General features: G+C 40.2%; 3 protein-coding genes across 3 annotated transcripts; 1 reads left to right on the top strand and 2 right to left on the bottom strand.

The window, feature by feature from the left end:
* Positions 1 to 55,623: 55,623 nt before the first annotated feature.
* On the bottom strand, positions 55,624 to 85,207 carry EPDR1 (ependymin related 1). Its single transcript, XM_063157042.1, has 3 exons — positions 84,945 to 85,207; positions 60,324 to 60,532; positions 55,624 to 58,289 (listed from the first exon to the last, which is right to left on the bottom strand). Exons 1-3 carry the CDS (start codon positions 85,205 to 85,207, stop codon positions 58,099 to 58,101), a joined length of 663 nt encoding a protein of 220 aa, XP_063013112.1. The 3' UTR covers positions 55,624 to 58,098.
* A 1,703-nt stretch (positions 85,208 to 86,910) lies between these two features.
* SFRP4 (secreted frizzled related protein 4) lies at positions 86,911 to 97,018 on the top strand. Its single transcript, XM_063177082.1, has 6 exons — positions 86,911 to 87,382; positions 87,542 to 87,622; positions 87,713 to 87,778; positions 90,368 to 90,566; positions 93,256 to 93,319; positions 95,800 to 97,018. Exons 1-6 carry the CDS (start codon positions 86,941 to 86,943, stop codon positions 95,986 to 95,988), a joined length of 1,041 nt encoding a protein of 346 aa, XP_063033152.1. The 5' UTR covers positions 86,911 to 86,940; the 3' UTR covers positions 95,989 to 97,018.
* A 6,591-nt stretch (positions 97,019 to 103,609) lies between these two features.
* NME8 (NME/NM23 family member 8) lies at positions 103,610 to 119,740 on the bottom strand. Its single transcript, XM_063177072.1, has 15 exons — positions 119,708 to 119,740; positions 119,557 to 119,614; positions 118,582 to 118,688; positions 117,471 to 117,542; positions 116,323 to 116,439; positions 115,345 to 115,411; positions 114,061 to 114,137; positions 112,710 to 112,802; positions 110,553 to 110,698; positions 109,055 to 109,230; positions 107,367 to 107,511; positions 106,446 to 106,550; positions 105,602 to 105,750; positions 104,420 to 104,564; positions 103,610 to 103,832 (listed from the first exon to the last, which is right to left on the bottom strand). The coding sequence occupies exons 1-15, from the start codon at positions 119,738 to 119,740 to the stop codon at positions 103,610 to 103,612; spliced, it is 1,713 nt and encodes a 570-aa protein (XP_063033142.1).
* Between the last annotated feature and the right edge of the window lie 24,035 nt (positions 119,741 to 143,775).

Raw genomic sequence — 143,775 nt, 5'->3', positions numbered from 1 at the left:
ATACTGTCTTTTATTCCTTTTTATTCAGAAGTTCCATTCAGCTGTACTTAATTTGAAAGAATATTAAACTATCTTACTGCCTTTTATAGCAAGAATATGTAAGGGTCTATGAATGGAGAGCTGCAGAAATGTGCATACATTTCCTCTGGTAAATGCTTTGGTAAATATTCATAGACGTATTCCCATCAGGAGGAGGTAAAGAGCTCAAATCTGCAGGCAGCAGCAGTAGACCATATTCTGAGCACCACGTTACAGCCTTCAAAGACATTTCAGCTTCCAAAGGAGAAATTCTCAGACAAAGTTTGTTTTAAAAGTACTATCTGCCTGACTCTCTACGTAGAAGAACTGGAGCTGATTTGTTTATTTTCTTCCCAGCCCTTGGGATCTAAGCCTAGATGAATTTTTTTTTTTTTTTTTTTTTTTTTTTTTTTTTTTTTTTTTGGCATGATACAAGGAATGGGTGCAGCTCTGCTCTGGTTAAAACTACTGTTTGTCCTTAGAAAGAGATTTCAGATGAATCGAACAGTAACAAACACTACAACGTGAATGTATCAGGGCCAAAGTAAGCTTACTTAATGTTCCTTCAACCTCAGCCGTAAATGTAACCCAAACTTTTCTTCTTATTATTTTGAAGACAAATTATGATACATTTAGGGTTAATTAAAGAAACATTTTTATTTCTTGAACTAATGGTGAAGTATGAACTAATTCCCTTGTATTTTTAATTACGTTAGTTAATTCTGAAAATCAGTGAGAACAGCTCACTTGGCACAGACACGGCGGTGCTGTTGCTTTTTGAAGGGGAACCAGATTGCCTCAGGTGTGCCAATTATTCTGATATAAGAATGAAAGCATCACAGCAGGGCAGTAAATTTGTTATCTGTGCCCTAAATTCACAAGGCTAACAGATGCAGCTGAGGTACTGTTTAAGGATGCAAGGCTGCCAGAAATACAAATAAAAAAGCAACAAAAGAGTAGAGAAAAAATGATAGTATGGGTAATTGGAAATGTATCAGCAACTTTTCTATTTAGTAGGTACCTTAGTAAAGAGGAGTTCAGCTCAGTGTGTTTCATCAGACTGACACCATACAGAAAGATAATCAGGAAAGAAAGTTTTGAAAGAGACGGGCAAGCCATAAAATGAGGTTCTATTGAATTATGGCAGTGTTTTTGTAGACTTTTCTGCTTGAGGAAAAAAAACTCCAAAACAGTGAGAACTTGAAAATTTCTGGTTTTATTGCTTGAAATCCTGTGTATTGGGCACTAGGAAAGAGTTACGGTAAGCCTGAACTTTTCACATCTCATTCACAAGTGATGGGACAGGATAGAAAGCTAATGTTTCAGTTGTGGCTTAGTTCTACTCTATTGTGTTTTATTATAATTACCCTGGTTTGAGAGTGAAATTACTGATGAAGTGGTGCATGATTCCCATGTCAACATAAAACCTCTACAAACAAGGATTTGGTTGCTAAAATACACACATCACAACATACCATCCTATCATTTACATCTGACAAGACATATCCAGTATTTTGCTTGGCTATCAAGTAAAAAAGAATAGCCAAGTTTCCAACAACTTCACTTTCCAAAGTTTAAACGGGACTTCAAAAGCTGTAGAAACGCAATACAGGATTAAGAAGTCCTATACATACAATATCAAATCTTTCAAAAAGGAAGAACTGTGTGTTCAATTGCTTATTATACTGACTGACTTAGTTTCTGGAAATTGCTGGGGATTTGTTATGAAGACTTTAAAAATCTTTTCCATCTGTTCTTTCTCTGGGTTATTTTAGAGTGAATTTAGAGGACTACAGCTACGGTATACCATGGCCACAATACATAGTTCATATTTGGAATAGGCATTTTTACTATAAAGCTGTGTTTAAAGTCACAGGAACATTGATTTCCCTAAAAAGGCATCCAAAATAATGCTAGAACTCAGAGTGACTGAAGAATCACATGGATAATCCTGGCTAAATAATAGTCTGAGGAAAGAAACATTCACTTGGTCAATAGTTAAAGAAGACTGAACGTTGTCTTCCATTTCAATGCAGATCTCAAGCCTCGGAAAGGACTGAGTTTTTCTTCACAGAGACATACTTTAGCAAAACAGGATCCCATCTACGGAAATACCCATCCTGCGAAAACTGATCATCTATCCCGCAAAAATTAGGAGGCTGCACATCCTGTGGTAAGAACAGGATAGTTATTACAGGTAGTTATTAGCTAGCCAAGACGCTGACACTATGCAAAACACTCTCACTACAGTAAGTGAGATTAGTTAAGTAGGGCTGTGGATTAGTTAAGTACATGTTTTCCTCATGCTGACTTGATTACCCTAGAGATGAGGGACACCAGACCTTTCCTTAAGCTTCTTTTCAGGGTAGAAATGCAATAGAGGTAGGATGTCAAGAGACTACCTGCATTCCCTCAAGAAATGTCCAGAGTAGAAGTGACAGATTGGCACAAATCTTCCTTAGTTCCTGGAGAATGAACTTTACTCCACCTGTCTGGAGTACTTCTAAAAGCAAAGTGACAAAAAAAAATAATGTAATGGGTGATATCTTGAAAAAAAATGTAGCTAGTCTACTAGGTTTGTCTAGTCAAACTAGGTTTGTTTTTACAAGCTTATGTATACAAGAAAAGTGTTGTATTCCCTGGCTCCTGCTCTTAGGCCCGGGACCATCATCTTCAAGCTATGGTGTGTAGCTGCTTAGTTCCATGACAAACTTGCTCAGCCTCAGCTTCTTCTTGTCCTCTGTCATCTCCAAATATAGTGTAGAAGCAAATTGTTATTTTTCTTTTTAGACACCAGATGCAGATCCAGGCATGCAGCCAACTTCATGTATTCTTGAACAGAAATAATAAGAGAGACTTTCTGGGAAGACTAAGTGCCGAGTCCAAAGGGCAGATGTGCTGCCAGCTCCATTTATGTTATACTCACACAAGCCTCAGCCCAGACTAAAAAACTTGAAAAAAGATAAAATTGGAAAGTAAGATTAAGCCAAACTGCAGGTTGTTGGACTATTAGCAGAGAGAAGCAAATGGTTACCAATACACTATTTTCCAAATAAATATCAGTAACCATTTTTGAAGGGGAACCATCTTTAGCTAGTCATGCTTATCGCAGCATTAAGAGCATCATCATGTAGAGTGGAGGGTAGCATCTCTTCCCCAGGAGGAGCATCCAGGCCCAGCAAAAGGCCCTTGGGCTGCTGAGTTCACTCCACCCCATTGCATGGTGAATAAATAGCAGACATGGAAGGGAGGGAATGAAGAGCTTTATTTGCTCATGTGTGGGCTGTTAGGAAAAGTAGACATCTTCCTCTGTAAGAGAAGCCCCATGGGACAGATGAGAACTAGACACTGCTGTTACAAGTCTCTCTGAAGAAATGAAGTGCTTGAAGTGTTGTTAATAAATTTCTGCTGGTTTGAACTGCTTATTGCTGAAAAGTGATAAAACTGCCCTCACTGAAGAATGTAGCAATCAAAGTAAGGCCTTTCATCTTTTTGTGCCAGCCTGGAACTTGCTAGTGGAATTTTCTAATGCATTTCCCAACCATCATTTATTTGTCCTTCTGTCACATGCATCAGGGTGGTTGTTAGAATTTAGGGACATGGAGATATCTGTGGGTGCGGAGGGTTGAAACTGATGTTTCTTGCTGTGCCTGTGACTGCTAAAAAAGAAATGTTTGGAACAGAAGGCAAGAAAACAAATTTTATCTACAAAACTCTAGCACTGACAGTTCTCAGTTTTGCCTGTTGCCAAAACTGGAGTTGTGCTCCAGTCTAAGTCTGGATGAGAGGGAGGACAAACAAAGAACATGAATCTGCAGATGAATAAATTGGTGACCAGGTGGTGGTGGAGTACTGGGTAACAATGGGATAGTGACCATGTCTGCATGGTCAGTGACAGGCTGAGAAGGCAGCGGGCATTGCAGTCATGTGAGGGTTTGGTGGGCACCACTGTTGTTAGTAGTAATTATTAGAGAGGTGCAGAGGTAAAAAAGTCCCTGTTTGTAACAGCAGAACTTGTTTTGATAATGATTTGAAAAAGATTTTTTGTTCCCTACATTGCTGACCCCTCTCACTACTCCAAAAGGTTTAGTTCTGAGGTTCTCCTGGCCCACATGTTTGCCAGCACTTTACTGTCTGATTTATTCAGTTGGGCCTGAGAAGAGAAATGTGAATGGAGAACCACAAGGAAATATAATTTGTGATATAATCTATGAATTCACTTAGGAGGAAGAGAAATACTGATCAGTTTACTGATGCACACAATTCAAATGACCAGAAGAGAACTCAATAACAATCTATAGACACTTGCATCCTTCAGCGTTGTTGTGTTCTATTCTAGAAGTAAATGGAGTATGACTAGTGAGACAATTGGCATGATCCCCATTAAAAAAAAAAAAAAAAAAAAAGAAAAGAAATAACATTTTTAAGGAAGTCAACTAGGCTGTTCAAACTTGTTGCACCTTGGTTTCTACCATGACATGATCTCCATGGTCACAAACTTATGTCTTGAAGGATCCTGAACCAAAGATTATTACCATCATTGCAATAACTCTCAAAAAGCAAGGTGTTTGGGTTTTTTTCCATCCTGAAGACCTACTGACACACGCAGCTGAACCAACCAGACAAAAAAGCACAACCCCCTGAGCAGCGCATATTCCACATTAGATGTACTCCAAGTGATTAGAGTAACACTGAATGCAATACTTGCTTTGATTTTGTATCATGAGCACTGGGCAAGCATATTTGGCTGGGTCTGTTGCTGTATTTGAGCTTGGATAGAATTGTGATGAATGATTAAATTAACTGAAGAGACACTTGTTGGACTATTTGCTATTCCTCACTTCCAAAGCTTTGGCTGATGTATTGAACTCCTGATAAATATTGTATGTACAGATCAGTGAATCTGGGGAAGGTCTAGTCAGTCTGGAGTGGTTTTATGTTCACAAACATGGTTAAGATACTCTGGTGCTGACCATAGCAAGAGGACAGACCTCCAAGAACAATTTTGTGCTTCCCCAAGTCCTGAGGTCTCCCAGATCTGTCTGAGGTCTGGCAACTCCAGTATGAAAGGATAAAGGGGAAGAACAAGGTTTAGGACTCTAAAAGGAGATCGAGGATGTCAGCAACTATATTTCAGCAGTCAGGGTCAGTAGCATCAGTTGTCCTTGAATGAGGACAATGTTGTATTATTCAGAAGGTTTCAGAGGCCCTCCAGTGACTGATCAAAGCAAGCCTATGACCAGTTTTAGGCTCAGTGAGTTTATTTTGTCCCTTAAGGTCCAATGTGAGAATGTTTGTTCCTAAGCAACTCAATCAAAGAGTGCCTATGATAAATACTGAGGAATTAAATCCTTCCGAGTATTTTTCATGTTACATCTCTGGTGCTGAAGAATCTGAATTACTTATCTCTGTCAGCCACTTCTGACTAGATTTTAGAAACACCTCTATTCAGATTTGTCAGTATTTTCATGGCATGGCTGTATTTAGGAAGTTCTCCTGGTACCTTTGATAAAAGTTGATCAAACCATGTATTTTTTTTCTCAGGGTCTCCTGTGCTTCATTCATATGCCTAAATAATTTTTGGCAGAATGCAGGTATGAGAGATCTGCATTCGGATGTGGAGTTTCACTTTTGTCACTAAATCCTGCCCAACTGCTGAAGGTTTTAAGCCAGTTCTACAGATGTTGGTTTCTATGCCCTTCCAGGCCAAAGATGCTGAAGTTGTCCACTGCCTCCACAATTTGTTTGCTTTCTTGAATGTCTTACATCTTTGTGGTTTGGGCAAGGAAACTGAGTGTTCCTCTTTGCTCAAGAAACCCTTGGGGTAAGCACTGCTGACACACCTGAAGTATGATGGAATACATTTGAGATTTTTCCTAGCCTAAAAGGACTTAATCTGTTTTGTATATGAAACTATTTTAAATTCAAATTTGTTCTTTGTCTCTTTTTAAAAGGCATATGCTACAGAACCTCAAATCCTTTCATTCAGATAAATGTAATGCAAAAATTTATGCAAATATGTGCTAAAGTCAAGGACTATAAATATGGGAAATATTAGACGGAGAGCAACAGAGTTTCACCTCTGGGCTTTTGAATAAGGGTTTTGGCATCATGTATCTGGACAATATGCTTGTAACTTCCATGAAGTGCAATTAACCAGCCACCTCATCTGTAAACTTTAACTGTTTCTAGATTAACTGTGCTTCATCCAATTGTTTGCTATGGAGAAAATGAACAAAATATCACAATGTGGACATAGGGTCTTGTTACAATGATTAGGCATAAAATAAATCTATTTGTTTTCCAGTGGTCAAAGTGGGGTTGGAAACTTTGTATTGGCTGTGGCCAAAAAATGTTTCTGAGAGGACTTTTGGTCACAAAGGGAGACTGTGTACTCACGTGGTTGGTATGGCCCGTGAATACAGCACAGTGGGCAATAGAAGCTCTCCCTAAGCTTATTACAAATTCTCATCCTTAAAATGCATTAATATTTTTCAGTTTCATAAAATTTAGTAATTAAATGTAACTGAGGATTTTGAAGCCATTTTTTCTTGTTAAATGGAATATAATGAATTTATAGTACTTTTGTTCTACAAAAAATCTACACCAGCAATGAAATACAATATTATGTGATAATGTAAAAAGGTTCCTTAATATTACAAAACCAGTAAGAATTATCCTGGTATTTTGTTAAACCTTTTACAACAGAAATTTTACATAATTATATGCAGAAATAAGTAAAGTGTTAAATGGGTTCATAGATGATACCTGTGCAATTGACTCATTAAAATAAGTGCTATGTTTGACAGACAGCAGCAGCCCAGGCAGCTGCTGCCTTAATTAGACATAAATCAGTATACCAGACAATTGCTGGGGAATTTTCTGAAATGACTCACTGGGAGAGCAGAGTGTTAAAGGATGAGGTCGGAAGACAGACAGCAGAGTCATCACTAAATTTGAAGCAAAAGGCAGATAAAATCCATGAAATTGCTGGTCTTCAAAAATAATTGTTAACCCAGACTGGAGAATAATTTGTTTTAATTAGAATAAGCAGCTCCATTTTCCCTGGAGTCAGCAACATGAATTGTCAGGCCAGGATTTTAGACCATATACTGGCATAAACTAAAGGGAGACTTGAAACTCATTCAAGTGAAAATTAAAATCCTAAAAAAGGAAAGCATTAATGTTGCTGATAAATTATAATGATTTTTTAAAAATATCTGTATTAAATATCTTCATGAGGTACATTTTGTGGACTGCCTTTTGGGCTTTGACATCCTTTATCAGTCTTTACTAAGGAAGAGAATGCTCAGACGGATTCCATGAAATTAGATGTCAAAGTCAGTGGTCTGACAACACTGCTTTTCTAACAAAATGTTTTAAAAGGGTGTTCAGGGCCTTGTTTGGATAGTCTTGTAATCAGTGGCATGATACACAGTGTTTATTTCATGCACTGAACTTGCTGTGTTTGCTTCTGGACAGCACTTTTATTCAAAGTGTTCTCATAATAACAAAACCCTTATAATTTGAGAAAATAAGTACTGCTACTGCAAAGAATCAGGGATAACAAGGAAGAAATAGATTCAGATTTGAAGAATACCAGCACTGTTAGGAAAGGAACTAACAATTAAGAAGTTGAAAGAACAGACAAAATCAGATGCTTGTCGCCTGTAACTGTGAAAAGTTGAAAGACCAAACAGCACAATATATGGATGGACATGGATTTGCTTTCCTTATGATCATCACAGGAACAGCCCATATCAAGTTCTTGGTGCAGAAAATGAAGAGAGAATATTACTGAGATGTATCAACTGAGTGTGCAAGGCTTATCCAGCCTGCACAGAGGGAGATCATGAAGGTGATGGACTGTGCCAGGCAGTGCTGCTGTGCTAGGAGTGGGAAATGAGGGGAGCAGGCACAGAGGAGAGCAGTGATTCCTTTTCCTTGGTGCTCAAATAGAGCTGGAGGAGCAGATGATGCTGAGCCAAGTCTTGCCATGAAGACACAGGACTTGTGTTAATGGCAAGCAACATAAACCATGGAAAGGAGCATGAGAAGCAGAACACAAGCCCTTCCAAAGCCACCAGAGAAATGTCAATAAATGACCCAACAATAAAGCTTTTTTTGCATGTGCTTACCTCCCTTGGTGACAATTAATCTACCCAGGGACTCTTCTCCAGAAAAATGCATCCTGCACCATATGTCATCCTACCCAGTGAAGACCGGTTGTGAAATGGCTGTAAAATTTTAATTTTTTACCCCTTGGGTACTGTGGTGGGAAAGAAGTTTGTCACAGGCCATAGAGACCTGCTGTTACTGAGCTTTACTGCACCAAGGTTCCCCACTGGTTGTGCTTTTCACCATGAAAGCCCATTTCCTCTGTTGAGCATCCTTGCAGCTGTCTGGCTTGCTTGCTCTGCTTATTGCTAGTGTTTCCTCTAGTCACAGTGGTTGGGGTGGACCTTGTAGCAGTCTGTGTCAGTCAGTGATTTCCTTAAAGAGGGCGCAGCGGCATGTGGGATCCACACAGAGTCCTTGCCACAGAAAAACCTAAGGTTTCCTGAAAGGAGTCTTTCCCTTTCTTAAAAAACCCTCTTTGCCCAATGTTTTGCTAATCTATGGCTTTAGCCTCTAATTAGGGTGGCCATTCACTTCTGCGTATGCTGTGCACAGTGGATTTGCCTATGGTTTTCCCCACAGGGAAGTAAATACCCGAGTTTCCCCACCTTTAGGAACCCAATGATTTTCAAATGAAGTATCCCAAAATATGGTAACTAGGGACATGAATTAGGTCTATATAGGACCATCCACTGGTCCATGTGCATCAGCTCTCCAAATATTCCTCTGTGAGCTGTCCAGGCTCAGAGACAGTGGGCAGACACCCTGAACTCTCAGAGGGGAGCTGCCCTTGCCCCAGGCCATCAGCCAGGCCTCTGCAAGGCAAAGGACAATTGCTTAAGCTGGCAGTTCTGAGAAATATATGCTGGTGATGGATGCAAGAGTTTAAAAATATATATTTATGTCTTTATTTTTTTCAAAATTTACAACAGCCATCACCAAGCTAAATTTCAGGTGGTAGAGGTAACAGCTCATGTCACTGCACGTTAATGGAACAGGAATTTCACCTTTTATAATGGTAAGGGAAATTTTCAGAGAACACTGTCCCATGTTATCTGAAGTCCAGCTGCTTTTAGACTTCTGATACCCAACCATAGTCTTTCACAAGTTGTCTTTCTTTATTGAGTATTATCATGGCACATTCCGTGGATATTTTTACTGTATGAACTTGCACAGTTCTTTTAAATTCTCACCAGAATCTCAGGGCTGCTTTTAAGCATACTCATAAGTTATGAAAGAAAGTTTTTCTAGTCCCCTGTTATTACATTTTGGCCCTGATGTCCACACATAGGATTCTTAGATACACATCTGCCAACACATATATGCTCATATTTACATATGTATGTATATCTATATGCAGACACACACACATTAACTTGTTTCTTAAGAAAATAACACATATGTCACCTTTATCTCACCCTGCTAAATATGCAGTCACACAAAATAGGCCACATAGGTCATTGTATTGGGAGTAAAGAAGAGCAAAACCATTCCTTCTGCACAGTAGAAGGAAAAGTAAACCCTTTAACCTTAAATCTAAACCTTTGTGTTATGATCTTTAGTCATAAATGCAGACATCCTAATGGTTACTATGATTTTTTTTTGGGAGGTGGGGGAGGGGTGCATGTATTTAGAGAATTTCAAGACTAATCTTAGAAATGCTTGTTGTCTTAGTGACCAGTGTGGCTGCTTTTTTGCTGTGTTTTTTGTTTTTGTAGAAGCTAAAAATAATTTAATTGGTTTGTGTTAGCAAGAAATGCTTGGGTTTTCTTCTGCGCTGCCATGTGGCGTAGTCTGGGATGTGGGTTTTTAATGGCCTGAGTAGTTTGTGCTTTGTCCCCACAGTATCATCAACACCACATGCTCCAATGTACCCTCATGTTTGTACAAGGAAATGAAACCTCCAGGCACTGCAGCCTTTCTTTTAATAACTGTTCCACCTGCCAGACCTGAGTCAAAGTTAGGCTATACAGCTTTCTAGTGTTGTATAGTGCTTGGGCAGAAAGCAGAGTTTAAAAATAACTGGGGCTGTTCACATGTGCATTGGGTACTTGCCATAACCTTTGTTTTTTATTAATATTCCAACAGTCCTCACACTGAACCTCAGAGATATTACCTTCACATGTTAAAAACAAATAATTAAAAGACATTCAGGTGGGGAACAAGGCTCTCAATGTCTGTTTAAACAGGTTTATGGACAAAAGGAACTGTGTGACCGTGGTGCTGAGTTAGAATTCACTGCAAATAATGATCCTGAGAAACTGAACTGTAGTTGCTTGCTTACACTGTTTTTTGGAAAACCTTTTAAACGTATTGCAGCAGTAATGGAAATTATATAATCGATGCTACAGGTCCCTAAATCAGCCAGCGTCTAGGACCTGGGAAGGAAGAAAGGCAAGGATGGGAAGGAAAGAGGAAAGATCACTCACCCAGTAGTCATAAATTACCTGGCATTTTTATTCTGTTTAGTGTGAATCATCCTGTAGTCCTACGTCAAAGTCTGGAGGATAAGGCTGCTTGTGTCTTACCCCAGAATATGGGAAGACCTTTATGCTATGCTACTGGCTCATGTTTCTTTTGATCAAGCCAGACAGCGCTTCATGTTTTAGTCTGTAAAATTCTGGCTTGCAGACTTGCTCAAGGAGCAGATTTCAGTTCAGGAAGGAAAGTGGGCAGTGTGACAGAGCCAGTTGTGTTACTCAGCTCACTTAGTGTGCCAGGGCACCATAGAAATGTTATCTCTTGCAGATAATTATATATTGACAAAAACTCATCTCTTCAGCTGCATTGTCTTTATATATTATAGATGATTTGGATCCACAGTTTCTAAGCAGGAGCTGTTTATTAAGATGAGAGTAACTTTCTGCTTTCATTTGCTTGAACCTTCCTTCCCCATCTAGATCACAGTAAAACTTCCCTTACACTAAAGGGTTTGCTGCTGTCTGGCACTCTTAAAAGCCCGTGACTCACGCAATTAAAGTTTTGTGTCGAGATTCATGCACTTACAGGCTTCCATTACACTCCAAATGAAAAGACAGCAAGGTTTTTATTCTGGTTAGTTCAACTGTGCTAAGTTTGCTTGCTCTGATATCAAGTTCCTTTCATGTTTTACACCTACAACTGGCAGAGCTCAGGTCTTTTCAAGGGGTATTTTAAATCATGTTCCACTGATTTTATTGGCTCATTTAATAAGTATTACTAATTTAATTATTTAGTAAATATTATTTAAGAAATAAAAATCAATATTTCATTTCTGTGTGGGTTGGTAAATGATTTTAAATGGTTTTTTACCATGAGATTGTCCATTGATCAAAACTTAATTATCCCCACTAAAAAAATCTCAAGTCATTACTTCTTAAATGTAAATGGTAGTTATATCAAATGAATTATAGAAAAAGTAACCCAATCTCTATCTTCTTTGAATCTGTCTCCTTACTCTGTAGTAAAGCACAGATTTATGTGTAAGTGCTCAGGAGTGCAAGGAAGATTTTACTTTCCTCTTTGTGTGTCACTATAATCTATTCCCAGAGAAGAGGCACAGCTACGGAGCTCCACTACTATCTCCATGGCCAGACCATTTCTGCTAAGAAGAAAATCATAGAATCATTAAGCTTGGAAAAGACCTCCAAGATAAGTGAGCCTAACCTTTGACTGAATAACTCCAACTAAACCAAAGCACTAAGTGCCATGTCCAGTCATTTCTTGAGCACGTCCAAGGGTAGTGACTCCACCATCTCCCTGGGTAGCCTGTTCCAATGCTTCACCACCCTTTCTGTGAATTCCTTCTGATGTCCAACCTGAACTTACCCTGATGCAGCTTCAGACTGTCCCTTTGTCCTGACACTGGTTGCCTGGGAGAAGAGGCTCATCCTCATTGTGCTACAACCTCTTTTCAGGCAGTTGTAGAGTGATAAGGTCTCTCCTGAGCCTCCTCTTCTCCTGAAAAGACTTACACTCTAGACCCTTCCCAAGGCTTATTGCCCTTCTCCGGACACATTCCAGCACCACAATGTTCTTCTTGTAGAACCCAAAAATAAACACAGGATTTGAGGCACTGCCTCACCAATCCCAAGTACGGTGGGACAGTCACTGCCCTGGTCCTGCTGGCCACACTATGTTTTGTACCGGCCAGGATGTTCCTGACCTTCTTGACCAGCTTGGGAAAAAACTGGCTCATGTTCAGTCATTGACCAGCAACCCCAAGTCCTTTTCTGCTGGACCCCCTCCCAGTCAGTGAATGTGGATATTTAACAATCTCTCCACTTAACCTTCTGCGATTTCCCTGCAAAACGATTGCTTTGTTGTACTCCACCCAACACCTTAAAAGCTCATCTAATAACAGTCTTAATCAAAGCACATATATCTTCTAAATGAGTCATTCAGCAGTATTCATGTTGAGTTTTCTCTGTGCTTACCCTCAGTTTTGTTTAGGGGATTTTTTTGGGTATGTATACAGTAACTGCAAGCAGACACGGGGTTGGCAAGGTACAGAAGAGCTAAAGGAAACATTACCACGATAAGACATGAACTATGGATCTGACTCAGGGACCAAACTTATGAGTGAATGTTAGAATGTGGCTAGGAACTGGAGTACAAAAGCCACCATAACCAGCCAGTTAATGCCACTGGATGATGAAAACCATGCTAATTGCATGCTTGTATTTGCCTTTACAGCCATAGGAAATTTGTGGTAAAGAACAAACTGAAAAGCCAGCACAAAAACAACATCACTATCTCCAAATGTGTGTCAGATTTTTACAAAAGCATAAATAACTCATTTTTCAAAATCCTTTTATTTTTTTCAAATACACTTTGCTGTCCTAAAGAAGAAGAAGCTCAAAAGCTGTGGCTGACAAGTCTGTGAGCAGCCCTTAACATGCAATCCCTATTGTCCTGCCCTAAGGGGAGATGGGGCAGACTCTGCTGTCAAAGCTGCTAATAGGGACCAAATGGAACAGCCAGGGGCACCTTCTTCAAGCCCTGCTGAGACCTGAAGAGCAACAGTACCCCAGGATACTTCAGCAGTAGCAGAAGGAGAGGGCAGCTATGCATGTCCTGGAGCCAGCCCTGGAAGCAGGAGCTCACCTGCTCAGCCCATCAATGCAGAGTGCTAAGGCATGGCCTGGGATTTTGTGTTGTCCTGAAATCTTGATTAATCCTCCAAAGTTTCTCAAGCCAGACCATCTTGCAGGATTAGGCAGCAAAAAGAAGGGTTATATATTGCTTCTTGAATTCTTTATAACTTTCCAGTTATAGTCTCAGCTACATAATGGTTTCTAGGGAAGAAACAGAAGAAGAGAGTGTGTAAATTTTGCTACATATCCTGGGCTTTGTCTGCAGCTTATTTTAGAGGTACTTTTTGGCCATTTGCCTAGAGTAGAGTCCTCTTCAACAAATCAGGCAAGGCTTGGGACATATTTATAACTTTTCCTGAGATCCCCAGCTTGATGAGAGCTCTGTTGTTTCAGATGTCCCTTGGGAAAATGGTGCAGCCAGAGTGGGAGGTGGTGAAGGTTGTCCTGCACTTGCTCTACTCCCTGTCAGCCCTGTCTTTATGGATCCAAAGGAGTTGTTGTAGTGAGCAGGAAAGCTCCCTAAAATACCAGTGGTTTTTGCGGACAGACTGTTACCTTTACAGCAGGCTGGGATCCTTCCCATAACATATCAGGATGCTTTTACAGGACCAGTCTCCCTTCAGCTCTCTGGGCTGGAAGTTGTTTTGTTACTGTGAGTTTGAAGCTTGGGGTGTGAAGGCTGTGACCAGTGGCCCAAGGGATTCCCTGGGCTGCAGCCACAGCAGCCACCATTTGTTTTCTTTTGACAGCTTGTGGAGGCCCTGCAGGCAGCTCAAATCCACCAGCTGACTACGAGCTGCAAACCACAACCCCTCTCCACTGTTTTAGAGCATATACCTGACAGGAATATAAGCCCTGGAGGGCCTAGCTGCGCTTTTCCAACTGTTCTCTAGCATTTCATTGGCTTTTTATTTACCCAGGACTTGTCTGAAGGAGTTTGCTTGTGTTTTGGCATCCCTAGAGCCCCAGCTGCAGACTTCCCCTTGGGGGATACTTAAAGGGTGAGGTTTTTTCAGAGGGGTGGGAAGTCTTTTGTAATTGTTTAAAGTAAATTGGTTAGCATAAGAGGTCTGCAGAAAATGTGTTGTCCCTCTCTAAAACTGTCAAGAAAGTGTGCATGAGCCAGGTTAAGAAATCACAGAAAGGATGTTTCATCCCTAAAGCCGTCTATGAGGGTACTGTTTTCATGTCCAAAAGCACATCCCAAAAAGTCTGGCTGGGAGGAATTTTAGATAAAATTGAGATAGAAGAAGGAAATTTCTTCACTTTTTTCTGTGTAAAAAATAAGACCCCAGTGGTTGGCTCTGTCATCCCAGTACCTTCAGGCAGTGAAAGACTGATCAAGTTGCTAACACAGAGCTCATCATCACACCACTGCCAAACCCTTATTTTTCCAAAACGTGCATGAAAATCTTGAAGCTCCTAGAAAAGGCAGATAACTACTGTGGAGATACATCCTTGGACAGATGCTGTAAACAAAGAAATCCCTCTTCCCATTTCCCAGTTTTGAGTAGATTCAAACCTTATTGAAGATGAAGAAACAATAACCAAAACCCCCAACCATATGTGTCATATATAAAGATGGTCTGTAAAGCCCCAAACTTATTTATAGGTATGGTCAGACATCATGGATCCTGCCACATCTGATGTCTAGCCTCTTACTCTTTGAAGATTGAGGGTTTTCCATAGGCCTGTTAGTAATCTCCAAATGCAGCAGTCCAAAACCTGGCTCAGCAGCTCTTTGCCTGCTCTACTTAGCCTAAACAACCAGGCTGGAAGGAGAGTTATTATTGCCCTGTGGTGTCTAGTAGGATGTGTAGGATGTCCTTTCAATCTGCCCTGTGATAAATTTACATAGAGGACCTCAGTTATGATGAACGTCAACTTTCCCTCTCAAACTCTTACAAAACTTCTGAAGAGATCTCAACAGACCTGAGTATCTTAAATAAATGGTGGCTGTCCCATGCTCAGTCTGCTGCTGTGTGCTAAAGTTAAGCTCTACCAAGGTCAGCAGAACATGCATCCTGCAGGGATGTGACCTAGGCCTCACTGAGGGGTTAAGCATGCCGATTTCAGCCGGAAAAGAGAAAAAAAGAGGATTGCTTATTGCCTGGGGCTTTGTTATAAACAGGTACGCCTGAAAACCATTTTCTAGCAGTGTACAGCTACAAACACAATATTATTTCTAGAAACCACCCATGGCCTCAGTGCTGAAAGATGCAGAGAGGCCTCAGCATTAGGAACGTCAAGTTCCCTTGTTCCAGACTGCGGTTTCCTTACACCTTTCCATTTTGGCAAAAGTTTGCAAAGCCACTCTCCATTTTTAATATTTAAAGGTTAGCTGACGCACCAAGCATATTCTTGGGGAATGGTGTAGCTGCAGTTCCAATAGGCATAGCTGAAAGCGGGAAAAGTAACGTGGCTGCGTATCTCAAACAAATGGGGAGACAAGTTGCACAAGCCAGGAAATAAATTTTTGCATTGCCTAGGGAGTAAGTCTTACTTTCTGCTTCAAACTATAAAGATGATGGCTAAAATTAGAGGATTCATGTTGATTCACTACAGGTATAAAAACAAAAAGTCTCTCTGACCAAATTCTTTAGTGGGCAGGAGAGTCTTTTCTGTTAGAAACAGAAAAAAATCCCAAAGGCAAAAAGCACAACACACATACACATTCACACACGCTTAAAAGTTACTGTTTTTTACCCTGGAAAATGTGGTTTCTGTAATTGAGGGTTGTAAAAAAGAAAAAAACCTTTTAAAGCATCCCACTCGATTAGTCATTCCAGGGTGGGTCAGCCTTATCATATCACGTGATGTCCAGTAATGGTGATGCAATAAAACAGATGCTGTCCGAATTTCGGGCCACCAGTCTGCAGCAAAACTATGCAAATCAAACCACTGTCCTTTTCTAGAAATTCCAAAACATCCCATCTCTTCCAGGCCCTGTGCTTAGTAGCCTCTGCCTTCCCAAACAAACTAAATACATGACCATTTCTTCTTCAGCAGCACATGACAAGAATGAGTTCCAGACTACTGGAAATACAACTCAGTGGAAATTCTTGTTGTGTGCAGAAGGGTACTGTACCTTCTTGGAGAAAGAGGTGGAAAAAAATAGTATTTCCATAAATTGATTACAGTCTGGTATTCTGTATACTTTTATACTACAAATGTTTATATATTGATATTGTCTGGCAAGAAGTACTGTACATAAAATCTCATACTGAGACAGGATCAACCCACTTAAATCTTTCAAGACACTGTATCACCCCTGAAAGTTTTTACCCAACAAAAAAGGATGATGACAAAATGGTACCAATTCTGTTTCCATTTCTTATATTTCTCATTGAGCAAATATGTAGATATGGAAAAAGGAAAGATAAAGTGCTGCACTGTCAAAATTAATGGCTAATTTATTTAAATAAATTTCTCTCAAGTAGAGGATGTGGCTTTGAGTGACTAGCTATAATCAACTTCTACCCAAAAAATGAGGGAAAGCCCAATAAAAGTGCTACACACAAGATTTTATTGGCACAAAGTGAGATAGTGTCAGGAATACACAGAGAAGTACAAGGGTGCAATGAGAATGAATAGTAGCAAGTACAGCAGTGCCTATAAATCAGATTGTCTGAATAAATGATAAAGTATGATTTTTACATTGAATCTGGTTTTACTTGAAAAAATTGTGATATTTCTACTAGATCATGTAGCCTGGAAGTTATTTATGGTTGAACCTTTCTTCATTCTGTAGGTGAAAACAACAAATACACAGCAACACTGTCATCCCCCTTGAAACTTTTCATTTCATTTAGGTACGTGTCCTGCCAAGTTTTGGATGAATTTTCTACCATAAAAGTAAAGTTCTATAAAATTCTCTGAAGCTACTTTGGGTATATATGTAAACCCTAGAGGGAATTTCCCCAGTGGGAAAATGCATTCCATTTCCAATTACACTTCTAAAATTTGTAGACATGACTTGTATAGATAAAAAAGAGGTAGCAGAGATTAATTTGATCATGTAATAAATTCCTGAAGAATGAAAAGCAGAGCTTTCAAAATATGAACCCAGCTGGAGTGAAAAGATGGGACGTGATGGCAGTGGCCACGTGGCAAGTGCAATTGGGCAAAGAGCCCATTACCATTGGCTTGCTACAGATCAGAACTGACCAGTGTACCCAAAGAAGACACAACCAGGGTCAATAGCTGCCTTCCTAAATTAACCTCCAGAAAGGTATATTGCTATTGGCACCAGAAGTTTGCTCAGCCACCGTGGTATGGATATGTCAGAGAAGTCAACTGAGCTGAACCAAATTGTCCCAGGACTTACCTGTTGTGCTTGAGTAGCTCCATGTTCTCTCTGCAATGGTGGCCCTGTGAGGCTGAGGCATCAGAAGCTTGCTGTGAGACAGAGGTGTCCACTCCAGCATCCAATGAAGCCAGAATGTTTCTTGTGGGAAACAATTCAGGCATTTTGAGAGGTCTCCAAGTGCTGGCCCACTAGTGGGGCTTGGGACTTACCCTGGAAAAAACCCGGGGTAAAGTTCAGCAGTGGCTGAGGAAATAAAGTGTTTGGCCTCAGTAAGAGGAATAGGGATACCTCTGGCAGGTTTTAAGTGGAGTAATAGTTGAAGAAGCCTGATTTGCAACAGAATGGCAACAAAGCAAGGACTAAGGGCTGGTGAAGGACACTGCAACAAAACCATTGCTTGTCACAGGACAACAACTTTTTTAGCCTTTATGTTTTCCCAGATGGAGCACTCAAAAAGCTTCAGCAAGGCTTGCAAAAGACCCACAATGCCACCAGTTGTATCCTGCCTTGGGTTTTCATGCTCAATCCTTTCTCCACCAGCACAACAATGATGTGTGAAGGCTGAGTCTGAGCTAGTTACAGCCTTGAGGTGTTTAGAGAGTCATGTATAGACAGGATACCCAGGAAAGGGCTGCCAATATTGGGTCTTCTTGGCCAATAACTCAACCCAAAATATTTCCTTCCATGTCTGCAATCATCCAGCCCCAGATCCCACATACAATTGGCTCCCCATCCCCATGCTGTGTGATGCATGATGTCCTAGCACGGCAACTTGGAGCAACTGAGTAGAAACCACCAGTTTTCTGAGCTAGAATAGAGGGATGCAAATGGCATTTCGAAGTGGAAGAGCAGGAACTGACACCTATCAAATGATAACAGAAAGAGAATTGAAATATAAAGAAAATTTCCCTCAAAACATGAACTTTGTATTGAATATTTCAATACAGCCTATGCAACAAATTGAGATACCATTGCAGTCAGAAATGGATTTACAATCTTTCTGCATTCACAGGAATGTGAAAGGCTTAAAAGTGCTGCAGTGTTATAGTCTGTGACCTTTATTGGAGGCAGACAAGACATGCAATGGTATGATGTTTAATTTGGGAAGGGAACACATTTTCTGGTTCTTTTGTACTTGTTAACTTAGGTTTTGTTTGGGAGAAATAGTCTAGTCACATTAAACATTTGTGCCTTGTGAATTTACTCAAGTGAATTGTATGACACCAATACAGAACAGGGGATCACCCATTCTGCTTGGAACAGGCATTAGCATGGGAGTTCTGGAACAAACTGAAGGAGTGTGGCAAATGTACTGTGCTACAGCAACATGCTTTGTCTTTTTACTAGCTGTGTATTTAAGCAAGGGCTAACTTACACAAACTCTTAGGTTTTGCTTTCTGACTGCAAGACTGAATACAATGAAGGAATAATTATGGATAAAATTATTTTAATTGCCATCATATTAAAGTGCTTAAAGAATTTATCAGCTTCTGAACTGACTATATAACAAGTGGAGTCAGCAATGGAAACACCGGTCTTAGTAACTCTCCTGCCTGCAGCATTGCGGGTGCAAAGAACTTTCTGGAGAAGTTGTGAAATCTAGAAACATTCAGTTGGGCAATTTGACAGAAAACAATAGTATTGCATGGAAATAAAATGCTTTTCTAGTCTTAAAAGTAGACAGCATTAAACAGGTGATACTGCACAGGTCTGTCACTTGGACAATGCAGTCATAGAGTTTATTACCCAACACTTGTATTCTGATATTTCCATTTTCTAATAATTCAAATTGCTTGCCAAACATAAGGAAACTTAAATTCCAAAGATGATCTGGTGCTGTGTCAAAGAGGAATCAATCATTTTCCTGTCGTATACATTTTCCAATAGATGATATCCAGGAAATATGCTTGCCAGAATCTCAGTGTGAGGCAATGAAGTCTCTGTAACTGAAAGCAGAGGCCAAGAGATTTTACACAGCTCCTCAGCATGATTCAGTTTTCCAATACTCAGTATCTACTCTGAAATACCCATGACTGTTTCGTCTTGAACATTAATTATTGTTTCTGAATTCCCAGTGTTGGAATATTTACCTTCCTTCATTTCCAGCTCTCAGCTGAAGAGCTTGTTAGTGGCTGACATTTGGGCATTTATATGCATGAAGGATATTAGCCATGAGCTGGTCATGGATTAGATTACCCATCTGCACCTTCTGTGTGCACAGGCTCACAGAGTCCCCCAGGCAGGGAGGGATCCCAGGAAGTCTCTTCTCAAAGAAAGAACTCGGAGGTGAGTTCAGACCACATTGCACAAGCCTGTGTCCTTTTGGGCCTTGAAAGCCACCAGGGCAATGCCCTCTTCTTGGTATCCTCCTCCTGCACCCCAGGAGGCTACACTGAGGTCCTGCCAGGTTATTTTGGCCTGAGGAGCCTGGCTGAGCACTGCTGTACACCTGAATGCTCAGGCAGCTTTAGAACACAGACATGCACAGACTTCCTCTCCTTTTGGGTCATGCCTTCCCCATGTCTGATATCATTGTTCCTGCTTAATGCCCTGGGGAAAGGCATCTCATGGAGGGCTAGCAGAGACCTATGGAGTCTCCCTGTTGACCTAAAGAATTGTATTTAAGATTGGAATGTCTCTGGGGAGTGTGTTAGCTATGATCATAATAGTAGCACAGCACATGTGAACCCTATGCGTGAGAAGAAAAGATTTCAAGGAGCCAGAAATAAAGACAAGTTCCATTAGCCATTTGCTAGAAGTGACTCGTCCTTGTTTTCCACTCTAAGAGCTGTGGACTTGGACAGGCAACAGAGAAAACCTTTCCTTCCCAGAAATTTTAACCAAGCTGAATGAAATTCTGTGAGAGAGCTGAAGTGGCTGACAGTGATGGGAAAGATAATCAATGCTAGGGTGAGTGCTTTGCTTCACTGACTCAGACATTGCTCAGTTAATGTTACATTCAGTACTTGCAAGATTCCAGCACAACCCTTGTGGCTTTCCCCACTGGTTTTCTTCACTGAATATCCATTCCTGGTAGGGCTGAAGCAGGGGAAGAGAGGCATGCACCATCAGATGCAAGTAAGATGGACCCCCACAACTGAGCTTGTGTCCCTTGATAAAGTAACAGCAAAAGATTATAAACTAGGCATGAATAAATTCAAGCTGGAAAGTAGGAGCTGTCTAGCTGTTAGAGTAAGGGGATCTTGCAACATCCTATTCATAGGAGCAGCAGGAGGCAAAACAACATGATTATTTTTAAGATGGAGCAACCCTGCTCTTGTGAAAGGGAAGTGTAGTAATACAAAGACCCGACCTCTGTGGTCCAAGAAATCCTAGTGCTCTCTTGATTGGTAGGAAAGGTGAATTAAAGAAAGCTGATTATTCATACAGAGAATAACAAATTAATTTCCCTTCATTTTGTAGATTATTATAATGGATTCATGTAATGTGAATTAATGAGGAAACACTTGTAGCTTCAAATGTGGAGTACTGCCACAAAATAAGGAATGCAACTGCTCCATTTTTAAAATTTGACTTATGTTTAGTGAAGCTGTGGGAATATTTTCTCTGCCTAATTAATCATTCTTTATAACCAAATGTTTGATGAGAAGTGTCATGCTTCTAGGCTCTTTGTTTTTTACAAAAAATCTGAGCAACAAAACCTTTCAAAAGCAGATGTGTTACCCTTATCTACGATTGGGTAAATAAGTCTTGGATTTTGGGGTTTGGGATTTCGTGACCTGCTACCAGTGTCTAAGACATGTCATGAGGTTTCAGTTTGGCTCATACACACATATAAAATCCACAAATGCTAAAAATGTGACTGCCAGAGCACTTACCCTTGTCTCTCATACTGCCAGCCCCGGCCCAATTTAAGAAGGGTGCCAACGACCTCCCCACATTTCTGTGTGAGTGTCCAACCAAACGTCTTTCGTGTCTGGTGGGCCTTCCCCTGAGGGGGGTCTGCAGCTGCTGGGCTGAAAACTGGTGATATGCTACTTATTGTCAGGGTGCATTTCTGGAAATTCAATTAATTTCCAATACGAAATACCAGTTAAAGGTATATATAAGAAATACCAGTGAAATACCAGGCCCTTCTTCAGAAGGTCTAACAGGCTGCTGTTCACCACAGCAATTAATTGCCTTCCTCTGAAATTTAATTTCCCATTGTTGTAGATTTTGTGGGAGAAGCAAAAGCAGTAGGTATCATACATCTTAAATATAACACTCATAGAGAAGCATGGTCAAGACAAACAGGATTCTGGGGCGGGGAAAAGCTTCTAGAAAAACACATAATCTGTGGACTCAAAGGGATGCAGTGAGCAGAGTTTCACAGGGATTCAATCTGAGTCTGATACGATGCAGTATTTCCAGTAGTGACCTAAAGATGGAATAAGGTATTGTACTAAATGTGCAAATAACACCCAGCTGGGGAGAAGTGCAAGGCTAGACCTCAAAGAAATCTTGCCATATTGGAAGGGCATAATGGAAACAAAATGAAACAAAACAATTTTCAGTGGGGACAAATGTGGGGGGTGCAGACACTGAGTGGAAACCAGGCAGCACACCAGTAGGAAATGGCCTACGAGCTGAACATGAGTCAACAGAATTGTAAAGCTACAAGGAAAACAACAAAACCTGGGCTCCATGGAGGATGGCCAATAAGACACATGGATGGAAAAGCCCAAGCATTGTGCTACAGCACAACCACAGCTGAAACTGTGTCTAGCTGGGGGGCTTGCACATTAAGAAGGACATAAGTAGTTACTTGAGTACAGAGAAGAGTAATGACAAAGAGCACGAGCCTGGAAAATGAAGTCTTGGAAGAAAGATTGGATTTAGTTGTGTTTTTCCTGAAGAAGGAATGGCTAATCACAAGTTTCCAAACCAAGAAAAGCTGCTGATAACATGATGAGAACAATAAATTTTCATACTCATAGGGTAAGAAAAATGTCTATGGGTTGAACATCAGTTAGGACACTTCTAGGAGCATGGGAAGCAAAGAATGAGGTAAATGACCAGAGGAAAAATATTTTGGAGACTGCTAGGAGCAGTTTGGTTAAAAGCTGATCAGGAATGATGCAGCTAGAGCTGACCCAGTCATGGGACAGCAGAGATGAGTTAAACAGCCCACTGAGGTGGAAATCACTGACCTGGTAAAAGAACAGTTGGAAATATGGGTGACAGCTCAAAGCTATTTTAAAAATGAGCTCATGCCACTTCAAAGAAACTACAGCTTCACAGCTCTTTTTCATGGCTGCCTGGAAATTCTGGGCAGTTATACTCTGGGGAGATGGGGCTGTATGATGCCACTTGAGAGCAATTGACAGAAAGCATGCTTTAATACTTGGCAATAAAGCATTTTATTGTCTGGTTTAGTCACTCTCTTCTCACCATTGCAACACCACCAGGACAGCATTAATCTCACAAGCCTTAGCTTGCAGTATTTTACCTTAAGAGAGAGAGAAGCAGTGAAAAAGAGATACGAGTTTAATTTGGATTGGTGTGCATTGCAGAGTACATGTAAATTAAGGTACATATGCAAAAAAGGGCACTGAACTGCACAGAAATATACTTCTTTAGTAACTTCAGAGGCTGCCATCGAGCATTACCACCACATTGGGTATATTCAGTATGCTTGAGTTCCTTTCAGATACCATTCCATTTTTGCATAAGAATTGCAAGACTTTGGGGGTTACAGGGAAAAAAGGTTCAGGATCAAGATCCTGTGCTCCGCTGAGCCAGGTAATCAAAACTAGAGCTGCTCACAGCAACTCTTTGTGAGCTACTGGTCCCAAAGATTTTGTTAGACAGGGCTCTCTCATATTCTGAAAGGACCAAGAGGGGAGCATTTTCTGAAGTCCCTGAAACACATCTTTTGGCCCATGTGGATGTGAAAAATTGTATGTGACATGTAGTGAAACAGTGTCCCATAAAGAGCAAATGTGTGCAATGATGTAACAGGGCAAGTTCTTTCTATCAAACAGCTTTTGATAATGGCTTGGGACAAAAAAACAGTGTCAAAAAACTGTGAGGAGTTGCTGTGAAAAATAACACATCCATAATTTTTGGTTAAAAATACTCTGATGCTACATATACCCACTATTCTTTTATTCTATTTTGATGGTTTTACACATGAGATGCTTTTCTGAGGACTGGAATTGCTCCTTTATTGAAAATTTATTATGACTATTTACTCATCAAGGTTTTACAAGGAGCAATAAAACAACAAAACAACAAAAGTTGCACAAAGTTACAGCAACATGGAAGGATTTTGGTTAATCACAGAATTACATAGCCTTGTGGTCTTCCTCATCCATCATACCAGAGCAGGCTGCTACAACAGAGATGAAAGAGATTTCCTGAGTGGTATTAGCTTCAGTGTCAGCAAAATCATCAAATTACATCCTGCAGGGGAAGGTACTGCTGAAGTGGTCAAGATATTAAAGATCTAACAGATTTACAGAGCTGCATAAGCAGGTTTTTACATAAGATTTCTAGACTGAGATGTGCAAATCCCTGGAATGCTTTCATTGCAACCAGATGGTACACAAGACGGGAAATATCAAGTGTGAAACCATTAAGAGAAAGAGGTCAAATATCAGCCATCGAGATGGTAACATCTGGATGTTCACTAAGCCCATGTGGGAAGAAATTCAGAAGTCTGTTTGAGGCAGTATTTAATTTTCAGTTTAAAGAAGTTCATTGATGATGGAAAAACCCATTCACTTCTTGCACTAGCAAAATCAAGCAAGTTTTTTGTATTCTGAACAACAGTTTCTTTAATGAATAGCACCTTCTATATTCGAGGGTTGAAATTTTCCATCTCTTTGATGATTAACAGAATGAGGCTGATAAATCTGTCTTTCAGCTCCATAATGCACTCTGTCTCCTAAACCTTAGCATGGTGGCCTCTTTTTCCCTCAGATCTTTCAGAACAGTGAAACCATAAAATAATGCTCACTGTCATGTCAGCACCAAGTTAAAACTGCTAATGGAAAGAAACCTTATTTCACAGGGTTCTGTAAGAAGAAGTTTGAGGTGATGTGAGTAATTTTGCTTGGGCATTTATGCCAGTTTACATTGCTGCTAACAGTAATAATCCCTTGACTGCCCTCACTCAATGCTTGCAACTTGAGAACATTTTCATGTATTACACGACGATTTCTGTTGACTTTATTCTCCAAACATCAAGGCATGATGAAAATTGTTTCATCAGCTTGAAATCTGACAGTCATTAGTCTGAGTTTCAGACCAACAAAAACTGGAAAAGTGATGATCAGAAGTGCATGGTCTTCCAGGCACATCTGGCACACTTGTATTTCATGTAACTTTTTGAGCTTGCTGCGATGCAGTTCCTTTGGGGAGCTCCTTATGTATGAAAGGCTTATTTTCTCTTTCTTTTCTTTTATTTTGGAATAATAACAAAAAAATATTTGCAGGGAGTATTGTCTGGTTTGCAAATGGGATGCTAAAACAGCAATCATTCACGTAATCTGCCACTGTAGATTTGGGAAGCCAAAAAAGAGACTGAGTCAGCCAGGTCTCTGAGGTCCCAAATTGCATTTATTTTCCTAAAGTCATGCTGAGCTCAAAAGGAGTTTAGCTGCCTAAATAATGTTTCTTAGTTTTATTGGTAAAATCTCCAGACTTTTTAAAACTCCTGTTCTAGATAATAAAAGAACAATAAACCCATATTTTTATATTACTACATAAACTGATCTGCAGATAACATGCTAGTAATTGTTTGGATAGCGGCAACACTATCAAACAATAAATCCTTCGTCGCAATTTCAGTTAAAATAATCCCGTTCTCCTAACCAATGCAAATGGAATTTTAAAAATAAATAAAACTCTCTGAGGGAGAGTTTTAATGCTTTGCTAGGCTATGCCACGTTTCTCAATAAGAATAGGAAAGTGAAGCCCTTCCCTGTAATGGATGGAAACAGACACAATGAACAGAACGACAGAAAGAGACAAACTTGTCTGACCAACTGGGAAGAAAAGGGTGCAGGGAGGAAATATTTTGTTGTCTTAAAGTCGGTTTGAAGCAGTTTTTGAAAACGTTTTATGCTTTAATAATATGGCTGGGGGAGTGGGGAGTTTTTGCCTAGAATAAAACTGGAAGAATGATTCACCACATGTCTGCAACTGTTCCTTGATCCCAGTTAAGTTTGACACCACTAACACCTATGAGTCAGCGGAGGCTCTTTGGGATGTGCTTTGCCTGCCCTGTTTTGAGACTGTTGCAGTAGGATCTTTACCCAAGGCTGGAAACTGGCTCCCAGCATTGCCTGTGTCAGTTTTTCCTACCCACTATCAAATACCACCAGCCTCCACCAAGAGAAGGGATCTATTACTACATCCCATGATCTCTGCACTGCAGCTGTACTGGTCTATACTTTACTGTCTATGTCCAGGACCTCAATATTGTTTATCATCTCTCTGTAGTCAAGATAACACATGTTCCCATAGGGACTTTGGGGCACAATGTTGAAGATGAACATCTGGAGCGGTCAACGTAGCCTAAAAAAGGACAGCTGGCATAACCAGCAGTCATGCCATGGGAAGGTTTTGTGTGTCACGCTTGGAGGCTCCTTTATTCTCCTTGAGTATTCATATGCTCTATGCTTAAGTTCAAAAAACTGTTCTGCTTCTAAAATTATATTACGTAATTTGGGGATTTGACAAAGTAGAAAATAAGGGAGCTCTTCCATGTATGATGCCATGTTACAACCATATCTTATATATCTTTGTCTTGTTTGGTTCCAAGATTGCTCAATCTCTGAGCTGCTTCAGCTTTCTATCTGGACTTGGCCTACAACTCCTTAGACAACTGTTACCACATTTAAATTTTTGGCTAATGGACAGGCATCTATTTTCTAGAGCCATTTTCAAAAAAATGTCATGAACAAATGGTAATGGGAGTACTTGGAAGCACACTGGATTGTTGTGCTGGCTACATTTATGCAGAATTATAATATTTTACAGTAGTTCTCGTGACTTCCTTCAGCTGTATACCTACACCTAGTTGCTTGTTGATTTTGGGCTTTTTTGGGGGGGTGAGACAAAGTTCTTACCTATCTTACCAGTCTTATCTATACTGCAGAGAATGTACTAGTGGCTGCTCTGCAAAAAACAAAAAATCAAAATAATATCTCAGAGCCATTTTTCTCCAGCCACCACCTACAATCAAAATTATTTCTTACATATGCCACATGATCTTCTTCTTGGAAGAGAGATGTTAGAGAATATTACCAAATAATTCAATATATGTAGAAGCACAATTTACCAACAGGAACAGAAAGTCAGCAACAGATCTGGAATAGAGGACATGGTTTTTATGAGAAAGCAAGTATGGATTCATCTTCCAGATTTCTCTTCAAAGTACTAATTTTAATGTGAACTGATGGACAGTGTTAATGAGTACTCCAAATAGGAAAGTTTTCAAATAAATCCTCATGTCTGTAGTGCTTGCTGTGTAGGTATTGATTGTAAGAAGTTGACACTTAAAGTAAGACCAGCTGTGGAAAATATAGAGTAAGCTGTTTAGGAGACATTTGACAGATGCTTAAAGAACTCACCAAAACTCTTCAAAGGAAAGATTATCTCCTAAAATTTTCACTTTGCAAAATCTTGTGAGTAGTTTTTCCATGCCAGTTGGTCTGAGTAAGCAATATCTGGCAGTGATATCACCTGGAAAAGCAATGATTGAGGGGTTAGTTAACATCCATGTCAATCACATAAAACCATTGCTGTTGGTGATCACAAGTTTCTAGTGCAGAGGAATGGTTTTGTTTCTCAGCTGTTTACTTTGGACTGATTTTCTGTGATGCACCTCATCCACACCTGATGCTTTTCCTAAGTGGGAGACAGCTCAGGATTCAGGTCATAGCTGGGTACAGAAGGCAGCATCTTTCCATGGTACATCACATGCATCTGCTGGGAACCAAAACACTCATCTGCTGAAAGTTCTGTACAGTTTTGTCCCATTGGGCTTTGTTTGTGAAGCCTGCAGCAGGGCTGTAATTATTTATCTTGGTCTCTGGCTCTTCCTGTGGCTCTTCATTTTATAGTCATGGTCAGAACTGCGTTCCTGTTCACTGATAGAGGACACAGTTTTCTTGTGGAGACAGGGAAAAAATCCACTGGCGTTTGGCTTTCTGGCTTTCCTGAATGTACAGAGTAACTGTTGCATCTGACTCCAGGCTATACTGAAATGCTTTAGCTGCTGTTTCTTTGAGTCATTATTGACTGAACAAAAACAGTGTCTCGAGAACAGATTATTTATTTTTAAAAAATCAGCACAAAACCCCCATGTTTTTGAAAAGCTTATGTAAAGGATTTTTCTTTTTCTTTTTTGTTTTTAATTGACTTCAAAATTTACAATCTTGAAGGCTGAAATTGAGCACATCCTGCCCTGCCTGAGTTTATATTGCCCTTGAACTTCCATCATGTCTTCAAAAATGAGGGAAAGGTACATCAGTTCCTACAGTCATGCTCTCTTTCAGTCACCAACTCAAAAAATTTTCTAAAAATGACAAATGCATTGTTATTTAAAAAATAGGTATAAGAATGAATTCCATTCTGTCTGCTCACCACTTGCAGATTTAACACTCTTTACTTAAAATCTCTTTATAATCTCCTGGAATTCTTACTTTAAAAGGTTAAATCTTTACCAAAGTACCAAAGCATGGTCTTACAAGAAAAATTGAGGTCAATAAAAAAAAAAAAATTGTTCCTGTACTGCAGTCTGGGATTCTTGTACTTCTTCAAGCCCACCCTCCCATTTCTCTACTCTTCTAGAGCTTTGAGAGAAAAAGATTGGAGCACACTAAGCTAGAACTTTGGGAAAAGTTATTTTAACCTTTAAGGTAGCTTTGTCAGTGTTGTAATTGCTGTTCTCTCAGGTTTTACTATGTGATAATTAAATTACAGGAAATTTTGGATGTCTCAGTGTTAAAATATTGGTTTTGTTAAAGCAGATCTCATATGATTGCTAAATTTGCAGAACAAAAAGATTCAACAAATTGGTTTGTTTTCAAAGAGTATGTAAAAATAAAGTTTAAATATTATCAAAAGGTTATTTGAGAGGAATTTAAAAATACTCCTGCCAAAAAAAATACATTTAGAAGCTGATGGCAAGGTAAATATTTAAAGTTCTTATTCTTTAACTTTCTTAGCAGAGTCTTTTCAGTACTACAAACAAAGATACCCTATAATTAGCCATCCCCTTAGACTGTCCTGTTGGATTTTCCCTCTTGTAATTCTTAAGAATGACCATAAGCCTTCATAAAGGAAGGCAATATTTTAATATGCCAAAAATTATATAAGAATGATGAAGGTAAAACACTTATTCCATTAGAGGGTCTTATATTATAAAAATAAATGGCCTTTTAAATGACGCACAAGAATTTCCTTTCAGACTGGTCTTGTGAAATGTAGTGGCTTTGTCTCTGTCGTGGTTTGTGTTGGAGGCCTTTTGGTAAATAATAAGTTTTTTTAGTTCTTGTCCAATTATTCCTTCAAATGCAGTCTAATCTAGGGCACCTTCTGGGGCAACAATAATATTGCAGTAAATGCTCTGTCTTCAGTGCAGAAGGAAATGGATTTTAGGAAAAGACATTCAGCTACACCTAACTTTTGCTGTCAGCTGACCTGCAGCTATTTTTCCATCCAAGTGGGCCATTAAAAGAACTTCTAATTCAGTATTTTATCAGTCCATAAATCTCCTTATAATCCTGCTGACAGGTGCCGTGCTTGGAGGCATCCCCAGCCATGGGGACACGCATGTCATCGCCAGCCCTTTGTGGCCAGGTTACAGACCATCAGAGGAGAAGGAAAAGCAGCCCTTCACAGGGTCATTGGAAAGTGCATATTGTCAGGGATGCTCAGCACCTAACTTTTATTTTAAAGGTGTATTAGTGGTGGTGCTGACACTGGAGACACTTCCTGCAAGGACCTGTATCATTCTTCCCATCTGGTACAGGCTTTCTGAATCTGGGATGATAAACACCAAAAGGCTTCATTGCAATTCTTTTATTGCTGTCTGCAACCCTAGCACAAAGCTGCAAAACTGTTGTTGCTGCACTGAAGAGTTGAAAAAGAAAATGTTAGAAATGTGTGTTAGAAAATGTGTCTGTTTTGTACACAGGGACAAGAATTAACAGACATGAGACTAAAGTTGCTCTTGGTTTCTTGCCTGCCTGAGGATGACTGATCTACCCTGGCCAGAAAAGTTAGGGCTAGAGGTTATTGCCTTGTATTGTACAGTATGACAACTTGCACATGGGAACTTCTTAGGTTGTTGGAGGAAATGTAAATTAAATCTGAAGAGAATTCTTGATTTACCTAATTATATATCCAGGTGCTTTATTTAGTTCAGAGGTAGGTGAATGCTTTACTTCAGGTAGAGGAAAACATTTCCATTATAATTATTAGTTATGAATTCAGAATGGGAATTCACATCAGCCACTGAGGTTATGTTTGGAAAAGTCAAAACTAAGGTTTAAAACTTTAGGTTTATGTTTAAAATTAGCCAAACCTAAACTTAAAACTTTAAGTTTAGGCTTAAAACTTTTGGTTTAAAATTAAAATTTGCCTGACTTTTCCATGCTTCTGTTCTCTATACTTCCAAGATTTATACCACTTTTTTTTTCTTTTTAAAGTTATCCATCAATTTTGAGTATTTTAATAAAAAACTAATTGCAGCTTTTACAACTCTCAGGTGATTGAGGAAAATCTGTAGAGACATTGAGAAGTGAAGCAGCTCACACCTGTATACCAACCTTGGTGTTGTGTTTCTGTGTCTGTCACTTTAGAAGTAAAAGCCTAAACCATAAACTTTTCTGCCTTGCTGCATCCAGAAGTGGAGTATTTGCTGCAGAAAGTTGAAATTTCAGTTCCAGAGGATGTTGCTCAGTCCAAATAACAGTGAAAACAAGTGAAGTAAATTGAAATTATTTCCTACGTTTTCTGGAGGTGATCAACTCTGATGACTGCATTTGTGTTTTGTGATATTTTGAAAATGTCATTTGAATTTAAAAGACCTGACTTTTTACCAATGTTTCTAAAAATGTAGCTGGTGCTGTTTAAGTTGTTTCCAGGATAGAATTATTCATAAAGATCCTCCAATAAGAGACCATAAATTACTCCTCATTTCACAAAGTCTGTCTACTGGTTTACCACACTATGTCTGGGGACTTCATCTATTGCAGATGCCTCTTCATTCTTTTATGTGACAAAATAAGGTTCCCTTCTGTAATAGGTCAACATTTCATTCCCAAATTCGCTTGAAAATTAGACAGCTTTGTTTCAAAGGGAAATGACAAATATTGTAAAATTCTGATGAAAACACAAAAAAGTCTTCAAACCTTCAGGTTATTTGGTAATTAATTTGCCATATTCTCCATTCTTTCTACTACTTCTTTGAACATATTTGAGGGACACTTAGAAAGGGACTAAGGTGTAGGAGTCAATAGCCCAGACTTTGTAAACATCTGCAGGTGAGACAGCAGGGGTGGCAGAGACGAACATTTTGGTATCCAAATACCCTTGAAGTCAGGAGGAGGAAGGTGCTTCCCAGGATTTTGAGCTGTAGGAGCACACCAGAACCAGGAGTCTCCTTGAGTGTCTGAGACTGAGGGCAACTGGCATCACTGACCCACCAAAGTGGTGATATACTGTCTGAGCTGGCACGCACACAGGCAAAGAAGCATGGTGGCTGTCCTTCACTCCCTGAAGTCTGGTTATAGATCACATTTCAGCCAGGATCTCCAAAGCGCTCAGGGAAAAGTCAGAAAGCAACAGCTGAGATTTGCAGCAAGGTAGATGCTAGCTGGATGTAAGGGGGCAAAAAATCCACTGGGTGAGTGGTGCAGCCCTGAGAGAGAGAAAACTTCATCCTTGGAGATGCTTTCTTTGGAGAAGCTCAAGACACAGCTGGACATGGCCCAGGGCACCTTGAATTCCTTTTGGAGTTAGCCCTGAACTGAGCAAAGCTCGACTTGGGGGGCACCAGCAGTCACTTCTAGCCTCAGCTATCCCCTGGGAAAATGACTTTCATGTAAGACACCTAGGGAGGGTAGGTGTGCAAAGACTGAAAAAACATTCTCACACTTCAGAGAGATAATGTGAAAGAAGAGAAATGACTTCAGAAGAATGGTTTAGAGTAGAAATCTTGTTAAGATACTCCAGTTATAGAAAACAGTCTGTAAAGTTCTCTCAAGAATGCACATTTTCCAACATACAATGAAAAACCAGTTGTCTTCTGAAAGGATTTAATTCAAATCCTTAAGTCAGCAGCTAACTGACAACATTTAGTACTGAGCAGCTGAAAACTGTTGGCTATTCTGGAAGGTTATCCTCTTCCAGTTCATTATTATTTTGTGGATTTCATTTTCATTTAAGAGAATAGTTCTTGTTAGAAAACATTCACTGTGTCTGTAACAATGATACTATAATAAGTTCAAATGAGTGCCATTTTTTTAAATCCTCAAAAATGTACTACCTTTTTTTCTCTGAAATTTTTTTTCCAAAAGTAGGTTTGTTGTTACTTTTACTTTGCATGTTGTCTCACGGAGAAAAAAAAAGTCATTGTAGTTAAATAGGAAGACATAAATCTATTTTTAACTCCAGTGATTAACATTTTAAGGCTGAAAATATTTTGAAAAGACAGGCAATCCTCTACCAAACTATAGTATAAACAAGGCTGCCACATTCTTCAAATCTAACACAAGGCTAGGCTTTATGAATATCAGTGGAAGTTTTCTAGTCCTCTACTAGATCTGGAAACATAAATTATCAGTTTTATCAGTTTTCTGAATTTAAAGTCCCTCCTAGAAAGAAAGAAAATGTTTGGTAAAATCATGGCTTAAATGCAAACTAAAAACTTGACTCTATTTAAGTGTCCATGAGTAATGATTTTTTATACTGCTTAGGTTTAAAATTCCTCAGAAAGAGTGGTTAAAATGTTTTAAGTGCTAAATTACAAGTTAGCTTTCCAAACTAAATCAACTGGATGGTACAGGAGATTGCAAATCAAAGTTTGCATCTTTTCCTTGAGACACTGATCCAAAGCCTGTTGAAGTTAACTGGAATCTTTCAAGTGAATCCACTTTGGGCCTTGGAAGAGAAACATTATGTAAACACTTTTGCCTTTATAATCACCTTCTGCTCCCATGCAGGATATGCAAACAAAATGGGAAACTAAGAATTGGATAAAAGTTTCTGAGTGCTGTGTCTGAGAGGCAGTGGTAAATATTCCATTTCAAGGCTCTGGCAAACAAAGTTCACAAAATCAGCAGACAAGCATGGCCAGCCACCTCTGCTGCTGTATGCACAGCCCACCCTTTCAGGCTGGAGATCTTACAGGGCCATTGGGTCATCCTTTGCAAGGGCAAAGCCCTTCCTTGGGTCTGCCCCAACCCTCCTGCAGCCCCCTCACTCCCACAATTAACATATCTGTAGGAGATACCTGTGATGTGGCCAGGGTTAACTTTCTCTTACTGATACCTCTAGGTATCTGTGTGCGGAGTTTCACCCCTTTGCTTGGCGTATTTGCACTGCTAAGCCTGATCCAAACATTTCCAAGTCATTGAAGTATAGTCCTATATCTTACCATGGAGCATAATAGTTTTAGCTCCATCTCATTCAGCCATCTGCAATGTGCTTTGAAGTCAAAAGGCTACATGAAATTAAGAATTTTGGTGCTCACTGGTCTTGTACGTACTGGTGTCACATGACTATGAGCCAGATTTCCAATTCTTTTCTTTTTGCATCAACACAGATCAGTTTTACTTAGGCAAAATCCCAAAGCATAAAGCCAGATGCTGGTGCTGAGAGCAGGAAAGACAGGCAGGAATGGGGTTCATTGCTCCTGGGGAATGTCCTCTCCGTGCACAGCCCAGGCACTGCAACTCTCACCTCTCGGTCAGCACTTTGCCTTTCCATAGCATTTCACATCAGTGTGGAGCAGGGTTGAGTGTACTTTGGGTGGCAGGGTCAGAACTTGGTGAAGAATTTGCATCAAGTCCTGCCAAAACTTCCACATTTTCTGATCACTAGAACTTCATAGTGTTGAAAAGTGCATTAAATTGTTAAATATTTTTGCAGGACTGGAGGCTACCAGACCCCATGCCAGGCATCTGAGTCCTTTAATAGCAAAATTGAAAGTTTAAAACTGTGCTCCTGCCTGCTCCTTTAACAGTGACAGTTTCCCTATAGATTTCTGGGGATTTTGATCAAATTTAGTGGCAGCCTTTGTAATAGATGCTGTAATGTAGTTCAATGATTTTTGAAAACCTCTGCTGTGAACTGACTAGCTAAGGCACTGAAACACACTCCTGATCTGCTTCTTTCGCAAGAAACACTCGTGCAGCAAGGCCTGAGCCCTCCCTGCCACCTGCTGCTGAGCTAGCTGCTTCTTGGCCCCTCTGAAAAACTTCTCCCCTCTTTCTTAATACAAAATTGATGGTTTGGCTTCTTTCATCAACTTTGTTCTGAAGTTTAAACCAAGGGTCCCTCAGAGCAAAATTTTGGTATAATACCATTTGATTGTTATGCATGATCTCTAAATATTGAATACAATTCTTAGCTAAATCTAAGGTTTATTGTTTTGTTATGGTAGTTAACATTTCACTGTAGGAAACCTGAGCTTGGTACCTCAGCTGCAATGAAAGGATGTTTATGGTAAACTTCCCTTCCCCAGTTTCCTAATTTACCCACTCCTAAAAAGCCCAGACCCCTACAGACTAATGCTTTTGGGCAGACCTGGACAAAAACTATCAGTGTAAAGCAACCTATACAATGAAAAATACATAATTTACAGCCTGAAACTAAATTTATGTTGCTTAAAACAATTATTTTCTGTTGGAGAGGTGGAGGTGCTAAAACTAATTACAGCCTAGTTTTGCCCCTTGTAAGAGGTCAAGACATGAGACAGACGCAAGACTTATGTGGAAAAGTGGGGCTGTAACTTTACTGGAACTAAAAAGCTGGCCATAGTCAAGATGCTCCTTGGGCTATACCTCATATGAGTTTCCTATCCTTGGATAAAACACCAAATCTAGATTAAAAGCTCCCCCTTGCTTCAGGAAGACAGCCAGAGAGATTAGGCTGGGTGTCAGGACCTACGCCCAGCCGCTCACTTTGCTCGAGGGAGCCACGTGGCAAAGGCTCTTCTGCTGCAGGGCAGGATTCAGACCTCTCTGTGTACAGATCAGCCCTTGGCACTGAGTCCTGGATTAAATATTAGCTTCAATTTTAGCTACCTGCCAGTCATCCTCTTAGAAGCTGGCTTTTCAGGAAGATAAAAGCACCCAAAGCACCGAAGAAAAATCTACACTCATTGACAGTGGGCACATGGTCAGAGGAATGCTGTCTGGGCAAAATACAAAAGGCAGCAATAAAATGTCCTGCTGCTGTGAAGCTTTCCCATCCAGCCTCATGGAAACCAGCCTAAAGCCAGAGAACCTTGTATGTGAGGGAGGTGGAAAATTTCACAAAGTGAGAAAAACTTGAACCTTTGAGAAGAATCTGGGTTCACCCTCCCAAGTTCTGCAGTAGGGGATAGCCCTGAGCATGGCATGGGACCTCGTCTCCTCCCACTGGTGTGACCATGGGGTGTCTTGAAGCACCTTCACCACCTCACTTCCCTAGGCAAGCCTAAGGAAAGGAAAGTCCCTTTGGGAAACTTGTCCTCTTGGGCATGCAGGAGTGTCTGACCATGAGTTGCAAAGAAACAACTGTACATCTACTGACAATCTAACACACTAATTTTAGGGCTTTAACACACTCTAATTATATTTTGGAGCATTTTTCTTGACATTTGGATGCTTGGGGCTGGCGAACCAGCCTCAGTGGATGATATTTGGTGCTTCTTGGATTTTCCAGACAAGGTAAGCCAACAAGCCTGAAGCAGCTGGGGCTGGCCAACTCCTCTTCCCTGTTGTGCAGATTCATGATGTGCCAAGGAAGCTCCACAAGCGGAGGTGCAAAGGTGAGAAGACAGTGGGGGGAGACGAAACTTTGGCTACCCATTATTTCACTTCACTTCAAATTACTCTGAACATCCAGAAGGAGAAAATACAGTGAAAATCTCTCCCTGAATGTGCAGGACAGTAAACATGAGACATTTCTACTGAAGCCCCAACACATGGTGGTCCTTTATTTGGATGAAACTTGTCTCCCACACCCTCACCGCTGGTGATGAATACCCCCAAATTTGTGCCAGAAGTGTTGTACCTGGCCATGTGGAAAAGGACAACTGTCTGCTGTGGAAAGAGCAGCAGATTGGGTTGTGGTTACCGATCCTGTCTGCGGCTGAGGGCTCGCTGATGGAGGAGCCTACATTCAGCCCTAAGCGATGCTCCTGCCTTCCAGAGGCGGCTGGCAGAAGTTGCTGATGTCTTTGGCTGCCCTGAGTGCCCCTCATTCAAGGTCCTGCATGGAATTCCTTTCTCTGCCAAGTGGTTTAAAAAAAAAAAAAAAGGAAAAAAAGAAGGAAAAAAAAAATTAGACTTATACTTAAAAAAACAGTTTGGAAAATATGTTGCTTAAAATCAACCCCCATTATTTAAAAAAATTAGTTCAAGATGTTGTCACTTCCCGAGCCAGGAGACATTGGGAGCACAATGCAGGAAGCCTGTCCAGCCCCTGCGCTGCTGTCCGACAGGGACAAGTTATTATAGTGTGGGTGAGATTAAAAAAGGTTCTGAGCACCCAGACAAAATTTTCCTTTGTCTCTGTGCAGTGTGCGTGTAACCCAGTCTGTGACCTGCACTGACCAGGGGATGGAAAAGAGGTTCAAGAGTTTTACCTCTATGAAGTCATTTGTTTCAGACAAATTGCAAACAGCAACACAGATCCATCTGTGGTAAAGACTATTTCTGCCATGTTGTCAGTGGGATGTTGCTAAACAGGGCTGCCACAGACTCTCTTCACCCCACAGGCCACCCTCAGGACATCAAACTGTCAGGGAGACATGCAGTAGGATGCTGATGCCAAGCAATCACAGAATCATAGAATGTTTTTAGGTAGGAGGGGACATAAAAGATCATCTCATTCCAACCCCCCTACCTTGGGGGGGGACACCTTCCATTAGACCAGGTTGCTCAAAGTCCCATCCAACCTGGCCTTCAACACTTCCAGTGTCCACAGGTTCCCTGGCAACAGGTTCCAGTGTCCCACCACCCTCACAGAAAATAATTTCTTCCAAATATCTGATCTAAATCTATCCTTACCCTAATGCAGGAGGACGATGAGTCAGCTATGAGAGACATAGGAATAATGAAATCATTTAAGTGAGCAAGAACTGTGTGCTCTGTGTGTCTGTGTTTGTTAGGGTACGATACACACACCAAAGGCACTGAGGCATAAAGATGCCTGCTATCTGTTATTCTGTTATCACAATATCTGTGTTCCAGCATGACCATGCAATCACATTCACAATTTATTTTAGAATTGGGAAAGGAGAGAAAGAATAGCTTTTTTCTCTTTAGCACTTCAGGACCAGATCCAAATCTCTTGAAAATCAATGGGCACCTTTCCAATGCTTTCATTAGGTTTCAGCACATAACCTAGCTGCAGTAGAACAAGTGGGGATCATTATTTAGGCAGATAAACCTTCCATCACCTTTGACTAGCAATAAGTTTCAGTGTGACAGAGACATAACTCATATTTGGGAGTCAAAACATCGCTTGCTAGCTCTCTAACAACACTGGGAGATAACATGGTTTTGGAACATTTCAAGGAGATACAAACTGAAATCTGCAGTGCATAAGCTGTTGCTTTCAGGAGCCCCTACATTTTCTTCTTTCTTTTTTTGTTGCTCATTTCCTTAGCTTCAGCTTCCCCTTTCTTTGATTTATCCTACAGTCTTCACTTCAGTGAGGCAATACTCAGTGTACAGAACATGAACTCCAAGCTGAGTTTCTTCTTTTTAAGGCACCTCTAATTTGACCTTTCTCCATTTTTTAGGTTTGCAGCTCTTTTCAGCATCTTATAAGTTAAAATATATGGTACTGTAGTATGAAAAAAAGGACACAATAAAAATTGAAAATTGAAAATTTCATTTTCAAGGTATATTATAGTAGACAAAACCACTGATGGTGGTATGCTAATGGCTGGATGCAATAATCAAAAAGGTTTTTCCAGCCTAAAAATTTCTCTGAATCTATTAATAAGTTTAGTAAGTGTATCCTTTAACATGATTTTTTAATTGTTTATATCTGCAATTACAACTTAGAGATTTTTTTTCTCCGTATTATCTGTATACATTTCTGAAGAATAACAAAAATGAGGGTCCAAAACATACTCTACAGTGACTTTCACATATAGAAAGCATATATCATTGAATCTGGATCTCCCCAGATTATCTGTAGAAAGCAATTTATTTCCTTTAATTAATGTTATCAAAGTCTTGACTTTAATTTTTGAAAGTGAATGTCAGAAGTTATGTTTCAAGAGAATTTACAGGCAATTGAAATATTTACTATTTTGGAATTTTTTCCAGGTGTTGAACCAGTTGAATAAACCAGTCCTTAATAATATCTTTAAAGTGCTTAAATGTGAATTTAAGAAACTGAATTGTGAAAGCTGAGTTGCTTTCATTCACCAATATTTTAAAAAGATTGTTTCCTGTACATTGACAAGGTTCAATTTCATAAAGTGGTTTGAACAAACAGAACCATTTTTCTCCTCTCACTTAAAGACAATACACTGCAGAGATTAGCAGAACATGTTATTTGCTTTCTCAGATTTTGGAAGAAGAGAAAATATTTGTTTTCTCATCAAAGCAATAGATGTCCCATTTTATCATCTGCTGTGGGAGTATTTGATCCATATTTAAGTAAATGAAAAGCATGGCTACAGACTTACAGGTCTGAATTTCAGATCAGTTGATAACAATAATAACACTCCAAGAAATCAGTTATGTGATAAAGGAGGATAAAAAAATCTAGGAAATTAATCACTTCATGATATTTCTATCTACAGGAAAATTCATAGCAACTTTTGTTAAAATTTGCAGTATAAGGCTATAATACTTGCAACAACAACAACAAAACTTTACAAACCTGAATCTATGACTTCGGGTTTTTTTTTTTTTTTTGTTTTACAGATACTGAGCTTAAAAATTCCTGATAAACCAAAATATTTTGTTTATTTCCATTAGAGAGATATGAAATGAGTCACTAAGTCTTTGACCTAAATGCCTGTTTGCTTGCGTATGTTATCTCCAAAAGACAGAAAAAAATGTTATTGGGCTATAGGTTATTTTTCAATCTGTGGGTTACTTTCAAAATTAAATAAAAAACATTTCTGCTTGGTTATATATGCTCATTACCTAGTGCCACTTTGCCCTCTTTCATATGTCCATTTTTCACATCAAAATAAGATTCACGCCTGTCCAAAGTTTCTTCCTAAATTCAAAACATAAGAAAAGAAGGTCAGAAAATAAGAGGTTAACCATAACTTCTAATCGACCCAAGCATAAATAGCAAGGTGAATTGGTTTCTTAATGTTTACTGTGACTTTAAAATGAGTAGTCAGGAATCTCCAGTGCTGGAAAATCGAAGATTATCAAGGGTAATGAGTATCAAACAGAACTTAGAAATTGGGGCATAAAGCAGGCCAAAGCTGTGCTGGCTCTGAAGAAGTAAGGGTTAGGAGCAAGACTCACTGAGCTTATGCCAGAGAAATTCTCATTTGAACAAAACATTCCACAAAATCCACTGTACCTTGTCTGTGTTCCAGCTGCTTTCACAAAGGTCAGGCATCGCAGTGGGACATTTTCCTGCTCACTCATGCAGTCTGGTGCTGAGCATTTCAGACTGAGATGTTGGATGTTAGGTGCCACAATGGCAAAAAAATGGACAGTCACTGCCTCGGAAGGTAAAGCTTGATAAGGAGTTACCTTGATGGCCTTGGGTTAACCTTTGGGCATGACTTTGAAAATGCCCATTTGCAATCATCCAGTGAGGGTTTGGGTCTTGTTTTGAGTTCATTTGCCTTGAATAGATGAGGAACTTGGTGTCATCATGTCCTAGAGTTAGCACAGCATTAAATTCCAGAATTTCAAGTAGATTATCTCAGTTTTGCCCAGCTGTGTTCACATCTCCTCTTGGAATCCTTGCAAAACTCTGTGTGGCCTAAATTTGAGTCCTCTCAAGGTATTTCATCCAAATGGAACTGGCTTATCCAGATTATTAGCAGAGGATGCCACCATCTACACTGTATGGAAACCTCAAGCAACAGGGACCTTTTGGAGTTTCACACATGCCTGTACATGCATTACAGCTTGGGAGGCCAAAGCTTTTCTGTTCACCATGTCCGGATGACCTTTTGTGGTGCTCCAGGTGCACTGAGGTTTGACCCATGGGCCCTGTGCACCGAACAGGACACCCAGGCAACATCACAGAGCCCGTGAGCAATGCTGACAAACACTGAGCAGAGCAGGAGTGAAGAAAATCCAATTTGCACTGAGCACCTACACTGAGCCTTGGCCTTACGAAATGCACTTACTGGCAGAAGGCTGCTGTTTGCTTCCGCTTTCTTTTTCGCTGGGGCCAAGTCTTTAATCTCAGCCAGTGCCACCCCTGAGCAGTCTGGCCTGTGCTCTTTGGGGGCTGCTGAGATCCCAGCAGCCTCCTGCCAGGAGTTCATTAATTACAGGAGCAGGAGCGCTGCCTGTGCGCCGTGCCAGCGTGTGACTTCCAGGCCTTTGACGGTGTGTGTTTATGCAAGCGCAGACCGCGCTGGCTGGCGTCCGCTGCGCCTCGCAGGGTGACAGGGAAATGACAGTCAATTCAGGGGCTGACGTGAAAATATCCTGCCTTCATCATGCCAGAGAGGAGCCAGTGTCACACTCAGAACCGTGAGGTCACTTCCCTCATATCATGTCACATGTCTCCTGGGGGACTTGCACGGACAGAGCAGCAAAGCTGACGGATTCATATTTTGTTTCACAGGTAGTTCACCATCACTCTGCTGCTGAGGTCAGTGGAAATGGAAACAAGACTGAGCCAGGCTGAGCCATGGAGTTCTCTGATACGGCCCTTGGAGCTGCCCAGCTCCAGGAGTGTCGCAGTCGAGGCGGTCACGACACAAAGCAGAGACCACAAGCAGTCTCAGTTAGTAACACTTGGCAACAGTTTATTAATGAAAATGGCTGATCTTTTATACACTTTCCAGTTGTTTACCCTTCCTCTACCTTAGCTATTGGCCACAATAATTCAATACCATGCCATTGGTGAAAAGTTACTCTGACTCCACCTAACTTTCTAAAAATGCTTCATCCAGCTGAAGAATGTTCTTATCTTCCTTCTCTCGATCTCCTTGGTTACGGCCTTGGAGAAAGCTCCTTATCAGCTTCTTCTTCTTCTTACTTCTCGCTCCTTTAGCTAACAGGCCCGCTGCTAGCCCCTTCCACAATTCCCCCTTTTTGTTTTTTGACCTGTAAATACAGCTGCTATGGATTTTTGCAGGGCCCTTTGCAAAAACCCAAGCAGAGAGGGGACACACAAAATCACAATCACAACCATCAACAAAATTCCCATTCTTCCTTCATCCATCTTTAAGTACTGATGTATGGTCTTAGCCAGTGTCATCCGCACGTTCTGCTTCAGCTGCGGAGCAATTGATCCTGTCCTTTCCCGCACGCTCTAGGTAAGGTTTGACACAGCGAGCAGGAACCCATCGAGGACCATTATCTGTCAAAACACAAGCATAACCCCTTCCCCAGGTTACCAGTTCCACTGGACCAGACCATATACCAGTAATCAAATCCTTGACCCATACCTTGACATTTCTATGGAAATTTGGTTGCTTAGAATTCAAAGAAGAAAAATGGCAAAAGATTGGAGATAACTGTGAGTCAGGTAGGGGACGCAAGAAGTTTAACACATAAACAGCTTTATCTAATCTCACTTGAGGTGACTCCTGTTGCATTCCCCCTTTTTGTTTTTGAACCTGACGTTTAAGAAGTCCGTGAGCTCTTTCAATAATTACTTGGCCCGTGGGAACATGTGGAATACCTCTTGAATGCTCAATGCCCCAAGCACGAAAGAATGCCTGCATGTTCTGCGAAGCATATGCTGGGCCGTTATCTGTTTTTACATGACATGGAACACCTTCAAAAGGAATCTCTTTAGTCAGTGTTAGAACAGGATGAGAAGGCAAGTGATACGAGATTTGGCCTGTAAAACAAGATAAGGCAGATTGCAATTCATGATTATTTTGAAAGCACCATTCAAAATACCACTGTTGCACAGGTATCACAATGGTCACAGGATCCTGTCCCAAAATCTCATGACAACGCCTGCGAGCCTTGATGATAATATCTGCAAAGAGCTCATAAAGTCCTGGAGCTGTTTTCCGAGATCTGAAAGATAAAAATATCCATTCCAAAATATGCAATTGATCTTCCCAATTATCATTCCATTGACACAGTATTCCACATGGTATTTCATGGTCTTTCAAAATAAACAATTGAACACCAACAGAGGGATCTATCCTGTTAACAAATTTGTGTGCTAGGGCTAATTCAACTTCTTCTAGGGTCTTTTTTGCCGCTGAGGTCAATTGCCTCTCATCAGTGGAGGAAGTGATGCCTGACAGCAGATCAAACAATGGTTGCATCTGATGATTAGTTATGCCTAAATATGATCGAATCCAACCTATTAAACCAACCAATTTCTGTACATCAGTAGCAGTTTTAACATCAATGTCTAACTTTACAGGTTGAGGCATAACTTGAGTGTTGGTCACCAACATACCTAGGTATTTCCAAGGCATGTGTTCCTGCACTTTCTCTGGAGAAATAATCAAGCCAAAGTCTTTCAAATTTGTCACAGCACATTGTTTAAGAGCTGACAACTGTTGTTTGTTGTCCGATGCCAACAAGATATCATCCATGTAATGATAGCAGTAGCAGTTTTTAAATTGCTCCCTCACTTTTGACAAGGCCTGTGCCACAAACCATTGACAAATAGTTGGCGAATTTTTCATGCCTTGTGGGAGTACCTTCCATTGATATCTTTTATCAGGTTCAGCATGATTTATAGAAGGCACCGTAAATGCGAATTTTTCTTTGTCCTGCTCAGCCAATGGAATAGTGAAGAAACAATCTTTTAGATCAATGACAACTATTTGCCATTCTTGTGGAATCATGGTGGGTGTAGGAAGGCCTGGTTGCAAGGCTCCCATTGTTGCCATTACAGCATTTATCTGCCGTAAATCATGTAAAAGTCTCCATTTTCCCGATTTCTTTTTTATTACAAAAACGGGGGTGTTCCAGGGACTGAATGATTCCTCAATGTGTCCTGCTTGTAATTGTTCTGAAACTAATTCTTGCAGGGCAGTAAGCTTTTCAATAGTCAGGGGCCACTGGCGAACCCAGACAGGCTTATCTGTCAACCATGCCAGGGGTACAACTGGACGTTCGTTGCCCTGCAACACAGTGGCCCCCATTAAAAATCCGTAGTAATTTTGACACCCCATTGAGATAAACAATCTCGTCCCCACAAACTTTGAGGAGTATCGGCAACATAGGGTCTGATGTTAGCTTGTTGGCCATCAGGATGTTTCACATTAATTACAATGGCTGACAGGCCACCTGTTGTAGCACCACCCAACCCGAGGAGTCCAAAACTTGCATGAGTGAGAGGCCACGATTGAGGCCAGCAAAGTCGTGAGAGTATTGTGACATCTGCTCCAGTGTCAATCAAACCTGTTACTGATATAGTTCCTGGATGACATCCACTGGCGGTGAGAGTGCATGTCTTTTCTGGACGGCTCTCTGTTACTTTCTCAGTCCAAAACACTTGAGGTACTCCTGTCGATCCAAAGCTTCCTGTGCCGCGACTTCGGTCCACTGCATTTGGAACAGAACTCACAAAAGGTACAAGCTGAGCAATGCAAGTTCCTTTCTGAATAGTGACAGGAGGGTCATCAATGGATACCATAGCATGAATCTGCCCTAAATAATCAGCATCAATAAGCCCTAGATGCACATGAATACCTCTAAGTGTAGCACTTGATCTCCCTATCAAAAACGCACTCAATCCCCGTCCTATCGGACCATAGGCATCAAGAGGCACTTTACATATTTCTTTTGTTAGAATGGTTACTGTGTCAGCGGTGGGTATATCAATCCCTGCGGACCCGCTTGTTGCCCCTGAGTATTGTTCGCAAATGAGTAGCTTTGCAGGGCTGGGAAGGCCCGCATTTGCTGTTGTGGTTGCTGGGGTATTTGTTTCCCCACGCGCCCCTTCGCGCTCCTCTTTGGGTTTCCCGGCAATAGCTGACCATTTGCATGATATCTACTTCTGCATTGCTTAGCATAGTGCCCAGATTTACCACAACGGTTGCATACAACGTCGCTACTTGCACTTGGCCTAAATGTTGTTTTCTGGACAGTACACTGTGACTTTACGTGCCCTTGTTGTCCACAATTGTAACATTTCGCTGAAGGTCTTAACACTGCAGCAAGAGCTGCCATTTTATGCTCGACTGAACCAACTTTCGAGCAAGCAGTAACCATCTCAGACAAGGTGGGTTCCCCAGGCAAAGTATCAATAATCTTTCTGCAATCTGGGTTTGCATTCTCTTTAGCCAATTGTACACACAATTTGTCTCGCAAAGTTTCATCATCTACTTGTTTCTCAATAGCAGCAGCAAGTTTTTCTGCAAACTGCAAAAATGGTTCTCTTGTTCCTTGTTGTATAGTAACATATTTCTGTTTTGGAGCTGCCATTTCCATTGTTTTAGTTAAGGCACTCATGCCAATTTGCTGAGCTTGTGCCAAAATCGAAGGATCCCACCTTGCCTGTAAATCTGGATTAGCAAAAGGCCCAGAGCCCATTAGGGCATCAACACCCACAGCATGACGAGGGTCGTGTTGAGGCAACTGCATATTTGTTAAAGCAGTGCGCTCAGCCACTCGCCTCCAAGTTTCTTGAAATACACCATATTGTACTGGCTGGAATAGAATTGTAGCAAGATGAGTGATGTCATAAGGTGCAAGCAAATCTGCATTAATCACACGTATTAATTGCATTACCTCTGAGGAATTAATACCATATTGAGCTACTTTTGATTGGAGGTCTTGCACAACCCTCCAGGCAAAGACATGATGACTGTCGTTCTGTCCTGTTCCAGGAGCTGCTTTGAAAACTGGAAAAGCCATAGGGTTATCACAAGCAACATTTGCAATGGCACTGTTCTCCTGAGGTACTCTTGGAGCACCTAACCTTTCTATGATGTCCCAGTTCTTTTCTTCAACTGCTTTCCTCCTAACAAATTCCCAAAACTCCTGAGGGTGTCGAGGAAGCACAGTGACTTGGCATGGAGGCAAAGTCCATGGGGCAGTAAGACTAGAGCTCTTAGGAGATGAAGAAACCAGAGCTCCATGCCCCAACTCAGGTGTTACTGCGGGCGACTCATCACTTGACTCACTGTTATTGTCACTGTCAGGTAAAGGAGGATATGGCCTTGCAGGTTGTTCAAGCATCTCAGAGGGGAGCGGGGGGGCAGACGGCTGGACCAGAGAGGAGGGAAGCGGGGGGGCAGATGGCTGGACCTTTCTCTCTGCTAAAGACATTTCAGCTACCTGGCGTAGCGGTGTAGTATATACAGGCACCATCTTGAGCTGCTGCGCAGGTGTGAGATAAGGAGGCTTAGGAGTCTGATAAGAAGAGGCTAGGGCAGGTTGCCCAGAAGTTTTGGCAGCTTTCCCAGAAGCCTTGGCAGCTTTCCCAGAAGCTTTGGCACCCAGCCCAGAAGCTCTGGCAGCCTTCCCGGAAGCTTTGGCAGCTTTCCCAGAAGCTCTGGCAGCATGCCGGGTAACTCCCATGGCATCTGAACTTTCTTCACCAAGTTCCCCATCAGAGCCCCCTTCTACCTCAGCCCCCCCGTCAGATATCAGCCCCGACTCTTCGTCCGCATCTTGCTCCGTTTCTCTCTCTATTCTCCATTCCTTTAAAGCTTCAAAGAGCGAGTTCCAGGTTACTGCTAAATCAACAGCTGTTTTATCTCCCACTCGAATAACTTGCCAAAGTCTGTCCCCGACTTTCTTCCATGCCTTAACACTAAATGCTGTTTTGGGATCAGTGCCAAAATTCTGTGATTTAGCCCACAGCAATATATTACGAAGCTCATAGTCTGACGTATTAATTCCCTTATTTCTTAACAAAACTTTCCATGTAGACAGAACACTTTCTTCCTCTTTAGATAAATTTTGTCCCATTATTACTAGTTGGTGGCTCACCTACTTCCAGGTGTCTTGATTGAAGAGAATCAGGTCCGGACCTCCCTGTGGCTTCCACCTGCCACTCTCAGCTGCACCAACGCCGCCTCCCCCACTACGTCCCAGTGGGTCACGGTTGCCAATTACTAGGACCCCGTATGGGCCCCCACCGACTTTGTTCTTATCACGTCGGCGTCACCAAAATGTCGCAGTCGAGGCGGTCACGACACAAAGCAGAGACCACAAGCAGTCTCAGTTAGTAACACTTGGCAACAGTTTATTAATGAAAATGGCTGATCTTTTATACACTTTCCAGTTGTTTACCCTTCCTCTACCTTAGCTATTGGCCACAATAATTCAATACCATGCCATTGGTGAAAAGTTACTCTGACTCCACCTAACTTTCTAAAAATGCTTCATCCAGCTGAAGAATGTTCTTATCTTCCTTCTCTCGATCTCCTTGGTTACGGCCTTGGAGAAAGCTCCTTATCAGCTTCTTCTTCTTCTTACTTCTCGCTCCTTTAGCTAACAGGCCCGCTGCTAGCCCCTTCCACACAGGAGGGTTGCTTTCCTGGATTTCACATACAGAAAGTAGCATGCAAGAGTCACTGACTTGCTTGATGCCAGCCAGAGTAGCTCCACTGGACGCTGTAGGCTGACACAGTTTTGCACTGCACAAAGATCTGGAGCAAGGTCTTTTGAGCCTGATTGCAATGAACCACCCAGATTCCAATTCAAACGTAAAGCTATTCTAAGACAGTTTAAAAATATAAAATTAGTGCTTAGTTTCTTGACTGCTAGCATCAAATCTGGCCAAGACAGCTATCTGTAATTTTAGAATATGTTGAGAAGATTTATAGATCTCATGAAAGCACTCTTTTCCATCTCCCTGGAGATTTAGCCTTCCACTTGCTTTTTAACTTCAGCCCATCTTTAGATCCTGTGGAAATAACACTAAATCTAAATGCAGAACAAAAATGAGCTCACACCATCTGGAAAAGCTTCTTTCTTGGAGAGGCCATGTTTAACTTAGGAAGGCCCCTACCAGGATAGCAGGAGTTCAAATGAAAAGCTTTTTGTAATAAATGGATTTTAATGGTTTATGCAGTGGTAAAGAGCATCACACTTTCAGATAAACTTGTCAGGGTTTGCCACAAAAGAACATCAAAATATCAATGAGTTTCATGAGTAGACATCAACCTTTTTAATGTTAGACTGAAACAAAGGGTTTGAGGTATAGGAACAGGGGAAGATTAATAAGACTGAAAAAGCTTAATATGATGATTATAGAAGTGATGGAAAGTTCCAAAGATGGTGTTATAACCATTGTGTGTAAAATGAAGAATAAATAACCACAGCAACAGTAACCAGTGTTTTTATGACTTGGCAATTTTATATGTTATCCTTCTATTATACATAAATACATGACATAAAACTGAATATAATATGCCATTAAGAGTGAGGGCTGTAGTGTTCTCAATTTACATCTGAAAAGAGATCAAGCATCTTAGTACCAAAGAGGAAATATTTATAATATATCAGTAAGTTCAAAAAATGGAAGCATCATGATGAAGTAATTGGAAAAACAAAGTGGCGTGAGAGAGCTTGGAGCAGAGGCCAGCCATAGGGTGGATAGAGGAGGAAAGACTTTTGGCAGAAAAGTATAAGCTTAAACTTCACTGAGTGGCAGCTGAGCCCTGCAGCTACTGCAGATAACTTGAAATAAAATACTAGGAGCAATAGAGTGAACTGGCCTCTGCTCTTCCGAGAGCTGAATCAATTACAGACACTAATTTTCCTTCATCGAGTTTTCCAGTCTTTCATTAAAAAATTTCACAAGAGCGATTAAAAAAATGCAATGAACAATGAACAAATATGGAGTCCAAATCATTGTCATACCAGACTGGAACCAAAGATATTTGATAGACTCTGTCATGATGCTCCCTCATGCCCAGGTGCAGATTACAGAGCTGTTGATATCCGTGCTACAGAACATTGCAATATCAATCTTGAACTGTGCACTGGGATGTCTGCTTTCCTGTCATACTTGCCAGAATAATGTGGCTGAAAGTCTGATCTGAAGCTGAATGCTTTATTTCTGTTATCTGACACTGTGCAAAGGGTGAGACTAATCTTTCATTGTCTGTCAGCAAACTAAGAAGTGGACTCTCTGAGTTTATCTCCCACTGACCTTGACTCCATACTTGCATAAACTCACAGAAAGTTTAGGCTTTCAGCTTTCTAAAAGATTAGATGATGCAGTGTCCTTCACAGAAGGCTGTAGGTCAGTCACCAGCATTGTTCCTCAGGGCTCAGTTCTAGGGACAGTTCTGTTCAATATATTTACCAGTGATCTGGAGACTGGAGTTGGAAGTTTGCTGATGGTGCTAAACTGGAATGTGCTGTTGACTCTTAAGGGACAAGAGGCCTTGCACAGGGATCTGGATAGATTGGAGCACTGAGCAATCATCAGTGGCAGGAAACAACAAGAACAAATGATGGCATGAAGAAATACTTTCCACAAGTATGAATTGGGAGTGGCATGGCTGGAGAGCAGCCCCACAGGAAAGGATCTGGGCCTGCAGGCTGACAGCAGGCTCAATACAAGTCAGCAGTGGCAAACACATCTTGGGATGCACCAAATACACCACAACCAGCTGGTCAAAAGGGATGATTGCCCTGCTGTATTTAGCACTGGTGCAGAGTCATCTTGACTACTGTGAGTCCCAAAATTCAATAAGGATGTGAAGGTCATGTGTGGGAATGGCTAAAAAGCTGCTTCCAACAGAAAGGATATAAAGAATTTTAAGTTAAGTTTCTGACTCTCTTTCAGGGCAGATGTTCACAAGCATTATCACAATGTGCAGGTGTAGCCAGAAGCAGGTTAATGCAATCCTCAGTTTAGCTTGAAAAAATATCACTTGAAGTCTGGCAAAACTGAAGACAGAATTTTGTAAATCCACTACATCTTGTGGAGAGCCATTTGATAGTGGGACTGTGTGGGGAGAACAGATTTCTGTCTCACTCACTTGTCTCTCGTGGCAAGGAGTTAATGGCACAGTTTGTATCCAACACAGTTGCTATGATCTCCACCTCTCCAGGCAAATTTGCCCACAGAGTTTCTTGGAATATTTTGAATTATGGGCTGTTTATCTTCCTGGTGAGTGCCCTTCACCCAGGCTCTCTCTGGAGAGAGTGAACAAGACGGTCTATACACACCATTCTGTCACAGGACATATTTTGTTTGACCACACATCCTTCCTGAACCCTGCCATATAAAATAACCCAAACAATGGAACTGCCTGGAACCAAAAGAAGTGGTGCCAGGTGAACCCAGTTTCCTTCAAATCAGAGACCCAGACACTGGGTCAAACCACAGATAATACAAGTCTTGAAAATATGTAGCTGATATTGAAAAAAATGCTGAAAATTATCTAAAATTGCTAACCTTTACCAGAAACAGGAAAGTTGATAACTGACTGATGCACAAAGAAGACTCTTTCTAGGAAAAAAAAAAAACCAAACAAACAAAACAAAAACAGAGGTTTTAAGAATGTGATTTTCTCTGTTTGGTAATGTGTTTTTTATGTATGAATTTGTATTTTGTATTTTGGCATTTAAAAAATCCAACCTCCAAACATTCCTACTTTATTTTTATTTTTTACTCTGTTTTAAAATTATTTTGATTTTTAGCCTTTGAGGAAGAAGAACAATAACAATGTCATGTATTACTTTGGGAGTAAAAGTTGAAATAATTTGGGTTTATGAATTTAGGCCAAGCAGTTCCTGTTTCCCGAAAAGGGAGAATAAGGATTGGTGACAGTCGCACAGAAAAGTGTGGTATTGGTATTTCCCAAATGATGACACACCTTGATAGGACACCTTGATATTTTCCAAAATGCTTGCTATTTTCCAAATTATGACACACCTTGATAAGACACAAACCACACTGTTTGCCTTTCAAAACTTTCTCTGCTGTGGTTGTTGAGTAGTGATGCATGAAAAGCACTCCTGTGCCTGCCTGGTGCTTGTGTTCCCCACATGGAATGCTGAAAAGTGGCAGCTCCCCATGGGGCTGCAAGCCTGGAACCCTTCCAAGCAAAGGCTGTTTTGCACAAGCAAGAGCCCCTGGAGAAATGGAGCCAAGGGAAGAGCAGAGCTCACTCCCACTCCAGGTTTACAGTGGGCTAAAGGGAGTCCAGGGCATGTGTGGTTCCTTGGAAGCACAAGTGCAGCAGGAAAGAACAGAATTGGAAAGGCCCAGAGGAGCCTTGGCAAGGGGCTTTGCTCAATTACACACAGGACAAGAAGCAACCCCTGGGGGCCACCCTCAGAGCCTAGAAAATTTGTTTTCCCCAGATGTGGGGCATGAGGGTCACCTTCATGGGGCATGAGCAGCAGGCAGCAATGTGGCCAAGAGGAACTCTAGAAACCCTGACCAATGTTCATGCTTGATGCTGCAGAGGAAGGCCAAAAAGGCATGGAAAAGTGTGCCAATCTGTCCCACAGGAAAATTCCTTCCTGATCTCAGCACCAGTACAGGCTGTTCTCTAGGCAGGTAGGGATGTGTCCAAGATCTGTATTGTTAACTCACAGGTTGGTCAACAACTCCCAGAAGATATCTAAAACCTGTCATCCCTTAGCCTGGAGCTGTCTCAGGGTGTTGTGAAAGTGGCCACACTCAAATGGATGCTGAACTAGCACATCCTGACCCAATAAGCTCTGGCTGTACTATTTGCATTGCCATGCTGTGCTGTATCTAGCAATAATTCAGACTGGAAGTAACAACTTCCTACATAATTGGCACTGAGTTCCACATCAAAATACAAAAATATTCACATCTTTTGGCTGCCATAGGTGGAATTCTTTTCAGAAGTGCAAGTGAGACTTGGCTTTTTTCTTTTACTTTATTTTTCAACTATGGCCATTGATGGCCTGATGTGAGGTTTAGATCTCATCCCAAACATTTTCCTATGGGCTGCTGTTACATAGCAGGGCACTTTAGTGTGAGGGTTTTCAGTACAAAGCAAGTGCTGTTTACAGCACTGGAGTGCTGTGATCCTGCTCACACCCTCGGGTTCAGGTGCCCAAAGTTCAGTGCAGTGCTCAAGGCACCTGACCAAACACACACCACTTATGTCTCCCTCCTCTACAGCCCTTTGCCAGCCATGTTTCAGGCAGCTGCTCTAGAAATAAAGGAGAAAGTTTAAATGCTGTATTGTGCTTGGCTGCCCTTGCCTGGTGCTTTTGGCTGACAGGGACATGTTTCACCATTGAGGCAATATCCAATATTTTATTCTGCTGTTTTAAAAGATCTTCTGGAGGAACAGATTTTGTTAGTGAGCAACACATCTGACATCATGCTAGAGCTGCTCTAATATGGGCAACATTGACCCCCAGTCTTTGAAGCACAATAATGCTTTGCTTCTTGTGGCTTAGCTTTTGCCATTGCGTGTTTCACGAGTCCGGCTCAGGCAGCTCAGTGATGGGAGAGGCAGCAGGTGTATGGGAACTTGTCTTACATCACTTCATCCTGGACTTCACCCTCTGATTATTACTCCTAATGTTTCCCATGGGGACCATCGGACGTTTTCATCCACATCTGTAAGAGTGAGACTGTTGGAACAAATAAGGGCAATATCATCTTGGCAGTGTGAGCTAGCACAAGGTGGAAATTAAATGGGAGTTGGGCACTTTCAATGTCCAAATTCAGCAGCTCTGTTAAGAAAACTTTTCTTGGAATTGAAAGAACAGAATCATAAGCGCCGACTGTTTATTTCCACCAGCTAGAGATTACTTCATGCCTAATCTATTCACTTCAGTAGGAGGTGTAAATGTTTCGTACTTCCCTGAAGCAAGTGTGAAAGGTCAAATCCATCCAAGGCCTCCTTCCTTTTGCAGGGCACCCAAAAGGCATGCCCTGGTCCCTACAGGGCCATCAGGCCCTGAGTGAGCAGCATCTGTGTGAGCAAACCCCATGAGTGCTCTGTCAGATTGGTGAGGTCTGTCAGGGATTTGTATTGCCCAAAAAGAAATGCTGATGTTTAGGAACCTTTGAATATGGATTTGGTCCCCCATAATTAATATCCTTTCTGTAAATTCATAAAACAGGCTGAGAAGGGGCAGGAAAACATGGTTCTCCATCTTCCTTTCTTCTCTCTCTCCTCCACTTTTCTTTGGAGTGTGGCTGACTTCTTTTTTTGGGCTACCACTCTCTTGGTATACTTTATTTTCATAATTTCTTTTTTTCACCTTGCTCTATTGTTGCTGTTTTTCTACCTGCTCACCTACATGAAGCATGAACTTTAGAGATTCCTGAATGAGATTCCCCATCTAGGATGTCCCAGCAGGCTGGAAATAGGGAAAAACGTCTTCAGTTTGGGTAAGCTTTCTCCCATGGTAAGAGACATTGTCTGTTGCTCATAGCCTCCTCTGTGTTCAAGCAAGTGCTTTTGACAAAAGATCCAGAACAGGTCCTGTGCTGGAGTAAAACATCATATTTCTTTGGAAATCTGCAGAGTACTGAGCCAACACACAAGAAAAGAAACCCGATTCCTTTGACAGGACTGGGTCTGCAGGAAGAGACAATGTCTTTAATTAGCTGAATTTGTATGATTGCAAAAGTAGTCAGCTTTAGGCAAGAGCTCCTCTTCAAGTCTACAACAGAAGCAGCTTCTTTCAAAGCTGAATGCCAGCTGAGAGGGATTATTCAGAGTTTAGTTCTTCTGACAAGCTTATTTATTTATTTACTTTAGGCAAAAGTTCTAAGGCTACAAAATTTATATTAAAACTATATATTGCTTTATAGATACAGTGTTTGTTCCACGACAAATCTTTGGAGCTTTCTAAATAAAATTTCAAAAGCCAACATTTTCTGAAAATAACTTTTACATCATTTCTGTAGAATGCTAGGAGAAGACATCTTGTTTTCTGTCTCTCTATGAAGCAACTTCTCAAGAATGAATTATGGTCATGCATACAGGATTTAGTACAGCATCTCACTTTAATAAAGCAAAAGCAACGTGGGCTGCCCAGCATAGTTGCCCATCTCCTTTGGAGAGATGTGGTCTATTTCCTAGGGTTAAGTGTCTACAGACTCTGCAGAGCCCAGAGTTTTAACAGTCATCATAGTTGGTAATCATTTGGGCCACCAGTAAGGGTATTCCTGGTGTCACTTTGTCATTACTCTCAGCATTTCCACCTCCTGTGCTCTTGCCAGTGCAAACTGCTGCCAACATCAAGAATGTCCTTCTTTATACAAGTCACTGATTATGAGGTATTGCAGCAATAAACAAGGGTTGCTACATGCACCAAGTCTGTGGTAAAAAAAACCCAAACACAACATTCTTATGAAAAATCATCCCATCAAATTAACAAAAGCAGCTCACATTCAAAAAAAGGAGAAGAAACCACATAAATGATTTCAAAATGGCACGGCAATGGAAAGATAGGAAGGACTTTTCCCACAACTTCAAAAGCCCTGTAGGAAAGCGGAGAAGACCTGGCCTGTGTGTGGGGACAGCGAGGTCCCTGATAGATCTGAAGATGGGACAGTGGGACAGGCTGAAGGGCACTGTCTGGCCACACCGGGGCTGTCACAGACTGCTGGACTGGGGCAGGAGGCAAACCCTGCCAGACAGGCCAGGATGGCAGTGGCAGAGGTGATGGCAGCGGGCACGCAATCTCCATGGAAAACAAAACTGAGTCACTGGCCTGGCCTGAAGGATAATTTTAGTGCAGAGGGTGAAACCCAACCCTCTCCTTCAGCATGACATGGGCCGTGACGTAGAGCTGGCAACTCAGCTGCTGCTGTTTCAGGAACGTCAAAGCTGTTTATCAGCTCTGGGCAAGCGTGGGAAAAACCTTGGCGGGGAGCAGGGTGAGCCCAGCAGGTTTTCCTTTCATTTCCTCTCCTTCCCTTTTGCTCATGAGCCCCTTAGCCTGGCGTCATGGAAGGCTGAGCTGAGCCCAATTAATGGTGACAGCCGGGTGCTGAGGGCGTGAGCAACACCCCCGTGCACGGAGTGAGCGCGCAGGGCACAAAGGTGGGCCCAGACAGGTAACACACACACGTAATTTTATTCCACGTTGTAAGGCAGGGGCAGGGAACCCTCCATGACATTGGTGCTACTGCCCCACTGCCTCCAGGCCTCTGAGGGCCCCAGTGGTGGAGGCAGTGATGTCGGCCCAGAGCTATCACAATCAGAAAGGCAAGAGCAGGTGGAAAGCAGAATTACTGTTCCCACCTTGCAGAGTGGGAAAGAAAGGAGTCTGAAGTAGATTCCTATGGATGTAGTGGTGAGAAGATTAATTCTTCAGTCTTCAAAGACAGCAGGCAGCTCTCTTTTAAAGGCACACACATTCTTGTAGACAGACATGCAGGTCATCAGTCATGCATTCACACTTGCATTGGGAGCTATTTGTCTTTGTTTCAAACAAAATATCATACTGGAGCTATGTGCATCATCACTTCATTCAGGATGCAGTTTCAGGCTCTGTGCTGAAATAGCCATACCAAACCACATGGGTCTTTACCCTGGAGCATGGTGAATCAAAGCAGTGTTTGGAAATTTCCACTACCATCTTCAGAGCAGCATCTTGTCCTACATTTCTAACAGTTTTCCAGGCCTACTAATTGGATCATAAGTTTTTTCCCTCTCTCCTTATAAAGTAGTAAGTGCTCAGGATTGTTTAAAAAGTTTTCCAAGCTTGCTCCATTTGTTCCTATGCCTACGTGCAGATGTGATAACTAAATCTGTAAGTGTCTGAGTCCATGCCATACATGCAGACTCCTGGAAAGACTGTGATCTCCAGATCTTTATAGTCAGGGACCTCTGTCTATTTGCATTGGGTGCTCTTTTGAAAGCTTTATTCCTTATAGTTAGGGAGTAAGCTACTGATGATCCTGTGACGTGCCTTTCTGTCATGTGGGAATATCCTGCAGTTTGCCTCCAGCATCAGTTTGTGGCCAAGGATGCAGAAGATGCAGGATGTGATACAACAGACAAAGACCTCTCATCTACTGGTATTTTGTGACAGCAGCAATTGCACATGAGCCAACTCTGGTCTCTCTGTTGGACACCCTCATGTAGTTCAGTGTATGTTGCTCACATATGGCTGGCACTGCCCTTGCCCCTAAGATAGAACTGCTGGCAAAATAAATAGTCCAGCTCAGATCCATCAGGTATGTAGATGCTCAATTCCTACTGAAATAAATGCAAGTGAAGGTTGCAAACACTGTTTGGAAGTGGACTTCACTGATGTTAGGAAGTAAAGGGTGGTGGGCAAAGAGATATGAGTTTGCAAGGAGTAACTCTAAGTACTAAAACGTAATTAACTTCAAGGTGAGAAATACATTGATTTTGTTAATGTCCCAAAATAAGAATGTCATACTGTTCAGAGATTTCTTGACTAAAATTGACTTTGACAATGGATCGTTGTATTTCTTCCTATGTTCTTCATGAAAGTTGGCATTCCCTGGTAAATGGCAGCACTTCCATGGCGTGCAGCATGGCTTGAGGCAGCAAAATCTGTCCCTAATACTAGAGTTAAGCAAACTGTTAAAATAGGAACTGAACCAAATGCTCAGATCTCCTCCCCAAACTCAAACTAAACCTTTCTTTGAGTTTCAGGAATGTTTGGTTAACTTAAAATTAAACAATGTTGTGCTTCTACACATCCTGCTTTCAGAGAAGACTCCAAGCAGAAACACAAAAATATGGCAAGCACATCTATGTTTGCACTATTTCTGGCCCAGCTGAAACCAGGAAACACTGGAAATCTCACAAAATCAGCTTTGCCTCACACACTATCCAGCTACCAGGTTCTGTTGCTGTAAGCCCACAGAATACAATAGAACTCATGTACATACCATTTTATTATTAATTTTTCACCAAATTACTGTGATGAACAAGTTTCCCAGACTATCAGACATATGAACCCCCCATTTTTATTCAATTGTGGCAGCATACTATACAGCTACCTTATATTCCTTTTATGCTCCTTCTCATTGAGTCACTGGCATAGCTGTTTGAAGAAAAGATGTCTCTTGTGGTACATGACAAGAAACCAAAGCACATCATGACAAAGATAACGAACTAGGCATACGCATGTTGTGCTTCATATTTGGTTTTGTGGCTAATTCAAAATACGCAATCCTAAATTTTGCTGCTTGATATCTCTTCGACAACTCCCTGTGTTGAATTTGTAGAGTATAAATATGAAGACAACAGCATTGTTTTAGAGGAACATATTTAGCCATATAAAATTGCCCTGCAAGTCAGGGCAAAAATTTTAAAGCACTTTTGTGTACCAGACTTTTGCAAATTTGCAAATTCATATTTAAAGGAACACTTAATGCTATTGCTAGAAACTGTATCACTGTCAGCAAAACATAATACAGACACCCTGATTACCCAGCTATCTGCTCGACCGCAACAAAGCCATCCCAAACGATTCAGTACCACAGCTTCATGCTTGCTAGCCAGATTTATTATATTTTCCAGATTCTAACAGGACACATATTAAGAAATGCATGCTAATCATTGTCCTAATGAGAACAATATGCAGTTAGCATTTAGAGTGTCACACAAAAAATAGAGAAGGCGAGTGCAGAATGAATGCACTCTAAATTCAAGGAAACCCAATCCTTCTCTCCACTAGCGTGTTTCAGTGAAATGGCTTGCTCCAAGAGAAATTTTTAATGAACTAGCTAAATTTTAACCGGTATATATATGTGCTTTCATTAGGCATGGGGCAAAGTAAAATGCCATTCTGACCACAACTGTGAAAGAAAAACAACCACTGTCCCACTTGCTTACGTACAAAAAGCTATGAGTATATAAAGCACTAAAAGCCTGCCCAACATCTCTCCTCTGGAGACACCAAACTCCCCAGTGTTTACATCAGTTTACAGCCAGATGACTTCTGGAGCAAACTACCCAATAAGTGTAAGAGGACAAGAATCTGTCTTTAAATTTTTTTGCAAGTAGTAAATAAAACGCACACCTTACAGAATAAAACAATGTCATTTGGTAAATGTGCAAAACCTATCACGCTTCTGAGAGTATCAAAGGTGCATAAGGGATTGGTTTGAATTTTCTAATGCAAAATCTGTGCACACCCTGCACTTTTTTGGTTATGTGGAAAAAATAAGATTGAGATGCTGATGAAACAGCAAATAAAACAGGCATCAATGGATCTGCTCAGATTGTAGTGCCTCGCTGCCACACCGCAAGAGGACATCTGAAATCAGTGCCTCCCATTCCTCCCTCCCACCTCTCCACACAGGTCACAGGCTCTGTCTTTCTCTCCATCCCAACTACCAGGCACTGTGTGAATGCTAATTCAGCCTTCACTAACTATGCACAAAGAACAGCTTTTCTTTTTTCAAACCTCCCTGGAATTATGAAGGTGTTTCCACACCCTGAGTGAAGACTGTTGAAAGTAGTTACAAAACATTAAAACCGTTTAGAGTGCAGAACCGTTTAATCCCTTTCCATAGGTTAAAACTGGTGTTGCCTTGAAAAGTGAGTGCTGAAGTAAAATTTGACTGAAAATTGTCTCACCACACCCTACTGGAAAGCCTTCTCCAAAAGGGAGATGCACAAAAAACATTGGCTTACTTCTTTTTGAAGGTGTACCTCTCCCTCCTTCCCTTCCATTCACACCATTCTCCCAAGAAACAGAAAAGTATTTTTTGCACGTCAGCAAATGAATAAAGGTACTTCAGTTTCTTTCCAGAAAGAACAAAACTTAGTTCAAAAATTGACTACCAGCTTCCTGAAGAGCAGAAAAAAAACCAAAAAAACAACCAAAACAGAACACAAAGCAAAATAAAACCAAAAGAACAAATTTACACAATTTTGATGCGTATAATTTAAAATTATATTTTTCACTTAGGGATGAGGTTTTACACAGGTGATCTTTCCCTTCAAGTCTCTAGAAGTAACAAGAAGAATGACAGCAAAATTTAGCTTTTTCTTCTAGACAGTACCATTTCTTCTGTCTGCCTATGCTTTGTCTTGAAAAAATAAATAATGAAATCTTTGCAAAAGGAAAATCAACATTAAATACATAGTATCTAGAAATATTATCGTAATGGTAACTATATAATACTGCAAGTGCATCACTGAGAAGATTAATGTGATCGAAAGGTATCTTTTGTTTTATACATTTTACTCAGTTATATGCTTATGTTCTCTCTCAAGCGAAAACTTACAAATTCCACAGAGAGCAGTTAGGTTGAAAAATCAGCTTAGATGTCAACAACTGACTACCAATAACCATCCTCTTGGCTAACACGTGTTTGCCCAGGAGCAGCCAGTGTCCATACTCAGCATTCCTCTCTCATCCTCGTCAGCTGGGCTGTCTGGCAGGTGCTGGGTGGGGTGAACACGGAGGGGTCTGCGATGCCCGGGTGGATGTCGAAGAAGCGAGTGGAGGTTGTCACGCTGTAGTTCTTGGTGTAGGTTTCCTGTACTGGGTAACAGTCCTTGACGGTGTAAACGCCGACCCAGGACTCCACTGCAAACAACCAGAAACGTGACTGCTTTAGGTGACCAGACAAGATGAATGGGTCATGATGATGTCCGTCTCTTTTAACTCATTGCTTCTGTTTAACATTGTGTATTCAGATTCCCATTATAATTTAATTTTTTTAAAAATTCCTATTATTTTCAAACACTTCTAGCGGTTCATTATCTCGAGACTATGCTCAATGCTGATCTCTTCTAGAATGTGATGCAGCAAATCTGTGTACCTTTTTTAACTTCAGTTTAATTCCACAGTGTGCTAACCTCAGAGGTGTTCCCTTGCTCTATTTCCCTTCTGTTCTCCATCATCACCTCTACCTTTTCCACTATGCTGTTTAGGCAGTGGCAGTAATACCACTCAAGTGGTGTCCTTTGAATGCCCTTTGCTTTTATCTCTCTTTTATTATTTATCTCCCTTTTTATTATTTTACTTCTGTGATCATTCATTACCCCTTCAATCATAGTCCATCCCATTGTTTTACACATCTTAGATCTCTTGATAGCAGAAACTCACAATGTTAAAATTACCTACTGATCATAAATCAGTTCCTCTGAGGAATGTCTGTAACAAATTTTTCTAGTCCCAAGAACACTTATTTTCTCCCACATAGTAGCAATCACACACACTTATTTTCAGTGCTTTCAGTTTTGTGTCATAGTCTGTAGCACAACCACATTACCAGAAATAAATAAATGGTGACATGAAACACACTTATACTGTATTCAAAGAAAGGATGCCAAGCTAAGCAATATTTGAATATACCTCTTTTGAGGATGCTAATATACCAAAAACATTCTGACCTTAATTAATATGGTTTTGAATACACAGAAATGGAGACAACCTTTTACTAAACAAGCCTTCTCTCAGAATTTAGAATAAAAAATCATGGTTAAATATGATGCTACCAAAGTAGCCTGTATCTCCCCTAAAACTTTTTTAATTGCAAAAGAAATATAATTTCTACAATTCAAACCAATACTAGCTGAAAGGTAGATAAGTACCTTTCAGACATTATGTTTATGAATGATCATACAGAAAAGCACAGGAGAAACAAAATAATACAGGATAAAAATCACACATTAATTCAATGTATCTGGATATAAAATTCCACAAAAATTCAAAATATCAGATATGGGAAAAAAAAAAGTTATTGGAGTGAGTGATAATTTGCCTCTTGCAGAATACCAGAGGATATATCAACCTAGTTACAGAGGTCTAATGATCTTATCCTTCATTCTCCACTTCATTTGTTCTACTTTTATTCAAGAAAGAAATATTTTCCTCCAGCTAAATGCTCAAGTTTGTAACCAGCCTATATATTAGACGTCCATAACCATAAGTATTGTACTAGCTGAATACTCTCATAAATTTCATGGAGGTTTTAAAATTATTTTTATAGTTGTCTGGGTCATCAATAAACCATAGACGAAATGGAAGCCAAAGTGCTAATAAATTTCTGTGCATTCAAAATCTAGCATACTATACCTTGGAAAATTCAGCCTCCTTTCTTTTATGATGCAAGTGCTCAGCTGCCAAGTGCAGGACTAAGCCTTGTGAGAAGATATTTCTTACCAGTACAGAGGACAACAAAATTTATTAATATATTAAGGATTTCAATGGCTGCAGAACCATGTGTAGGACAAACACTGACACCTGCTCTGTTTTTGTTATAGACTCTAGCTTGAGTGTGCCCCTAATTAGAGTACCAACTCTTCTCTAGGTAAATTTTGGATACGGGCTGCCAGATTCAGACACAAAATGATGCTGTTCCATGCCAAACTCTGTATGATACCAAATACAACACAATCAAGTCCTCTGAATATATTTAATCCTGCTGAAATATGAAATTTTCCTAAAAAACACATTGCTATTAAAATGATATTCTGTGCACAGGGCACTTTCATTACTTCTTCCAGAGAACTCTATGGAAATATGGAAACCTGGGATGAAGCATGAATAATTTTATTTTTCCCTGTGCAGCAGAGACATTGATTATTATTAAATAAAACAAAAGCATGCACATACATTTCCTGGCAGGTTTTCTGTCAGACCATTCCTGTACCATAACTTCATCTCCAGGTCCCCCAATGTAGTACTGATCTTCATAAGTTGAATTGGCAGGAATATCATATGGATCCCAGGGCTCTGTCAGAGCAATCTTCGAGCAAAGCTTTGTAACTTGTTCAATCTGAAACATCACTGCATCTTTGTAGAGCAATATATACTCAAAGAACCTGAAACATTAAGAAAAAGCAATTAATAAATACATATAGTCTTTTTCTATCCCAAGCAAGGAACATTGCTGATATGTAAGCTCGCCTTTGACTTGTCAGCGTAAGAACATTTCCACTTGCATTTAACCTTGCCAAACTTTGAGAAATGCTAACCAGTTGGGCTGAAATTTCCCATGCTAAAAGTTTGTCTCAGCTGATTCTTTCCAAAATAAATAAATCAGGCTGAACTGGTTCAGCCATTTCTGAGAACAACAGAACAACTTTTCTGAGAACAACTGAGAGAAAAACATGTTATTATTCCTAGTTTTGTTTTGGTTTTTTTTTTTTTTTAATAACTATTTCATTAAAAAGCTCCAGTGCCTCCATGTTTTGGAGAAAGGACTTAAAACTTTGGCAGGGGAAAAGTTTTTATTAAAAGTTGCCCAGATTTGGCTAAGTTATAAGCCTTTTAAAAAAATCTGTTTGCATAGGCTGTATAGATTCACTTCTGCACGAATACGGTAGAGCCTTCCTGTGTACTGGTTAGATGTAGTATCTGCCATCCTCACAGATGTTTCTCCATGGCACAGACAGCTTAAGTGGGACGTGGGGGTGAAGGGGGAAGTACATGGTCCCAAGTGCAGAACTGAGAGGGTCACCCTCCATAAGGCACAGTGACGGAGTGAAAAGAAAAAGCAGAGAGCAAAATAGCAAGGCAGAGATAAGGAGAGGTGTGGAGCTCAATGAGCTTGAGAGGTGAGAAGATGAAGTCACCAGCATGGATAGTTAATAAGGATTTAATACCGATCTTCTAATGAGTATGAAGTGACCAAGCCAAGCTCTGAGGAGAGATGATAAACATTTATATGGACACTTTTGTGATGTTGGTCACAAGGGTTTTGAGGTGAAGAGAGAGATGAGAATGTTGATTCCATGGTCAGAAGGCTTGATTTATTATTTTATGATACATATATATATTACATTATGACTATACTAAAAGGAAATAAAAGGAAAAGTTCTCAGAAGGCTAGCTAAGCTAACAGAAAAGAATGAATAACAAAGGAGCTCTCTCCGACTGTCCCAGAGAGAGCTCGGTCCTTGATTGGCCACTAATTATACACATCCAACATGGGCCAATCACAGGTGCACCTGTTGCATTCCACAGCAACAGATAACCATTGTTTACATTTGCTGCTGAAACTTCTCAGCTTCAGCAGGAAAAACTCCTAATGAAAGGATTTTAATGAAAAGATGTCTGTGACACACTTTCATCTAGTTTCTTTTTACAGTGGTCTCGTCTACCACCAGTACCGTGACATTGCTTCCATACCCTCAAAAAGGAGGTGGTATGGTCCTTACCTTTTAACTGTGCACAAAGCCAGGCAGAAACAGAGTATCAGAATTATCAGAAGTATCAGCTGATCTTGAACACTTAGCTGGAAATAGCAGAAATTTAACTTCTCCAGGGTACTTTGCACTACCAATCAGATGAGAAGTTGTTCAAAGCATATCTGAAATCATCGTCATGCGCGCTCTGCATCTTTTGCAAAGGATTAAAGGGGTCACTTTCTAAACCCTCCAAAACTCTGCATTCATTATCAGAGACTTCCCTTGAATATCTCAGCTCAAATACTTGGCTACAGGTTACTGTTATGCAGTGACTCTAGAGCAAAGGAAGGGAGCAGCTTCATCTTTCCCCATCTGTAATTCCTTTTTTCATTCATGATGCTGCCTCCATTTCTTGCAAAAAAAGAAGGCTTAGGTGTCTTTGGACACAGGTATCTTCTGCTTCAAAAATCTGATTCTAGTCCCTAACACTGCTCATCCTGTGCCATCAGAAAGATGGGAAGCCAGTAGAAAGCACTGCATAATTGATGCAATTGAAGAGATGCACAAAAGCAAGACCAGATCCTTCTCTATTTCCCAACTCCTGCATGTTTCTCTTTGCAGTCTTCACATTCTTTTGGGGAGGATGCAAAGTTTACATAAAATAGGGTCGAAACCAAAACAATTTACAATTTTAATTTTTGCAATGCACAATTGTACCAGACAGCAATAACTTCACCCACCACTGACACTGTGGCATTCAAAGGTTGCATAATAAGAAGCGTCTCAGCATGGTTAAAAGCATCTGAGCAACATTCCCACCACTTCTTGAGAGCATCATTTATTCTGCATGCATGGAAACACAGTAAGGCTAAATGGCCTTAGCCAAACTGAACAGTGAAGGAGAATATAAAATGGGACAAGGAAGCTGACATGATGTAAATTGGGGCCCACCTCTCACCCAAAACCCTGCAAAACATGGAAGGTAGCTTGTCCTGAAACTGGGAACCTCCCCCACACTGACAAGACTCGTGTAAAGAAGTTGACAAACTGCAACGCTACATATGACCTTCCCCATGGTAAATCATTCTCCTGCCCATATCTTAAAATATTCCTGCTTTTGCCATGACTTTCACCAACCTAAACTTGCCTGTCATTTTCTTAGTCAAAGGCAAGGTTTGCACACTTGAACACTTAGCTAATGAAGAATTCAGTATCTTTTTAAACTCTTTTCTTACATAAACCCAACCTGAGATCACATATGGTGACATACAAAACTTTTAGATCACATTTGGTCCGGAGAACATACAAGAACACTAAAATACATTTACTTATGTGTTTTCAATGAGAGTCTACTGACCCAACTACTCTTCAGCTGGCTGCCCAGCAGCTCCCATAAAAGTGGGATGGGAGATGCCTTACAGAGGAATCTATCACCATGTTTGAAGCATCTGAGTGATAAAACAGTGATTTTGTAAAAGAACACAAAACCCCAATGTATTAGAAAAGCATTAAAAACTAATAGGAATAAAAATAAAACTGTTACAGTTTTATTTTAAATCCTCACTTAAACCTTAATTCACACAGAAATTTTACTTGCATATTTAACAATCCCGCAGACAGCAAAAGGGCCATTATGAAACACCGAAGTAAACAAAAATGAGGAAAATCCAAACAAATCAAACTCAGCACTAATAATCTCTCTGACAGCCATTTTGGAGAGTAAGAGGCTTCACCACTGAGATTTTTGGTTCTGGGAGAGGTGGATTGAACATATGTGTAGGAGACACCAGTCCTACCCCTTGATGTGCTGCTGGGAAGAACTCTGCCTCTGTGGGGGCAGGCACACGAGAGGAGATCTGCAGAAAAGCTCGTTCTGCTGACTGTGCATGACAGCCCTGGGTAAGCAGGGGCAAGATTTAACTATCCTTGATCAACCCAGATGTGCCTCACATCCCAGCTTCATAGAGAATTGCTCTGTGTCCTGGAAATAGCCAGCACAGAAACCTAAGATTACACAGGATCTGAGTTTAACAGCACATGAAAAGTGAATGGTTAAGTTGTTGTTTTATAAAGAGAAGTACTTACCAGCCAAAATTAATAGCAAAATGTACACAAATATAAAAATGATAATAAAAAAATTAAAATAAGAAATATTTTCTCTTCTTGTTTTTAACCAGCCAAGTCCTGAGTGTACTGCCTCTATTTGTTTTAGGTGCCTGATATTTTATTGGCTTCTTGAGGGGAAGCACAGAGTCCTGAAAATAGGTCTTGGCAAAGAAACAGGAGAGGAAATTATTTTTAATTAGTTTGTTTTTTCAGAAAAATGTAATGTATTTGCAGCCTGCACTCACTTCTAATATTATTTTTATAATAATTGAATTAAATTATAATTTCAAAAAAGCCCCAACCTAAAAGGAAGTGCCCCAACTAGGCCTCAAATAGGCACCTTGAAACAGATTTGAAGAAGTCACTTGGACAATTATCCTACTTGCCTGACTGAGATTGTTTCTCTTCCTTTCCTATCCTATTCCACCCTATCCTGCCCTATGCCTCACCCCATTGTACACTATGGGACTCTCTCATGATCCTTAATACTCCCTTTGTCTCTGTCTGAAAATGGATGAATTCCAGCATATAAAGACACACATGTTTTTGCTCCCATGCTTTGAAGAATTTCTTAACTCTGGACCATATCCTGCACAAATAATTCCATTGATTTTGCTGGAAGCAATCATGTCAGATAGGTGGGATACAAGCTGGGTTCAGTACTTTCTTCTCCCAAGCTAAGGAAAGCATTTTTCTGAATAAGAGACCAAGTGAGTTAAATACAAAGCCAGAAACCCACAGAATCACACAATCACAAGGTGTTAAAGATGTACTGCTGTGCATCCAAATACTGTCCCAGCTCTAAGACTCCTCGTGAAATCTGGGGACGTAGGCAGAGGTCCCTCAGGACATAGCCCAGGTAACATAAAGACACACTCCTGGACCCTCACAAAGGCCTGAACTAATAAACTTGTCTTCTGAATAGGTGATTTTTTGCATGTTAATAATGTAATTCATAACAGTGAACTATTTTTCAACATTTCTCAGAAAAAAAAGTCATTAATGTTAAGATCATGCTACCAGATCTTTTTCAGGTGCTCAGTCTGCATCCTGCTGGGTCCTTCCCAGCCCTGAAGCCTGCTAGCCTGCCCATCACCTAACACATCTGCCTGACTCCCAGGGTTTACTTCTGCACTTCCAAGGGCTTCCCTGTGAGAGCCAAACCAAGAAGAAAGCAGCTGCTTGCTGTCCAACTGCCTTTGTAGTGACTCAGAGGAGCAGAGGTGCTGTTAGTGGCCTGGCCAGACCCATGTGATGTATTCAACAATATCAGACAAGGTCATTTGCTAGAGAGAAGCAAAATAATGGTCTGAGATTGAGACTGGGTAATAAAAACTCTTTCTGTGCTAAATCTGCCTCTGCATAATTTGGCTCTGTGGCTTTGGACAATCAACCTACAGTACCAGAGCCTTAAAATGCTGTTTATTATTCTTCTTTGATTGCTGTAGTATTGGAGAGACACAAATCTGTGATCACAAACCAGTTGTGTGAGGCATTGTGTTAACAAAGAATCAAACCACTAATCCTGCCCCAAAAAAACGCTGAAAAAATGGTAAAACAAACCTTACTGAAATGTGTACTGGGGTTTCATGAACCTAGGGCTTTAACCTGTTGATTCAGATTTCCCAGCTGTAGCTATTGTAACCTTAAAACTCTCATTCATGTAAGCCAGGACTTATATTACCTAGTAGTATAAAGCTACTGAAAAATGGAAGCAAAATTTTATGCATTATTTGTATCTGAGATTCTGTATTACTCAGCAAGAAACAGTATTTGCTGTTTGATATCTCAAACAGAGGTCACTGCAATTATTTGCAAGTTAACTTTACTTTGGTGATTAAATGAACACTTGAAGCATGTGTCTGCCTTTGTGGTACTACTTAATTCTTTGCCAGTTGTCTTTGTAAAAAGACACTTTTAAACATTTCAAAAGGAGCTAACCCCACATCTGACTAGAAGAAATTGCCCTACAGATATCCCAAATTGTCTGTTCTAGTGTGCACAGATAGGTACATCCACATATTTAATTCTTGAGGCGTCTTGAATCCTCTTGATAAAGTACCTCACAATGTTACCACTCTTTATTACAAATTTTTTTCTGAAAATAGAGTGGGAGAATGGGAACCTTTACTAGAAGTGTGACTACATAACCCCATCTTCTCAGGTCCTCAGATCAAGAATAGTTCAAGGGAACAACGCTGCCAAGCAGACATGCAGACAGTTGATAAACACCCATCAGGTCAAGAACACTCATCTGCTTTTGGAAGGATCTGGCAAGCTCATTTCAAAAGGGAGAAGCATTCGTTTTTTAGTATATTTCTGGGAACTCCTTTCCTCTTTCCCATTAAGTTTTCGGTAATTTCAGACTTGTGTTTTTCTTCTGGTATATCAGACCTCAAGAACAACAGTCATTTACCATATTTGATCTCACTTGTTTGGCAGTGGTGCAGGACTATGGTATATTGTACAAATACAGGACTGTGCCAATACATGTGACAGTAAATGTAATGTGATATTGTGTAAAAGCAGCATCTTTTAGTCTGACTTAAATCACTCACAGATTGTAAAGGCTCATTTTTTAAAAAAAATTTTCAAGGAGATCAAGCTCCCTGTACCAGGTATCTAATTAACAAGGTATATGAGGAACTTCGACCACACTACTAGTTTCTGAAGCACAGAGAATTAGCCAATTTAAGTCCTGTTAATAATGCAGTTTGTGTAGAAAGAGAACCTTAAATACAGGAATCAAGAGCTGCAAAGTCAAAGCTACACCAGCTAAAGAATGAGATACTTTTGTGACTTTAATTATGAAACTCAATAAAAAATTATGCAATTTCTTATTATTTTGTTTTCCCATAAATTAGATTAGTTATTTTGGCAAACACTAAGGGAAAATCAGCTCTTCAGCAAGAAGCCTGTTTCCTTTGCTGTCCCTTTTTGGCTATTTGACACTTCTAAATAATCCACAAAGTCAAAGCCCTGAGAACAATGCACTGCAATTGATGTTGAAATTCAGAAAAACAATAAAGCAAGAGGCTACAAGATGCATTGCCCTTAATAGACAGCATCTGTCTGTTTCCATAAGTAACAGTATATTCGTAACTGGAGCCCTCAGTAGGCAACAATGCAGCTCAAAAGGAAAGGAATGGAAGATGTGGCCAGCATACCATAATGCTTTCCAGTGAATCAATGGAATCTCCTCCTAGGGAATATGGTATATAATAGCAGAACCACACAATATCAAAATATACTTGAGGTCAGAGATTATTTTCCTGTTATGGGTTTGTAAAAAAGTCTAGTACAATGACTCTTCCATGAGTAAGTTAATAAAGGTTACTGGAAAATCACAGCAGGGCTTAGAAGAGACCAAAAAGAGTGAGGAAGGCCAGGACTCACCTCTCAGTATATACAAACAACCTTAGGAAAGATGAAATAATAAAGAGGGAAATGGCAGAGGTACATTAGAATTTATTTATTACATTTCTCACCCTCTTTGCGCTATATGAAGAAGGGAAGTAAATAATTGGAAGAGCTGATGCTCAAAACTGAGACTTGGAAACGCTCTTTTGAGAGTGCAATTATTTTAAGGCTCTCTGTGAGGTTGTAAAGACGTGAGAAATAGGAAACAGAAATTTAGCATGTAGAGAGCCAGAAAAAGCATGGTTACAATGACTGAGAGTATCTCAAAAAAGGAAAAAAACATACTCAAACATAAAAGACGTACCTGTGTTCCTGTTTTTAATTTTACATTTGTAGGCCAGCCAGAAGCCCGCAGCTTATGCCACAAGGGCTGGCGGAACCTGGGCAAGGCCAGGAGCAATGGCGGCCAAGCGCCCCTACATGAATAAATGCTCCACAGGGAGCAGTAGAGGCCAGGGCAGGCCAACAGGGTGTACTGGATGGGATCCACCCAAGAGTATTGAGGGAGTGCACACAATTGCTCACCGAGACACTTTCCATCATTTCCCAGCAGTCCTGGCTCACTCAGGAGGTCACAGTTGACTGGAAATTAGCAAATGTGATGTTCATCTGCAAGAAGGGCAAGGAGGAGGATAGAGGGAACTACAGGCCTGTCAGCTTGATGTCAGTGCCATGAAAGGTCATGGAGCCGATCACCTTGAGGTGCATTATGCAGTATGCGCAAAATTGGGTCCAGCCCTCAGGGGTATATGAAAGGCAGATCTTCCTCGGCCAACCCAACCTCCTAGGATAAGGTGATCCGTTCAGGGGATGAGGGAAAGGATATTGATGCATTCCTGGGTTTTAGTAAAGTGTTTGACACCATTATCCACAGCATTACCCTGAAGGAACTGGCTACCTGTAGTTTGTATGGGTGCACTGTTCGCTGGGTTCAACACTGTCTGAAAAGCGGGGATCTAAGAGTGGTGGTGAACGGAGTTAAATCCAGCTGGTGACCAGTGATGAGTGGTGTTCCCAAGGGCTCATAACTGAGGCTAGTCCTGTTTAGTATCTTTATCCATGAACTAGATCAAGTGCACCCTCAATAAATCTGTAAATGACATCAAGCTGGGCAGGAGTGCTGTTGATCTGTTGGAGGGTACAATTGCTCTACAGAGGGATCTGGACAGGCTGCATCAATGGGCTGAAGCTAATGGTATAAGGGCAACAAGGGCAAGAGCTGGCTCCTGCACTTGGGTCACAACAACCATAGGGAGCACTTCAGGCTGGGGCAGGAGTGGCTGGAAATCTGCCAAGGGTGTGCTGGTTGTCAGCAAACTGAACATGAGCCAGGAGTGTGCCCAAGTGCCCAAGAAGGCCAGTGGCATCCTGGTTTGGATCAGCAAGGGTGATCAAGGCAGGGACAGCCCCGCTGCACCCAGCCCGGGTGAGGCTGCACTTAAAACAGTGTTCAGTTCTGGGTCCCTCGCTACAAGGACATTGAGGGGCTGGAGGGTGTCCAGAGAAGGGAAATGGAGCTGCTGAAAGGTCTAGAGCACAAAGCTTATGGGGGGGCAGCTTAGGCATCTGGAGAAAAGGAGGCTCAGGAGGGACCTTATTGCTCTATACAACTTCCAGAAATGGGGTTGCAGCCAGGTAGGTGCCAGTGTCTTCTCGCAAGGAACAAGTGAGAAGACGAGATAAATTGGCTTGAAGTTGTGCCAGGGGAGGTTTAGATTAGGTATTTGGAAAAATTTCTTCCAGCATCATAACAAGCTCAGCAGGGTGGCTGAGTCACCATCCCAGGGGGTATTTAAAAGACCTGAGGATGTGGTGCTTAGGGACATGGTTTAGTGGTGGCTTTATTGTTGTTAATTTAACTCTTGGACTTAATGATCCTAAAAGTAATTTACAACATAAATAACTTAATGATTCTAATTGTCAGATTTATTTGGAGTTTTCACATCTTTCTCTTAACCAGGGTGTGAGACAGAATATTAAATTGGATGTTAGCTCTGCCCCCTATGAAAGTATCTATTTTACACATCAGAAAGGCATAGAAGTTCCTTAACTAAATTAAAATACTCTCCCTTTTTCACATACATATTTAAGAATAAAATAATAATAAAAGATAAAAAAATATTTTTTCAACTAGAACTGGGTACTGCAGCTTCTTACATGTCAACTTCTGTTTAAAAACAGAGAAGGATCTTCATATACCATGAACAGGGATTACATGCATTTCAGGAGCCCTATAATGATCTTCATCGAGATTGTAAATCCCATCAGGCATACACTTGGCCAGTTAGTTGCTTTTCAGTATGCATTCCTGCAGAAAAAGTAATCATGAAGCAGTCTGAGGAACAGATTGCCCTTTGGAACAGATGGGGATGAGGTCCTTATTCTGATAGATCAAACTTTTATTTCATAATGGAATATTCTCTGGAAAAATTTGTGAGGATATGTACTTGTACCAGATTGCTATCCCAAGACGTAATGATTTCCACCTTCCATCTGCAATGCTTTCCTTAAGCGGGATGATTCAGGTCTTTCTGATATCTATCCAATATAAAAAAATAAAAAGACTGTGACTGTTTTCAAGGGAGTTTGGAAGTCAGGCCAGATAATCAGATGCAACAGTTTGAAAGCTAAGTACTTTTCAACTTTCCAACCTCCATCCAAAGATGTGAGTATAGCTTATTGTTAAATAAACTTTGTGAAAGATGGAGATTCATTTCACTGGAAATACACGCAACATGAAATCATAGCACGGAACTACACTCCTCCTCCCCACCTCCAAGGTAAAAATAACTTCATTTCAACCAGAAGTCTTTGTGCAGGTCTTTTTCTTCTTCCTTCAGCAGCTATCAATCAAAAGTCATACTGTTAGGTGAATGCACAAATTAATGACTGGATTCAAGTACAGTGTGTCAGTGTGTTAAAATTCCAGGTGGAACTGACTGAAAGTGTGCAAAACAGAAGAAAAAGAAAAAGAAGGGAATGTCTGTGTGAAAGAAAACATATAGTTAGGGAAGATGTTAATTGCTATATGGTTGTAAAGGAAATGGCATATTGCCATCCTTCCATACATACCCACTGCGAAGTGGTGCAGTGATGATTTAGAAAGAGAAGTTTACAGTTCTGGGTCCATTAGGAGGTCATTTATTCTGCTCTGCTTAGTCCTCATGAGACTAGAATTCTGATGTTGCTCCTGGTTTTGGATGCCTCACTTAAAGGAACAGATAAACAGATAGGACATAGTTCAGAGAACAGCAAGGGCAGTGGGATGTTTAAGAAACAGGACCTATGAAGAAATTGAGCATGTCTGGTCTGCAACAGGAAGACTGAGGTATGATGATAAGATGGTCAGTATATCAAAGGTAAAAATTAATACCAACTTTTTTCCATGTCACCTGAAACAAGGAGGGCTTACTTAGGAAATACTCTGAAAATGTCTGTCTTCTTATACTCCAGCTTTTACAAGAGCTGGTAAAAATATCAGGGATCAGGGACAATCTATGTAAAGCTTTTCTCCAGGATGGAGGAACAGGTTATATGGTAACTTGGGGACCTTCCCAGCCTTACATGTAAGTGATTGGAGAATACTGATGGCTGCTGGTCTTTTTTTTGTAACAGACCAGCTCAATCAATAAATCCTGATATTATAAGACCTGAATTCTTGACACTGTTACCTTCATAAAGATGGTGAACAACCTTTGGGATGACTTCCTGAGACCTCTCAAATGCAATAGTGGCACTCTCTGAGGAGTCTCAGCAGAGGGCTCCATCTTATTTCACACAGGGATTTCAGAGATGGTGCCATCTCCTGCACATTGGTGACCTTCAGCTCTGTCTTCCTGCACAATTATCTCTAATTACACCATCACACTGTTTTCAGTGCCTGAATGAATTAAAGACAAATAGTGCCTAAAATCAGGACTGGTGAGATAGGTGTCAAATGAAACACATCCAGCATTCACGGGAATAATTAGAAGGTTGAACTATCTGTTAAACTTGCTCTTCACAGAACTGTTTTTCTTTGGTCCTCTATTGAGTTATTGTGCTTTTTTTGTCATGGCAACAACTTTTCCACCTTCGGGGAGGTGGGGAGTGGCTTTCAGCAGTCACCACAAGCCTACTGCTTGTAGGAAACCTCCGTAAGCAATAGCCATGATGCAGCACAAGAAACTGGCATGTCCTTAAAAATCAGCTGAGCTGAAAATACCTAAGTAATTAGAAGATGAAAATTCATTTCGAAACCTTTCTCTTCAAGTTATTAGGACCACATCAGTGTGTTTGATACAGAACTATTTCCCAGGTTATCTGTTAGTCCATCACAGAAACAACAGTTGCTGAAGACACTGCAATCAGCTAAAGGAAGCGTGGTTAAGCACACATTTCTATTTTTAAGAATGTTTATAGCTATTTCAATTTTATTAAACCCCTGACACATTTATTTTTCATTCAAGGACAGTTCTAAGAAGCAGCAGCAAGGAGGGCAAGACCTGTAAATAATATTGGTATAAATATACTACATTGGCACAGCTGAAAGTTTTCCATTACTCGGGAAAAGGTCACTAGACCTATTGAACATGTTTAGACTACCCATGCTGCTTAAAACATGACAAAAATAGCTTTACCATTTAGAATCTGACACGAATACAAACTGAAGTCTTTAGCAGGCTGGTATGTTTACCTAATTTTGGGGTGTTTTCCTGACATGGAGCCCAGTGTCCTACATGCACACAACACAGGGAGCCACCGTTTTCTTTGATCTTTGCCTAATCATATGAATTTAGAACTTTTGTGCATGCTAAAAGTCTTTTCCTTTACCATTCCTATAATCATAACAGACATTAACATAACTCGTTTTAAAAAGAGAAAATGACTTTTAAATTATTTCAAAATTACACACTATCATATTTGCATATTAATGTTTTTTGCTGTTCTAATTGCATTATTTTATATACTTAATGGGCAGAATTTTCAAAACTGACCAAAGCTTCCTATTTCGGGCATTCAACATGAAGATACTTAAAAAGGGAAAATTTTCAGAGGGATAGCATTTATTATGTTCTAAAATTCAGTCTGTCAGAGTAAACATTGCAATATGGAGGTGACCAATTTTACTAGACGCTTTTTTTTGTATTCAAAGACTGCATAAAAAACTCCTGAATTTTCTCTCCAGAGAAGCATATGAGCAGAAATCACTTTCTGCCCATCAGATTTTCTCCCTCATCCCTCATGTTTCCAACTGTCAAGAGACAATTGCTCTTTCCACATCATAGGAGCAGATCCTCATGTAACTGCTGCTGTTTGCAATTTCCATCCATCAGCTATGTAATTAGAGAAAAATATGGCTCAATAACTCCTTCTCCAAAATTATACATGAACCTGACCCAAAGTCTTGTGAAATCAGCCAGAAAAGTTTCACTGATTTTTACAGATGCTACACCAGGTGTTCCATTTACAAGAAAAAATAAGTTGAAAAAAGTTTAAAACCCAGCATGGCTATCAACTTATCTCAAATGGGCAACAAAAGGAGATGCTGAAAGGTAAACATAACATTTTATGCAATCTCACCTATACAAAAATATATTTCCACAAGTTTTACACAACTTTTTCATATTCTGTGCTTTGTGATATTTATTTTTCTTCTCCCTTATAGTGTTCTGGGCTTTGTTTTTAGGCAAAGTAATGAATATCTGTATATCCTTAATTGGAAATACCTAAATTATATGAAACATCTTTTTGTCATAAAAACTCTCCTTTGGGAAGGCTTTTTTATGTACTCTCTTGCTACAGCTAACTGGACAAAAATTCTACAACTCTGAGAGTATGGAGACTCAGAAAAATTAATTTGCTTATGAGAAAACTTTGGAGCATTTTCATTTATCCCTTTGTTTTCTGGTCTGCTGTATTGTGTGGAGTACTTGATCTCCCACATTTCCTGCATTGCATTAACCTTGTAGTTGGACTCATCCAGGGAATAGGAAAGTGGTTTCTGAGGGAGGGAGGTGCTACTGAAGCAACCAGGGGGAGAGAGAATGGAAAAATCTTCTGCAGCAGCCAAGCTCATGTTGTTACTGCCTGCCCCAGTGCTCTGCACTGCAGGTGTATCTCAATGGCATTGTACCTGGAGGCTGCTATGATTAAAACTTGATTTCTACATGTGCTACTTCACTACAGACAGCTTGGGCTAATGATTTGAGCTGACTTCATTCCTTATGCTTGATGCTTGTTCATACACTGTACTAAGATCCTGGTAAACATCATATGCATATTGTAATGATGAGATGTTCTTTTGCTTTTCATATTTTAAGGGACATTAAAAAAAAACTCAAAAACTATCTACAAAAATAATCTATGGAGTTTTGCAGCCTGGAAGTGCATTCACATATTTAGGGGCATGAATCAAGCTTGAAAGGCTGATTTTTTTCCATTCTTTCAGAGGAAGGAAATCCAAAGAACCAAACTGTGTTTCAGACATGTTAAGACTTCCAAAACACAACAAGACATGGGTCCCACTTGACCCACCATGGATCCCTCTACCTGGCTCCAGCTAAGCAGCTGTGGTACCTACATTTTTGAGGCAGTGCCTGGAATATCATCTGACTGTATGTCACTTTGACTTGGCTTGACTATGCTAGCACAACTTAAGTGACAGACTGGGTACTCTGAACATCTCTAGTGACCAATTGTTTTCTTCTTCAGAGGACTAGATGACTTGCTTTAGGAATTTAGGAACTTACAATAACCTGGCTATGAGGTATATACCTTGTGAAGTCACCTACTCTTAGCACTCAGTGAAACTAACAAAAAATGTGTATGTCAATAAACAAAGAATACACATAAATGTATTGAGACTCAATATCTTCATGCTTACATTTGGTTTAGAGATAGGCAGAGCAGAAGTTAAAAAAATTAGGAACTTTTTATCTTCTGCTGTGTTGAAGCAATTAGGCGGTCTCTCACATTTTCCCTCTTCAATAGCAAGGGGATAAACTTAATGCAATAGGGTGTCTCTGATCTCATACCCTTACCTCCTCTCACTCTCCCTAATTCTTTTTTTTCATCTATAAAAAAAGCACAGGAAATACCTCACACTTTATCAAAATGTTATCTGAGTTTGTGCATTCCTCTATTCTCTGGAAGAAACAGGATAACAAACCAGTCTGGCTTTGTAAATCCTGTGTGGTTTTGGGCACAGGTACTTAAAATGATACAAGAAAGTGTCCAGATAATCACAGAATCACAGAATGCCTTGGGGTGGAGGAGACCTTAAAGATCATCTAGTTCCAGCCTCCTGCCATGGGCAAGGACATCTTCCACTAGACCAGATTACTCAAAGTCCCCAGGTACTCTCACAGATAAGAAGAAGAAATTAATTTCTTGTACAGAAGATGTAAGTTAACAAATATGGATCTAATAAAATAGTGATACATTAATTTGGAAACTAATTCTACTAAGAATTCCTCAATCTGTACAGAATTCTGCTCTGCAAGTTAGCATCCTCTGAGAATTACCATAACTGCACAGCATGAGTAAACTTTCCAGTGCTGGCTGCCTAAAAGTATGGCAGAATCCTAAGTTTCCTGGCAAGAAAAGTATCTAAATATGATAAAACCACAGTTGCAAATAGTATTAGGAGATACTGAAAGAATGAAAAATGAAATCTTTCTTCATTGTGTTCACTGAGTGGACTCTGGTCTCTATGAGTGTTTAAAAACCTTTAGCACTGCCATGCACAAAACTGCCCTTGGAAAATTATGGGGAAAATCTGGCCATTCCCCCTGAGAAACATTAATTTCTGAAAAGACAGGTATCCATACAAACAGTAGGTCTCCATGCAGACAGACTACTTAAGAAGAAATTTCCAGCTGTTTAGCAGCTATACAGGTCTCATACCAGCTTTCCTGTGTACGGTTTCACCAAAATAAATGGCAAGCAAGACACATTTTCAGAAGCCCCAGTATCTACTGAGCCATCTCATTTTCAGATGAAGTAGCAGCCGTGAATTCCCACAAAGAACTGGCAGAAGGACAGCAAATTAAGGCTTGCTAAGAGTGAAAGCACCAGAACTGACAGAGTAAGGGACGGGCAACATCAGAGACCAAAACCTCAGTGGGAAGTCTTATTAGTGGTTTATCTTCCTTGCTATCTTTTTTTAAAATTTTTTATTGCAGTTGGTCCCAACCTCCAAATAAGAACAGAGCAGAATGAAGACAGAAGTTTTTGTTCACTTTCTTGCTGGTAAGGATTACATTATTTGAAGGTATTTGGAGCCCTTTTCATGTTACTCCATTAAAGCTTTAAGAAAATGTACATTAGAAAATGGTTTGTTCCAAACAGACAACTTGAAAAATTAGTTACAGACATCACAAAACTTTTCCTGCTAAGGCAGCTGACCGTGTGCTTTGAACATACACTCTGAAGTATGAAATAATATTTGGCAACAGCTATAAAGGAACAGATTCTGAAGAGCGCATTACTGCAACTAGAAGTCAATCATTAAGGGTCAGTGAAGCCGTTTTTGGAATGATTTACTTGTGAAATATTCAACTGACCAAAAGGTAAATATGCAGGGTATTATTACAATGTTATTTTTTAAATTAAGTGAAGAAGTAAGCAACCTTAAGAAGAGATGTTGCAATACATGTGGTAATATTGGTCTTCTGCCTTGTTTGCTATCCATCATATCATCACATTCCGTTATGAACCATCCTCAGGAAAAATAATACATATAGAAAATAAGATAACTAGTATGTAGACAATATCTCTTTCCATTTGAGAAGGGCAAATGAGTTTAATGAACTTGAGGACAAGCCACTTCTTAGATGTTTCATATTAAAAAAAAATTTGAGCAGCAATGAAGAGATTGCTTTTGTTTATGATTTTGGGAGAAGCTAGAGCAAAGAAATTTAAGCTAGAGCAAAGAAAGTTTCAGTCTTCTGGTATCTAAAAGAAGGCAGCAATTGAGATTTTTACTACTCTTTTAGAACTCCATAAATGTGATGTGCTGTTATCACTCTTAGATCACTCTTTGGGGACAGTTGGGTTGAATCAGACAGTTATACAGTCCTACATGTATTTCTATTAAGCTTTGAAACATGTTCATTTTTTAGTTACAAAATAAAACAGAAATTTAAAAAAATGCAGACAGAGCTCCAGAATCAACATGATTTGGTATCTCTCACTGATATTTGACAATCTACATCTTCTTCACTGCTGGAATCTTACAGGTTATTTTTTTTTTCAGACAAGAAATGAATAATCCCAAGATTGCTGACCCTCGTATGCCAAAGAAATAAGCTATACACAGGCAGTGTGGCATCTGCACACATGTTACCATGAATTTTTCAATCACTCCTTCAGTATGGCAGTGTATAGCACTGACCCACAGCCACAGGGTTGATTGAGGTGATTTCCAACCTATGCATCCAGTCTCCTCTGTTCCTCCCTCATGGACAGAAGGGCAGCAATTCAGAGGGATCCAAATTTCAGACAATCATTAAACCAACAAGGAGCTATTCAGTGGGGAAAGGCAGAAGGCTGGATGGAAGTTCCCTCTGGGCTGGATTTAGCCCACAAAACATAGTCTGGATGATGCCAGAATGGAAGGGTAAATTTCATAAGGAATGAAAGGGATAAAATAAGCTTTCATGGAATGAATAGCAAAGTAGGTCCCCAGACATATGAACTCTTAGTAGCCAAAGACTGAAAAATTGTAGTAACTACAGTGTGAGCACTGTACAAGAAGAAAATGCCTGCCAAATTCACGTTCTGATGCCAGAAATTTTTAAAATCATGAAAACACATAAACACAAATCTGTAAAAGCATAAATATGGTCATTGCTAAGTTATGGGAACAACCCTATTGACTGTAGGAATGTTGCTAGTAAAATTCTCACAGCAAAAACAAGAACTGCAGAAGTTACTGCACCTTTCTGACTTCTTGTAATACATGGGAAGCATCTTTTAATAATTGAGTGGGACACAAATCCCAATGTCTGCACATAATACTCAAAACAATGGCTGAACTGATTCTCAAATAAATGTTAGCCAGGGATCTTTATTAATGAAAGATGAAAAAAAAAAAGTGTGAGTTCACATGAAAACAAATCATTCCTTCTTTCTTACTACCGTCTGTAGTAAGAAAACCATAAATTGATTTTGGACAAGGACATTTAGGCTGCTGTTGGAAACCCCCAATTTACTCCTGAGTATGAATGTATAAGAGGTACCAGCTCCAGAAATTAATACACTACTTAAAACAAAGAGTGTCTCTCATGTTGAACCTTCAACACTTTCACAAATGGGAACAAATTCTTGGCAGAAAATCCTGTCCCTGGCCCATGACAGTCAGGTATGAGAGAGTGACCATAATACAGGCAAGGAAGCATCCTCTGGAGCCTCAGGACAACACAAAATTTCCCTGTGGAATCTCAGATCTCAAGTCAACATACATATATCTCCCCTGGGGCCATGAAAGCGAGGCAGTGAACAAAAACAACTGAAAGAAGCAGGGCTGCTTGGCAGTGGTGAGGAGAAGTTTCACTGGCCACTGGTACCTTCACGTTATGCAATGCCATGCCGGGCATAATGCTCCTTATTCTAGAAGAGCCAAAATATTGCACAAAGTGGCCCTGTTTTACCCAGACATCATCCCCTCCCCAGCACATCAGACACTGTACCATGCCTTGAAAACACTCTGGAGGAGAAAATAATTTGCCCTTTGAGTAAAGAAGAGCAACAGGTAAAAATACCTCATGAGAGAGAACTCCTCAAGTTGCTAAGCATGCGATTCCTTGCAAATCTACAGGTAAGGTCAAAATAAAAGTCATCTGAAGACAGGGATGAAGCTGATAAAGATGATGTTCAGGAGTTGGATTGTTGCTGCTGCAGCTACACAGATTCACAACTGGATGACCTCAAGTCTGAATAGCTCAGTATTACTTATTATGCCATGCCAAGGTTAGCCACCAGTCAGTTTAAAGCAAAATAGAGAGGACAGAAGGATACCTGAACCATACCTTTCAATTTTGAATCAACCAATGACTTGGCATACCAAAAAAGGCTTAATAAGGAACCATTTCACTGACTTCACTTGTCTGGGAAAATGTCATCCAGTTGAAAACCTGTCCCATGAAGATAATAAATGGATAAGCCTGTTGATATGCAATACAAATCAGATCTGTATCTGGAAAAGAAAATTATTTTTTACCTCACAGAAGCCCTATATTAGAAAATTCTAGTTTAACCTTCAGAGGAGATACTTCTTCAGATGAATGGCCTTTGGTCCTGTGAGAATAGGTGTGATGTTGTCAGTTGTGACATCTGAATTGCGTCAGACCTCAAGCTGAATGGAGTCCAAATTAGGATCATGAATATAAAGATGTCTTTCATTGTGTCTGTTTAGCTGTACAGTCACATCACCATCAGCTGTCTGTGACCACAGAACACTGAACCTCTTTCTATTCATGTCCACTTTAAATCTCTACCAAAAAAGAAAAAAAAACAAAACCAAACAAACAAAAAACAAACAAACAAAAAAAATCAAATAAATCAAATTTACAGTGATTTATCTTCTGAAAACATTGGTCCAAGTTATAGATATATGGGCATATTGTATTTTCTGTGCAGTCCTGGTCTTGCCTTAAGTTTTCGCCATAATGTCCAACAGTACAACATGAGCCATAAGTTTCAGTGCAAAAACACATTATTTCAAAAAGTTCAAACAGACAAGCAAGAGATGATAAGAGGGAAGAAAGAAGTAATTCCCTAAATGTAAAGGGTACAGATGGATAAAATGCTTAAGCCAATCCACTAGTACCAAGTACAACATGGTGTTAGTGACTACCATTTAACATCTTTTAGAAAAACAAAACTTTTTAATGAGAACCTCTGTTTTTAACAACATCCAGGAAATGATATCTAGAACTCATGTGGTAGTAATAACCCCAGTGAGTGTCTGACTGGTTTTTAAGTACACCAACCAGTGCTCTAGCAAATTATCAATTTGAGGTTACTGGACATTTCATCTACATTTTTTCTCTAGCTTTAAAAGGTTTGTGGATCTGCTATTTTGAATTTAAGAGCCAGTTTATTCTGTTCAGTTTGGATATGCGCTGTGTTTTGGTATTGTATGAAATGGCTCCAGAGCACTTAGCATAAACAATGGTTTCAAGAACACTACACTAAACACAACAGCCATCTCAACGCAATGGATTTGCTTTATTCATACTCAGGTTGTTTTTTATGTTTTTGTTTTTGTTTTTTTTTTTTTAACTAACAAAGATGGTGTTGTCCAAGGAAGCACAGCACACAAGACAGAAAAAGCTTTGCTAAGCTAACAGTTCCCAACTTCCTCTAACAGAGTCCACTTGTTTGTTACTGATGCAGTTCGAGGGCTGAAGAATTTCAACTGCCTCCCCGGAGCAGTGTTTCCAGCTCCCCAACCAACCCACCTGTAACAACAACAGCAATTCACTCCAGTGCCCTCCTGAGCTGTATAGCCTGGCCGACTTCCAACAAGACCAAGAACTTGGAAAAGGGAATGATTGCTGCTGCCTGGGGGCAGGAAACAAACAGAATGAACAGCTGGAGTGCGAGGAGATGTTCGCCCATGCAGCCATCACAGATCAGAGTTCCCTCCTTGTACAGCGCTCCTCTCCAAGGAACCAGCTGCCTTGGCAGGGAGCATCACTGAGGGACTCAGTAAACTGACTTGTTTATTGGGCTTTGATGGAAAAGCAAGAGTTAAGGTTTTTACAGCCAGCCCTCCATACCTCACCACAAAATTCTCATTAGAACAACTGAGGCTTGCTTCAGGGTATTGCCTGGCATGTGACAGTCAGTGTGCATCCAGCACAGCAGCTTTCCAAAGCCACCTTCCCAAACTGACAATCACTAGCAGCAGGAGACACTTGAAAGAACATTTGACACCTACAGGAGGAAATAAATGCAGGAGGTCTAAGTACCTTCCTTCAGTTCTTGTTCTCAGAAGTGAGTTATATATACAGCAGATTATGAAGAATTTTAGGTCCCAAGAACTCAGATTACTCTTAGAGAAACTGCTGAAAATTCATTTCTGTTTCACTGCAATTAAGGGTCTCACAAGTCTGCACATTCTACATAATCTTTAAAAAATGGAATTTGGGTTCCTGGGCAACTTGGCCAATTCTGAAAATTTTACCCGTGACAGTCTTTTATTCCCCAAAACATTAAACTGCAGAAACCACTCCCAAAACCAAGTCTGGGAAACAAATTTGCAGTTGCTCAGCGTAGCTCAATACTTAGCCTATTGAGTCACCACAATGACCACAGAACGGATGGATTATACGATTTTAATAGGTCAGACACCGCTGTTTTTTCCTTTACAATCACACATCCTAAAACAACTAAAAAGTAGTTGAGATAAGTCAGACACGTGTGCCCACACTCTGTTTATTTTGAAAAGTCATCACCTCTTCTCCAGATGAATGTTGTTATATTTGCACCTGACCTTATGCTGCCTTTCCTCAGTCAAGGACAGGGATTGACACACACAGGCAAAGAGCCTGCCAGAATAAGAGACTTATTTCTCTAAACATAGCTTTGTCACTCCTCTATCACCCCAGCAGTTTGTGTGGCCAGGTGAGGAGTTTATCCCCTTAACTGTGTCTATATTTTGCAAATATGATGGAACTAAAGAAATTAACAACATGCAGTTCGGTTTTTAAATTAACACTGAATCACAGGACATCTCCTGATTGTTTTTCTGCTGTGCAGCTACAGTTTTTAAGACACTAACCCTGACAGTTGCAAATATACAGGCATCTCAATGTGCTGAGTACTGTACAACAGGCCAAGGAGGCTAATGTTAAAATACATGCATAGAAGAAAAAACCAAAAGCATTCTCTTCCTCCTACTCACTTTCTTGACCACATGGAAATTTTTTTCTTCCCACCATCATATTTCTCATAAGAAAGTACGTTATTGGGCCTTCCCTGAAAATCACTCTGTGGAAAACAGTATGGAAGATAAGTGTGAAACTCTGTGAACACAGCATATGGCAAGTAACACTCCAGCTCTCAAACACCACCTGTACTATTTCTGCTCTGCTTCTCACTTCATGTTTTGTTTCTTCATAACTGAGCACTAACACCTGTTGAGTGGCTTCAGTAGTGCTGAAGAGCACAACCCTTGCTCTATTTTGCCAAGAAAATGAAAGGTGATGGACGACACGAAGTTCTGCACTGGCCACAGTGCAGTCAGTAGGATTTTTTTGTCTGGACTTCTTTGTGCCAGGATTTCGCACCAGTTTGCAGAGATGACACACTCAAACCTACAGCATTTGAAGTTACCTCAAAAAGAAGGTCCTGCTCCATCTGAAAACCATGCTGGCGACTGCTACCTATTTTGTAAGTGTCCTGGGATAAAAGCCAACAGAGGGTTGAACAAGAGTGAGGAAGGTTTAACATCCAGAGAGCACAAGAGGAAGTAACTTCATATAGTAGGCCATAAAGGACTAAAAAACATGTTCTGTTTTTAACAGCAGGAACTCAGCTTTGCCTCAAGAGGTCTAAGGAGCTGCTTCAAGTGCTCCCCTTTCACATTATACCAGGAATGACCTAGTCCAAACAGGAAACAGCACAACATACTCAATGTTTGTTTTCTTTTCTCTTCTGCTATTAGTATCAGCTGAGCACCACACAAAACTTTAAGATTGTCTCTGCCCACCCTGTCTATCCCCAAAAATTTGATCCTGAAGGGTCAATAAGCAGCACGGCAAGGCACGCTGGAGAAAACAAAAGAAGCAGAGTGTAGCTAAGGCTGGGTCTGTAAAAGTGAAAAAAAAAGCCCAGAAATGAATCCAACTGGAATAGGTTCTCCCTGAAAAACCTCAGCCTAGGATCAATGCTGGTGGTTTTTACACTCTGAGCCAGAGTGCAGGAGCCAATTATGTGAAAAACCCACCCAACAAGCTGGTTTTCTGGAACCATAGCTATGACTTCCCTAATGAACTGGCTCTGTTGGTTGTCTGGCAAGCGAGTTGTGTGCCCAGGTGGCAGGTGACACAGTGCAGCTGGACAATGGGGAATGGGCAGTCTTTACCAATGTGGTCACTCCATCTCAGGTGATCTCAAAACAACTGATGGACAAAGAAGTGATGTTAATGAAGCAGCAATTGGGTGTTTAGCTTATGGCTACTGGTCTGGAGTTGAGGTAGGTATGTTTTACTGGGCTGATGTAGGTATGAAAATGCCACATGGCAGAACACATGAATTTGAAACATAGATCTACAATAAAACCTGAAAGTTTCATGTTTTCCTGCGGTTATGAGCCTGCAAGCCATTCCACACAGGCAAATCTTTGTGTCCTTGATTAACCTCAGCCAATAACTCAAACAGGGCTGTGTCTGATTAAGGTCCACATTTGCAAGCTTCAGAAAATGCTCTGTAGGAAAATGTGGTTGTTGGCCAACCCTGATCGCTGCACATAAGTTACATCTGATAGGAGCAAAATGTGAGAATTTAGACTGAAATTTCCTCACAGACCAGGGCAGCACTATTTTTCTTGTTGATTTTCTTGTTGATTTTGTACTCACTGCCTCAGCATAATTACCCATTTCTTGTCAATGTCAAAACAGGGTGGAGGAGAGGTTATTTTTCAAAAGACAGGATAAATCCCTTTGCCTCTAACTTTTGAAAACTTTGGTTTACAAGTCACTGTCTTCACACTGAAATGAAGTTGTGATCACAATTCTAGACCTGATCCAACACATACTGAAACCAAAGGGAGACCTTCTGTAGAATTAAATGGAAGCTTGGGTCATGCCCTGAGCAGACACTACTGCCCATATAACAAAATCAATCCCTCTCCAACTTTGGATGGGAGGAAAATTAAAGACCTCAGAGGTCAGAAATTTGTCTACAACAAAAATCTAATATAGGAGAAATCAACAAGCACACCTATGTGCACTCTGCCTCTTTCTAGTGCTACTAACCCAGACAAAACTGCATCCATAGCAGGTATTTATCAAAAATGTAAAAAGATAAGATCTTGGAAAAAGACAAAATCTGGCCCACAGTCTAAAATGTAGAGTAATTATTCAATCTTAAAATAAAGTTTTCAAATAAAGTAAACATAAGCTTGAAAAAATGAGCATAGTACAACTTAGAAGCTAGAAAAAGACTTGTGTCAGGCTTTGCAGCAGAGTTTTATGCTTGTCAAACATTAAAGTTAACCTAGGACTTGCAGAATAAGGCAACATGAGCACCCCATGGCGAGTGTCAGACTCCATGCTGTATGTCAGCAGACCACCAGCAAACACCTCTATGTTGCTTTAAACATTCTTCACATGGCTCCTATGCAAAAACAGTAATGAAAAAAGGCTGACAATGAGGGACGGTTAAGCCTGAAAATGAAACACACAAAACAGTTCTACAAGTGTCAGGGGATTTGGAGAGAAAAGGATCACAGAAGAGCACATGCTTTGGAAAGATTAAAACAATTACTGTGCAATGTTGGTATGAAATTGACTGCCAGGGAAAAAAAAAGAGCAGGAAAAAGGAATATTGATCTTTTAACAGGAGAGACCATTAGTTTGGATGACACAGCATTTGTAGGCTGGTCATTACCTTGTCTCACACATCCCCAGGATGGATGCACTATTATTTGAACAATTCATAGGTGGGAGAGCAGAGGTATGCACAGACCTGCTACTCTCACACAGTCAGGAATGTTTTGTCACGTTGTCTGAAAGTGACTGACAATCAGTAGCCAGAAATGTCTCACTCAGGAAGGCCTCTCTAGGCCCATCGTTTCTTCCACCTAAACTGAGCTTGGCAGGCTGAGGAAGGAAAAAGAGGCTCTTCTTCAGTCAGCTTTTTTCTATGTTTGTTTTTCAGCAAATCAAGAAACAGACAATGACACAGGGATTTTTTTGGGATTAGTTATGGGCTTAACAGATACATCCTGTATAAATGAAGAACAGGAAGGTCTTGCAGGGCTGTGCAATGGGAATGAATACACTGTACCACAGGTAATGGATGCATCCTGACACCCTGGCACTGACTTAGGACCAAGCACTGAGGAGGACCAAGAAGGCCCAGAGAACTTGTAACTCAAACTTGTTAGCAAATTACTGAGCTAAAGCCTCCTTCCTTATTCCATAAAGTTACTCACATGTTTGAGTGTAACCTCTTCATTATACCACAAATTTTTGGATTCATTTCAAATTCCATTTGAGTAACGAAACAGCTGGGAGGAGGAGAGTACTTCTAAAGGTAAAAAGCTGACACCGTTGATCATAAATCTCTCCATATATATACACATACATCTACACGGAGATATATATATATATACAAATACATACACATATATCTACAAGGATCCAAGCCATGCTGGTGACAGGTTTCCTAGCGCCAGCTGTTCTCAGCCCCCGCCGGCCCCGACTCACGCAGGGGAGGAGCCGCCGGCACGGCGGGCCCGAGGGAGACCCCCCCTTCCCGGCTTGGCATCACCGCACACCCCCCGGGAGGCGCCTCCGGGCTCCGTGCCGACCCTCACCGCCCCGCCCGGCCCGGCCCGGCCGCAGGTCTCGCCGCCACCTACTTCTTGCAGGGGATGAGCGCCTTCCTCTCCTCCAGGATGCGGAGGCGCTGGTTGGGGCCGTCGTAGGAGACGGCGGCCCGCGTGTTGCGGCCCGAGCCGTGCTCGTAGAACACGGTGCGCCCTTCCCACTGCCGCGGCGCCTGGCACGGCTCGGCCCCCGCCGCCGCTCCGCCGCGCAGCAGGAGGACGCCCAGCAGCAGGAGCAGCCGCAGCGGCGGCCCCGGCCCCGGGCGCAGCTGCTGCCCGGCCGCCGGCCGCGCCATGCTCCGCTCCGCTCCGCGCTGCCTCGGCGCACGGCCGCCCCGCACGGCGCGCAGGCGGGCGGGCGGGCAGGCTGTGCCGGGGGGCGGGGGCGGCCCGCCTCCAAACCCGCATCACCTCAGAGGCGAGAGGCGCCCGCCGCCGCAGCGCCCGGACGCCGGCGGGGCACGAGGCAGCGCGCTGACAGGCGACAGGGACCCTCGCCCTCCCAGGCCTCCCTCCCCTGAGCCGGCAAGGTCTGGGCGCCCTGGCCGTGCCCACTGTTCCGCCAGGGCTGCCCAGAGGGGCAGCTGCGAGCTCCAAGCGCTGGGCACTCTGCGTGAGCCTGGGAAGGGAGGGGATACGCGAACAGGAGTGACCTGCTGGGACAAACGGCTCTAATGTTGCCCTCGAGGGGGGCATTTCAGTGCCTCCCCACGGACAGATGGTGTCGCCAAGCATTCTTTCACCACATGCATTCCTTCATCTTCCACTGCCCTCTTAGGTGTATCATCTGTTGTGTTCCTGGATGTGCTTTCCTCACCCACTAAAGGAAGGGGAGGCCCGTGCCCCACCGGTGCTGCGTCCCTGCAGCTCTGCTGCATCTGCCAGGGGGAACACCGGTGGCACCACGGTACCCGGCCAGGGCACGTACCTCAGAGCCACGCTGCGGCTCTCTCAGGTCACTGGGATAACCTGACATTGGGTTAATCTTCTTATCTCAGCGGGTCCCTCAAAGACTGGGGAGCGGCATTTCCCACAGGGAAGAACGGGCCCGGAGGTCTTTCCGTGCAAGGGGGAACACAGGTGGGCTGTGAACGGTGAGGGAGTCCTTTGGCCCCGCCACTCCTCTGCACCAGGGGCGCGTGGCCGTGGAACACCAAGGAAAGGAAAATAAAAAAAACAGGTTGGGAAAAAGTCTGAAACTCCTTATTCCGCTCGTGTGCAGTTGCGATTGGTGTGGGACAGCGGCTGGGGGAGCGGGGCGGCGGAGTGACTGACCGCACAGCAGCCCCACAGCGGCCCCGCCGCCCGCTCCCGTCTCGGCCCGGCCGCCGCCGCTTCCTCTGTCCCGAGCAAACCGGACCACAGCCACCACCCCGTCTGTCAGCCCGTGCGCTTCACGCCTTTCCCCGTCCGTGCCGAGCTCATGGAGGGAATTCTGCAACCCCCTGGAGGCGTCGGGAACAGCCGCCGGAACTCCCTCAAGCCCGCAAAAAGTTTCTTCTCCCTTGAGAAAACGCGGCGTGTAAAGCTCAGCCCCAGGGGAAGAAGCCGCGGTTCCTACCGTGGCTTTCCCTCTCCCCGCGCCGGAGCGCAGAGCCCCGCGGCAGAACCGTGTGGTTTGGGTTTCCTTCCCTCCCCCTCGCCCCCCTTCCACCTGAAGGAATTTATGACACAGATGAAAACTGAAACGGAGCTGGAGCGGCGGCCGAGAGACGCAGTGATGTCGCCGGGGGATTAAACGGGGTGGAGGTGATGTCACCGTGCCTGCACAGCAAAACGCACACATACACGCACACCCCCCACCCCCCGGAGGAGCGGGGCTGCCAAGGGAGCGCGATCGGCCCCACGTCACTCGTGCCACTGGTATAAATGCGGTCCCGCGATGTCCATGGCTGTCGGCGCGGCGGCTCCCGCGACTTGACTGCAGCCGGGCTCCGGGAGGCAGCGCCGCTCCGCGCCCTTCGGCCGCCGGGACCCGCGGGGCGGCGGCGGGCGGCGGCGGACAAGGAGGAGAAGGAGGAGGAAGAGGATGCTGCGCGCCTTGGTGGCGGTGTCCCTGTGGCTGCGGGTGAGCCCGCGGGCGCAGGGCGCGCCGTGCGAGGCGGTGCGCATCCCCATGTGCCGCTCCATGCCCTGGAATATCACCCGCATGCCCAACCACCTCCACCACAGCACCCAGGAAAACGCCGTCCTCGCTATCGAACAGTACGAGGAGCTGGTGGCCACCGGCTGCAGCCCGGTCCTGTCCTTCTTCCTCTGCGCCATGTACGCCCCCATCTGCACCCTGGAGTTTCTCTACGACCCCATCAAGCCGTGCCGCTCCGTCTGCCAGCGCGCCCGCGACGGCTGCGAGCCCATCATGCGCCGCTACAACCACAGCTGGCCCGAGAGCCTGGCTTGCGACGACCTCCCCGTCTACGACCGCGGCGTCTGCATCTCCCCCGAGGCCATCGTCACCGACGTGCCGGAGGGTGAGAACCCTGGGGGCAGGCAGCGAGAGGTGGGAGGGAGGACTCCCTCCACCCCCGCGGGACGCCCCGGGCTGGGACGGGGGGGCTGCGGGACCCCCACGCTCCAGACCTGGAGCCTCTGCCGACAGTGTTCACTCCCTGACGCGCCTCTGTTTGCAGATGTGAAGTGGACGGACTTCACACAGGGCTTTATGGTGCCGGACAGACCCCTGGAGCCTGACTGCAGGAGCCGTGGCCAGGGTGAGCCTAGGACGATCCCCCGCCTCCACCTTCCTGGAGACAGGGTCCCTCTGACACCTCTCAACCTTTCTCCCTTCTCTTCCCTTGAAGAGCGGTGCAGGTGCAAAAAGACAAAGCCTACGCTGTCAACCTACTTGGCCAAGAACTACAGCTACAGTAAGTGCATGGGGAGATGCTTCACTTTGCCTGCCCCACATCCTCCTTGTGTCCCTGCAAGTTAGGCAGCTCTGGGTGGGTGCTGAACACACACGAGGCACCATCCAGCAAGTGTGGCATGGGAAGACTGCTCCAACACAGCCTTTCCAAGTGGGTGTTTGCCAGGGAATACCTAGCTGTCCTCTTCCAAAATCCAGCTGTAGCACGCACCATGTGCAGGCAGTAGTAGTAATGGCACAGATGATGGTGTTTTTCTGACAAATGCAGTGAAATGTCAGTAATGTGTGCCCTTCTGCTCCACAGAAGGGGTGGTTCCTGCTGCAAAGGTCACTCTAGTAAATAGTAAAAGCAGTTATGCCTGATGTGAGTGTGATGACTTGGCCCGCTCCTGTTCTCATCCAGCAGGTAGAATAAACAGGGGTTTTCTACCCAAATAAAACTCGTAAATGTGAACCAGCTGCAGCAAAGTAAAAAGTTTTTAGAAATTTGTATATGCTTTAACTTATTAGCCTGAGTTCTGGCTGGTGCAGAATTGTCAGAGATTAACTGAATTCAGTGACAATTTGCACCATCCAGCCACGGAGATAGCTGATAGTTTTATTATATGTTGGGTGACATATTGGCAACAAAAATAAGTATTCAGCCCTCTTTCCCCTTGGCTTCCCCCTGCCTCAGCTTTCTGATGGTGTGAGTCAGGAAGAACTTTTAATTAAGATTAGATAAATGCCAAATTAAACCTAGTGTCAATACAAAGCCCCTATTAACTATGAATTTTTTATGCAGTATTGCTTCATTTTGCACTTTGTGGGTATTTTCTCAATGGCAGGTTTTTTCCCCAGTCATTTATTTAATTCTTCTGCAGGAGGGTTATAATATAGTTCAGTTCCTATTTGTTTGATATCAAATTAAAGCAAGTTTGTAGCTATTTGCTTCTTTGCTAGCATGTTTGGTGGGAATAATCAAGCTGAACCTCTAGCTTAGGTAATTGTACAATTTTTGTTCATTATAGCATTTTGGTGCATTTGCATGACTTATTCTTTTTATATAATTCTTTGATTTGTAAGTACAACATAGAAATACGTTTAGGTGGAACAATGATTTTCTGTAATTGCCTGAAACATATGAAAAGTAGTGATATCAAATGTCTGTTCCAAAATGAAATACAGTTATTAGCTGTGTAAATTCTGATTACAGTGGTTTCAGTAGGAGTATTCCTTGAGTAGAACCTGTATGTCAGGGTCCAAAATTTAATTCCATTGAATTTGTGAAATCAAGATTTTGTTTTTGAGATGTAAGTTTTTATTCAGCACCCTGTGAGATAAATAGACCTATTTATATGGAAAATGAATTGAGGGACAAGATTTAATGAGTTGAAAATCAATCTTTTTTTTTTCTGAAAACCTTTAAAATAAGACATACAGACAAATTATACTTTCAATTGTACCAAACAGACTTGAAAATGGATTGTGAGTCTCCAAAACTGAAATTCCTCACTTTTTGTGTCTGTTATACGTGTCCTGATAAAGGTAGCACATAAACCCCAGACTGCATTAACAGTGCTGGTCTCCTGTTTTCATTGCGTGAAGTTTATTCCGAATGTTATGAGGTTCATGTGGAGGCTTTTGACCCTGTGGCTGGCAGGGGCAGACTGATCACCCTGTGGTCTATACACTTCTCATCCTTCTTTCACTGAGGAATTTTTGGACAGTAGAACCCTTTCTATTTTGATGTTTCCTAGAGATAAAATCCTTTATGTAAAAATCATACTTAATTTATTAAATCTGGTATTTCTCACAAGAGAGAAGAGATGAAGTGCTGGAGTGGTAGGTGATGCCAGAGTTTTGTAGGTACAAAGCTAGCCCAGGGATCATTTCAGAGCAATCTACAGTGCTTCACCTTCTTGCATCTGTGCAGACATGCAGTTTTCCTCAATGAAAGGTAAAAATAGAAATGACTGTGCATTCACAGTCAGAACAGCCTTTTTCAGTGTCTCATTTATATAAGGATCTCACTATTGGTAGAGAATCCAAAGGCAAAAGATGAAAAAAGGTATTGCTCAAGTAAATAATGGAAATCCTAAGCCTCTTAGTTTTTTGACTATTGTTTCTAGCCTTCCCTTTTTTCTTATATTCAAGAAAAGACTATATTTCGTGGTTACAATCTACGGGAAGTGATTTTATTATTGAAAAGACTGAATTCATGGCAACTGTCTGTGAGGTAAATTATTCATTACTTAATCGGAAATAGCCAGATGTGTCTGGAGAATGGCTTAGATTTATGCAAAGGGTTCTTCAAGTCTGAGTTGAAGGAGCTGTTTGTGTGTGTGATTCCAGGCAAGATCGGTTGGCCTGATCTGGCAAAGATTTAAGCGCGTGTTTAATTTTACAGTTGTCAACAGTCCTACTGAAAACCAAATTGAGATCAGGCCTCTGTTATTCTAAGCCACTGTTCATGCCCACACAGGCAGAAGTAGTTCTAGTTTCACAACAAAAACAACAGCTTCCAATGCAATATATTTTATTTAATTTTGAGATGCTTAAATTTCCAAGACTGTTTATTGTTCTCACTCCTCTGTTTTTCTATTTGCAGTCATTCACGCTAAAGTAAAAAGCGTAGAAAGAGGGAACTGCAACGAGATAACCACTGTGGTTGAAGTCAAAGACATACTCAAGTCTTCAACACCAATTCCTCTGTCCCAAGTGCCTCTTCTTACAAATTCCTCCTGCCAGTGCCCACCTCTTCAACCAAAGCAGGATGTTCTCATCATGTGCTATGAGTGGCGCTCAAGGTGAGCCATGATGTGTTGCAGAAAAGTGTTAGAGCTGGCTGTGATGGATGGGAAGGAGTACCAGTAAATCTCTCTTCCTCATCATGGGCTTGTTTTAGGATAACTCATACATACATGTACATGTTTCCATTACCTTCACAGCTGACTTTCTCCACTTCATCAGCCTTAGCTCCATGCCATGATGTGTTTACAAAATTTGACTCACACAAAGAACATAAAATCTGGTGGCATTAGGTGCTGACAGCATATTGATAAAGCATCACACAGCAGTTCTGTCACCTCCAGCTTGGGAGTGTTTTTTCAGGACAACTTTCCATAGGCATGAGTTGCTTTGTGTGCAACAAGCCCAGTGGTGGCTGTAGATGATGGTCTGTGTTGGCAGGACCACATGGAAGGCACTGTTCTTCCTCACCAGGGGAGTGGGCAGATGATGATACACATCCTCGGTCAGCAGAACTGCTGGAGTCAGAGCCAGGCCTTCTCCACTGGCCTGTCCATACTTTGGACCAGTGCCATCAGCGAGATGTTTCTGATCCCGCAGCCGTACCGGGACCAGCCAAAGCTGCAGCCATTGGAGCTCCAGCTCCCGGATGGCAGATGAAAAGTAAATACTCTCAGAGCAGATTGCCAGTCCTGCTGTATGATTAAAATTAAAAACAAAACAAAACTAACTTTACCAGACCTTTCATCTGGCAGTCAGCCTAGCCCCAGGCATGGAAGGAAATCCAGCATGCTGGCTTGGATGGGAAGGAGTGATGAATCACAGCTCCCTTTTCTCCCTGGTTCCTTGAGGCAGAAGGGGACATCCCATCCACATTAGCACCCCAAGCGCACCAGTAGATGCCAGCAGAGCAGGTTGTGGTGTTATTGGTTTTGTGTAGGCCTGTGTGTTGTAGTTGGGAAGCAAGGCTGTCTGTAAAATGTGCAGGCTGGTTTTGCATACTGTGATGTTACTGTTAATTGGCCACACACACGTGTAAGGACCACGGAACATCCACATGTGGGACGTGGTGGGCCATGCCCATAATTTTAATGAGCTTTATGTTGATATTTTGGGAGCATTTTATAGGTGTTTCTAAAATTTGCCATCTGATATCTTACTGCTTTGTCTTGTTTTTGTCTTGTGAGCAGACAGAGTATTATATTACTACTCATCTCTTTGCCCCTCTAGGTCTGGAAGTATTTCACAAATATTAATGTGGAGCCTTGTCTTTGTGTTAGTGATTTTAGGGATACAAGCTCTGACTCATGTAGAAGGACTATGACCAGAACGGCGGTGGAGGAGTTCTGGGTTGCAGAGGATCCTCTGGAGGCTGTTAGGAAAGGGAGATTTCATAAGTCAAAGATCACAATCAGCATCTCCATTATTATGGAAAAAACACGTGATTCACTAAATGTCTTGTGATGGTTTTTAAAGGTCATTGAGGTTTTTAATTTCATATAGTGTACTAAAGTGGATTTGAAAAAGAAACATAAACTATTATATGTGCTTCCTGTTGAACTCAGTGGCAGGAAAACAGAAGGTTTTGAGTTACAGCAGTTTTTTAAAATGACAGAGGCAGAATGAGTGGAAGCTGTACCTCCTCTGCAGTCAATGGCAAAATACCTATTGCCTGTTGTTTGGGTTAGAGCCTCACTGGATAATTTGACCTGAACAAAGCTGTGCCAGATGTACCCCATGTTGTGGTTTCATCCATGGCAGCATGGCCTTGGCATCAATCCTGTTATGTTAGTTGTCTAATTTCTCTTTGGAAAGAAATTTACAGCATATTGGTCCTGATTCTCCAAGGTTTGCACTCACATTAGACCTTTTATGTTTGGTCAAACTGGATGCACAGAGGCTAATGACTACAGGAGGCAGCATTTTGTACTGTGTTTGAGCTGCTAAGAACACTGATGCTGTTCATAGCAATTGGAGGTCAGGTCCTGCTACACTATTTAACCTTCACCAGCCACAACAGTGCTGTGTGATGTTGTGTGCATTTATAACTATGTCTTGATGTTTCCAGCCAGCACTGGTGTCTAAGTACAACCAGAATTTTAGTGGAATTTATATTAGGGCATGTTAAGGCCTGGTATCTCAACCAACCAACCAACCAACTAAAAAACCCCAAAAGTTGTCACTGGGCTGGAATGTGGAAGGTGTGACATAAGACTGCTTTAGAATAAGCTGCTTTAGGAGCTGTTTAAGGCATTTATATTTAATAGTCACATTTTTGTTTTGTTTATTTCATAACAGCTAGACTCAGTGTTTTCATGCAGGAGCTAGCCGGATTTCACTGGTAGGCAAGTATGGCAAGTATCACTAATCATACATCTTCCAAATTCACCTTAAAGCACTCATTAAGGAGTTAGATGTAGGAAACACATACTGCCATCCTCATGTATTTATAGGCTGAAAGGGGTACAATTGTAAGTGATCATACAATTATATTACTGTTTTTCAGCTATGCTGTATTAGTTGGTGCGTGTGAAACAGCTTCTTTTTTAAAGTCAGAAGTAAAATGCATCAGTTGAATCTACTCTTCACACAAATACACATCACATCCCATCATCCCATCCATAAAACCTGTCAGTACCAGTACCTGTGGGTGCATTTCAACCCCAATCTGTATCAAATCATCTGGAATGACATCTCAGGAATTAAAATTAGAAATACCTATAATTTGTGTGTATTTCTTAATTTCAGGTTGATGCTTCTTGATGGGTGTCTAGTTGAAAAATGGAAGGACCAACTAAACAGAAGATTTAAGGTAAATACAAAAACAAAAGAATGCCGAGGTTTTTGATAAAAAGTTAAACACCTTTGTTTCACTTCAGTATTGATTAACTTTGATGACTTTCAGATATCTGTAACTCCACTGGGTGTCATTATTCTCACTTGAACATTTTCAGCCCTCATAGTTACCCAAGTAAAAGTGAAAATTTGAATACTTTAATCTTGTGGTTTAGGGTCTCTAAAATTTTTTTTCTCTTTAATTTTACCCTGTGGGAGGATCTTTGTATGAACTCTGGTTTCTTACAGTAATGTCTCTAGGAATTTCTTTCATTTCCCTGCTACCACAAGGAGCGAAGATATGAAAGTGAAGGTGATCTGCAGATGAGTACATAGCCCACATTAGTTGAGAAAGGGAGTTAAAATCCTCTGCACTGGATTAATGTTTTTTTGCTGCATTAAAGATTACAGGCTAGAGACACACACTTCTTACCAAGTACTCCCTACTAAGACCCACCCAAGGGATTGGGCATTGTCTCTCTGGATTCAGGAAACACTGGGAGGAAAAGTCTTTAGTATAGAGGCATGGGTGGCAAGCACAGCAGTTGCCCCTGCTTCTTGTGGCTTCAGGATAACACTTGATATCACTCTCTGCTTGTAAACTCCTCTTCTTAATGTAAAGGAAGGATGCATTGAGAGAAGGTCTGATTCTTCCTCCCAGTTTTAAACATGGAAGAAAATTATTTTTGGAATTCAGAAGAGTTTTCAGAGCATTAAGGACATACATGTATATTTAAGGACATAGATGTGTGTTTTAATTGTGAGTTGATTGGCAGTTGATAGAGAGGAGGAAAAGAGATGTAGGAATCCATAAGAAAAAGCTTTTAGATTACAGACCAGCTTCTTTCAGGAAATTGCATTCAATGCTTCTCTCCTACCCTCTTCCCTTACTCATCTGAAACCTATGTGTGGAAAAGAAAACATGCTTTAAATCTTTAAAAAATAAATACATGGCAGTTGCAGAGGATGCCATGTAGGATTTAGAAGAACATTGACATATGACTTGGATTCCTGAAATCCTTTAGCTGTCAACTTAATGGCCTGTTGCTGGCGCACATTGTGTTTTAGTCACCTCCTCACACTGTTTTGTCATTTCTAATTGTGTCTTGAATCATGTTTGGGCATTAGTTTTCAGATTGTCAAATAGATGCACGACTGCCAAAAACAATGTCCTTCAAAGCACATGTAATTTCCTCTCATATTAGTAGTTTCAGAAACTAAATCCTCATTTAAACATACTTGAGTGGGATACAACTAAATGTCTGCTGATAGTCTTGGTTTTATAAACATGAATAAAATAACTCTGACCACACAGAGCCGGTATGAAGCTAGGTATCACAGAAGCTTCATTTTAATGCCCATCATTCATTTCTGAAGACTTGCATCCAAATTTTGTGTAGAGTTACCACTTACAATGGAAGTTTTGAGCTGCCTGTCAACCACAGAAGACAGTTGTTAACATAACCACAACATTGCTGGTCTTTTTCTGTAGCCAGGACAAGAGTCTGAGCTGCAACAAAGTCAGTGCAGAGATATTGAATAGGCAAGCTGGAGAACATTTCTCTTGCTCTGATCACTGGGTAAATCTGCTGCCTTTAGCAATTGAAGAAGGGAAAGATAATGGAGGGGAGAGGTGAGATCCTTTCTGGGTTCTACTGCCTACCTTGTTTTCCTTAAAGTAGGTATTTCTGTTCCTAGAGGTGAAAGTCTGCAGCCTCTGTTGCTGTTTTATGGATCCCTCCATGTTTTAGAGAGTTGACCAGTCAAACTTAACTGTAAAAACCTATTTTGTAACTACTGCATTATTGGATATTAAAATCTGACAGCTGTTATCAGTGCTTTTCAAAATTTCTTGGGGATGCTGCTGAACAAAGCTGCAGGTGCATTATTCAAACCATGCTATTGCAACTCTCAACACTATGGTTTCACTGTGATCATTGCTATTGCCTGTCCATAGCATAAGCTTGTTCGTGCCCAGTGCTTTCCATTCCAGGGAAAAGCAGAAGCAGAAAGTAAATGCTAGCTCCCCTTGTGACTGTGTGCATAAATGCATATTGTGAATGGATGGTTTGATTCCTGTAGACTTTTCTGAGGAAAAGTCAAGTAGCACATCCAGCAAGACAGCAAGGAAGAGCCTTACGAAGGAGCTCCAATGTGCTGGTCCTGACTTTTTGATGGCATGATGCCAGCTCCCCTCTATTTCTGAGAAGGCACTCACATGCAGCATGCACATGAGATGGGCAAATGTCATTTCCATCAACTGGTGTCCCTCTAGCCTAGAACACACTCCCTGCAAATAGCCATTATATGCTGACATCAATGGCCTTGCAATATAGAGCATGAGGCTGTTAAAGGTAGCACTAGCATCAGTGGTTCTGGATAGCTTTGATTAGGATGTAATTATTTGTGATTATGTCTTTCCCTAACTCATCCTCTTTGTCTTCTGTGTTTCTACAGCGGTGGGAACAGAGACTGCAAGAACAGAAGCGGCGAACTGCGCGCAGTAAGAGCCAGAATTCGGGACGCAGTGGTCAGAGTGGAGCCCTGAAACCGCAAACCAAGAACACCAACCCACTGATCAGTGGCCCCAAAAAGGCCATTAAAACAAGAAATGGCCAGAAAGAAATCAACCCCAAAAAAGTATGAGTGTGAAATTCCTGAAAGGAAGGACTTTCCCTGCACGACAAGGGTCACAATCTGGCTTGGTCAGCATGTGTTATTAATCTGGAACTCATCGACTTAAAGAATTATGTCATTTTCTACATAGACCTCTTTGCTGCACTTTACTGTTACAAGGTTTGCTTATCCTTTTATGTCACTGCAAGCCATAGAGAATAGGTTTGCACTAATATGAGGTAGGCATATTCCAGCTGACTGAGCTTTATCTTTGGGCTCTGATTTCCCATCTAGACAGAACTAGCCTTGGCTGCCAGAGGTTTTTTCTCCTTGTACCAGTGGCCTGGTCTGTTTCCCTGCCAGATGTTGGAGAGCTGCATGGAGTTTCTCTCTCTCCTCAGCTGGTGTAGTAGCTGGTGAGTTAGTCTGTGAGTTAGTCTGTGCGTCAGCTGAGAGCTCATTAGACCAGGCAGCTGAGGAGCAGCAGAAGGATGGTAACCTCTGGCAGATATCTCAGGCAGCAATGACTGCAGCTGCTGGAGCTGAACGTATCTGCTATTTGGAATCACAGCCCTTGTTCAGAGTGTTCAAAAGCATAGTTTACCATTAAGCATCTGGGTATGCATTATGTGATTATTTTTATGAGTGTGCCAAAAATATGCTTACAGTGATATTATTTGATCTTGTGGGTTTGTGTAGTAAAAAATGCATTCAAAGCAGACATTTAATTTTTTAAATTGTACTTCAGGCTGGCTTCTGTTGTTCTGATTTCAAATATATTTAAACATCTAATTGAGAAATCTGTATTTTTTTGAAAGGACCGATTAAAGTGAACAGATCTGTAGAATTCTTAAAAGTAACACATTTGCTGTAATATTGCTTTGCTATGAAAACTGGAATGGAAGCTTTATTCTAAAGATAACTGACAGCTACTGTACAGTATTAAGGAGAAGATAGGCCTTCAAGTGGCTCAGTAATCATTTGGATAACTTTTTATCATTTGATACAATATTTCTAACCTTTCTCTAAGATCAAATAAATAAATAAATAAATAAATAAACCAGCTTTGTCCCTATTAATGAGCTTCTCAAAGCAACTGGCTATCTGCAGTTTTTCATATCAGAAAATAACACTTACTCTGAAAAGAGTGACAGGAAAACAGATTATTTTATTTATGTGTTAAGTTTAGTGATTTAACATTTTTGGTATGACGTATTAGAACAACAATGGTGATACAAATCTAATAAATATAACTCCACGGTGCCATTTGTGCTATTCCTTCTGAGATGTACTTCAATGAGGCAGCATAGATAATACATTCTGATTTCAATTTCATGTAATACACAAGAAGATCACCAGCATTAAGATCAGAAGAGCTCATGATAGATGCCTGAAAGACCTTCCAGATTTCCTGCAGGAAGACTAAGAACTTGTCAATTCTGGTAAAATGAGGATTTTTATAATAGAGCAGTTCTACATCAGAAAAAAAAAAAAGGAATTCTGTGTAGATTATCATAAGGAATAACAATTGGTCATACCAGTATGTTGATCTTCGCCATGACAAAAATTCCAATGCAATTTGCATGTGTGAAATTCACAGCAAAACATGCTGGAGTGATTCTGGTAGCAGAATCATACTTGGTTATTTTGCTAACGCGAATTTGGGACATAGATGACGAGTTACGATGTTTTAGACAGACAGACACAAGTGTTACAAGAAATAGAATAATAGCATATAGAATAATTTGAGGGGGGAAACCGACAGAAATGGTCATTTTTGAGCTTTGAGTGTAGCACTACTGGTAATTCTGGGCAGGTGCAGTACTTTGTTGACATGGAACACCTGCAGAATTAGATCTAAAATTTATCCCAGGTGCCAGGAATGCTGAGCATATATAGGGTATGGTGACTTTAGTAGGAATTATGTGTTTGACATGTCTATAAAAACAGACTACAAACGTAGGTGCTTAGATAGAGCCTATAGGTGGAACCTTAATCATGTTCAGTGAAATGGAAAAACTGAAATGGAAATCAAAGGAGACAGAATTTCACTTGCAGGTGACTAACTCAGGTTTGAAAATACTAACTTAAGTAAGCATGATCTAAAAGGCTGGAAAACTTCTAAAATAGTTTTATGTACTGTGTAGCAGGAGTTCTTAAGTTTTGATTACCTATTGATCCCAATTTCAAATACCCCAATAAATGTATATATGGTTAGCCATTAAAGAATGAGCAACAGTCACATCAATGTGATGTTGAAATAACAAATACTGAAGTCATGATATATCACTTCAAGAAATTTTATTGTGAACATAGTCAAATGTGGTGTTCGTTAAATGAAATTTTTGGAACAGCTACCTAGACTCCATAGCAACATCACATATTATTTTACAACTGTTAGAATCAAACTTATTTTTTCGTTTTGTCAAGAGGAAAAAATGTACAAATTATTTTCTCCAGAGAATTGCCGCCATTCCTTCTCCAAGTTGCTATCATTAGATTGACCATTCCACTATGCTGGAATAGACATGGATGCACCAAGCCAGGTGTTTCCAAACTCCTTAACATTTTTGTGTATACTTTATGCTGACTAACTTTCAATCTAATATGGTAAAAATAGGGAAGAATGAAAGGCAACACAACAAGAAGCATGGGATATCATAATACAAAGAACAGACATACAAGGGATAAGGTAGTGTGTTTTTCCAAAACCAATTTAAGAAGCTATGGGTCAAGTCAATTTAGCATTAATGCAAATCATTCAATTTTGAAAATCCCCTGATTATTAACTCCCTGTGAAGTTATCAATTGCCAGCTGAATCCAGACCCAGAACATCCGCACCCTCTTGCTTCCCTTCCCTTCCCTTCCCTTCCCTTCCCTTCCCTTCCCTTCCCTTCCCTTCCCTTCCCTTCCCTTCCCTTCCCTTCCCTTCCCTTCCCTTCCCTTCCCTTCCCTTCCCTTCCCTTCCCTTCCCTTCCCTTCCCTTCCCTTCCCTTCCCTTCCCTTCCCTTCCCTTCCCTTCCCTTCCCTTCCCTTCCCTATAGGTGTAGGAGCAGTGAGGGCTGTTTGAACAGGCAAATTCCTCCCCAGAGGGTGCAGTCCCCACCTCTGCTCCCTCTGGCATGTGGCTAAAGGTCAGACTCACCTCGTCTCCTGCACATCCATGGCCATGTGGAGCCATTGCTGTGCTGGTGCACTCCAGCACTGGAGTCGTGAAACCTCCATTCAGCCAAGGGAGGCAAATAGTTTGCTGATGGATTAATGTAATTCTAACGATTTAAAGATGAAAAAAATTAAGAGGCCAAATTCTTGAAGTGTTAAATGGATTTTTTTCTCAGTGTTGCTGCTAATCCTTCTTACTGAGGGGCTTGGCATTTTTTAAATATAAAATAAAAATTGCCTGGAATACCAAACATATGCTTCTAGTGAGTTTCTTACTACCTCCCACACACATGTGCCCAGTTTAGTTAGAAGTGCCATTCAGTATTTTCACTGAATGTTCTAACCTCAGTTCCAAAAGAATGAAACCTGAAAAAATATTTACTCTAATTGTGAATGATTGGCACCATTTTAGAAGCTCACTGTAAATGCAAATCAAGACTCTTTTATGAAACACATTTTTAAAAAACCTATAAACCTCCCTCCAACAAGACCTGACTGACCCGGTCACTTCAATTCAATGTTGCAACTTTCGTCCAGTCAGTGCATATGACTGAGAAATACTTCCTAAGCAAATAAAAAGAAGATTTTCCTGTCCAAAATACTCAAACAGCTCTTAAATTCTTTTATCCAGAATTGTAACCTAGATTCCAAATGAATGAAACCTGAAAAAATATTTACTCCAATTATGCACAACCGACACAGGCTTTTTGGTTGTGCTTAGCAGTTGAATGTAAATGCACATATGAAAACTTTTCCTCAACCAGATTTTTATGGTAAGCTACATCAGCGGCAATTAATTTTGTAAATAAATATAATCCATCAATATGGGTCAACAAACATTCAAAATTATGTTTTCATTTATAAATACCCCCACTCCCCAATGATTTGCAAGTAATTAATTTCTATAGGGGTGCATTACTTCTGATTAGAGCTAGCCAAGGCTTTCTGGAAAAATTGCAGTGAATTTCAACTTCTAACACTATATTTCATGTAACATCTCTGAAATGAAACAACAGCCTTACTGGAATGTAAACAGCATTTCAAACTTGCTTTTGGATGTGCAGTCAGTTTGAGGGCTTCCAGGTAATCTATTAATATTAGATTGGTTCTTGCTGCTGCCAAAAGGCTGGTGGATAAACCACTATGGAAATGAGCATAAAACAAGGGAGGGCAACACTCCTTTTCTCTAGATGGGGATATTAAGATCAAGCCCCAAAAGCACCTTAAATATATCAGGCAGTCTACACCCAGATAGAAGGTTAATGGTTGTATCAGAGTAACCAAGAAATGCCCCAAACAGAACACCCTAAGTATTTTGATTACTTGTGGTTACAGTGTGATGAAAACTTTATAATTTGTACATACTCTGAAAACTTCAGAATGTATTCTCTGAGCAAGGTAACCAGAGAGCTGATAATTTGCTCACAAAGAGCTGTGGATAAACTGAACAGATATTTGAAATGTCTGACTTGCCAGTGTAGTTCATTCAGCAGTCAGAGCAAAGGGAAAAAAGTGGTACAGAGCCACAAGCTGATTGACTCCATCTTCTTGGCAGGGAAAAAAAGCTTTTTCTCCACTTGTCTTATTTTTTTATGTAGTAATTCAGTACAAAATCTCAGTACAATCAGACATACTTATTCTTCTAAAACAGTATTTTAAGATTTATAACCCTCTTGTTTATCATTCTAAACTGAAAAAGATCTTTAATATAGTCTTTAGTATCAGGTTATGATTTCATTAAAGTTCCTAAACAAGGAAATATGTGGTTTGTGGTACAAATAAACATGCCCTGTGGTTCCATTTCTCTCCTGCTGGGACAAAAATCAGAAGAATAATTATGTTATCTTTTGTTAGTCTTGGAAGAATTATAATCAGATCTTTGCACCACTTAATTCTATGATGAATGACAAGATGTTTTCTAAATAAACAGTTGTAAAGGCCACATTCTCTTTTGAACTGACATTTAGATATGGGCTAAACGGACACAGTCAGACTTTCTGTAAGTTTTATATGCAGCAGTTTTGTGTAAATTTAATTGCAGGAAGATTTTAATCTGTGAGACTTCATGGAGTTTATGTTGGAACAGAGTCCTCCTGACTATATAAATCAAATAATTGCTGATCCCACCAGAAATGTTCAAATTCTTGAAAATTGTATCCATATCTATATCACAGTAATATAATTTTCAAAGTAGAGTGATGGCAGTTTAAATAATGTAGGCAATACCTACAGGGTGAGTTAAATTTTTAAAGAGACAAAGCAATCTCTTAAAATACTGACAGTATTTTGATTGCCATTCTTTTGAATGCATATTTTGATAATTGCATAAAATCTACAATCTTCTGTTCTCGAAGATATAAAAGCTTTGCAAATCTGAATCTCTTAATCATCCGAATGGAATGAAACAGTTATATTTGATATTTTAAGATGCATCTGTTAAATTTCTCCTTTCCAAATTTGCTAGAAGACTTTAAGATCAAGAACATATTTAGGAGAAGAAGATGAGCATTAACAAATGAAATGTTCCCACATTACAGTTCAGGTCTGGATACTTGGGCAACATGAAAAAACTGTCACAGATCTATGCATAACATTTCAATGGAATCTATTGGATCACTTTAATCAAGCACAAAACAGGGATTGTAATTGACACACATGAATTTGGAACCCCAAATAGACAAAATCCTTCAACATCCAATAGTTAAACCAAACTGACAAAAATGTTACATTGTTTAAGAGTGATGTGATGCAATATAGAGGATAATGGTTAAGCAAGAGCAATAACTTGTCAAATTGTACAAATTGTTGCCATACTTAAATTGTCAAATTATACAAATTGTCGCCATACTTAAACAGGCAGAAGCAGAGCTACGGTACCCCCACAGCAAACTGAAATTTCTCATACCAGAGCAATAAGTGATTTACAGTATTCACCACACCTGTGTGATATTTATCAAGCTCTTTGATTGTGAACTGCCACCAGACATGTAAGGGACTCTTAATAAGATATTAAAGCACTTTGCTGTTTTCATCATTTCTGCTCCTGTCAAAAAATAAACCCGCATTAACTTTCAGCTTTGTATTTGTCCCACTGGTTGAGAAGCCATTAACTCCAGCAAAGATCTGAAGAAATGAGCTGAATTGATGTATGTGAAATTGCACTACTCAAGCAATCTGCTCTTTTCTGAGGCTGCTTCTTGGTTTAAAGTACAGCATGCCAGGACCCAAAAGACCCAGAGTGCTTAAATAACGCCAGGAAGAACAGTTTTAATGAGTTTTTGAAGTAAAAAAGAAGCCAAAGATCATACAGCAATCCTGAAGTATGTTTCTCAGAACTCACCTCTGTGAGGCGACATATAAATTCTGCACTAATTACAAGCTCCTACAGGCTAGCGAGCCTCAAGATGAGTTTGTGGCAGTAAAGCAGCTGTAGGTGAAAATGGGCCACCAGGAGAGTGCTCAGTCCAACTTCTGCTGGAGGAATGTCTATAATAACAAATGCCTCATCGCAACAGAAATATTTGTCAGGAAGGTCTTTATAGCAGCTAGTTGTATTAAATACAATAGGAACAATAAAGAAAGTATGAGAAGGAGTTAATTTTTTCTAGACTTCACACTTAAAATCAATGATGCAAGTAAATTGCTTTAAGTGAATGCCATTCTTTAGAACCTCCTCCTTCAACAGACTTAGACAACAAATGTGAGAATACATCAGCTGCAGAATAATATTTGTGTTCTTCATGAAGGCCAGCCAAGTTGGACTGGATAGGATATGAACTCGCTAGTTTGGCAAGGAGGTACGAGTCAAGAATAGCTGTTATGTAAGAGCTGGCTTTATATTTTAGTTCCTCTGATATATTTGAATTAAGTAAATGGACTGGAAAGAACCTTTTCGTTTATTATCCTACCTGTGACAGTAATCCTTAGAAGATATTTAGGAAAAGGATGAATAAACAAAGAATGAAAATGTTTTTCAGGGTCCTGAGGGAATCAATAGACCTTAACAGCCCAGAGCAGTCTCACCAGGGATGCACACACACACAGTTGGCCAGTGGGTCCAGGAGCCCCGTTTGGCTCACATTTGGAACTGCAGAACTCAATCCACATCACCACTGGAGTGCCATTAATGGTGTTTTAGCCACCTTCCTTGACCCTTGCCCTTGTTCTTTTTAAGATAGCTGTACACAAAACACTTTAGAATCCTGGAACTATTGGAAACACATAAATCTGTTAAAATGATAAAAGAAAAAAACATCTACTAAGCCTACATAAAGAAACTATTACTAGGACCAAACTCCTAGCAGGTGTTACTTGTTACCTTGCTATGTTTTGCAGTATGGAAGAGCTGATAACAAAACTTTCTTAACTAAAATTGGATGGACTCTGAAGAAAAATAAGTGTGTTTATGTAGTCTTAAATGCAGTGGTTGGGTGGACAAATCCATTTAATTGCATGCATATCAATTTTCAGAGACTGTCTCTTAATTGTTTAGTCTGCATCCAGCTCTCCAAATACAAACTGAATGCTTCTTTCTGCCTGTTCTATATCAGATGAACCGTAAACAGAATTAGCCAAAATTTCGTTTGCAAACTGAGCCCTAATTGATTCAGGACAGGTCTTCTTTGCCTCTTCTGGATCAGTTGGACCCATGAGTTTCTTCCATTCTTCCACAGCATTTTCCTTTGTTAAGACCATTATCACTGATGGACCCCTGTAAAATCAATATAAAAAAAATCTCTTAAACTATTCTGAGGTTTCTGAGATGCAGACTTAGCTTTAATATCAGAGGTACCATGAAGGCTTACAATAAGCATTGAACTATCTTAATTTTATTAAACTGTTTAAATATTAAAATTTTTTTCTGCATGTTTTGTTTAAGGAAAAATCCCATGGTGGAAAGCCAAAGAGATTGTGATGATCTGATATTTGGATTTGGACTTCTTGTCCAAAAGGCATTCTCATCCAATAATTTCTGAAGCAAGACAATACATACTGTTTTTATCAGCTATAATTATGAGGAAAATATTTCCCCTGCATGAGGAGAAAAAGGATCCCATTGGAAAGGAGTTCCCTTTCAGGGAAAATAAAATCCAAAATAAAACTATCCATAAGTTTGAAAAGAATTTTAAATCTCCCTTTTAAAGGAAGAGTATTATTTGCTAGAAGCCACTAAACTTGCCAGAAAGAGTGACAGGTTGTAAAATCCTTGCACCAGTTATGGTGTAGCATGTTTTGTTGGCACTGTAGCAAGAGTGATGTCTACTTACATACCTCAGTACTGTAAACCGAAACACTTACTGTGTCATAAAATTCACCAGGTCATCAAAAAAGGGTTTTCCTTCGTGGTCCTTGTAAAAGTGTAAAGCCATTTCCCGAGTTAAAGCTTGTTCTTTTATCTTCGCAATGTTAAATCCAGCCTCTTTAACTTTTTTCAGAATTTCATCTAGGAGAGTGACAAACAAGTCATTTTTGATTTGAAATGATTTAGATGCAAAAAACGCAAACCCCAAACACCAACACTTTAAAAGTTTCAGAAAATACTGGATGCCTTCTTCTAAAAAAATCACCAATAGCTATTAGAATTCTTACAATATCAAACCAAATATGGACAACATAAGAAACACTTCAACAGTCCTCTAAAATGGGCAGAAACCTTTGTCACTGCATTATCCATCTTGATGCATGTATCAAACAGATTTTATTAAACTATGACAATAGCATTCACTGTTACTTCTCACATTGAAGAGTGTGGACTGTAGTTGTAAAGCTGTATCAAACATCAGCTGGCTGGCCTAAATCAATCTGGATTTTCACAAGAGGGGAAGATAGACTCACAAAAGCCAATGATGAATTACCATTAGAAAGACTACCAAAATTTGTTAGGACAGAATAGAATAATGCTAAGGAGGGGGTTTAGGTAGAGGATTTTTAAAGAGTGGCAGCAAATATCCTTAGGGCAAGATTCTGAATTGTGCATAGTGCTCTTTTAATTTTGATTTTTTTCTCCTTATTCCCTTAGACTAAATGTAAGTTAAATCATGGATGGGAAGTTAAATCAAGGATGGGAACGCATCTAACTGAGCAATGACCCTTTTGAGTCAGTAGAGATACCTGCCTGAAATAAGTAATACAGGTTTGGCAAGAGTCCCTCTCTTTGTCTAATAAAGATGCTGGGAAGGTAGTTTTCAGAAGTAAGTAAGCCTGGCCCTTAAACAGTTTAACTTAGCTAGGAACTCTTTTTCTTCAATTCATCACTATTCTAGTGAAGAAAGACCCGTAGGCAGCTTAAGCAAAAGAAATGTCACATTTGAGATCTGTATCTGAATTATGCAAGCCATGTAAAAGGATTTCTCTGCACAGAAAATGTACTTCAGAGAATCAAAGAATGCATTTGATGTGATTTACTGTAGTGTGCATTGCTAATCCTTTGCAGAAATGATTGCATCACTAGATACAGCCTATACTATCTAAATGCCTTACCTTTAGGAGTAGCTGCATCAGGTTTGATTACTGCAAAGGTGTGTTCCTCAGGGAAGAAGAACTGTAGCTCCTTCTGAGCATCACTGGGTGTAGAGCTGCCATGCAGCTGGTTGATAGGTAGATGTTCAAACGCAAACTCTGCACGCAGACTAAGAGTCATTGAAGGAGGGAAGTTACTTAATAGTAATTTTGAGCTCTGAACTATAATTAGCTTCAACCCAGGGAATATAAATTACTGTTGATTTGGAAATCGGAAATATAAGCATCCCTCCCTCCCAATAGCGGTGTTGTTGTATTTCCAAGAAATACCACTTATTTCTTAATGAGATGGCTCTTCTGTCAGCAGCAGGTAAGGTGATACCATTGCAGTTTTCTAAAGCAATGTGATAAGCAGGCAGAACTAAGGTGTCTGTTTATAAACTGTGTAGGAGAAACTTAGTTACAAACAAAATATTCTACTGATGCAAAGTTTTCAATAAGCTACAAGAAAATCTTAGTGGTATTTCAAGAAAAAATAATGGTGGTATTTTAAGACCTCCTTTCCCCCATTAAGAATGTGTATTACCAGCATTTTTTCTCTGGCTCAAGAGTTCCCCTTTCAGTTCATTGCGCTTTTTGAAACTCAGATTTTAATTCTGTTTAGCAGCCATTATATCTCAAAAAATGCTGAGGTTCCTATGTGTAATACACTGCTACCTTCAAGAGAAGCTTGAAAAACTGCAGAAATGCATGTCTGTTTCCAGATGGTGGCACTACAGTTACACTAGTTGGAATGTGGAGTGAGATGAGAAATGTGAGGGGAAGTTGAAAGCTGTGAGTGATGCTTTACTTCTGTGACTATTACCTCTCTGGATTTTCCTTAGCCTCTTCAAGGATCTTTGGGCCTAGTAAACTTCTCCAGTGTGCTACAGCATTTTCTCGTGTTAGAGCCAATATAAGAGTTGGACCACTGTACAAGGGGAAAAGTAGCATTAAAACAAAACAAAACAAAACAACAAAAAACGAGCAAACAAACAAAAACCCCAACAATAACAAAAAAACCCCCAAACAAAACTCCAAACTCTTGGAACTTTTAAAAAGTAGTTTGATTATATATAGCCCAGACTAGGAAAATGAGCCCCAGTATTGGGGGACTTTAAAACTGATCTGATCGTTTAAATAGGTACAGGCTGATAAAAGCTTATGGGGCTTAAATATGAATTTAAATTGCAAAGTTACTGTGTTTTGTCACACAATGGCAAGACAGAGAAAGACTGATCATGCCCCAGCCATGAAGGGAATATCCAAACATGATTTATTTCTCTTCCCCAAGTTATCCAGCACCTGGCCTGGTTGAAGATTTCAGAGCTGTCTTAGAGACAACCTTAGTGCAGCCTTTTCAGAGCAGACCTAAGCTGTTTTCACTCAAATCAGGTGGACTTGGCCACTGAGACGTCATACATACAGCAATATGGGGTAGCTAGTAACTTTTAAAGGCTTGATTTTTTAATTTGTTGTACTTGGAAATTATTCCATTATCTGCAATTATCTGTTCCTGTTTTGTGTTTTACTGAACTTTTAGACACGTGTATCTTGGACCCATGTATTATCCAGGAAGTGTTCAACACCAGGTTGGATGGGAGTCTGAGCAACTTATTCAGGTGAAAGGTGTCCCTGCCTGTGGCAGGGGGTTGGAACTAGATGGGCAGTGATTATCCCTTCCAGCCCAAACCATTCTGTGAGTCTCTGATTCAACAATTATTTAATGTGAAAATTTCAATCTTACCTGGTCATATGCTCTAGAAAGACTGGGAAGTAGTCTTGATCTACATGCTCTTGGTAGAATGTACGTACTTGCTCCTCAGTTAGAATTACTTCTTTCTGCATTGCTATTTGGAAACCATCGTCCTGTATCCTTTGAATGATGGAATCTGTTAAATATATTTAAATAATGCTAATTGCCATCCATTCATTCATTTGAACACTTGTAGAAAAATGACACGGACTTTTCACTGATAATGTTAAACTTTTTATGGGTGAATTTGTTTCCTAACTCAAGAACAGGAAACTAATTTAAAGCAACTGCTAGGAGGCATCACTAGTTGCCTGGACACTCAGAAAACTGATCCTCTTCATATTTAGGCTTTCTCATGCTTAAAAAAATATCAGTAGGAAATCCTGACTGAGAAATATGATACATGTTACTACCAGCAAAAGAAGGTCTAAGGAATTTAAATAGGTGAAATGTTTATTTAACTAAGTCTTGCAAGACCACATGGGTAAGTTAGCAGTATTTGGCACATGCCAAAATTACCTACAAAATTAATTTGTAATTAGTTGAACTTGAACTGCAGAACTGCTGCTCTAAGCAACATGCTAGACAACCATAAGTAACATAAATTCACAAGGAAAGATCAAGATTGTAGTCTTTCAGCTCTCTGCACATAAGATTGCTCAAGTACAGGGATTCTCAAGTTAGAAATAAAAATACTGTCTGAAATCTAGGAAGAAATGTAAATATATGACTGAGGAGAAAAGTAAACTTGTTTGGATGAGGCTTCATGTAATGGGGTAGATTTTTTAACTTAATCTGTAGAAATGCTGTCTGTTTAGAACTGCCTTGGAGCAGCATTGCCTCATGCAGCATAGAACATCTTTGGTTGGATATTTTTCCCCTTGCCATTCATCTATCCTGAGTCTGCTATTCAAGAATATCAGCTACTTTGTTATGGTGAGAAATCTAGTTCCTAATACCACATTTGAAAATACAAGCTTCTCAGACAGGTCTTCTAGAAATATTTCATCGGCAGAATTTCTTGAAAAATCAATCAAAGGAACGAAATATCATTGACATTTGCATTCTCAAGATATGAAAAACATTAACTGTAGGAGTGTGCCCCCTGTTGAGGGAGTGACAAAACTATCCTTTGTCCCCTCAAAAAGGAAAAAGGCCCAGAAATTTCTCTCTTCGATTAGGTGAAAAAGCCACCTCATAGGCCTGGGGGACTTCACCTCAAACTTAAGGATAGCCAATTGGACAGGAGCCAAAAAGTCCCGCTTGGGCAATTTAGCAGAAAAAGAAGTGAACACCTCACTTTTGGGAGGTGCTTTACTAGGAGCAAGAACCTCTGGCACCTGGCTTGGTTTTTCTCTGTTTGTTATTTTGCCTTTTATTAAACCTTTTTGTTTTCAACACTGCAACAGAAGCCATCCTGCTGATTTTTATGCCTCCAAGGGTAGCTGAGCTATCTTGGGTGTGTTATAGACCCCCAAGAGCTTATGAGACCTGGTTCGAGGGGGCTTCTAAAACAATTAACCTCATAGCTTCATTCCAAAGATTACTCTTGGCCTAATGCTAGAGAGACAGTATAACAACAAAAAAAATTCATTAATTGAGTTAGAATTTATAATTCAAAATTCAAAATATTAGTGTTTTATATACCCTTGATAGAAAATACAGGTATTAACACTTACCTCGCCTTTCCTTCAAGAGCTTAGGTCTAATTATGGCCAAAGTCCTTTCAGCGTGTCCTCCCTCCTCAATATGAAAATTCGGGAAAAAGAAGGCAAGCTGTCTGCTGGCATCTTCAATACTGTCTTGCACATCGCATAAATTTACCAGACTCTCGGTTTCCTTGAGTGGTGCCAACCTGATGAAACATGAAGTAATACAGAGTTTAAGTCACTGCTTAGTGTTAACAAGCTGAATTATCGAAGACACACTTTCTTAAAATTTAGTGAAACATAAGAATAGCATGTGAAACTAAGTTTTTATTAAATTCAGATTCATGAGTAAAGTAACATTTCTGAGAAGAAAATAATTAATCTTCTTAAAAAGTGCATGATCATGTGCTCTGAAGGAGAAACCTCAGCCAGGTCGCTTTAAAAATTCCCCTCTGGCTTATCCAAAACAGTTTCTCTGTTTCATGAGATAGAATTACTGTTGACAAGTGTACAGTGTATAACAAATGATCAATAGAAGTCTTGTGCTTAATTTATGTACAGCATGATCATAAAAATGATGGTACTACAGAGTTGTGGATAACAGAGACACGTCTCATTTTTTCTTGCCTGTTTGTTTAACTGTGTAAATAAAGTCCCTCTTGGCCACTTGTAGAAAATGCAGTATTCCCCAGCTGTAATTAGTTAATGCAGAAAGGGATGCAGCAGGCATTGACAAAAATGTCAATTTCAAATAACAAATTAATTTTTGGGCAAAGTGTTTAAGCTCATGTTGCATTAAGTAAATGTCTTGTCTAAATATAAAACTTGATCTGATATTTGAATTTTTGGGAATACTGTATTTTCTGAGGCTGTGTATACAACTATCATCCTTTAAATTCTCCTCAAGCCCTTGGCATCGAAGAAAAACACACTTTTCAAGATACCATGGTTGTGAACAGCTAATCCTTACAATCTTTTTTTGTATCTTGGACCAGGGTGGGAACCCCAACCCAGTATGCTTCCCTTTCTCTGCTGACTTTTACAGTGCTCCCAGGGAGAAGGGCATGTCTCAGGTCTGCCATGGCCATATCTACAGCTTCCCAAGGAACATAGGGGCAAACATGGGAAAGAGTGCAACCTTCAGTGCAGGCAGTGCAGGCAGTCCCGTGGCATGGGTGAACTAGAATTGCAAGGACTACATCAGCTTTGAAGGGTTCCCATTGCTCTGAGTGTCATTGTTCCCATTGTTCTGAGAACCCACTGAGGGTGAGTTCAAAGAGATCAATGACCTTGCCTCATCATCCTTAACTAGGAAGCAATGAATTTCTGAATTCCCATTCAGAAAAGGGAATTCAGCCCTGAGAACTGGGGCTGCATCTCTGGTGGTGGTCCTGTGAAGGACTAGGCAAAGAACTCTGCCTGCTCCCTGGACCTGCACACGTGGGCACATCTGTAGGAACGTGCCTTGGTTTATGGTGTGCTCTGAGCCCTGACTGAACCATGGATACACATTTTCACTGGTACTTACTTGATTGGCTCCTCAAGCTCAACAGCCTCACTTTTTTTGCGTAGTTCTATCCAATGAGGAATAGCACCAGTTGCTTCTTTTTTAGTGATTATCAAAACATGGCATGGTCTACTCGTCATGAATTGAACGAATGCGTTAAAGTCAGGCTAAAAAACAAAATTTTCCCCCCTATGAACTCTGAGTTTGTCATTGGAAATGAGACAATTATGCTTTAAAAGTAACTCATACGTTCTTTTTCCTGAAACTGGCATTCACATACATTCCTCAGAACTCTGATATATTGTTTGGGAAGATATTTTTTATCAATCATTTGAGACAACATTATCAAATGTCCAAAAAGAAAGTAAATTGAGATAAAGAAAGTCATATAACTGCTTTAAACAAGTACCAGATGTTCTTCCAGGTTAAAATGCAAATGACAAGAATGAAGAAAATTATCTAGAAATTCAATGTGATCACTTGTTATGCTTGTAATACAGCATGTTGTGTGACATAAGAAACTGCAATACAGTTCCATGAATAATTTTTGAAACTGAAAGTCATGTAGCTGGCTATAAATATAGAACACTGAACTGTTTGCAAGACATTTGTAGGCTCTCCATTTCCTTTGCTATGTGCTTTTCACTTCTTCAGTTTCAACTTATAATCTTATAAAAGTACATATCCATCAGAAAAATAAGTTTTGAAACTTATGGTGTGAATTGTTAATTTTATTTCATTTTTGTATGTCACCTTTTTATTGGGGATATCTATTCTCATTTTAAATATTTGACTAAATCCTTATCAGCCAGCATCATGTCATTGCATATGGTAGCTTTTTCCTTTAGTAATACAAGGATGAAGTATTCATATCTATACTTTCAATTCTTTGCTTTTCTCTTTCAATTATCTTCACATCTATGCATATTCTTAACCCATTTCCCAAGATGAACAAACTAGTCTCAAATTTGGCTGCTATTCCCATGAAGATGAATTTTATGTCTGTTTCAAAATTGCCTCTGTCTAACCTACAATCCCAGCTTTGCTAAAACCAAACTCTTCATGGTTTCTTAAATGATCTCCCTGTTACTTCCTTTTTAAACCATAGTGCAGCCATCTGCGATTACTGTCAGTTTTCTTTTTTCTCTCTGACTTTAGCAGGACCCATCTCATCTCGCTATTATTCATTTGGAATGCCACAGGAACACCTTCCCACCCTCTCCTTCAGATTGGGTGAACCTTTCCATTGCTCCCTCTAATAAGATCAAACAAACTGTTTGTTTGAATATAATTCCATCCTCTGTCTCTCTTAAACATATGGCAGAAGGTAAAAATATTTGCTAAGGAACTTCATTTCTGGTCTCAGATCCCTCTGAACAGTTAATTTTAGTTATCACACTGCTGGAAAATATGACCATATCCAGGTGCCAGTTTGCTAGACCACTACAATTTAATGGTGGACAGCCTAATTTAATTATTTTCTTGAACTTTATATCTGTCTTTAGCTATTTTTTTGTCCCCTAATATAGGACAAGACACAAAAAAAGAATAGATTTTGGCTGAGATGCTTTCCCTCTCTGCCTGTGCACATATTTATTCCCAGAACAACCCCATGATAAAATCTAGAAAGAAAAAAAGTATAATATGTAATATAATTTATTTTCTGGCTGGAATAATATATGTCAAATAGATATACACTCTCATATAGATGACATTGGATTTTGGGTTTGTGCCATATTTCAGCACCTAATAGCCAAGGTCGAGTAGTTGCAGAAATAATCTATACAGCACTCTAATTTTCTTTCCTACAAAGGTCACTATGCCTGTCATAACACATTTTAAAATCAGTATAATTTTATTTTGATAAATAGTGTTATATATTTAGCCCCATGTCTAAGGATCATGCACATTTAGATAACAAAAAGAAGAAATAAATCTTTTAGTATTTAATTGGAGGTCATTTTAATTTGGTTGGAATATTAGATTGCTACATAGTGATATTTATATGAGTCAGCGAAAAAAGGGAGAAGGAATATTTTTTTTTTTTATGTACTAAATCTACATTAATTCTGTTCTTCAATATACCTAAAATTTACCATACAGAGATTTGCAAGCACATCTAGTAACAATTATATGTTTTACCTGAGCCTTTCATTTATGTTTTTAGTTTGGTTTTACCTCATCTTTTTTCCGGGAGTAAAATACTTTGATTTGATCTTCAGTAAGCATTCTCTCCTCATCTGCTTCAATGCCAAATCCTGCTTCTATAATCTGCAATTATTCACTTATTACTTAGGGGCATTTGAAAATAGATACATACAAAATCATATGTTATTGTAAATCTAAAAATTAATTGGTTTTGGAAGCTAACTTAAATATTAAATTCTCTGAAATATTCAAAATATAATCTCTATCTTTGTCTAAACTGAACTTCCAGCCTTTCAAAGCACTTCACTTCAGGATTACAATACCCCTAAGTTAATGTTTGAGAAGAAATATAGTGCAGTTCAATGTATGAAGTACATTCATTCAAAAGGTAATAATCCCTTTTATTTCACATTGATTGAACTCCTTTGGATCACTGTGAGTGGTCAACATGCAACTTATGTTGCAAGAAATTATAAATTATATTCTAACCATGGTAGTCACACAAATGTGTACTTGTTAACAGTTGTTGTATTAGGCTAAACTACTTGGCTTTAGAAACAGCAAATGAGGAAAAAATTGAATCTACTTTATGATTTTCTGTTTTAAGCTGGGTTACTGCACTAAATGCAAGCATTTGTGAGAGAGGCACACGACTTGCATCAAAGTTCCCAACCCATTGGTGTGAGGTTTGTACCATATACTGGTATTTTTACAGCCAAGGCAGTATCCAGCCCCAGTACTGATGATACAACAAAATTCAAAATTAACCTGTGCACCAGCACTCTGCTCTGTAAAAGCCCCTGTGGTGCTGCTGAGTGGTTTCAGCCTGCCCTGACAAGGGTGGCTGTGCATCCTGTGTCGGAGAACACACCTCATGAGCCAAGTAGCAGCTGCTCCAGCTAAACTCTTTTCAAGCACTGCTTTTTTTTTTTTTTCATTTTTTTTCTTTTTTTTTTTTTCCCTCTGCTGAGCTTCCTTTCTTTTCAGCTAAAGTAAAGTAATTAAGTAATTGCAGAAACAACCCATATAGCACTCTGATTCCCTTTCCTGCAAAGGTCACTGTCCCTGTCATAATACTTATTAAAATTCTTTTAATTTGGTCTTGATATATATTGTCATAAGGCTTTATATTTTTTCATAACAGAAGCAATATGAACCAATGTCTAACCTCTGCTGGCATAGAATATTAAAGCAATAGTATAGATTTGAATGTCATATTATTTCAGGTAAAAATTATTGTGCTATTATCATCCGTAGCAGAGAAACTTTATCAGATTCTGTTCCAAAGTCTGGGCATAAATTAGGATCTACTTAACCTTACATTTTGCCATTATGTCTCTTAAATAAATAGAATAAATGAATATTTTAAAATTCTCTCTACCTTTCTTTTAATTTCTTCTACACGTCCTGCTAAGACATTATCAGGTTTTATAATTCCAACAGAATAAGTGAATATTTCTGAAAAAGGGAAAAAATGATGTGCTAAGTAATATATTCATCAAAATAAAGGGAATCATCTTTACTGGACCAGAAGGTTACAGTTAAGCATCTGACTGTAACTCAATCAGATCCCCAAAACTGTGGAATAATTTAAGATAGTGATAAGGGAAACATCAGACTACTACTTGTTACCAATAGTACAAACACTTAAGCAACTGCATGTGTTGAGGAAAATATTCCTGCCAAAAGTTAGTGTATTACAGTGTCTGAGAGATCCCCCTAACCTGAAGCTGAACATGAATTAAAGCTCAGTTTTCTGATTTTCTATCATGTTTAGATTTTGGGGATTAGTATGAAGTCTGTAGATAATTGCTAAATGATAATACTGTACTTCTAGGTCTCACAGGGTTTATGAGAAAAAATATAGGCTAAAGCTGAGGTCAGGAATTTGTCAGGTGAACCATACAATTAAATAAAAAACCAAATCAAAACATGAAGAGGAAGGAGAAGGGATGCCATGACTGTGATCTAATGCCTCTCACGGGGAAAAGAAAAAGCAAGATCAAGAAGAGGGAGAGGATGGAGGAGTTTGTTCCATCTCAGGGTTGTAGAATGGCATTCTTTGCAGAGATGAAGCAGTAGGAACATTCAGTAACCACAGATAACAATAAAAATAGAAAAGATGGAGGTCTCAGGTAATGAAAAACCTGACAGAAATCACAGACAGGACTTTTAAACAGGATGGTGCTTATTTTTCAATATGTTTGGAAGCTTATCCTCCTACAATGGATTTATGTACTTTAAAAAATCTGTTATTAAATCTAATCTGGTGAAAGAGTAATCTGAGAGAAGGCATGCCATTGTTTCACAGATTAACTCTTACGATCCTCTCAGGTTGGCCCCATCTTGGTATTCCACCTCAACAGAAGTACACAGCTCACACAAGGACTGTGTAGAAGTGACTTTAAGGCCTTAACTTTACACAGGAAAATTCCCTGGCACACATTACTTGTGTCTAAAGTCTGAAGGTTCTCAGTGTGGGGGTGAAAATGTTGATGCTGACAGCCCAGTACATTAATTCTTTACAGAAGAAAGCTCAATGACAGCATTTTGTTAACACACCCAAAGAAGGTCTATTAGTGCTAGACATAGACAATTATTAATCAAAAGATATTTCTTCTCTTTCTTCCCTTTAACACTTCTAAAATACATCAAATATATTTACCCTCCTCCACAACGTCCTCACCAGACCCGTCTGATGAACCTTCATCATGAAAAACGAGTTCTTCTACCTAAGGTAATTGCAAATGGAGTAAAAGTGCATCACCAGTGAAAAAGCAAGGTCAGCAAACACAGCTGTCACATCTTTACAACACATTTATCTCAATTTTGCTACCCTGGAAAGCAAGCAATTCTTAGAAGGCCCTTTGGTCAATCTGATTTTGCTTAACTGAGTTTCCGTTTGTTAAAAAGCTAATTTTACTCTAAGTGGAGTTCTTTCATCTCCATTTAAACAAAACAGGCAATGAGACATGATTATTTCGATTATTTCCCATGTCTTTGTTTCATATGATGCAGTTCCTAAGTTAGATATAAAAAATAGTCAAGAAAGAAAAAAGATTGCTAAAACATTTATGGGCTAGTGGCATTTCATCCATCCCTCAATTTCTTGCATTGCTAGGCTAACCTGTAAATTTGTCAAGTTTATATAAAGTACCATAATGGAAATTTGTGAGTTCTGAGGAGAACAAGCAACAAGGGAGGATTGATGCTGCTACTGTGAATTCCAACAGTGGGATCTTTCACAGTGCAGGCTATTGAGCTCAGACTGAGCTGTCCTTGTGTCCTCATGTTACCTGGAAGTCAGGAGTCAAAGGTGATAGAATACACTTGGCCTTGGTTTTTTGTAGCAAACTGGATTCATCAGGTACAGAGCAATCCCCCATGGCTTTGAGCAAACTGATCTAGTGAAAAGTGCCACTGCCTGTGGCAAGAGGGGTTGGGCTAGGTGATCTTGAAAAGTGTCTTAGGACCCAGATAATTTTACTTAATTTCTTAAAGGCACATCATATGTGTAATTTTATTGTTAGGACCAAAATGCAAAAGATTAGACATTATCTTGACACCATCATAGACATTTAGAGAAACAGTGTAAGTGCAATAAAAATATACATTTATGCATAAGTATCTGGTTTGTGAGTACCTCAGCACGTTCCTTCTCTCCAGCTGCAATTTGCCTCTCTTCTTCCACTAAATCTGTTACTGTCTTAGTTATGAGAGGAGCATTTACACCTTTCACCATTGCAATAATTTTACCATGCTGTCGAAGAGAAAATAACACTCTCAGTGAGTTTTCATCACTTAATTTACACATTTACTTGAAATTTTGAAGCATGCAATATCTTGCTAATTTTTTCCAGCTACAGAATAATTTCTTATGACCACTGAAGTGAACACCAAAACTACTGCTGCCTCTATTATTTCAGAATGAAACTTTTGTGCATTTAATTCCTTGTTTCCTTCTTTACCAAATTTTCCATGTTGATTTCTAGGCTCAGTACTAATAATACAGTTGGAAACAAATGCAAATACGGATTTTATTTGTTCTTAATTTCTGTAACATGGAGTTTTCCATCTTTTTTTTTGTTGTGTGTGTCTGACTTTTCACTGCATTCTCTACCACATTCAGGTGCACAGCAGTGAAGCTAAAGGTGACCAAAAATACTGCTAACATTTCTAGGCTGCATTCAGATTCAAACCTGAAAGAGTCCTGAAAGTGTCATTATCTTTGGTCCTCGCTTATGGAAATTCAAATCCTGGCACCCTCAAGTTAAAACAACCCCCATCTCTTCTTAAGTGAGCAGTCCTAGGAGAACCAGCTTTCTGTGCCCATTACTGAGAGATAATAAATATATGATTAATTGCTACAGTTCCTCAAGTATGAAAACACAATTTTATCTGTTATCATAAAAATCTTATAATGCCCGGAAATGTAAACTCTCTTTCCATGATGAAAACAGTGTATAAAATAATTTCAGTGTAACCACAAGCAGGCACTTTATGTAAGGCAAACCTGGAAAACTTACCTGGACTTCCCACTAACCACCAAAACAGTGACTACCACAATTCTTCTGTGGCCTTACGTGCAACAGCTACAACAAAAATGTGCTTGAGAACCACCAGATTCAGCCATGGAAAATGGCTCAAGCAAACAACACCAGACAGTACCATCCTACATAATATAAAATGTAAAGATAGGATTTGTACAGCTTCACATCTATTTTAAAATCTATTGTAAAGTTAAGGCAGAAGTAGGCAGCACATTAAAAGAAGCTGATGTGATGTACTTACAACACTAAAAAGAAACAGAGGTTCACAGCTCCTCCTAAATGGTTTCAGTATTTCAAGGTTGTCAACTTCTGCCTGAAGTCAGACAAAAAACATTATTTGATTACATAAGTAAGCATGCATATATAAAGAAAACCTTTTTACTCACAGGAAGACCCCACTCTTGAATACTTAGGTGTTGCAAACGCAAACTGCAGTCCTAAATACAACTGACAGTCCTTGTAGTGATAAAGAAAGAACTGTTTTGGTAATATGGGATTGTCCTCCCTTTGTAGTACAGCAATAAATCATGGAAAAATATCTTCTCTTGATACTATTTTCTCATGTAGGCTATAATAGCATATATAAATGAAGGAGTAGCCCATGTAGTCTTGATGGAAGAGCTTATCCAGTGTGTTAATTTTTTTGTGAAATGCAGTCAACTGTAGGAAAGCACGTGAGATAGCCTTCCAACACAACTCCCTGCCTTTTTCATGTATAAAAAATTAATGGTTTTTTATGAAAAGTTCTTTCATCATGGAATTTTAAGTTTTCACTAACACAAAAAAGGATGAACTTGGTCAACATCTTGGATAAACTGAGTCTTTGAAATAAATTTATCTACTTTAAATAGGAGGTATGAAACACACACACACACACATATATATATACACTGCTAGTGTAAACAAATATTTTTACTACTACAGTTTTGTGATTTTTTAAAATTTCTCCCATTTTCATTTTCTTAAAAATGAAATTAAAGTTAACATTTGCAAAAAAAATTATGCAACAGTTTTTCAGGGATGTAAGAATTTTGAATGCAATGGTTCCTAATGCAGAGACCTGAAAGTAAAAGTCATATAGTCTGGCTTTTAAATATTTCTTCAGTCTCATCAAGGAAAACAAAAGTTGTGGGATATCAGCTCTTTTTTATCATAGCTTCTTACATATTTATTGCCATGTCTAATCTACTTCTAAACAAAGTTTTATGAGGACATATGCAGGGAAAGCAACCTGGCCAAAATTACAGCAACTCAGTATAAGGACAATAAGATGAAAGCTCTGCATATGCAGATCAGAAGATATATTTAAATCTAAATGTGAATATGGTCACACATAGGATTTGTGTCCTTACCGCGGCAAAATGTAGCAGATTGTCTTCACTAAAGTCGATCCTTAGTTTTCTCAATAAATTCTGCACAGCTTTGCAAGGACCACACCAAGCTTGATACACTTCTATCACTAAAAGGTGATAGTTTGGAATTACAAACAGATGACTTGAGGAAGTTATAAAATGAGACATTTATGTTTGCACTGAAGCAGCACTGGGAAGGCATTTGTGTGGATCTCTCAGTCCTCTTCTAGACAATGAATCATGAATTCATCAATGGATTCAGTGGATACATTACTGGATACGTACTCTTTAATTTCAATTACTTTTGACATTGGAAACCTACTTCAGAATACTCTTTGAGATGATTAATCCAAATAGCAACCTTTCTCTCATATTCCTTTTGCTTTTATTTTCTCTTCTTCTTTCCCACTGTTGGTTTTCATTTTTATCCTGCCTATTACTATCTCTCTGCAGATATGATCCTGTTACAGATTTTTTCCATTTACTGAAAAACAGTTCCTAGGAGAGCTAGGAGACAGTTATTGGACTAAATGAACTGAAAACTAGGAATAATGCATGTCATGGAACATGCCCTCTCTAGAATGCTGCAATAATTATTTAGTCTGTGAAAGATTTTACACACAGAAGCATCCAACTCCCTACGATGGAGAATACCATATTGAAAGGTATTTTCTAAACACTGGTGTACAGCAGTATATAAAAATAAGACTTAAATAAATATTTTGATGAGAATTTATCATATAAGTTACTGTATATTCATAATTGTAATATATGATCTTAAAAATCTTTTCCAAATGGAAGAATTGTATGGTTCAATGACTCTATGATATACTTTTATAAATATATATTAATATAGCCTTTCTTTAAAAGATATGGTGCTAGGCTTCTAGAGTATCTATTAAAGCTAATATATAAATATGAAAACATGCACATATGTCCATGAAAGGTTAAAAAGAAAATATCAGCTGTTAGTACCTACTATACCCTTCATCTGCAGCATTTCATCCCACTGCTCTTCATCGGTTATTAAGGTCTGAAACAAAATTAATTAACATTTTAACATTCTAAACAAGCAGAAAAAGAATCTATTTCCCTCTAAAGTTGTTCAAGTAATTAGGATTTATACCTGGAGCTGAACTTCTTTCTTCTTGCCAGCCATTTCCCTGTGATTATATGAAAAATATTGAAATCCAAAGCATATTAAAGTTTTTTAAAAGACCATGTGACATACAGAACTGATTTTTATGGTTCTCAAAGTATCACTGCCCTCTGATTCCCTTTGCAATTAACTCAACTGAAGCCCCTACAATAATAGTAGCTAATACTCCACTCTGGAATTCTGTGGAGAAATATGCAACTGTTTGCAAAACCCACATGGCACAAGAAACAGAAGAAAATTTAGTATCTTAATCTGTTAGGGTGTGCAAAACTTTTGACCTCAACAATCTTTCAAGCTTATAATCACTCTGCTCAGAATAGCACAGGCACTTTGATGGGATGACAGCTGCTGTAACACTGGACCACTTCAGAAAAATATTGATTAAAGAGCTTCAACTCTAATAACATCAAATCAGTCTTCCTGTCTGCTGGGATACATAAAAAGCAATGACATACTTGTGCCCCATAACTAAATCCTGATACATTCATCATTCTGTCATTTATTAATAATGTCCTTAATATATTTATGATAGACAATTAACTGTGAACTGGACAGAACAACAGTTCTGATACATATGTGGGTGGAGTTTGACTTCAGCATGGGCAGCTTGAGTTTCTAGAGTTCTTGGATAAGATGGTGGTCTTGACCTGAGGGAAAATTAGTGAGCCTCCATGAATGTGACCTCCTCTGGCATTGTTACTTGAGAAGTTAACCAGCGAGTATGTCCAGGATTTGAACCATCCTGGTATACTCACCAAAGCTGTTCCCTTCACAGCACAGAAGACAATATGAGAGCTCTTGTGCTGGTTTCACATTTCATATAAGAGTGTCAGTAAAAATTAAATTTTTAAATGGAAGCTTTCTTCAAATCCTTTAAATGATACAAACCATGGCATTAATTCCTATCCTTTAAAGACTCTAAGGAGATGATGCTGCCTATTGGCACTAGAGGGAACTGGCAGATGGAAATATGCCATATTAGTAGGAAATCTTCATCAAAATAATCTATCTTTCATTGTTACTTTCTTCACTGAGCAATGACAATCAATTCTTTGCAAGATCAGTTCTGCAAAACATTAACCAGTATACATTAAAATGGTCTATACATCGCAATCGTTCTACACGTGCTCTCCAACTAAAAATATGCAGTCATATGCACTCAGATGGCAAAGCAAAGCACTGCAGCACAGACATGTGCTGCTGTATGAGAATATGCAAACGTGCACATTAGTCTGGCATAGTAGCTGTATGTGACAGGCATGTGAAGACTACATGTGACATCTATACTTTTCATTAAAATTTTCACATGACATTCACATAACATTCCCTCAGTAATGCCGTCAGTACTATACTGATTAAACCTGGACAGACAAGCATGTTTTCTCCTTTGTCCATGATACTTCCTTCAACTAGTCAGACATAAAAATAGACCTGGGTGCACACTCCAATACACTCTCAAATTAATACTAAAATATGCAGAGTCTTTGCAGATAGCCATTCAACATCCTAGCACAAACCCTCATCACACATATATACATGAAGATACCCAACCAAGAGTTTGCAAGATTTTGGCATGCTGCTGTGTTTATGTGCTTACAGACGCATAACACCCTGAGCATAAGCTCTTGTGTATGACAGTGGATCCTTGGGAGTTCCTAGGTGGCACTCTGGTGGATCATCTGCCCACACACACAAACACACACAAAGAGAGAAACACGTGTAAGCGAACAAATGCACGCACACAGGCCGGTTCAGGGCCAACACCTGTGCTCTGCACCAGCAAGAGTTCCCAGACACTCGTGTACCCCATGGTTTGACACACACCCTCCACAGTAAGCCCACCACGGCACAATGGCTTGGGTACCACTCAGCCTGAGCTGGGAGCCCACTCAGGAGCACACAGACCCCTCCAGCCCCCTTGCACCTATCCTGGAGCAGCCCTTCGCATGGGGACACTCTGTGGCCACCCAACTGCCGCCCCTCAACGGCCCCAACGGCCTCACCCATCCTTTATCTGCCCAGCCCCATCTCTGCTCCTTCTCCAAGGGTCATTTCCCTCCCATAACCCTATTTTATCAGTCTGGGGTTGACATGGCACAGGCAGCTGAGATACAGGCATGCTGAGAGGGAAATGGAGTGAAAGGTTGGGAGGAAGCGCCACCATTTTCTCTGTTTTCTTTGTCCTAGGGAAAGTCAAGCTTATCCTTTTAACATGTGAGAAAATTAGTCCTGGCACCTAATTAATGATCTGCCTTCACTCTGTCTTGCTTGCAAATTGTGAGACAATGGAGACTAAAAGAGGAAGATTTTAGTGGTGGTTTGGGTGACCAAAAGAGGGTCTCAAAAGTCAAATAGTGTCTGCCCATGCTCATACACTATCAGTGCAGGTCTGTCATCATGCTGGTGCAAAACAAAGTTATCATTTTAAAGATGCACATTTGCACCTCAGCAGCCCCCAAAAAGTCACAGAAGAGAAAGGCAAAACTCATTTATACACGTGGAAAGCACAATTGTTCCAGTGTACAGTGTGGCTATTTTCATGTATTAACTCTTACGGGCATTGTAACTGGGAATTGGTGGGAATTTCTTTGTGAAGGTAAGCACTTGAGAATGTTCACAAATCAAATGTTGGTGTCTCTAAACTGCACACATTTCACATATGCATGCTGTTACAGAACTATAAATTGTACTTGTATCCAATTTATTTTTGAAACCCTGCCCAGGCCTACTATGTGCTGTCATGTCAGGTGTGTCTACCACATCTAAAGAAAATCAAGTTTCAGTGACTTTCTTGTAGCTTTTCTTGAGCATTCTGATGCTGCTCACCAAAGCATGACTTGCAAAGCTCCAAAGAAACTTTTATTTCATGAGAATAATATGAAGAAAAAAGTAGGGAAAACAAGAGGTACTTAGAGGTACTAGAATAGATGTTCTTCCTCGCAGTTAAATCTTCCCAGATTGAACATGATGGATGTTCATTCTGCAGTAGTGGGAATGAGGCAGTGTTTCCACAGAGTGGCAGCAGTTTTCAATGCTGAGATTATGCCTAACATCTTGGATTAGATCAGCTAGGTGGCAAGAGAGATTTTGTATTCAGATTGGAAATAATGTGTTTATATGGCCAACATAAATCACTTCCTACATTTTTTACTGGAAAACCCAACTTTGGAACTAGCACAAGCTCTGCATTGGCCTGCTTGGGAGTGGTGTAGTGCCATTGAATAATCTTTATTTTCCTGCATGAAGTAGGAAAACCGCTTTTAAAACCATCATAGACGTACAAAATTGTATGAACTACAGAAGATGAGATATTTAACCCAACCACCATGTGGAAGTTAAAGACTCAAGACTAGGCTATGTTTTTGGAATTTCCTTCACAAACTGCTAACTTTTTTACCCAGACCACTTTCTTAATGAACAGCCAGTGTTTTATACATTACAAAACCCCTCCCTGCAAAAAAGTCTTGAAGAAAAACACTAGAATGAGGTAATGCTTATGTACCAAATGTAAAAAGGCTGACACAGCCTGTTCTTTAACTGCTCTGTTGGAATGAATTATATGTGTGCTTTGGATATCACAAAATAGTTAATGTAAAGGGATTTGGTATTTCAAAATGCTGAAAAAATAAAAAAAGATCATCCTTCTTTAGTTTAGAGTGTGTGATTCTATAAAATTTTTAATGAATTTAATGATGACATACTTAGTTTATGTAGACCAACAGTATTCATGGTCATTATAAAGGGCATCCAGAGAGAAGGGGTTAGGAGTTTATGAGGTTTTTCCCTGAATCAAAATGATTCAAGTTTTGTATAATGTATATGAAAAGTATAAGGAAAATATGCAATGGATAAACCACAATGGTTTCATGATGAATGATTGCATAATTTTTCTGAGTAACTTTTAAACTATTTTACTCCATTTTGTGCATACCACTTGATTTCAGGTCTGCTCTTTGTCATGAGCTGTTAATGTCCAGAGTGACCTAGTTCCAAATTATTAAAATTCTTTTACAGAGTAATGGAAAGCAGTTGTACACCCTGCTGAGACTTGTAACCCTTGAGACAAAACTAGACATGCATTTTTCCTGCTAGTAAGTCTTTCAGTGTGCCCTACTATATGCTCAGAAGCCATTGCATATGCAGCTCTGATGACTACCTGCATGTAAATACAGCAGAGACCTTGGTCACCTTAATTTATAAACTTTTGTGGTGTCTTCTGTGGCTCTATAGTCCACATGCATACTGGTGCTACAGTGAATTCAATCTGTGCTCTCTGCATGTCCGGCAGATTTCCTGCATGTGTCCTAGTGTTCCTCCTGCCTCTCTGCCTGGATTCAGTCTGATAGAAGTGATACTGATCTGATAGCAGTGGAACAGCTTTCTGATTTCTTGTATTTTCCTCCGAAACAGAAAGGAGGTATGTGAAATGGTGGACAATTTAATTTCTTGAAATCAAAAATAGCGTTTATAGTTTGGAAAGTGCAAAACTGGAGAATGTGATTTGTGCTGCTGCAAGTGCAGATCTCTGTCAGGTGGTTCTGTGCAGTAGGACTGTTTTGGTAGAAAAATAAAGAGCATAAAATAATTAAATGAACAATTTTCTGTAAGGATTTACTGTGACACACCAGCTTGTGAGCTCTCAGGGTGAGAGACCAGGTGACTCCAAAACCAGGCAGTTGGCTTCTGAGCAGCAGCCCAAGATCACCACAGGCTCCAGTTGTGGAGGTTTGAGGAGCAATTAGTTTTGCCCAAAAGTGGTGACTGACACAAAGGATTTGACAGCTTGTTTTTCAGGAATGACCCAGCTTTGTCAGTGGTAGGTACGTTCCCCTAATTTTCCCTGCAGACACCATGAACAGTAGCCCTAAAGGAAGTCACTGACACATAAACTTTTGCAGCTTGTACCACAAGAGAGGTTCATGAATGTTAGTGTGCTATATATATAAAATGAACAGATGAAAAAGAATGGAGATAATGTAGTGATTAAGATGTCTTTAGAAATATAGGCATTGATCCTCCCAAATAATATGGCTATTACCTCTGGGACTTGATTCCTAGAGCAAGAAAAATCAGGGATTTTTTATTTTACATTACTCAAAGAATCTCAAACTTATGTGAATAACAACATGGTCAATAATTGTGGATGCACGCATAATATTTTTATTTATCTTGAATTACAGCCTTTGTTAAAGTTTTTAGTTTGCTAATTTGAGTATTAATATTTTTTATGTACTCATCTTTTGAGTGTATGAAACAAATTTGACACCTTGCATACTGATTTATAGAATATTAGAGTGCAATTTTGGGAACATCCTTTGTAGCCATAGTATGTGCAAACCCATGAACACAAGAGACATAACGAGTGGTTTCCAGCAGCTCAAGAAACTGGTAACTCTTATTTGCATCATACCTGAGCCACCTGACAACAGACTAGTAGTTTGCTCTCTGGCAGTTTCAAATGCACTGATTCACCAGATTCACATACAATTTTCCACTATATTTATGTGTACGGGTCAGCCTTCTACTCAAAGAGAGATAGAGAAGACTGGTCTTTGCAATGGAATCTAGAAAGTGTAAGAAAATTTAAAAAAAACCCCAAACTTCCTGTATATTGAAAAGCAAAACCCATGATATCAGGTAACAAAGGTGGATTGGAGCTCACATACCTATTTTTAACCAAAGGTAGCTGGTAAAGATACAACAGTGGTTTCTATTTTACCAAATGTAAAGGTGTCCAGAGCCCCAGTTTAGGAAACTCTAGAATATTTAAGATGGCTCAGCTGAACTCAGACCTCTCTATATTTTAGGGACCTTCAACTAGTAAAATTTTCTTGCATATTCCTGTTTTGACAGGGAGAACTTCATCTGCAGAGAAAATATGAACATGTGAAAAATGTGACTGAAATATGTGAAAAGCATGATTATATTCATGTAGCAATTCCCAGAAGGACAGAAAAAAAGAAAATATTCATCCTGATAGATGAAGGTGAGCACCAAAATTTTCTTGAGGAAAGATTTAGGGGATTAGAGAATACCAGACCTGAAAATATGATGGAAAGTTATGTGGAGACTTGAATTGCGATGTAGTCCAAGCAGAACAAGCTGTTACACTCCAGTCATGGGACAAACTAGTATCTGCACAGCTGTATTGGATAAAAAATTTTGTAGCCTGTGAAGTATTGTTCCTTGCTAAAATAGGATCATAGACACAGTAAAAGAACCACTAAAAACTTTGCCAGAGGCTAGTTGAGGTAAGTTTTTATGGACATAATGAATAAAATAATCAAGCAATTGGAGCACAATTTGGCTTCTGTAAGTTTGTTTTGGTTTTGTATTTAAATTCCCTAGTACTTGGCAATATGTGGTCATTTAGAAGAGAAAGTAGGATAATGAGTGGTTTATAAAGAAAAAGCGTGCACAAGGCAGAGGCAGTTGAACAGACCACATTGAGAAGGCTAAGTCTTAACAAGATTTTGTTAAAATATTCTGAGCTTAAATAACACGTCAAAGGACTTGGAATTCTTCAAGTTGCATTCATTCAAGCTTCTGCAGAAAAAAATGACATTGGTTATTCTCTTCCTCGAGTCTTTTAGACTCTGATCCAATTCAAGTAAAAAGACTATAGATTTCTAAAAAAATTGTTGAATATCTGTTCAGTTAATAAAATAATAAGGGCCAGAAAATAGTTCTTGATACAATGTCTTAAGTCATCACACCATTTAGCCAACTGAAGATTTCAAAAATAAGCCCCAGTCCTTAGAAGATTGCTGGTTAGAAATGGTGAGTACTGGCATGACATTCAGAAACATTTAAAATATTGGATCTTGTTTCAGGTGCCAGTTTCCCATCCAAGGGTTTATTCTGGTTCAACTTGTCTGAAGGATGTAGAATTTATCTGCATGTAGCAGAGCTGTACAGGCTGGCAATAGCCAAGCTTTGCACCTGGCACAGGCCAGCTTTTTTGCTAAGGGGATAATTTTGAGGAATAAATATCATGTGCCTCCCTAATATGTGACAGAAACATGAGATAAACCACAAGCAACCATTTCTGTCATAGGTTCCTGTGGATGGGAAAAGAAAATCAGAGGTTTGGTCATGTAGTGAGTGTTCATACGTCAAAGAGGGTGATCACTGGGACAGAGTGTAGTTGCCACTTGTGAGCAGGAATACCGAGTTTTTTATGCTGCTGGTGATGTATTTTTTATCTGTGGATGAAGGTCCTGCTGGAAGAGGATGATACAGAGCAAGCCTGTGGCCAGATGACTCATCCTATTTTTGAGCTGGAGCTTGGGTTTCTCCCAGGGTTTCCAGGACAGTGTGTGCTAGAGGATCAGAAATCACCTCTGAGTCATCTCAAAACCAGATTTGCCTTTAACTGTCATGGTTTCCTTCCTGTGTCCCTGCTGTATTCTGTGCAGTGAGCACACTTCATGTGCCCAGGAGGTGTTCCTGGGGCAAGGATCCCTACTGCAAACAATTCCAGCGCCAAACACCCTGCTAGTCCCATGGGATCATCACAGAGGTTGAGGCATAACAAACTTGTTCTCCCTGTATGGGTCTTGAACACCAAGACAGATATAAAATACCTATATGTCCCAGCAAATTATCCTCACAGATCAAATTTAATGGACTTCAAGACCAAATTTCACTCTGCTGCTGAACTGAAAGTTTATAATCTTTTCTCTTTCCATGCATATTTTAGTTCTAGGGCTCTGTGTGTTACTGATAACGCAGTATGTAAATATATAAATGCAATTATAAGGTCATCACATCTTCTCCTTCTCCTCTTCTACATATACTAAACCACTATCATGTTGCCAGCAGCTATTTAATTCTTAAATGAGAGAGGTTCTATCTTTATTTCAATTATGGAAATAATTATTATAGGCGATAAAATAGTAATATTTTTAAAAGTAAGTGAAAGGTCTTTCAGATATTACTTTCTCTGCTTTCCTCTGTAAAACAATACAATAGTGTTATACACGTTTCTACATTCCATATTTCATATCTACTCAACTGGTCTATTTTTTTTTATAGGAATAGCTATAAATCTTTCACTTTCAACTTTGAACACAAAGATAAAATTAGTTTTAAAATCTCATTGCTCACAGTTTTCACCTATATTTGTTCAATGCTCTCAATTATGCCCAGTTAATAGATCTCATAACTACTTCATGAGCTTTCATTAACTAAAGCTCAGAAATTTGTAGCTTTTGCATGTCTCCTCCTAATTTCACCACTTTGCCTGAAATTTTCAGCATCAGAAGCACACAAAGAAGCCATGATTTACTTTGCTTACAAAGAGCAGAAGTGCATTTTTCTCTTGTATAAAATTTGTGAAAGCTGTTTATTTTAAATGCAAGTCTTGTTTATAGCACAATGCAGTCAAACACATCTGGAGTTTTAACCAATACACTTTATGAAGTCAGAAAATTTGTATTCTGCATCTCAAATTCACTTTTAATTTTCACATTAATATATAAATGCTGTATTCCAAAATAGTTACAGTATGAAACTTCATCTCCAGACCCACTGTCCTACCACATTGCTCAACTTCAGTTGTTTTGCTTCTCTGTGTGATCCAGATTAGACAGGAGTGGTTACAGCAACCTGATGGGTTCAACACACCTTAATCTTAGAAAGTTGTTCCAAAGAGAATATTTTATATTAAAAACAACTGCCTAAGGAAGAATCTGATTTACAGAAATTAGTCTTTGTTGGATGCTTCCCCGTGATTTAGCTGGACTGAAACTTTCCATACAATATTTAAAATATTTTGTCTGTGTGTGTGTAGGAAACCTGGCAGTAAAACATAGCCATAGCAGCAAGTTACAGTTATATTGAGAGAAAACACTCAGAGATGTCTGCTCAAGCCAAGTGGAAGTTGTCAGATTTTCTTGTTTTCCTTTTAATGTCTGTCCAGCATCCATTCTGTATCATTAAACTCTGGTTGCATTTATCCTACTGAATTGAACAAAGTTCAAGAATATTCCCTGGTGTTGGACTTGCTTAGTAAGCCTGTAAGCGTTTAGAATAATCTGTAAATGTGGTGAGTGGTCTCAGAAAAGTATTTATCCCTGACAGCCAGCACTTTTCATAAACATCTGCTCATGATGTGAAAGTTGACAAGGCTCTAGGGACTCTGTTGTTTACTCCTGCAGATATGGCCATGCTGGCTTTGACATGGTGCTCTGGCAATGTGTTAAGTCTCAGTCTGTGCTCTAGGTTGTGCTGGACATACTAATGTCATGCAAAAAAACACCTTTCTGGTTTTGACCTTGAGTTCAAGAAAGGCTTGGTTGTAGGAGGATGTCTGCCTTTCTTCTAGCCAAAGAGGGTCTGAAACAAGAGTCAGAAGAGTTCATCTCCATCTGGGACTCTTTTGGGGGCCATAGGAGTTCTGAATATCATGTCCTGTTCTCTCAAGACATGGAAAATGACAAAAGTGATGTTCAGAGTAGAAACGTCAGTCAGCTGTTTTTTGGTATGTGTAAAGTCACTGTGTTGGTCTCCAGTAGGTCTTCAAATCTGAGGCCTGGGCTGGGAGTGCTTCCCAAGTACACACTCTCCAAGCTTCTCCTTTGATTTTTACTTTGTGTCACTCTTCTCCACTAGAATTATGCCAAATCCCAAGAACAGCCCAGTGGCCTTTCTCTCATGTGGTGATGTCCTGCTCAGACCATCCTGCTCAACAATAGAATCTGGCCTGGGGCTTCCTCCAGTGTAGGAAGATTGAGGTTTATACCTTAGATTTTCTCATGGAAGAGAGGGAGGCTAAATGCTGACACAGGTGCCTTTTTATGTGAGGCAAGGTATGCAGAGGCAGGGAATGTGCTGTAGCAGACCAGGAGGGTGGAAGGGGGGAAGTTGGAAGGGGGGAAGCAGCTCCTCCTCAACAGCCTCCTACGGCAACAGCAGCAGAGAAAAATGCATGAACCAGAGCTTGTCTTTTGGCAAACAGCCCTGAGCCCCACCAGGACCTCTGCTCCCTGCCATGCTTGGCACCCCAATGGCAAACACTTTAAAGTGGTTACAGCTGCCAGCTGACGTTGACTTTGGCAGGCAGGTGGAATGTGTGTGGGTACATGCTACCCCTGGGGCAGGGAACCTGCATTGCCTGCCCCTTCTTTGTGGGGGCTTCCAGGGCTCTGCCACACTCTGACATCCACCACTGACCACATCCCTGGTCATGAGAGCCGTAAACAGACTAAGACATCATAAAATAAGGAATAAAGAAAAGCCCAGTGCAGGCCCACCTGTCATGTGCTGTGCTGAAGAGCAGCTCCCAGGTGGAGGAGATGCAGGTACAGATCTGCACCTTGAGAAGGACAGTGTGTAAAAGATCTGCCAAGGGGGAGAAGCAAACCTAATAATTTTTGAAAAGTGCAGGCAAGGTGGTTGCAAGGCTTTGATGGTTCGGTGCAGTTTGAGCACTGTGGTGAGCTAGGCCTAGCCCTGTGGTTTTGCAGCCAAAGAAGTGGCCTGCTGCACCCTGAACTGCAGTGATCAGTTACCACTTTCTCATGCCTCCATTTATTTACATGGCTCTGCATACAGAGGAAACATAATTTTTGTGGCACAGACAGCTATACCAGCAGCATCTTTTGCTTACTTTTGCTTAAACTTGCCAACAAGTTCTACAACAGTTTAATTTAAGAGGACCTGGAAGCATCCAACACTGGAGTCTCATATGATGTGGTAATGATGCAAGCCCTATATTGTACATTTTAAAAAGGGAGATTCTTTCCCCTGGCAAGCAGCATATCCTTGGTTAAAAATGAGTGAAGATTCATTGTAAAACCTGTAATGTAATATAAATATTGTAGTATTAGTACAGAGAAAGGTTGCATATGACATTTGCGTGCATGAGAACACAAACAGATTGTAAACCCACCAGAAGCTTGCCACATTATTTATCAACATTTTAACTTAATTCAGAAAATCACCATTGAATTTTCAGCATTTTTCAGTTATGTCATGTTCTTCCTTCCTGTTGCTGATTTTTGAGTTTTGTATTTCATTCCCTTCATCTTGTCCTTTGTTGTTTTGTTTTAATGATATAATTTATCCTGCAAGTTTCACTAGTGTGTTCTTAGAAAGGAGCAGGGAAGTAAAATGAATACACTTCGAAGTAGCTGCTAAGAGATTGTTTCTTGCAAATAAAAAGGATAACTTCACAACAAATTCTACAAATCCTTGTATAGAAATAATTTTGAATTTCATAATGTAGCATCAATATGCATATATCTTTAAGAACAACATCCTGGAAAACTCAGTTTTATATTTCAAACATTATATATCACATGACAAAAGTAATTATCTTGAACTTCTTATATATATTAAATAGAATCTTTTGCAATCCATTTCATTAATTATAAATAGTGCCACTTGAAAATTTTTTTTTTGTGTGGATTCCATCAATCATTTTTGGATAATCAAGATTTTCATCAACATAATTTTCCATAGGTGAAGTAACTGCACCACTTAAATGAGCCTGTTACACTTAAATGAGCCTGTTACGTCCTAGGATGAAGGTAGACATGTTTTGCTCACCTGTTGCCACAACAGCTGCCAGGGTTGCCTGGAGCACCTTGTGGCAATGCTGTGTGTGAAGCACAGGCACGAAGGTGACTTTTGGGGCCAGCTTTATGGGTACAGTGCTTTTTACCACTGCAAGTTCATCACAAAATTTATCTGTATCACCATTAAAAACCTCATAAGGACATGCTTGGAAAACATATCTTTTTATTGGTCCTGAAATGTGCTGTATAAATTCTAGAAGCATCAGTTAAACTGTCTATGAGCTAAGCAGAGTTGTGTCATCCACAGCAAGAAAGCTTTTGCACCTAGAAAAATATTGATGGATAGTCTTTTCCTTTAAATGGTAAATTTATGTTTCTGCCATATATTCAGACCTGAGCTCCTCAAAGTACTTTCAAGCCAATCTGAGGTTTTATTCTGTTGAGGCTTCACCAGCATTGGCCACTCTGGCTTTGAAAGTTTTATTTCTGTTGTGAGGAAGGTGAGAAGATTAATTCTATATGTGCTCTCCAGAATGTTGAAAATTTCTAAACAAAAATATAATAACATATTTTAAAAAATGAAATGTTTTGGCTCTGACTGGAGTAGTTCATCCTGCCCTCTCTCTTATTTTTTTATAAATTGTAAAAGTTGAGAACAGTAAGACAAGAGAGTTATATGAGGTGGTTAATGCCAGAGTCTTGTGGTTATGAATAACTTCAGAAGTTTTAAAAAATTGATATAATCTATACTGAACTGCTTGTAAATTGTGTTAGTACCTCAGCAGAACTGGTTCCTGGACAGAAATATGAATGGTGGAGGAATGGAGCGAGGAAATGGTGACAGCTGACAGAATGGTAGCAAGTTTGTACTAAAACTTCACACTTACTTTCTCTTCCTGTTCTGGAGTGACAGACATGTAATGTCACATAAACACCCAGCAGCTATCAGTGCTTCTCCCTTCCTGCAGATTCTTTCTTTAGTAATTCTTTGCCCTCAAAATAAGCACCAACTGAAAAAAAGAAGAAATAAACTGAGTTTTTTTAATTTGAGAATCTAGGTGGATTCTTCAGATACACCTCAGGTATTTTGTTAAAAAAATATTATTTGGTATTTAATTAAATTGGTCTTTGGAATAATCTCCTTCATGTTACTTTCTCTTGAACTTTTTTGTTCTGTGGTGCTTTCCTCTGTCATATTCTCATTTTCCTACAAGAGTAAGAATTTTGTATTATAACAATTAAGAAAAAAATTGTACATTATTTAATTAATTTTATTTTATAAAACCAGACTGCCTGCAAGTTGCCAATACACTGTGATGTTGATATTTCCTGCTAATCTGTCTATTTCCAGGATTGGTAGATTCTCTATTGAAGTAATTTTTTTTCAGGGGTGGGGGGAGGAGGCAGGAGGGGTGATTATTTGTTGTTTTTTTTGAAATTCGCTTTTATCATGATCTCAATTTCTGAATCTATTAACTCAGTGGGATGTCCTGAGCTTATTCTGCAGAGCTGAGTGCATCATGGAAACCTGTACTGGCAGCAGAAAACCAGCAAGTGGCATTAATTGCATTGGAAGAGACTGGGAAGGGATGAGTGGAGAGGCAGCAGCTCTGGCAACTGGAAATGGGCATCCCTCAAAAACACACAAGTCATGAGTAATGGTGCAACAACAGTTTGATATTACCTGTGGATGCAACTCCTTTCTATAGCAAATTTGAAATTACCCTTCAAAAAAAAAAAAAAAAAACAAAAAAACAAACATCTGGGTAAAAATGTAGGTGTGTCAGTAGTAAGGCTTGAGGAAATTATTATTTTTTCTGTTTGCTAAGGGAATCTCTCTCTGCATATATATATTGTTCACATGATAAGACAGTGATTTTGAAAATAACTATAAACCCAAAATAAAATAATGAAGTGTGGCTATCCTGTAAACCCATACATTTCTCATCATGCCTTTTTCTGTCATAGAAGAAACTTTACAATGTTTGAAAAGGTGCCACAGAGTGGCAGTCTCTTTGTTTTTGTGTAGGAAATGTTTCTTCCTTTCTCCCTTTTATTCACAGTCTGTGTGTATGTTAAATTTTGCTTTTCTCACTTTCTGGCGCTCTTTATCTTTTGAGTTTGGATTGTATTTTTATCATCCTTTTATATCTTTCAGGTTCTAGAATCCATGCTGCCTCACTGGATTTCAAGCTGGATAGTTTTGATTCATGTATGCATAGTTTTGTCTTCTGAAGTTTTCTTTTGAGTCAAAGTTCAGTTATAACTGAAGGAATGATTTGCTTTTTTTTTTTTTTTTTTTTTTTTTAATTGATCTATAGCCCATGTTTAACTATAGGTTCTGGCTTGCCTTTAAATATTTATTTGTGACTCATTCAAGTGCTTATTTTACTAGTAACTTCATTCTACTTAACCAGGCTTTCTGTCATCAATCATGCTGCCTGTTCAGCCAGAAGAGAAAAATGCAAAGAATGATAATATTACAGTAGCACTGATGTGCATTTCCAGAGCTTTAATAGGATAAGTGTCAGCACTGATCCACTTCAACATCATCCACTGCAACAATACTGAGAAGCAGAGGAGGAAGACAGCCGAGCTGGTTGACATTTATGTATGTCTCTTATGCATGATCAAATTAGCATTTGGTCCCAACTGAAAGCAGGAGTATATAAAGGAGAGGATTATGTAAAGTGAAGATTACTACTCTAAACACAGCACTTACTAATGTAAAGCTATGAATGGAGGACTACCTTTCTGTGAGAAAGGACAGAAAGACTGATGCAGACATGAGAATTCACTGTGTAGCTTTCTAGCTGACTAACTAACCATTCAGAAAGAGAGATGGGGAGGGAAAAAAAAATCTTAAAGCATCTCAATGAAGTAACTAAATTACAACTCAACTCTGACTCTCATCTCCTTGGTTTTGCTGACTACTTTTATTTTTAAATATAGTCACTGATTTCGAGCATATCCTGAATCTACCTGCTAGGCAACTTGATTGCTGTGATCAGTGATCAATATTGAGGAACTTGAGACCAAATTCCATCTCTTCACCAGCTTCAGTGTTATGTGAATAATCTAATTTATGAATTCTGCGTAGCTCCTTTCAAGGATTGTACTGTCCACTGTAGCTCTCTTACTGCAAACAATTCTAAAAGAGTATTAAAAAGTATAATGAGGCCATGAGTAGCAAATTGTAAAGCACTGGAAATTAGGCCAGTTAGGCAATTTACAATAATTAGTAATGTGAAGGACAGAAAGCTTGAGTGTTTGATCTGGGAGTGTCAGAGGGGTGGCCTCTCAGTTTTGTTCTTTAAAGCCAAGAATGGCTGGAGATGGGGTGGGGTCCAGAAGTAAAGCAGAATAAGGCAAATGTCTGGACTCTCTCAGTGGTGGTAATGACAGATTGGTGAGTTCAGATGTTAATTCTCCTATTTATCTGAAACACCTATTTTTGAGAGGGCTAGACTGCCTGCTGAAAGTACCCAGCTCTTCAAGATAACTGGCTCAAACTACATAGATATCTTTCGGGTGGCCACAGCAGCAGTGAGTGACTTTGTGACGAATGGGAAGTTTAAACAGGGAAAAACTGGGAGAGATAACACCAGCCACAGAGTGATTCATTACAGCTGAGTGGAAAAAAGAGTTTTTTTAACCTTCTCTAATCTTTTTTAAAAACACTCTGTTAAATGTTATGCACTGGTGATCTTTTTCACAGTGTGCTTTCTGACCAGTACATTAGTTGACATAATTGGTTTGTGGTCACTCCACTGGTATGAGGGGTCTTCTCTATTGTGGGTGGGATTTTTGTGGTGTCTGTGAGAGGTAATGAAATGTAATCTGCTCAGAGGCCAGCTCAGCTCATGGTGAAGAACCTGACAGTACCTTTTTAAAACCAAAATGTTGGAACCATAGAAGCTACACAGGCAAATTTGAGAATTACACTTGGTGGTTAGGCTATGGCTGAGGAAGAAACACATTTGAAAGCTTGTAAGATGCTTTCTGAGAGGCTGACAAGCGGGCAGACACAGCAGAGCATGGTGAAGAGGAACGGGAAGACAGTGCTGATGAGCAATCTCACTTGAGTCTTTCATGGCACTAAACCAAAGAAAATATCATGATAGCACCAAGTACCAAAGTTCTGTTAAACAAGTTTGTAAAATAATTACATCAACAAGGCTTCTAATGATGCCACATTTTGAGTAATCTAACATAAATTGTTGTGGTATCAAACATACAAAGCAGTCTTTGGAAAACATGTCTGAGTGACTTGAGTTAATAATGGCATTGTTTCAGAATTTCATAATGTGAATAGACAGCTTTCCATGCTGTCATAGCTATTGCCTTTGCAAATACAACATTCTGTACAATAAAACTTGTGTACCACTTAGCATGACAAAGCTGAAGGCTTTTTTTTCTTTGTGACATTGCAGGAAAAACTACTTAATAAAACAGAAGTCAAGTCAAAAGAAATAGTTATGTGGCTGTGTTCCCAGTTGCTACACTGCTTGTTACCTTTTTAATTAAAAAACAGTTGTCATTAGGTACTTGAAAGAAAGGCAGCTGCATGCTGGACTGCAGATAAATCCAGAAATGTTACACATACCCTGCTGCAGATTTGCTGCAGGGCAACAGACATTTCTTCACCTGTGAAATTAATGTGCTGTGGGATCTTGTGCTAGCTTTCATCATCATCAGTGGATCAGGCTGTTAGCACTACTTCTGCATTACTTCCAGCAGAGTTTATATTGATGGAAATGAAATGTTTTAAAATACAGCTGTGAACTTCTAATTTCCATCAATATTACCAAACTGCTCACATTTTTCTTAGACAAACTGCGAGGACCTCTTGCCTTTTCCAGTCTCAGAGTATCAATATTATAACAAATAGCCTCGAAAATTCTGACATCTCTGGTGATCACCACAGCCTGTTGGTTCAATGCACAGCCACCTGGGTCTGATGCAAATCCTCTCTTGCTTGGCACGTGGACATTATATCAATCCAAAGCAAGAAGTTCACCTAGAGAATGTGCTTTTGGAGGTGGTTGTTCATTTGTAGTTCATGGTCTGGCAACATAATCTGCCCCACATTAGGATGTCCAAGAATGCAGCAATGCCATTCATCCTGACCTCTGTCACTTCTTTCCCTGCAATAAGAAAATAATCAATCATCACTGCCACAAGTAGGTCCATAGCTGCAAGCTGCTCCATGTGAAAACATGAAGGTAAAGTCAAAGACTGACAAGGCTACTGTATGAAACTCTGACATTTCAGTTCCCACTGAGAATTTAATGGTAGATGTTTCTCTGTAGCTCTCAGAAAATTCTGAAGTAATTCTTTTTTGGTGATGAAAATTGAGATTTTGTTCTTGCCAGCAAACTGTATCAAAGTTTGAGTGATTTAAGTTGTTAATATTTGTGCCATTTAGTCTCTGCTGGCACCAGCACTGTTACCATGCAGACCTGCTGATCACTTCCTTCCTGATGCGGAGGGCATGAGGTCCAATACACCCAGCTTGCACCTGTGTTTTAGACATAGAGAAAAACAGACTTGCAAAATGTCTGCCTTCCCTGAACATTCAGTGGGAGTGGTTGGTGTATTAGCACATCATGGGTAAATATTCTCCAAACTCAGCACAAGCACCAGGCAAGTGATTTACTGGCATCTCTTGTCTTATTTCTTTCCAGATATGTGTATCATTTCTGAGACACAGCACCTTCATATGTTGAGAATTTCTGATGGGTCCTGGCATTTTGATGGATGGGAAGAGGAAGTCTAAGCATCAGACAGGAAAAACTAAGCACATCAGAATCGGGGATGGATCATTCCTTGTCCTTCTTCCCATTGTTGGAACAGAGCCATCATGCAGCTGGAACTGCTTGGGCTTTGGTTCATACTGAGCCAGCCTGGAGCTGTGCAAGGCAGAGCACTGTGATAGCAGTACTGCACACATCCATACCTAATAGAGTTAGTCTTCCTCAATATCATTTGGAAACAAGCTACTCTCCTAATGCTGTTACACAACACAAGGGAGTTTGGCAAGAGAAGAGGAGAGTCCTCTACAGCTCTGATGGATGGGGATAAGTGAAATTAATCCAATAAAGAAGTCTGCACTGTTAATTCCTTTAACAGTCCTGAAAATTATTTTTCTGTGCATTTTCATGGTGCCCACTGGTTTATCTGAGGACATGTAGTAGCATAGCCCCTTTAAGAGCAATAAATCAGAGTGGAAGGATGTTCTCATGGTATTGTGGTGTGGCACACTTACACTTCAGTTTGGAGGTTAATGAGTTCTTTTCTCTGAAAGCTAATACAGATTTCAGAGGCATTCTCCAAAGCAGCTAACGTGGTGGTTTAATGATTGCCAAACTGGGTGCTTGCGCCATTGTCAGGTCTATTTGAGATATTCTGCCAGTGCCTCTTCTAAATCTTTGCAGAAAGGGTTTCTCAGGCTCCCACAGGGATTAAGAGTACATTTCAACTTCTTGAAGTCTGACCATATTTTTTTATATGCATTCACATATTTTTCTGACTGGCTAGAATCCATCTCATTTATTACTCTGAAAGTGGGTTTTGTTGGTTCTGCTAGCTGCTTATACACCCATATTCCCACTGCCTTCCCTCCCAGGAACACGTGCCCAGCTATGTTCCACTGGCCAGCTGGCAGCACCTTGTGAAATGCTCCTACTGCAAGGATATTGCTCACCAGACAACAAAGGCAGGGGCTTACCCTTAGCAGGAAGGAAGTGGGGATATTTTATTCTGGTTTTACAGGAGGAGCCGATGATCCAAAACTTGCTGGATTGCAGCTGTGTGTAGATTTTATAGGTGGGAAGCCCTGTGGACTCTTTTCTAACTTAAAAACTCAGGAAGACATGCCAAGCTCTAGCTTACCTAGCTGTGTGCCAGGAGAGTGTTTCTGAAGTCCAGAGCTCATGGCTTTACAGCCTGATGACTGGCACAACCAGTACCTATTAGGTGCTTGAATCAGGCCACCTCCTTACTCCTCCCTGGCTCCTCAAGTTGCTCCTGCACCACAATTTCCCCAGGCAGAGGTATCCCAGGCTGTGCTCCATGTCTGGATTACAGTGATGCTGCTGGGGTGGAAGTGCCTCCATGCCACCTCAGCTGTAGCCTCATCTGATGGCAACTGCTCAGGAAAACGCCAGCCCATGGAGACTGTTCAGTGTCTGTTACCTGCTGGCAGAAAACCTGGGATGCTTTGATCAGATCCCTGCTGGCTCATGCAGTGTGGGTGTGCAGGAACAAAGGTGAGCTGACAGCTTTTTCCCAGGAGCAATTTCATGAGGAGCTCTCCACTGCAGAAGTAGGTGTAGAGGATGTATTGCTTTCTTATTAGATTATTATTCTGTCTGATCAGACAAGATCTGATTAAAAAGATTTTATTCCATCCAATAATGAGAGGAGAGCATTCCTTTTTAATTGAATTCCTTTTCAAGCTCTGTGAGTGCTAGTAGGAGAAAAATTCTAGAAGAAAACTAATGGAATTTGTTATCCTTATACTTAAAAATAGAGATATTCTGATTTCAGAGGTGATTTCAGAGGGCAATTCCATTCCTGCGAGGCCAATCCATGGTTTTGGTCTACGAAGACTCTCCTAAAAATGTCTTTAATGTGTCCCTTGCATTTCATCTTTCAGCCACCTCTATTTGTCAGATAGCAATTGTGGTCTATTTTTGATCCCTCAAATTTTGTTAGCATACTTCAGAGACACATTTTAAGCAGCTTCTTTTCTTTTTTTGTCTTTTTATCTATTTCTGTCTTGCTCTCTCTTAATTTCTTTGTCATTTTAAATAATAAACAAGTAGATAGCTATGAGTTACACTATTCCTTCCTTTTCCATTCTCCCTTGCATTGTTTTATCTTGAATTTTAATGGCCTAGCTTTTACAATTGAACTGTTTCTCTTTTGTAAAACCTAAGATTTTGTTGGTTTTGTTGTCTCAGTTTTGCAGACTTCTAATAGTTCCTTCCTCTATGTGATTCTAATCTTGCTCTAATGCTTCACATGCAGATACTGCTGTTATTTTGTAAATTATTCTCATATTTATTGCTCCTGTCAGAGGAATCCACCATCAAGGCTGTTCAGGTATTTCTACCAAGAGCCCCTGCTTTGGCACAAAGATTATCTTGAGTAAGAGGGCTATGTCCATTCCATGTGTACAATATGATCTTAGAGCAAAGCTTTAGAGTTTAGACAGTTGAATGGTAGGAACCTTCTTAAACTGCAGATGGCACATCTGTGGGCAGACACCAGGTTGAGTAAGAGTTTTTGTTAACCAAGTAAGCTTTAAAGCCGTATAAATCTGAAAAGTGATTGTAATCACACTGTAACTTTGGCGTAAGGCAATGGCTCTCAAACTTTGCACTCTCCAGCTTCCTCCTGCCAGAACTTGGTTGGCAACAAATCAAATAAGTCAAGCATTAGGGTAATCAGTAACAGACTAGCTCAGGTCTAGAAACCAGGAAAAATCACACTGAACTTTCTGGTGCTCAGTAAGTTAGGTTTCCCACCTTACTGAGAAACAAAAAGTATTTCACCAAACAGATGAGAAGGTAAGGAAAACAGACAATGAGAAGACGAACAATGTGCCATATGATACCAAACCACTCATCTTTAAAGGGGGTAATAGCTACTTACAAAGGGCTCCTTGTTCAGGTATTCTGAAGAACCACAGGCTAAATCCATGTTTTCAGCTGGGATAGACTTAATTTTCTTCTTAGTAGCTATCGCAGTGCTGTGTTTTGAATTTAGGATGAAAATAATGATGATAACACACTGCTGTTTTGGGTGCTGCTGAGTAGTGCTTGTCCTAAGTCAAGGACTGCTCAGTGTCTCATTCTCTGCCAGGTGCACAAGGAGCTGTGAGGGAGCATGGCCAGGACAGCTGGCCTGAAGTGGCCAAAGGGACATTCCACAGCATAGACTGCCATACTCAGTAAGTACATAAACTGGAGACTGTTGGCTGGAAGCCCTCTGATTGCTGCTGGGGGACAGGCTGGGCACTGATCAGCAGGTGGTGAGCAATTGGATTGTGCATCATTTGCTTCTCTTGGGTTTTATCTCTCTCTCTCCCTCCTTTTCATCACAATTATTATTTTTATAATACTATTTAGTATTATTAGTAACATTATTATATTTACTTTACTTTAATTATTAAACTGTGTTTATCCCAGCCCACAAGTTTTGCCTTTTTTCTAATTCACCTCCCTATCCCACAGGGAGAGAAGGAGAGGAAGGTGAATGAGCAGCTCTGTGGTACTTGGTTGCCAGCTGGGGCTAAACTACACACACACACATGGTAAGTCATTAGATGTGATCATCTGTTATAAAGCAAAAAGTGGAACATGGGTTGCATAGATATATTTTGTTCATCAGCCTAAAATTTTAAAAGGTTTTCACTAATCCAGTAGAAACTTTTGCTGATGTTACTCTTCTCAGAGAGTTAGCGGGTGAAATGTCAGGGGAAGGGGGAAATTTGAGATGAAAAACTCTGGTAGTTTTCATGTGCCATTTGTCTGAAAATTTATTTCTCCTTTGAAAGGTTCTGTGGGCTAGGGGGAAATAAAAACAGATAGGAATGTTTTTAGTGTGGCTGTAGAAAGTAGCAGTAGAGCTCAAGCAGGGAAGTTCCTGGTGGCTTATGTTGCACAGCCTCGTTTATGGGACAGGCACCACCAGCCTGTGCCCTGACATTTCGTGCTTTCACAGCACAGTCAAAAGACACTGAAAGAGACACCAAGAGCAGGAGATGAGTCTGAGTCATCTTGATGTTCCTCATTGTGGAAAAGCCTCTTTCTGAGTTTGTTTCTTCATTTGCTCTGTCCAGGATACACAAGCAGTCACTCACTTAGGTTAAGTTTTGGAAAAGGGGCTGGAATGATAATGCAAATGGAAAAACAAAATGTGGAGCTTGTGAAAATTCCCCCTCCAGCTTTTATCCAGTAGGAAGACTTTTCTCCTGCCGGTTTCCATTTTGCAACATTTCAGAGGGGGTTTCCGCAGATAGAGGACATGAAAGTGAGAGAGGAAGAATTGCTGCAGGAAGTGGACTTAGTAAAAATATGTCTGAAGCATTTTTTATCACATCTTCGGGTAAATTGTTGTGGTGGGTAAGAATACATCCCTGGGTTTGAGACTTCTGCCAAGCAGAGTATGAAAATAAGGTAGCATGTATTTTATGCTATTTTTTAATATCATAGAAAGGTTCTACCTTTTCATAGTAGGTTTTTTTTGGTTGTTTTTTTGTTTGTTTGTGGTTTTTTGTTTGTTTTTTGGTTTTTGGTTTTTTGTTGCTCAATAGATTGATGCAATTTATTTTCATGGAGTTTTAGAACTTACAAGGTGTTCTATGCAGCAGTATGCAGTGCCTTAGAAAGCACAGAACAGTCTTTCCAAATATTTGTGAGAATTCATGAATGAAAGAATCGTCATGCAAGTCAATGTCTTCCAGTCTATCTCCTGCAGCCTTCCTTCCTCTGACACATTCATTATCTCTGTCCTTGCCTGCCAGGACATAAAAGCAGACAGTTGTTGCTAGCACTACTCTTTTGCTGGCATTGAGGCACTGGGAACCCCCATCACATCTTTCCTTGTCAGAAAGAAAATTACTTCCTCTGGAGGCCAGATTTCCCCTCTTCTGCTGTGTGCAAATCTGGTGGTGTGTTTCTTCGTGTACCTCGGTGCTTCTGTATGGTTTTCCATAAATGATTGTTTACAACTCCTTGAAACAAGAGAGCTCCTGCAGGCAGGGATGCCATCTCAGTCCCAAGAGAGTCAGAAGCTGCGACTCTTTCATCAAGTGTAAGATCAGCATCCTCTTCCTGAGCAATGGCTCTTGTCTCTGATTGTCAGTCTAATCAGAAAATCATTAGCTGATGAACAAGATGTTTCTGTACAATTTCTGTGACTCACTTTGTGTGACAACACATGGTCTTGACTTATCATGGATTTAGTATATGGCTCCTCACTGACAGCTCAAAACAGTGTAATAAAGAAAGCATGAAGAAATTGTAGGGGTTTTTTAATGGTATTTTGTAGCTTTGATATTTTTAAAGGTATTTTTTTCATGATTTCTCAGGCTTTAGTTTTGTCTGGTATTAATTCTCTGTGCAATAATCATTGCAAAAAGTGCTGCCCTTCTGTAGCTTTTCTGCAACGTTTTTGCCCATGTGCTTATGGTAAAGCAATTTTCAATTTCTTTCATAATTTTAACCCACATGTAGTTCTGCTCTGTATGCCAGATAGCTGCTCTGTGGCTCATGGTGGCACTCAAAGCTCCAAATTGGAATGCATGTCATAAAAGTCAAAGACTGTAGTGTGTTTTTATGCTCAGGGTTGACACAGAAAAAAAAAAGACATAGTTATGACAGTATGTGTTAGTGTTAAGAGTGTCATTGCTTGAGTGAAGAAGAAGAGAATAAAGGGAGTAGGAGTGTGCCTTTGTTTCCTCCTAATGCATCTGTTCCTTCTGCTTGTTTGCAGAGAGGGGTGCAACACCATCAATATGGCCTTTCTCTGTGAGCAGGCACAAAGAGCAGAAGAATCAAAAGGAAGGCATGAATTCAGACCAGAGATGTCTCTTGTGCATCACCCTCTGCACTGTTGAGAAGGATGCGCTTGAGTTAGGTGGGAACAGGCCATCCTTAGCCGCGGTGTAGTGTGACAGCAGTGAGCACACTCATTTGTGTGGTGAGAAACACCTATAGCTTTCCATCCAACTAACTCAGGGATACAAATGGGATTTTGGTTTTGGTCTGCTTGCCTGCTCTGTTCATGCAGAACTCCATGCAGAGAATAACAACAGAAGATATGCTCAGCAGTGTGATATTCTTTGCTCCAGAATGTCGGAGGATTTTCCCAGTCTTTGTTGAATAACATTAAAAATGAATGGGGTGACTAAATGGCTTACAATTTTACATGATCCTTTGATGCAGAAGCAATTATTAATGTCTATAATTATCTCCAGGATTACTTAGGTCCTGCAAATGGCACTCAAATCAACGTTTTTAACTGTTTTCCAGGGTACGTCATCATAGAATTCATAGTAAGGAATAGTAACCTACAATCTGAGCTCAATGTTATTGTCCTTTCAGAATTTATTTCTCAGACCTTCCTTCTGAAGAGTGATAGTTTTTTTATTTTAACCTGTTTTTAAAGTGCATTAAAAGATCTCATCAAGGCACTAGACATTGAATAGAGCTTCTCTCTGTCACTTTAATGTGAGTCTTTGATGTAACAACACTGAGTTCAATGCTTAATCCATTATCCTCTGAATTAGAGGACCATAGTGAGATCTTACACGTCTGCTCTCCCATTGTCTTTTCTTCCCACAGCCTACCCACTGTGGGGCAGAGTGGGAAAGAGAGGAAGCCTTGGTGCTGTGCAAGTTCACTCCATGGCACCCAGAGCTGGTGCTGGTGCATGCAGCCCCCTGTCACCCAGGCAGGGCAAGCAGAGCAGGCCCAGTGCCAGCCAGCAGCCAGTGGCAAC

This window comes from Melospiza melodia, chromosome 1 (genome assembly GCF_035770615.1).
Source record: "Melospiza melodia melodia isolate bMelMel2 chromosome 1, bMelMel2.pri, whole genome shotgun sequence".
Lineage (NCBI taxonomy): Eukaryota > Metazoa > Chordata > Aves > Passeriformes > Passerellidae > Melospiza > Melospiza melodia.
The sequence above is the reverse complement of the archived record's forward strand: the minus strand, read 5'-3'. Positions and strand labels throughout refer to the sequence as shown.

Bases quoted from the DNA above. Each gene is read 5' to 3' on its own strand.
- EPDR1 (XM_063157042.1), bottom strand. From the start codon at position 85,207: ATGGCGCGGCCGGCGGCCGGGCAGCAGCTGCGCCCGGGGCCGGGGCCG. The intron at 60,533-84,944 runs GTAGGTGGCGGC...TTAATGTTTCAG, and splicing joins GCGCTCATCCCCTGCAAGAA to GTTCTTTGAGTATATATTGC. The intron at 58,290-60,323 runs GTATGTGCATGC...GGTTGTTTGCAG, and splicing joins CAGAAAACCTGCCAGGAAAT to TGGAGTCCTGGGTCGGCGTT.
- SFRP4 (XM_063177082.1), top strand. From the start codon at position 86,941: ATGCTGCGCGCCTTGGTGGCGGTGTCCCTGTGGCTGCGGGTGAGCCCG. The intron at 87,779-90,367 runs GTAAGTGCATGG...TTCTATTTGCAG, and splicing joins GGCCAAGAACTACAGCTACA to TCATTCACGCTAAAGTAAAA. The intron at 90,567-93,255 runs GTGAGCCATGAT...TCTTAATTTCAG, and splicing joins TGCTATGAGTGGCGCTCAAG to GTTGATGCTTCTTGATGGGT.
- NME8 (XM_063177072.1), bottom strand. From the start codon at position 119,740: ATGGCTGGCAAGAAGAAAGAAGTTCAGCTCCAG. The intron at 117,543-118,581 runs GTAAGGACACAA...GTCTGACTTCAG, and splicing joins ATCTGCTACATTTTGCCGCG to GCAGAAGTTGACAACCTTGA. The intron at 104,565-105,601 runs GTAAGGCATTTA...TCACTCTCCTAG, and splicing joins TGATGCAGCTACTCCTAAAG to ATGAAATTCTGAAAAAAGTT.